General features: G+C 42.8%; 1 protein-coding gene, 1 non-coding gene and 1 pseudogene across 2 annotated transcripts; 2 read left to right on the top strand and 1 right to left on the bottom strand.

Annotated features, from left to right (window-relative positions):
* Window positions 1–12,149: 12,149 nt before the first annotated feature.
* Window positions 12,150–88,299, top strand: SEPTIN14 (septin 14). The gene is made up of 10 exons (XM_030795949.1): window positions 12,150–12,214; window positions 12,893–12,961; window positions 28,963–29,083; window positions 31,171–31,366; window positions 32,759–32,945; window positions 41,595–41,756; window positions 60,482–60,578; window positions 72,322–72,490; window positions 74,205–74,337; window positions 85,730–88,299. Exons 2-10 carry the CDS (start codon window positions 12,908–12,910, stop codon window positions 85,907–85,909), a joined length of 1,299 nt encoding a protein of 432 aa, XP_030651809.1. The 5' UTR covers window positions 12,150–12,214; window positions 12,893–12,907; the 3' UTR covers window positions 85,910–88,299.
* Window positions 60,888–72,133, top strand: LOC105737735 (annotated as a pseudogene).
* Window positions 88,300–91,186: 2,887 nt separating the features above from the next.
* Window positions 91,187–91,293, bottom strand: LOC115831121. Its single transcript, XR_004026655.1, has one exon. It is a non-coding gene; the product is annotated as a U6 spliceosomal RNA (small nuclear RNA).
* Window positions 91,294–121,896: the final 30,603 nt, after the last annotated feature.

The following is a 121,896-nucleotide window of genomic DNA, read 5'->3' as shown; positions in this document are numbered from 1 at the left end:
CCCAACTCTGCGGCCAGGTCCCCAGCACTGTAGCCCACATTGTGTCTTATACTTCAGGGAATGGGGGAGGCTGCCTTTGGGACACAGGCAGTTAAAGCACATGCTCCGAGTTACCTGCCTAGGACTGCTGCCACTGACAGCAACCCTGCTCCCCGATCCCCTACAACAGAACTGCTGCATACTGCATAGAGCATACAGCATATAGCCTGGGGACCAGCAGGCACAGATGCCATCCCAGGCTCAGAAGATAGGTTCTATTTGCCCACCGTTGCTGCAGCTGTTGCCACCCAAGCACACCACCTGGAGACCACCTTGGGGATCACGTAGGGTTTGCTCACCCATCTGTTGCCCTGGGCACACGTGCACACCATCAGTAGGTCTGATAAAAGACCCAGCTGGCCTGCTGATGGTGCGGGAGCATACAGTCCCAGGGCCCAGGGATCACGCCGCCCCATGCACCACAGCCTGCACCCATGGGCACCATGGCGGGGGGGGGGCTGAGGAATGGCCTGCCATAGCTGATGCCATCGCCCCAGTGCCAAATGCACTTTCCAAGGGCCTAGGGATTGCCTTGCCACGCCTACGCCCTCTGGCATTTGTGCACTTCTATCAGGGGACTGAAGACAGACCTGCCTACCCTGCCACCACTCCCATTGCGGGCACTCACCCTCACATGCCACCTGGGGGCCTAGGGAGTGGCCTGTCCACCCATCGTCACTGCAGCTAACACCAGTGATTGCTGCCGGGGAGCTCAAGGGTTGGCTTGCCCCTTCTACTGCCACTGCCAACATCATGCATGCTGCCCAGGGGCCCAAGAACCTGCCCATCTGCTTGGCCCACCACTGCCACTGCCTGTGCTGAAGCAAGCCACCTGTAGGCCAAGAATTGGCTTGCCTGGATCTGCTAACAATGGTATCCATGTAGGCTACCCAAGTCAAGATCTTTAACCTTAATCATAATCTCCCCAGCTCAAGATCTTTAACCTTAATCATATCTTCAAACTGTCTTTTGCCAGGTAAGATAAGATACTTACAGGTTCTAGGGATTTAGATGTGATCATCTTTGGGGGTGGTGGGCATTATTCTGTCTGCCCAGCTCTGAATCCTATAACCCAGAAACCAGGCTAGTAAGCATTGGCTCCATAAAGTCAAATTTAGGAATAACTGAAGTTCCAATTACGCTCTGGTAACAATGAGTATAGATTCTTATTGAACCTATGCAAATAATTATAAGGCCATGAAAATAAGAAAATGAGGGTGTTGGGAGAAAAGCTGAGTGTTGGGAGAGAAGCTGAGGCAGGGCTTGCATGTCCACTAGACTTGCTGGCTCCTTGCTTCTAGCACTCACATTATCTTAAGCAGCCATATGTTTCTCATTCAACCAAGTGTTTCTTATACACTGTTTCCTTTCAACCCCCACATCCTCACTACCTGTTTCTTTGTTTGAGCACCAATAAATAGTGTGGGCTTCCAGAGCTCGGGGCCTTTTCAGCGTCCACACTCCTGTTGGCCCCCTGGTCCCACTTTCTCTCTCAAACTGTGTTTTTCTCATTCCTTCGACTCCACTGGACTTCGTCGGCCCTATGACCTGGTGTTGGGTCTCATCACCCCAACATAAGGGTTTTCAAATTCTGGAGGAGCCAGGCAGGGAAAATTAAGAGATATATATATAAATGTTTCACTTCCGTTTACAAAAGCATAGACTATTAAATTTTTATGTTACAGCTATCTTAAGAGAAAAAAGAGGTTTCTTATATATTCAAAAAGTAGAACATTGGAACATCAGCAAGAGTCCAAATAACAAAGTCATTACTCATCAGCTCACTCATTTCTGTGTAATTAATTATTGTTCAGCTCTATCTTGAATTTAGTAGTCTCCGGCACCCAACTTGGACTTCTGGAATTTGTGACTCAGTTTACTGGTAGAGTCTCAAATTTAAGTGATGCCATCAGAAGCTGGTACCCCAAAGTACCTGGTGCAATCCTTTTCAGTTGAGCTCTGAGATAGTGCTGCTGCCTTTTTTTTTTTTTTTTTTTTTTGAGATGGGAGTCTTGCTCTGTCACCCAGGCTGGAGTGCAATGGCACAATCTCGGCTCACTTCAACCTCTGCCTCCTGGGCTCAAGCAATTGTCCTGTCTCAGCCTCCCAAGTAGCTGGAATTACAGGCATGTGCCACCACGTGTGGCTAATTTTTGTATTTTTAGTAGAGACAGGGTTTCACCATGTTGGCCAGGTTGGTCTCAAACTCCTGACCTCAGGTGATCCATCCTGCCTCGGCTTCCCAAACTGCTGAGATTACAGGCAAGAGCCATGGCACCCAGCCAATAGTGCTTCTTTTTTTAAGATGAAGTGCCGTAGCCTGTAGCTGATGGCAAGTGCTTTCAGGGAATCATTAGATTAAGACAAAAACTACTGGTAGACTATAAGAGACTAAAAATAGCTGTGGTTAACTTATACCTGTATGTAATAATGGCAGTGGCATCAGTGCCCAAGATGCCTGGGCTGAGGCACAAGAATCCTTTGAACCCAGGAGGTGGAGGTTGCAGTGAGCCAAGGTTGCACCACTGCACTCTAGCCTGGGTGACAGAGTGAGACTCTGTCTCAAAAAACAAACAAACAGAAACAAAAAAATAGGCCGGGCAAGGTGGCTTATGCCTGTAATCCCAGCACTTTGGGAGGCCAAGGTGGGTGGATCACGAGGTCAGGAGATGGAGACCATCCTGGCTAACACGGTGAAACCCCGTCTGTACTGAAAATACCAAAAATTAGCTGGGCGTGGTGGCGGGCACCTGTAGTCCCAGCTACTCTGGAGGCTGAGGCAGAAGAATGGTGTGAACCAGAGAGGCAGAGCTTGCAGTGAGCCGAGATCACGCCACTGCACTGCAGCCAGGGCGACAGAGTGAGACTCCGTCTCAAAAAAACAAGCAAACAAACAAACAAAAAAACAAACAAAAAAAACATAGGCGTGCATGGAATGACAATGAGTCCAGGGTCCTTAGTGTAGGCTAGCTCACTGTAGAGGTGGTTCTGATGTCTGAGACATGGGCATTCATGGAGTAGTGGTGGAACTGAACTCTGGAGCACAGATGTGCAGAATGACCACACTTTCATGACCTGGGGTGGGGTTAACCAGCTGTGGTGGTGGTGTTGGTGCCTGGAGTGTAGGTATGCATGGTGCAGCCACAGAGCTTGGGACTGGAGTGTGGACACACATGGGGCGGCTTTGACTCTAGTATGCAGATGTTTAGGGTTGTGGGTGTTGGTGGCTCCAGCTGGGGTGGTACAACAGTGGCTTGCTAGCGGACACAGTAGCAGCTTTCTCTCCAGGAGGTGTGCTGTGGCAATGGCTTTTAGTTAATTAAGTGGCAATGCTGGTGTCCTCTGCAGAACAGGCCACTGGGGACCATGGTGACACCCACTCTGTGGCTGATACTGATAGCTTCTGCCCTTCTTTGTTCTTCACCATCCCCAGACATCTCAGATATGTCAGTCTCTCCAGCAATTCTTTCTGTGTGGCAATTATCCATTTTTGGCTTTGCGGTGTTGCTGCAGGTTTTTAAGTGGACATGTGAGCCCTCCCAAAGCCATTTGCATTCATGATTAGCTCTGTAATTTTTTTTCTACTTCCAACTTTTATTTCGAGTACACGTGCAGTATGTGCAGGTTTGTTACATAGGTAAACATGTGCTACAGTGGTTTGCTGCACAGATCATCCCATTACCTAGGTATTCAGCCCAGCATCCATTAGCTGTTCTTCCTGATGCTTTCCCTCCTCCTACCTCCTACCCTCTGACAGGCCTCAGTGTGTGTTGTTCCCCACCATGTGTCCATGTGTTCTCATCATTCAGCTCACACTTGTGAGTGCGAGCTGAATGATGAGAACTCATGGTACTTGGTTTTCTGTTACTGCATTAGTTTGCTGAAGATAATGGCTTCCAGCTCCATCCATGTCCTTGCAAAGGACATGATCTTTCTTGTTCCTTTTTATGGCTGCATAGTATTCCATGGTAGATCTATACCAGATTTTCTTTATCCAATCTATTATTGATGGGCATTGAGGCTAATTCCATGTCTTTGTTATTGTGAATAGTGCTGCAGTGATCATACAAGTACATGTGTCTTTATAATGGAATCATTTATATTCCTCTGGGTATACACTCAGTAATGGGATTACTGAGTCAAATGGTATTTCTGCCTCTGGGTCTTTGAGGAATCGCTACACTGTCTTCCACAATGGCTGAACTAATTTACTCTCCCACCAACAGTGTAAAAGTGTTTCTTTTTCTCCACAACCTCACCAGCATCTGTTGTTTTTTGACTTTTTAATAATCGCTATTCTGACTGGTGTGAGATAGTGTCTCATTGTGGTTTTGATTTGCATTTCTCTAACGATCAGTGATCTTGAGCTTTTTTTCGTATGTTTGTTGGGTGCATGTGTGTCTTCTTTTGAGAAGTGTCTGTTCATGTCCTTTGCCCACTTTTTAATGGTGTTGTTTTTTTCTTGTACAATCGTTTAAGTTCCTTATAGATGGTGGATATCAGACATTTATCAGATGGATGGATTGCAAAAATTTTCTTCCATTCTGTAGGTTGTCTGTTTACTCTGTTGATAGTTTCTTTTGCTGTGCAGAAGCTCTTTAGTTTAATTAGATCCCATTTGTCAATTTTTGCTTTTGTTGCAATTGCTCTGTCCTCTTTGTTGTGAAATCTTTGCCTTTGCCCATGTCCTGAATGGTATTGCCTAGGTTTTCTTCTAGGGTTTTTATAGCTTTGAGTTGTACATTTAAGTCTGTAATCTATCTTGCATTGATTTTTGTGTATGATGTAAGGAAGACGTCCAGTTTCAATTTTCTGTATATGGTTAGCCAGTTCTCCCAGCAGCTCTGTAATTTTTTAGAGACAGGGTCTTGCTCTGTTGCCAAGACTGGAGTGCAGTGGCACAATCCTAGCTCACTGCAACCTCAAATCCCAGGCTGCTTTTGAGTTTTAAAAAAGTTCTTTATGTATTCTAGATTCAAGTTCAGTGTTAAATGTGTGGTGTGAAAATATTTTCCCCTAGTCTGTAGCCTGTCTTTTTATCCTTTACACAGAAATTTCACAGTGCAAATATTTTTAATTTTTTAATTTTAATTTTTAAATTTTGATGATATTTAATTTACCAGTTTTTTCTTTTATGTATCGTCTTTGTTGTCAAGTCTAAGAATTTTTCACCAGCGCCAGGTCCTGAAATTTTTCTCCTTTTTTCAAAACTTTTATAGGGGCCAGGTGCAGTAGCTCACACCTGGAATCCTAGCACTCAGGGCGATCACCTGAGGCCAGGAGTTCGAGACCAGCCTGGCCAACATGGTGAAACCCCATCTCTACTAAAAATACAAAAATTGGCTGGGCATGGTGGCTCACGCCTGTAATCTCAGCACTTTAGGAGGCCGAGACAGGTGGATCACCTGAGGTCAGGAGTTCAAGACCACCCTGGCCAACATGGTGAAACTCCATCTCTACTAAGAAAACACAACAATTAGTTGGGTGTGGTGGTACGTGCCTGTAGTCCCAGCTACTTAGGAGGCTGAGGCAGGAGAATCATTTGAACCTGGGAGGCGGAGGTTGCAGTGAGCCAAGATTGTACCACTGCACTCCAGCCTAGGTGACACAGTGAGACTCCATCTAAATAAATAAATAAATAAATAAAATAATGAGAAATAAAAATACAAAAATTAGCCGGGTGTGGTGGTGCATGCCTGTAGTTCCAGCTATCTGGGTGGCTGAAGTGGGAGAATCACTTGAATCTGGGAGGTGGAGATCATGCCACTGCACTCCAGCCTTGGTGACAGAGTGAGACTCTGTTTCAAAACAAACAAACAAACAAACAAAACAACCACAGTGATATAGGACTTCACACCTGTAAACCAAAAACAGAATTCTAAGTCTTCCCAACCATCTGAACGGACCCCTCCTCTTAGCCAAGGACATTCCAAGGTTAACCTGAAAAACTAGTTCAGGTCAGACATGCCTCATACACCCTCTTCCCTTGTGGAATTTAGGAAAAACTGACCAGCATTAACATCAACACAGACTTTGAGTCTGATAAGAAACATTTACAATCTGTTCTCTCTGAAGCCTGCTACTTAGAGGCTTCATCTGTATAATAAAACCTTGGTCTCCAGAACCCTTTATGGTAACCCAGACATTCCTTTCTATTGATAACAATTCTTTCAACCAAATGCCAATCAGAACATTTAAAAATCTACTTATGACCTTGAACCTCCCCTCCCCCCACTACTTCAAGTTGTCTCACCCTTCCAGATCAAACCAATGTAAATCTTACACATATTGATTGATGTATATTATGTCTCCCTAATGTGTAAAAGCAAACTGTACCCCTGACCACTTTGGGCACATGTCATTGGGACCTCCTGATGCTGTGTCACAGGAGTGTCCTTAACCTTGGCAAAATAAACTTTCTTTTTCTCTTTTTTTGGAGATGGAGACTTGCTCTGTCGCCCAGGCTGGAGTGCAGTGGGCACGATCTTGGCTCACTGCGACCTCCACCTCCTGGGTTCCAGCAATTCTCCTGCCTCAGCCTACAGGTACCTGCCACCATGCCCGGCTAATTTTTGTATTTTTAGTAGACAGGGTTTCACCATGTTAGCCAGGCTGGTCTCAAATCCTGACCTCAGGCAATCCACCCACCTTGGCCTCCCAAAGTGCTGGGATTACAGGCATGAGCCACCACGCCCGGCCTAAACTTTCTAAATTGATTGAGAACTGTCTCAGATACTTTTAGGTTCACACACCCATTAGGATGGCTGCTATCCAAAACCACAGTAATATGTGCTAGTGAAGGCATGGAGAATTTGGCACCCTGTGCATGTTGCTGGGAATGTAAAATGGTGTGGCTGCTGTGTTTGGGTTTTCTTTAAAAATCAAACACAGATGCTAGGCACAGTGGCTCACGCCTGTAATCTGAGCACTTTGGGAGGCTGAGGCAGGCGGATCACCTGAGATCAGGAGTTCGAGAACAGCCTGGCCAACATGGCAAAACCCCATCTCTACTAAAAGTACGAAAAGTAGCCAGGCACCATGGCGTGCGCCTGTGAGCCCAGCTACTCGGGAGGCTGAGGCAGGAGAGTCGCTTGAACCCAGGAGGCAGAAGTTTCAGTGAGCTGAGATCACGCTATTACACTCCAGCCTGGGTGACAGAGTGAGGCTTAGTCTCAAACAACAGCAACAACAACAACCACATTAAGCACAGAATTACCATATGATTCAACAATTCCACCTCAGGGTATATGCCCAAAAGAATAGAAAGCAGGGTCCAGAAAAGATATTTGCACATTTATATTCACAGCAGCATTATTCACAATAGCCAACAGGTGGAAGCAACCCAAATGTCCACTGATAAATGAATAGATAAGCAATATACGGTATGTACATACAATGGAATATCATTTAGCTCTAAAAAGGAAGGAAATTCTGACACATGTTACAACAGAGATGAACCTTGAAGACATTATGCTAAGTGAAATAATTCAGTCACAAAGGGACAAATGTTACAGAATCCCATTTGTATGAGGTATCTAAAGTAGTCAAATTCATAGACACAGAAAGTACAATTGTGAGTCCCAGAAATAGGGGAGAAAGGATAGTTATTGTTTTATGGATATAAAGTTTTAGTTTGGGAAGATTTGGATTTTTTGAGATCTATTGCACAGGTTGGTGAATATACTTAATAATTGTGCACTGTCGGCCGGGTGTAGTGGCTCACACCTGTACTCCCAGCACTTTGGGAGGCTGAGGTGGACAGATCACCTGAGGTCAGGAGTTCGAGACCAGCCTGGTTAACATGGTGAAACCCCATTTCTACTAAAAATACAAAAAATTAGCAGGGCATGGTGGCGCATGCCTGTAATCTCAGCTACTCGGGAGGCCGAGGAAGGAGAATCGCTTGAACCCAGGAGGTGGAGGTTGCAGTGAGCTGAGATAGCACCATTGCACTCCAGCCTGGGCAACAATAAAATACTTGTGCACTGTCCATTTCAAAATTACTAAGACAGTAAATTTCAAATATTCTCACCACTTAAAAAACTAAATATTTGAGGTTATGAGTATGTCAATTTGATCAGTTATTTCATATTGTACTAAAAATTTATGACATCACTTTGTACCCATAAATATATACAATGATAATTTGTCAATGTATAATAAAATTTTAAAAAATCTGTTCTGTCTGACTCTTCAAATGGATCGTAGACTCACCTATATCTTTGTAATATCAGGCATTGGTCATTTGAAAAACATCTGTTGGCCAGGCGCACTGGCTCATGCCTGTAATCCTACCACTTTGGGAGGCCGAGGCGGGCCGATCACAAGGTCAGGAGATGAAGACCATCCTGGCTAACATGGTGAAACCCCATCTCTACTAAAAATACAAAAAATTAGCCAAGTACAGTGGCATGCGCCTGTAGTCCCAGCTACTCGGGAGGCTGAGGCAGGAGAATCGCTTGGACCAAGGAGGCAGAGGTTGCAGTGAGCCGAGATTGTGCCACTGCACTCCAGTCTGGGCGACAGAGTGAGACTCTGTCTCAAAAAAAAATAAAATCAAACATTTGCATTGTTAATATCGCTACCAATGTTTTTAGAAAAATTTTTAAATGTTGGGAAGCTATCAAGATCATGATGGTTGATAGAATTTCTCCAAAAACTCTAATATTAGCTGTAAAGCTCATATTACAAAATTTACAAAAATGTAAATTTTATCGTTTAAAAAGTACATTTTCAGTTAGTTTTCTAATCTTTTCTTTTCATTCATTATTTTTTGTTTGTTTGTTTCTTTAGGCAGGATCTCACTCTGTTGCCCTGGCTGGAGTGCAATGGCGTGATCATCGCTCACTGCAGCCTCAAACTCTGGTGCTCCAGCAATCTTTTTGTCTCAGCCTCCGGAGCAGCTGGGACTACAGGCATGCACCACTATGCCTGACTAATTTTTAAATTTTTCTTTTGTAGAGACCAGGTCTCGCTACGCTGACCAGGCTAGTTTCAGACTCCTGGGCTCAAGCAGTTCTCTTGCGTCAGACTCCCAAAGTGCATTGCATGATCCACCTCGCCTGGCTTAGTTATTTTTCTTGATGTTACAAACCATGCTTCATTCATTTTCAAGAATCTGTCTTAGAAATCCCCAAGCTTGGCCCAGCGCGGTGGCTCAGGCCTGTAATCCCAGCACTTTGGGAGGCCGAGATGGATGGATCACAAGGTCAGGAGATGGAGAACATCCTGGCTAACACGGTGAAACCCTGTCTCTACTAAAAATAACAAAAAATTAGCCGGGCGTGGTGGCGGGCGCCTGTAGTCCCAGCTAGTCGGGAGGCTGAGGCAGGAGAATGGCGTGAATGCGGGAGGCGGAGCTTGCAGTGAGCTGAGATCGCACCACTGCACTCCAGCCTGGGCGACAGAGCAAGACTCCGTCTCAAGAAAAAAAAAAAAGAAATTCCCAAGCTTAAATCATCAGTGTTTGTCAGTTGCACTTGAAATTAATAATGTTCCATGAAAAAAGGAGTTCTGATTTCTCAAAACTCAATCAATCACAGAACTTGTTTTCCTAAAGACAACCATCATACGTCTATACAGTATAAATGCTTTATGTGTATTCATTGGTTTTTGTTGTTGTGAATATGTGAGGTGAATAGTGCAATAACTAATAATACAATTTGGAGCCATTTTTTTGGTGAAGGTAGCAGTTTTTTGTGTTGTTTTGTGTTGTTTTAGCAGTTTTGTTTTGTTTTGTTTTGAGACGGCGTCTTGCTCTCATTGCCCAGGCTGGAGTGCAGTGGCGTGATCTCTGCTCACTGCAACCTCTGCCTCCTGGGCTCAAGCAATTCTCCTGCCTCAGCCTCTCGAGTAGCTGGGATTACAGGCGCCCGCGACTACGCCAAGCCATTTTTTTATATTTTTAGTAGAGACAGGGTTTCGCCATGTTGGCCAGGCTGGTCTCGAACTCCTGACCTCAGGTGATACACCCACCTTGGCCTCCCAAAGTGTTAGGATTACAGGTGTGAGCCACCGTGCCCGGCCGAAGGTAGCAGTAGTTTTAACCACCATTGCTTTTGAACCATCAGTGTAAATATCAACACAGTAGAAAGGCAAATTAAACTCTACTACTGGCTAAGTGCAGTGGCAGTACTACTCACACCTGTAATCCCAGCACTTTGGGAGGCCAGGCAGAAGAATTGCTTGAGTTCAAGAGTTCGAGATCAGTCTGGGCAACATGGCAAAACCCTGTCTCTACAAAAAAATACAAAAATTAGCAGGGCATGATGGCAGGTGCCTGTAATCCCAGCTATTTGGGAGGCTGAGGTGGGGAGGATCGCTTGAGCTTGGGAGGTCGAGGCTACAGTAAGTTGCAACTGTGCCATTGCACTCCAGCCTTGGTGACAAAGTGAGACCCTATTTCAAAACAAAAACGAAAAACAAAAAACCCTAGTATTATTAGAAAAAAATTGAACCCATGGGCCCCCCTAAAAGAGTCTCAGGAATCCTCAGGGCCCAGTGATCGTACTTTGAGAACTTCTGCTCTAGACTTATGTGAAAGAAATTAACCCCTCTTTGTTTAAGACACTTAATTAGCCTTTTAAATACAAGATAAGTTGCATCTCTAGTTCTCAAATAATTTTTGGCAGATTTGCCAAAAATTCAGTCATTATACAGAGATAGAGACTCTTGAATTTGTAGTAGTTTACTTCAAATTATTACAGTATTTCAAAAACTATATTTATTGTTGATTTAAATAAACATTGTTATTTATTTTTTGAGTCAGTCTTGTTCTGTCTCCCAGGCTGGAATGCAGTGGTGGGATCTTGGCTCACTGCAACTTCCACCTTCTGGGTTCAAGCAATTCTCGTGCCTCAGCCTCCTGAGTTGCTGGGATTACAGGCCTGCATCACTATGCCCGGCTAAGTTTTGTGTTTTTGGTAGAGACAGGATTTTGCCATGTTGGCCAGTCTGGTCTCAAACTCTTGGCTTCAAGTGATCCTCCTGCCTCGGCCTCCCAAAGCGCTGGGATTATAGGTGTTAGCCACTGTGCCTGACCAAACATGGTTGACTTAAATCAACAATGTTTGTTGCTGATTTCCATTAAAGGCTAGAAATTACTGGCCGGGTGTGGTGGCTCACGCCTGTAATCCCAGCACTTTGGGAGGCTGAGGCGGGTGGATCACGAGGTCAGGAGATCAAGACCATCCTGGTTAACACGGTGAAACCTCGTCTTTACTAAAAATACAAAAAATTAGCTGGGCGTGGTGGCGGGCGCCTGTAGTCCCAGCTACTAGGGAGGCTGAGGCAGGAGAATGGTGTGAACCCAGGAGGTGGAGCAAAAAAAAAAAAAAAGGTGGCCGGGCGCGGTGGCACATGCCTGTAATCCCAGCACTTTGGGAGGCCAAGGTGGGCAGATCACAGGGTCAGGAGATCAAGACCACCCTGGCTAATATGGTGAAACCCCGTCTCTACTAACAATACAAAAAATTAGCCTGGTGTGGTGGCGGGCACCTGTAGTCCCAGCTACTCGGGAGGCTGAGGCAGGAGAATGGCGTGAACCCAGGAGGCGGAGCTTGCAGTGAGCCGAGATCGTGCCACTGCACCCCAGCCTGGGCACTGCACTCCAGCCTGGGTGACAGAGCGAGACTCTGTCTCAAAAAAAAAAAAAAAAGGCTCGAAATTACTGCAATGTCCACCATTAAGTTTCTGATAAATAAAAAAAACCTTCATACATACTGGACTAGATTAAACCACACTACAAAACAGAACTCTATCTATATCAGAAAACATTGTTTAATTTTAGGGAAAATGATATACATTTGTATACTAAAATGGAATAATCCTCAGGATAGAGCAAGTGAAGAGATTATGGCACAGAACCATTCTTTGATTCTGTTTGCTTCTCAAATATTTCAAATACTTGCTTTACAAATATATAATATTTCCTTTTGAAACATGCTTCATATTCTTAGTATCTTTATGCTGTGTTCAAAAGTAGGGTAGCATGGCCTTCTCAAGCAGTTCTGCTTGGAGATGAGGACAGCACGCTCTCTTGTACCTCTCCTCCCTGTTCCCAACTGTTACAAACACAGTGAATATTTATTTGGTCCACAACTGGGGACAGTAGAAAGGACACCAGCTTGGAATCAGTTCGGACCTCTGTCTGCTGCACACCTGAATCCCTGGGAAAGTAAGTTACTTAATCTTTCTGAGTCTGAATTTTTTCACCTGGCATATGGCAATGAAAATACATATATCTCAGATCTACTATGAGGACTAACGGAGGTAAATAAAGCACATCAACCCTTAGCACAATGCTAGGTGCATAATAGATACTTCATAAATGAGAATTATCATTATTTTAGTTCAGTGTCTGAAGGACTTGTTTAGGTTTTTTAAGGTCTGCTTTCACAATTCTCTTTCAATTGGTAAATTCAAATGCCCAAGCCTCCTCTGGTATGCTACTCTGGAAAGTTAAGTGCTTATGAGTGTCTTGTTTTGTTTTGTTTTTTAACCATTTTTTAAAGCAAAATTTTCTACTTTCCTTTCTTACCACCAAAAAGTCATTTAAAGAAGAAGAATGCTCTTATCCTCTTGATTTCCAAAGGGAGTTTAACTTTAAGATGCTTTTTGTGTGCTTATGGTTAAATGTATTACTCTACATTATAAGTTGAATATTACATATTATTCATCATATAGAAGCCCATCTAGCAAGACAGCCACAGTTTAAAACAGATGAATAGTGTGAACTAAAAACTAAAACTTGCAAAAATACCTATATTATGCCCCCTAATTGATCTAAATTATATAGTAAGAATATAGCCTTTGTAAGAAATTTTAAAAAATGTTTATTTTGTTTAATTTCCAGTTCTTTTAGTGTAGCATGGCAGAAGGAACAATGCCTATGCCCGCACAAATACCCACTGATGGAGATACAGTTAAGTATATCTTTCAAATATAACTCTGCATTTTGTACTTCGGAAGATTATATAGCTTAAAAATATTGACTTGGTAAACTGATGTATGCGTAGATGATAAAGTCTTGTTTGTTATGTTTGGGCATGAATTAGCTTTTATACTAATTGGAGTTAAGTATCAATGGTGATTTAGATAATTGTTACATGTTTTTTGAGTCCGATGACCTTGTTAGCAGTGCAAAAGACTATCTCTATTTAACACCAAAGAAATTCAAAGTAAAACTTCTGAATCTCCCAATAAATGAGAAGAACAGTGCTGTTTTGATGGATATATTTGCAGAATGTATGCACTGACAATAAATAATTTTTTAATGAAGTTATTTTAGCAAATGGTTGGATGGCTGCTTGCTGATTGCTTTACTGGGTGTGAGCTTAGAGCAAGTTTTCTTTTATTTTTTGAGACTGAGTCTGGCTCTGTTGCTCAGGCTGGAGTGCAGTGGCGTGATCTCAGCTCACTGCAACCTCTGCCTCCTGGGTTCAAGTGAATCTCCCGTCTTAGCCTCCCAAGTAGCTGGGATTACAGGCACCTGCCTTCATGCCCGGCTAACTTTTGGATTTTTTTTAGTAGAGACAGGGTTTCACCACGTGGGCCAGGCTGATCTTGAAGTCCTGACCTCAGGTGATCTACCTGCCTCAGTCTCCCAAAGTATTGGGATTACAGGCATGAGCCACTGCACCTGGCTTGTCATTGCTTTTCATAAATAACCATCAGAGGAATTTCTCAGAGACTGAAGCATTGGCCTATGCTCATTCCATTTTATCTTTGGGCTGTCTTGTTTAACAAATCATGGTTAATACTCCTTTGTTCACATGACTCTAAAACATAAAATTTTAGGATTAGAAGGGATCCCAAAAGCCAATTAGTCAAACATTATGCAAATGCTGATATGCAAATACTAGCAACAAATCCTTTAGCAAGTGTCTTAGTCTGTTTGGGCAGCTATAACAAAATACCTTAGACTTGGTAATTTATAAACAGTAGAAATGCATTGCTCACAGTTCTAGAGGATGGGAAGTCCAAGATCAAAGCTCCAGCAGGTTTGGTGTCAGGTGGGGGCTTACTCTCTGCTTCAAAAATGGCTTCTAGCTGTGTTCTCACATGGCAGGAGAAGCAAACAGTGTCCCTCAAGCTTCTGTTATAAAAGCACTAGTCCTATTCATGTGGGTGGAGCCATATGACCTAATTACCTCTCCAAGTCCCCCTCTGTTTTTTAAAAAATTTAAATGATACATAATATTAATACATATTGATGGGGTACATACAATATTTTGTTATATGCATGGAATACATAATAATCAAGTCAGGGTACTTCATGTATCTATTACATCAAATATTTATTATTTCTATGTTTTGGGAACATTTCAAATCCCCTCTTTTAGCTATTTTGAAATATACAATACATTGTTATAAATTATAGTCTCCCTACTCTGCTACAGAACATTAGAACTTATTTCTTCTGCCTAACTGAATGTTTGAACCCATCAGCCAACCTCTATTCATCCCACTACTCACACACCCTTCCCAGCCTCTGGTAGCTATCATTCTACTCTACCTCTATGAGGTCAACTTTTTAAGCTGATGCATATGAGTGACATATTTGTCTTTCTGTGTCTGACTTACTTCACTTAACATAATGACCTCTAGTTCCATCCATGTTAATGCAAATGACAGGTTTTCATTTTTTTGTGTGGCCAAATTGTATATATATATTTTTTGAAATGGAGTTTCATTCTTGTTGCCCAGGCTGGAGTGCAATGGCATGATCTCAGCTCACTGCAACCTCTGCCTCTCAGGTTCAATTGATTCGCCTGCCTCACCCTCCCAAGTAGCTGAGATTACAGGCATGTGCCACCATGCCTGGATAATTTTGTATTTTTAGTAGAGATGGGGTTTCACCATATTGGCCAGGTTGGTTTCAAACTCCTGACCTCAGATGATCCACCCCCCTCAGCCTCCCCAAGTGCTGGGATTACAAGCATGAGCCACCATGCCCGGCCCCAAATAGTATTTAAATGTGTATATATACAACTTTTTTTTTTTTTTTTTTTTTTTTTGAGACAGAGTCTCGCTTTGTCGCCCAGGCTGGAGTGCAGTGGCGCAGTCTCGGCTCACTGCAAGCTCTGCCTCCCGGGTTCACTCCATTCTCCTGCCTCAGCCTCTCCGAGTAGCTGGGACTACAGGCGCCCGCCACCACGCCTGGCTAATTTTTTTTTGTATTTTTTAGTAGAGACGGGGTTTCACCATGGTCTCGATCTCCTGACCTCGTGATCCGCCCGCCTCGGCCTCCCAAAGTGCTGGGATTACAAGCATGAGCCACCGCGCCCAGCCTTATATACAACTTTTTAATCCATATATCTGTTGATGGACACTTAGGTTGATTCCATATTTTTGCTGTGGTGAATACTGGTTCAATAAACACAGGGATGCAGAGATCTCTTCTGTATACTGATTTTTTTTCCTTTGGGTATATACCCAGTAGTGGGATTGCTAGATCATATGGTAGTTCCATTTATAGTGGAAACAAAGAATGAGAGAAAGAGAGGGAGGAAGGGAGAGAGGGATAAAAGAAGTGAAGGGAGGGATTGAAAAAAGAGTGATTAGGATCATAATAGAACTTAAGTTTCCATATCTCAGCTATTGTAAATAATGCTTCAATGAACACAGAGCATCACACATCCTGATTTAAAATTATATTACAAAGCTATAGTAATCAGTATAGTATGGTACCATCGTAGAAACAGAAACATACACCAGTGAAACACAATAGAGCTCCCAGAAAGAAATCCAAACATTCACGGTTAGCTAATTTTTTTTTTTTTGAGACAGAGTCTCGCTCTGTCGCCCAGGCTGGAGTGCAGTGGTGCAATCTCAGCTCACCGCACGCTCCGCCTCCTGGGTTCACGCCATTCTCCTGCCTCAGCCTCCAGAGTAGCTGGGACTACAGGCACCCGCCACCGCGCCTGGCTAATTTTTTGTATTTTTAGTAGAGATGGGGTTTCACCGTGGTCTCCATCTCCTGACCTCGTGATCCGCCCACCTCAGCCTCCCAAAGTGCTGGGATTACAGGTGTGAGCCACCGCACCCCGCAGCTAATTTTTGAAAAGGGCACCAAGAGGACATAATGAGGAAAAAAAAATCTCTTCACTAAATGGTTCCAGGAAAACTGAATTTCTATGTGCAAAAGAATGATATTGGACCATTATCTTATACTATGCCAAAAAACCAACTCAAAATAGATAAAACACCTAAAAGTAAGACCTGAAATCATAAAACTCTGAGAAGAGAACATAGGGGAAAATGTCCTTGACATTGGTCTTCACAATACTTTTTTTTTTTTGAGACGGAGTTTTGCTCTTGTTGTCCAGGCTGGAGTGCAATGGCACTATCTCTGCTCACTGCAACCTCCGCCTCCCAGGTTCAAGCAATTCTCCTACCTCAGCCTCCCAAGTAGCTGGGATTATAGGAGCCCACCACCACGCCCAGCTAATTTTGGAGGCTGAAAACTGGACATCTTATGTAGAACCATAGAAACTGAGATAAGTAGATTTTACATCTGAAACTGACATGCCTTTTCTTTTACTAGGCCTTTAGTACAGAGGTTTGTGTTTCTCTGAGTAAAGCTGGGCTTGAGATTTGATGTTGCTATAGTGTGATTCTTACTACCCTATGGGCTTTTTTTGGGGGATAGAGTTTCGCTCTTCTTGCCCAGGCTGGAGTTGCAGTGGCACCATCTCTGCTCATTGCAACCTCTGCCTCCTGGGTTCAAGCAATTCTCCTGCCTCAGCCTCCTGAGTAGCTGGGATTATAGGCTCCCGCCACCATGCCCGGCTAATTTTGTATTTTTAGTGGAGAGGGAGTTTCTCCATGTTGGTCAGACTGGTCTCAAACTCTCAACCTCAGGTGATCTGCCCGTCTCTGCCTCCCAAAGTGCTGGGATTACAGGCATGAGCCACTGTGCCTGGCCTACCGTACGGGCTTTGAATGCCTCTGGTGATACCTGGTGTTGAGGGTGGGGTTGGTTTGCCAGAGGATGTTTTTCTGATGATGATTTCACCCTCAACCTTAAGTCTTCCTTTTGTGCTATGCCTCAGAAAGAGTATGTCTCTTGCAATATCTCTTGCAAAGAATATGTATCTTGACAGCAGTTAGCCTGGTGACGAAGGTACGTGAGAATACTTTTTTATTGGATTGCCAGTCTTAGGCAAACACAATGCTTCTGGACCCCAGGGTTATGACCTTCTCTTTCTCTTCTTCTGACATGGTTCTGAATCCATTGTGAATTTCTGCACGTCTTCTAGGGCTTCAAACTTTCTTTGTGTTCCCTACTTTCAGCAGCAATGTGCTTTCACCAGCGCCCTAAGAGAGTGCTTCTTGGCTCTTCACCCATAGATGAAGGCTTTTTTATTCTGTAGAGGAGAAAGTTCTGAGTGGAGCTTCTTGCCAGCATTGCTGCTGTTGCATGCCCCAGTTCTGTAACTTGAGAGAGATTTTTTTTTCAGAGTTCTATCAATCTTTCACTGAATGTCTAGTTGAGTTCAAGGAGAAAAAGTTTTCAAGGAGCTACAGATTATTTTTTGTTCTACAAAAAAGACACATGCTCTGCTCCCCTCCCCTCCCCTCCCCTCCCCTCCCCTTTTCTTCTCTTCTCTTTTTTCCTTTTCTTTTCTTTTCGAGACAGAGTTTTGCTCTTGTTGCCCAGGCTGGAGTGCAATGGCTCAATCTTGGCTCACTGCAGCCTCTGCCTCCTGGGTTCAAGTGATTCTCCTGCCTCAGCCTCCTGAGTAGTTGGGATTACAGGCATGCGCCACCACGCCTGGCTAATTTTGTATTTTTATTAGAGATGGGGTTTCACCATGTTGGTCAGGCTGGTCTCAAACTCCCGACCTCAGGTGATCCGCCTGCCTCAGCCTCTCAAAGTGCTGGGATTACAGGTATGAGCCACCACGCCCATCCTGTTTTCTTTTTTTTAAATTTATATAGAGTATCATTCTGTCGCCCAGGCGGGAGTGCAGTGGCGCAATCTTGGCTTACTGCAACCTCCGCTTCCTGGGTTCAACTGATTCTCATGCCTCAGCCTCCTGAGTAGCTGAGATTACAGACATGCACTACCACGACCAGCTAATGTTTTTTTTTTTAGTAGAGATGGGGTTTCACCATGTTGGCCAAGCTGCTCTCAAACTCCTGACCTCGGCCTCCTGAAGTGTTGGTATTACGGGCGTGAGCCACCACACCTGACCTGCACTTGTTTTCATCTCAGCGCTATTCACAATAGCCGAGACATGGAGTCAACCTAGGTGTCCAACAATGGCAGATTGGATTAAAAAATGTGGTACATGGCGAGGTGCGGTGGCTCACGCCTGTAACCCCAGCACTTTCGGAGGCCAAGACAGGCGGATCACCTGAGGTCAGGAGTTTGAGACCAGGCTGGCCAACATGGTGAAACCCTGTCTCTACTAAAAATACAAAAAATTAGCCGGGCGTGGTGGTGGGCACCTGTGATCCCAGCTATTCGGGAGGCTGAGGCAGGAGAATCGCTTGAACCCAGGAGGAGGAGATTGCAGTGAGCTGAGATCACACCACTGTGCTCCAGCCTGGGCAACAGAGTGAGATTCCATCTCAAAAAAAAAAAAAAAAAAGTGGTACATATACACCGTGGAATACTATGCAGCTATAAAAAATGAAATGTGTCCTTTGCAGCAACATGGTTGCTACTGGAGGCCATTATCCTAAGTGAATTAATACGTGAACAGAAAACCAAATACCACATGTTCTCATTTATAAGTGGGGGTAAACATTGGGTACTCATAGACATATGAGTATGAGACTCATGCCATAGATGGCAACGATGGACACTGAGGACTACTAGAGGGTGAGGGAGGGAGGGGGTGAGGCCAGAAAATCTACCTGTTGAGTACTATGCTCAGTACCTGGGTGATGGGATCATTCACACCCCCAACTCAGCACATTCAGTATTCCCACATAAAAAACCTGCACATGTACTGTCTGAATCTAAAAGTTGAAATTACAAATAAAAATTAAATACATACATTAAATCAAACCTTAATAAACTGAAAAATATAATTAATATACCCTGTATTCTCTACTTAGAATGGACAGATTTCCAAATAAGGACAAATAAAAACCAAACCAGAAAACAAACAAAAAAAAGCAGCTACAGGGCTGGGCACGGTGGCTCACGCCTGTAATCCCAGCACTTTGGGATGGCGAGGTGGGTGGATCACAAGGTGAGGAGTTCAAGATCAACCTGGCCAACATAGTGAAACCCCGACTCTACTAAAAATACAAAAATTAGCTGGGCGTGGTGGCACGGCTATAATCCCAGCTACTCAGGAGGTTGAGGCAGGAGAATTGCTTGAACCAGGGAGGCAGAAGTTGCAGTGAGCTGAGATCGCACCACTGCATTCCAGCCTGGTCAACAGAGCGAGACTCTGTCTCAAAAAAAAAGAAAAGAAAAGAAAAAAGCATCTACAGATGATTCCTGTTTATGGCTCAAACTTTTTACTTGTCTGGCAAGGCATGTTCTAGCAATTTGCTCCTTGCTTTAGAACTCTTCTCACTGATGTCTGCGTCTTTCTTGCCTAGAAAAGTTGATGCCCCCATCTTGTCTTTTCCTGTGGGTTCCTGTCTGTCCTTCAATTCTGGAACAATTGGTTGACCTGAAACATCAGTACTAGGATGAGTTTTTAAAAAGTTGTGATCTTGTCTTAGTCCATTATTTTATTCCTGTAGTATTAGTAGTGATGTCTTTTTTAAGCTCTCCACATCTCTGAGCAGAAATTGGAAATGAATATAACTGAGTTTTGTATATTGACTTTATATCTTGCAACTTTGATATATTCTCTTAGTAGTTCTGGTAGATGCTCTGTAGATTCTTGTATATTTTCTACCTTTTTTCAATATAAAATAACAAACTCTTTTGAATATTTATGCTTTTTGTTTGCCTTATTGACTGGTAAGAACCTCCAGTACAGGCCAGGTGTGGTGGCTCACTCCTGTAATCCCAGCACTTTGGGAGGCTGAGGCGGGAGGATCACAAGGTCAGGAGATCGAGACCATCCTGGCTAACACGGTGAAACCCTGTCTCTACTAAAAATACAAAAAATTAGCCCGGCGTGGTGGTGGGTGCCTGTGGTCTCAGCTACTCGGGAGGCTGAGGCAGGAGAATAGCGTGAACCCGGGAGGCGGAGCCTGCAGTGAGCCAAGATTGCACTACTGCGCTCCAACCCGGGCGACAGAGCGAGACTGTCTCAAAAAAAAAAAAAGAACCTCCAGTACAATGTATAAAAATGGCAAGAGCTGACATCTCTGCTTTATTTTCAATCGTGTGAGGAAGCACTCAGATGTTTACTATTAAGTATGAGGTTAGATTTAAATTTTTTTCTAATACAGTTTTTATCAGATTGACGAAGTTCTCTTTAATTCTTATTTTACTAATAGACTTTAAAAATCACAAATGGGTATTCGACTCAATTCATCAAATATAATATTTTTCATTTATTGAGTCAGTCCTATGGTGATTTTACTTTATACTATTAATATGGTGAAATATGTTTATTGATTAAAAAAAATTTTTTTTTCTGAGACAGGGTTTTACTCAGTTACCCAGGCTGCAGTGCAGTGGCACAATCATAGCTCACTGCAAACTAACTCCTGGGCTTAAGTGATCCTCTTGCCTCAGCCTCCAGAGTAGCTGGGACAACGAGCATGTACCACCACACCCAGCTATTTTTTTAGTTTTTATTTTCAGTAGAGACAGGGTTTTACTATGTTGCCCAGACTGGTCTCAAACTCCTGAGCTCAAGCAATCTTCCAGCCTCAGCCTCCCAAAGTTCTGGGATTACAAGCAGAAGCCACCATGCTCAGCCCTTAATTTTTAATTTTTATGGGTACATAGCAGTTCTATATATTTATGGGGCACATGAGAGATTTTGTTATAGGCAAACAATGTGTAATAATCATATCAGGATAAATGGAGTATCCACTACCTTAAGTATTTTTCATTTCTTTGTGTTAGAAACATTTCAATTGTACTCTTCATTCTTCTAAAATGTACAATTTATTGTTGACTATAGTCGCCCTGTTGTGCTACCAAATACTGGGCCCTATTCATTCTATCTAACTATATCCTTGTACCCATTAACCATCCCCTCACCACCCCCACTACCCTTCTTAACCTCTGGTAACCATCCTTCCACTCTCTATCTCCATGAGTTCAATTGTTTTAATTTTTAGCTCCCACAAGTAAGTGAGAACATGTGAAGTTTGTCTTTCCATGACTTGCTTATTTCACTTAACATAATGTTAGGTTCCATCCATGTTGTTGGAAATGACAAGACCTCATTCTTTTTGATGGTTGAATAGTATTCCATTGTGTATATGTACCACATTTTCTTTGTCCATTCATCTGTTGATGGACACTTAGGTTGCTTCCAAATCTTGCCTAGTGTGAATAGTGCTGCAATAAGCATGGGAGTGTACTAATTTCTTTCTTTTGGGTATATACCTAGCAGTGGGATTGCTGGATCACAGGTAGTTCTATTTTTAGTTTTTTGAGGTACCTCCATACGTTCTGCATACTAATTCACATTCCCACCAATGGTGTAAGAGGGTTCTCTTTTTTTCCACATTTTCGCCAGCATTTGTTATTGCCAGTCTTTTGGGTAAAAACCACTTTAACTCAGGTGAGATGATATATCATTGTAGGTTTGATTGGAATTTCTCTGATGGTCAATGATGTTGAGCACCTTTTTATATACCTGTTTGCCATTTGTGTGTCTTCTTTTGAGACATGTGTGTTCCAATCACTTGCCAGTTTTTAAATTGGATTATTAGATTTTTTCCTATTTGAGCTTCTTAGATATTCTGGTTATTAATCCCTTATCAGGTGGATAGTTTGCAAATATTTTCGCCCATTCAGTGGGTTGTCTCCTCACTTTGTTGATCACTTTCTTTGCTGTGTAGAAGCTGTTTAATTTCATATGATCCCATTTGTCCATTTTTGCTTTGGTGTCCTGTGCTTGTGGGGCATTATCCAAGAAATATTTGCCCAGGTCAATGTCCTGGAAAGTTTCCCCAATCTTTTCTTTTAGTAAGTTCATAGTTTCACGACCTAGATTTATGTCTTTAATCCATTTTTATTTGATTTTTATATATGATGAGAGATAGGAGTCTGTTTTCATTCTTTTACATATGGATATCCAATTTTCCCAGCACAATTTATTGAAGAGACTCTTCTTTCCCTACTGTATGCTATTAGCACCTTCATCAAAAATGAGTTCACTGTACATGTCTGAATTTATTTCTGAGTTCTGTATTCTGTTCCATTGGTCTATGTGTCTGTTTTCATGCCAGTACCATGCTGTTTTGGTTACTGTAGTTCTGTATTATAATTTGAAGTCAAGTAATGTGATTCCTTTTTTTTTTTTTTTTTTTTTTTTTTTGAGACGGAGTCTGTCGCCCAGGCTGGAGTGCAGTGGCGCAATCTCGGCTCACTGCAAGCTCCGCCTCCCGGGTTCATGCCATTCTCCTGCCTCAGCCTCTCCGAGTAGCTGGGACTACAGGCGCCCGCCACCACGCCCGGCTAATTTTTTTGTATTTTTTAGTAGAGACGGGGTTTCACCGTGGTCTTGATCTCCTGACCTCGTGATCCGCCCGCCTCGGCCTCCCAAAGTGCTGGGATTACAAGCGTGAGCCACCGCGCCCAGCCGTGATTCCTTTTTTTAGACAGAGTCTCGCTCTGTTGCCCAGGCTGGAGTGCAGTGGCATGATCTTGGCTCACTGCAAGCTCTGCCTCCCGGGTTCACGCCATTCTCCTGCCTCAGCCTCCCGAGTAGCTGGGACTACGGGCGCCTGCCACCACGCCTGGCTAATTTTTCGTATTTTTAGTAGAGATGGGGTTTCACCATGTTAGCCAGGTTGGTCTTGATCTCTTGACCTCGTGATCCACCCACCTGGGCCTCCCAAAGTGCTGGGATTACAGGTGTGAGCCACCACGCCCAGCCTATTTTTTCTATTTCTGTGGAGAATGTCATTGGTATTTCCATAGTGATTGAGTTAAATATGTAGGTTGCTTTCAGTGGTACGAACATTTTAATGATATTGATTCTTTCAGTCCATAAACATGGAATATCTTTTCATTTTTTTGTGTCCTCTTCAATTTCTTGCATCAATATTTTATAGTTTTTCATTTATTGATTTTTGAGTGCTGAAATAACCTTGCATTTCTAGAATAAATGCCAATTGTTTTAATCTATAATCTTTTTTATATACAAGTGAATTGATTTGGTAATGTTTTGTTAAGATTAAAAAAAAAAACCTCCATGCAGTATGATTTCTTCTAAATGAAATTCTAGAAAAAGTAAAACTATAGCAACTGAAAACAGATGAGAGGTTGCCTGGGCTGAGGGATGAAGGTTATGAATTGACTGGATAGGGGCTAAGAGGGAAAGCTTTAGGGATGTCAGAAATGTTCTATATGGTGATCATGATGGTGATTACATTACTATACACATTTGTTAAAATTTATCAAATTGTGCACATAAAGTTGGTGAATTTTATTACATATAAATTATTCCTCAATAAAGCTAGCTTATTAACATATATAGAATTTTAGTAGAAAAAAGCAAGTTGCTTTTTTTCTGTGAGACAGAGTTTCACTCTTGTAGCCCAGGCTGGCGTGCAATGGCACGATCTCGGCTTACTGCAACCTCTGCCTCCCGGGTTCAAGCAATTCTCCTGTCTTAGCCTCCTGAGTAGCTGGGATTACAGGCCTCTGCCACCATGACTGGCTAATTTTTTGTGTGTTTTTAGTAGAGACCGGATTTCACCACGCTGGCCAGGCTGGTCTTGAACTCCTGACCTCTGGTGATCTGCCCACCTCAGCCTCCCAAAGTGCTGGGATTACAGGCGTGAACCACTGTACCCGGCCATGTATCTGTTTTTAAAATTTAATACCTCTATATTTGTGTATATAAAAGTATTTTTTAATGTCTAGAATCATAAAAATCATAAAAATAGGGAAAAGAGGAAGGAGATAGGATTTGGGGAATAGTCAAATGGAATATTATCTTTCATTTCAATATTTCAGTTGTTAAGAAAAATTTGTTTGCACACTTACTAGTTGTACAATTAAAATTAATTATGGTAGTAAAAAAGAATTTTTGCAGCTACGCACATGATAGAAATTAATGTATAATTTTCTCTTTTTGTGATGTCTTTGCCAGGTGTTTTTTGTTCATTTGTTTGTTTTTTTGAGATGGAGTCTCACTCGTCGCCCAGGCTGGAGTGCATGGTGTAGTCTCGGCTCACTGCAACCTCTGCCTCCTGGATTCAAGGGATTCTCCTGCCTCAGCCTCCCAGGCAGCTGGGATTACAGCCACGTGCCACCATGCCCGGCTAATTTTTTGTATTTAGTAGAGATGGAGTTTCACCATGTTGGTCAGCCTGGTCTCGAACTCCTGACCTCAGGTGATCCACCCGCCTCAACCTCGCAGAGTGCTAGGATACAGGCATGAGCCACCACCCCTGGCCTGTCAGGTGTTTATATTGCCATTATATCTGGTTTCTTAAAATACATTGGAAAAAATTCCCCACCTTCTGTTTTGTAGAGAGTTTGTGTGAATTTTTCTTTTAACTGCTTGTTGATAGAATTCAATAGTGAAACCAGCAGGGCCTGAAGATTTCTTTGTAGAAAGGTTTTTGGCTATAATTTCTTCAATAGATATATGACTATTTAGATTTCCTATTTCCCATTGTATCATTTTTATAATTTGCTTTTTTTCCAATGAAATTTATTTATTTTCAAGTTTGTTGGCAAAAGAGTTATTTAAAAATCATTGGCAAAATATGTTCATAAATGTGTTTATAGTAGTCTAATTTTGTTATCTGTGTGGTCTGTAGTAATGTTCTCCCATTTCTGCTATGAGCAATTTGGTTTTGGGTGTTTTTTGTTTGTTTGTTTTTTGTTTTTTTGAGATGGAGTCTGGCTCTTGTAGCCCAGGCCAGAATGCAGTGGTGTGATCTCGGCTGACTGCAACCTCTGCCTCCCGGGTTCAACTGATTCTCCTGCCTCAGCCTCCTGAGTAGCTGGTATTACAGGCGTGTGCCACCATGCCTGGCTAATTTTTGTATTTTTAATAGAGACGGGGTTTTTCCATGTTGGACAGGCTGGTCTCGAACTCCTGACATCAAGTGATCTCCCTGCCTCGGCCTCCCAAAGTGCTGGGATTACAAGCGTGAGCCACCACGCCCTGCTGTTTTGGGTGTCTTTATTAGTCCAGCTAGGTGTTTATCAATCTTATCAAAGCAGCAAATTTTTGCTTATTTAATTTTCTCTAAGACCTATTTCCTATTTCTTTGCTTTCTGCTTTCATTTATTTATTTTTGAGGTGTAGTCTACCTCTGTCACCCAGGCTGGAGTGCAGTGGTCTGATTTCAGTTCACTGCAACCTCTGCCTCCCTGGCTCAAGGGATTGGCCTGCCTCAGCCTCCCAAGTAGCTGGGATTACAGGCTCCCGCCACCATGCCTGGCTCATTTTTGTATATTTAGTAGAGACAGGGTTTCATTATGTTGGCCAGGCTGGTCTCGAACTCCTAACCTCAAGTGATCCTCCTGCCTCGGCCTCTCAAACTGCTGGGATTTCAGGCATGAGCCAACGTGCCCGGCCATGCTTTCTGCTTTTATCTTAATTTTATAATTTTTGTTTTTCTCCTGGGATTTTTGTCTTTTTACTCATTGTGTATGCACACTTTCCTTTATGTCTCTGCACATTTATAATAGCTGTTTTAAAATCTCTATTAGTAGGCCAGGCACAGTGGCTTATGCCTGTAATCCCAGCACTTTGGGAGGCCGAGGCGGGCAGATCACGAGGTCAGGAGATCGAGACCATCCTGGCTAACACGGTGAAACCCCATCTCTACTAAAAATACAAAAAATTAGCCGGGCGTAGTGGCGGGTGTCTGTGGTCCCAGCTACTCGGGAGGCTGAGGCAGGAGAATGGCGTGAACCTGGGAGGCGGAGCTTGCAGTGAGCCATCTTGCCACTGCACTCCAGCCTGGGCCACAGAGCAAGACTCCGTCTCAAAAAAAAAAAAAATTCTCTGTTAGTAGATCGGGCTCAGTGGCTCACACCTGTAATCCCAGCCCTTTGGAGGCTAAGGCAGGAGGATTGTTTGAGCTCAGGAGTTCAAGACCAGCCCGAACAACATGGTGCGACCCCGTCTCTACCAAAAATACAAAAACTAGCCAGGTGCAGTGGATCACACCTGTAATCCCAGCACTTTGGAAGGCTGAGGCAGGCACATCATCTGAGGTCAGGAGTTCGAGACCAGCCTGACCAACATGTTGAAACTCCTTCTCTGCAAAAAATACAAAAATTGGCTGGGCATGGCACATGCATATAGTCCCAGCTTTTTGAGAGGATGAGGCTGGAGAATTGCTTGAGCCCGGGTGATGGAGGTTGCAGTGAGTCGAGATCTCAGCTTACTGCAACCTCTGCCTCCCAGGCCTATTAGCATGTTCTTGTTTTATAAAGTACAAAATAAATGTAGACAACATCTACTGAGCTGATTGTTGATGCTTCTACCTTAACATCTTTCCTACTGATTTATAATTCCTTTATTCTCACATATACTAAAACATTTTTAAAGCGTGTTAATTTTGATAAAAAGGTATTTTGTATTCCTCATAAAATAGTGTTAAGAACTGTGAAGTATGCTAAGCTGTTATTGCAAAGTGGTATTTAATGTGTTTATAGGTGTGGAGGGGTTTGTATAATTCCCATTTTTAAAATTGAAGTGCTTAGAAATAAAAAATGAATTATCTTTGAACCTTTTAAAAATGATCAGTTGGTGGCTGGGCGCGGTGGCTCACGCTTGTAATCCCAGCACTTTGGGAGGCCGAGGCGGGCGGATCATGAAGTCAGGAGATCGAGGCCATCCTGGCTAATATGGTGAAACCCCGTCTCTACTAAAAAATACAAAAAATTAGCTGGGCGTGGTGGCGGGCGCCTGTAGTCCCAGCTACTCGGGCGGCTGAGGCAGGAGAATGGCGTGAACCTGGGAGGCGCAGCTTGCAGTGAGCCGAGATTGCGCCACTGCACTCCAGCCTGGGCGACAGAGCGAGACTCCGTCTCAAAAAAAAAAAAAAAAAAAAAAAAGGCTGGGCGCGGTGGCTCACGCTTGTAATCCCAGCACTTCGGGAGGCCGAGGCGGGCGGATCACAAGGTCAGGAGATCGAGACCACAGTGAAACGCCGTCTCTACTAAAAATACAAAAAATTAGCCGGGCGTGGTGGCGGGCGCCTGTAGTCCCAGCTACTCGGAGAGGCTGAGGCAGGAGAATGGCGTGAACCCGGGAGGCGGAGCTTGCAGTGAGCCGAGATTGCGCCACTGCACTCCAGCCTGGGCGACAGAGCGAGACTCCGTCTCAAAAAAAAAAAAAAAAGATCAGTTGGTAACTTTGTGTATAATACTGATGGATTTCTAATTTTCTAGAATGGTGTTATTAGTAGTAGATTTCTTCGATATAACACAAGTCCTCAGAGGGTATATAACATATTTGAAGTATGCATCATTTGATTTTTTAAAAATTTCAAATTGATTTTGGTTTCCTCAGGTATGTAGAGGATCTCCAGCTTACAATCATTCAACTTAAATTGTTGACTCTATGATAGTGCTGTTTTTCACTTTATTCAATAAATTACATGAGATATTTAATACTTTATTATAACATAAGATTTGTGTTAGTTGATTTTGCTCAACTGTAGGCTAATGTAAGTGTTCTGAGTATGTTTAAGGCAGGCAAAGCTGAGCTATAATGTTCAGTTTTGTTATGTGTGTTAAATGCAGTTTTGACTTACAATATGTTCAATTTAGGAGGGGTTTCTTGGGACATAGCCTCATCATAAGTTGAGAAGCATCTGTATTAACATGTGTGGGATTTTCTCAATACATTAATACGCTGCAGCAGAATGAAAGGATGTTAAAGTTTTTTCTTATGGAAGAAATAATTATGTTACAGTAATACATTAGAGTTTCTTGTAGTATTTCCTTAATTCCCTATTTCATTTATTTATTTATTTATTTATTTATTTTTTGAGACAGAGTTTCACTCTGTCACCCAGGCTGGAGTGCAGTGGTGTGCTCTTGCCTCACTGCAACCTCCGCCTCCCGGGTTCAAGTGATTCTCCTGCCTCAGCCTCCTGAGTAGCTGGGATTACAAGCATGCACCATCACGCCTGGCTAACTTTGTATTTTTAGTAGAGATGGGGTTTCACAATGTTGGCCAGGCTGGTCTTGAACTCCTGACCTCGTGATCCACCGCCTCAGCCTCCCAAAGTGCTGGGATTACAGGCGTGAGCCACGGTGCCTGTCCCCTATCTCTTTTAAAATTTAGAAACAGAGCCTGAGTGTGCTGAGAGATAGATTCACTTTATTTATAAAAATAATAGCCAAATCTATGTGTTTGAACACAAGCTTCTATTTTCTTTTTTTTTTTTTTTTTTTGAGATGGAGTCTCGCTCTGTCGCCCAGGCTGGAGTGCAGTGGCGCAATCTCGGCTCACTGCAAGCTCCACCTCCCAGGTTCACGCCATTCTCCTGCCTCAGCCTCTCCGAGTAGCTGGGACTACAGGCACCCGCCACCGCGCCTGGCTAATTTTTTATACTTTTAGTAGAGACGGGGTTTCACCGTGGTCTCGATCTCCTGACCTCGTGATCCACCCGCCTCGGCCTCCCAAAGTGCTGGGATTACAGGCATGAGCCACCGCGCCCAGCACAAGCTTCTATTTTCACAAATTTACTTAATATATTTGCATCTTGTCTGAGGTATGATAATCAAATGATAATCAATTCTAATTTATTTGATGTACTATAATCATTTTCCTTTCGAATGACTTTATTTTTTATTCTAACACAAAACTCTAAATTTTTGTTTTATTTAAGCAAAAAGAAAATAATATTCGTTGTTTAACTACGATTGGACATTTTGGTTTTGAATGTTTGCCCAATCAGTTGGTGAGCAGATCTATCCGACAAGGATTCACTTTTAATATTCTCTGTGTGGGTAAGTGTCAAACACCTCATTTGAATTATTCCTTCATTTTTCCCAATGTTCATTTCGACTTATCTTAAGCAGTGTAACATTGATGCTATTAATTCAAATATATCTTCATGTTTACAATGATTCTCATCTTAGCCATATTATGTAATCCTTTTTTTTTTTTTTTTTTTGAGACGGAGTCTCGCTCTGTCGCCCAGGCTGGAGTGCAGTGGTGCAATCTCGGCTCACTGCAAGCTCCGCCTCCCGGGTTCACGCCATTCTCCTGCCTCAGCCTCTCCGAGTAGCTGGGACTACAGGCGCCTGCCACCATGCCCGGCTAATTTTTTTTTGTATTTTTAGTAGAGACGGGGTTTCACCGTGGTCTCGATCTCCTGACCTCGTGATCCGCCCGCCTCGGCCTCCCAAAGTGCTGGGATTACAAGCGTGAACCACCGCGCCCGGCCAATCCTTTTATTTTTTGAGACAGGTTCTCACTCTGTTGCCCAGGCTGGAGTGCAATGGTGTGATTGTGGCTCACTGTAGCCTCAGCCACCTGGGCTCAAGCAATCTGCCCACCTCAGCTTCCCAAAGTACTGGGATTACAGGCATGAGACACCACACTCGACCTGTAATGATTGTTAAAAATTGACACATTCCTGTGCTCTTAAAAGTCTGATGTAGCTTAGTGTATACTTTCTTTCTCCATTATGTTAATGACTGAGAGAATCAGGGCTAGCATGTATATATATATATATATATATATTTTTTTTTTTTTTTTTTTTTTTTTTGAGATGGAGTCTCGCTCTGTCGCCCAGGCTAGAGTGCAGTGGCGCAATCTCAGCTCACTGCAAGCTCCACCTCCTGGGTTCATGCCATTCTCCTGCCTCAGCCTCCCAAGTAACTGGGACTACAGGCGCCCGCCACTACGCCTGGCTAATTTTTTGTATTTTCGGTAGAGACGGGGTTTCACCGTGTTAGCCAGGATGGTCTCGATCTCCTGACCTCGTGATCTGCCCGCCTCAGCCTCCCAAAGTGCTGGGATTACAAGCGTGAGCCACCGTGCCCGGCCTAGCATGTATACTTTCAAGGCCATCCCAGTCTTTGAAGTATTTGAGACTCTTTATTTATTTTTAAAATTAATATTATTGTTAATTGAAAAATCATAGTTATTTACATGTATGGATACAATGTGAAGTTTTGCTATATATTTACAATTTGGAATGATTCAATCAAGTGAATTAACATATCTATTACCCGATTTACTTATCTTTTTATGATGAGACATTTGAAATTAACTCTCTTGATTATTTTGAAATATACAATACATTGACTATAGTCACTCTGCTGTGCAATAGATCTCAAAACTTGTTTCTACTCCTGTTTGAAACCGTTTGCTAAGGATGATGGCTTCTAGCTCCATCCATGTTCCTGCAAAGGACATGATCTCATTCTTTTTCATGGCTGTGTAGTATTCCATGGTGTATATGTACCACATTTTCTTTATCCAGTCTACCATTGATGAACATTTAGGTTGATTCCATGCCTTTGCTACTGTGAATAGTGCTACAATGAGCTCTGATGGTTTGCTAAGGATGATGGCCTCCAGCTCCATCCATGTTCCTGCAAAGGACATGATCTCTTTCTTTTCTATGGCTGAGAACATGTGCCATGTTCTCACTTATAAGTGGGAGCTAAATGATGAGAACACATGGACACAAAAAGGGGAATAACAGACACTGGTGTCTACTTGAGGGTGGAGGTTTGGAGGAGGGAGAGGATCAGATAAAATAACTATTGGTTACTATGCTTAGTATGTGGGTGATGAAATAATCTGTACAACAAACCCTCATGTCATGAGTTTACCGATATAACAAACCTGCACGTGTACTCTGAACCCAAAATAAAAGTAAAAAAAAAAAACTTTGTACCCTTTGACCAACAACTTCACCTTTCATTTCTCCTGCTCCCCCAGCCTCTGGTAGCCAGAATTCTACTCTCTACTTCTATGAGTTCAACTTTCTAAGATTTTAAAAACCACTGTAGGAATTCAAAGTGTTGCTTCTTCTTAGCCCCTTTATGACCCTATGACAATGACTCTATGTCTATTACAGGGGAAACTGGAATTGGAAAATCAACACTGATTGACACACTGTTTAATACTAACTTGAAAGATAACAAATCCTCACATTTTTACTCAAATGTTGGACTTCAAATTCAGACATACGAACTTCAGGAAAGCAATGTTCAGTTGAAATTGACTGTTGTGGAGACAGTAGGGTATGGTGATCAAATAGACAAAAAAGCCAGGTTAGTGTTTTCTTATTTAAATTTAAAAAGATTTTCTTATTTCAAGGAATTTGACTTCCTTTGCCATAGACTAATTTGTGTAAGTAATACCTTTTCTTCCAGATTTTAGTATTTTCCTAAGTAATGTTCTTTTCTTATAAGATTAATACTTTTGCATATAATTGACTTTCTTACAATATTTTTATTTAACCAGTTATAGCAAAAAATTTTAAATATAGCTTCTATTAGTTTTAGCTTATTTCCTTATTTCTTTATTTAACTTTATTTGTACAAATATTCTGTAGAGGTTGTACTAATTTACATTCCCACCAACAGTGTGTAAGAGTTCCCATTTCTCTGTACCCTTGCCAAATTATGTTATTTAATTATTTTTGTTATTATTTTTTGAGACAGTTTTTCATTCCATCACCCAGGCTGGAGTGCAGTGGCACAAGCTTGGCTCACTGCAGCTTTGACCTCCCAGGCTCAAGTGAATCCTTCCACCTCAGCCTCTTGAGTAACTGGGACTACAGGCACATGCCACCATGCCTGGCTAATTTTAAAAATTGTTTGTATAGATGGGGTCTTGCGATGTTGCCCAGGCTGGTGTCAAACTCCTGGCCTCAAGTGATCCTCCTACCTTGGCCTTCGAAAGTGCTGGGATTACAGACATGAGCCACTCTACTTGGCCTGTTATTTTTTGTCTTTTTTTTTTTGAGACGGAGTCTTGCTCTGTTGCCCAGGCTAGAGTGCAGTGGTGCGATCTTGGCTCACTGTAATCTTTGTCTCCTGGGTTCATGCTATTCTCCTACCTCAGCCTCCCGAGTACCTGGGACTACAGGCACCTGCCACCACACCCAGATAATTTTTGTATTTTTAGCAGAGACAGGGTTTCACCATGTTAGCCAGGATGGTCTTGAACTCCTGACCTCGTGATCCACCCACCTTGGCCTCCCAAAGTGCTGGGATTACAGGCGTGAGCCACCGTGCCTGGCCATTTTTTTATCGTTTTAACAATAACCATTCTGACTGAGGTAAGATGATATCTCATTGTGGTTTTACTTTGTATTTTGGTGTTCTGAAAAATGTCTATTCATGTCCTTTGCCCACTTCTTAATGGGATTATTTGTTCTTCTTGTTGTTGTTTAGTTGCTTGCATTCTTTGTATATTCTGGATACTAGTCCCCTGTCGGATGCACCCAGCTTTCCTCTATGTTTACGTTTTACATAACCATAAAGTATGAGCCTTATTATTGGTTTAGAATTAATATCTTTGTATGGACATATTATGAACTTTTTCTTCATCACTATAGCAAACTGCTTACATGCATGTTAACTGTTCATTAAATGGTCAAAAAGCAGGCTTTAGATTTTATTAATCTGTTATGCTAAATGTATAAATTATTTTTTTAGCTACCAACCAATAGTTGACTACATAGATGCCCAATTTGAGGCCTATCTTCAAGAAGAGCTGAAGATTAAACGTTCCTTGTTTGAGTACCATGATTCTCGCATCCACGCGTGTCTTTACTTCATTTCACCTACAGGACATTCCCTGAAGTCTCTTGATCTATTAACAATGAAGAACCTTGACAGTAAGGTATGTTTGGTAAATCCACCAAGCTTTCTTTTTTTTTTGAGACGGAGTCTTGCTCTGTCACCCAGCCTGGAGTGCGGTGGCGCAATCTCACCGCAAACTCCGCCTCCCAGGTTCACGCCATTCTCCAGCTTCAGCCTCCCAAGAAGCTGGGACTACAGGCACCCACCACCATGCCTGGCTAATTTTTTTGTATTTTTAGTAGAGACAGTGTTTCATCATGTTAGCCAGGATGGTCTCGATCTCCTGACCTCGTGATCCGCCAACCTCGGCCTCCCAGAGTGCTGGGAATACAGAGGTGGGCCACTGTGCCTGGCCTTCTTTTTCTTTTTTTTTTTTGTATTTGAGACAGGGTCTTGCTCTATCACCCAGGCTAGAGTGCAGTGGCATCATCATAGCTCACTGCAGCCTCAACCTCCTGGGCTCAAGCAATCTTCCCACCTTAGCCATCCGAGTAACTGGGACAGGAGTGTGCTACCAAGATTGGCTAATTTTTGTATTTTTTGTAGATACAGGGTTTCACTATGTTGCCCAGGCTGAACTTGAACTTCTAGCTCAAGCGATCCACCCACCTTGCCCTCCCAGAGTGTTGGGATTATAGGCGTGAGCCATTGTTCCTGGTCCCAACCTTTCACGATGTAATATTAATTTTGAGGTAATAACACATCTTGAAGGCACATGCATGCAAGTGTAGTTACATATCTTCAGGTGATTTCATCATTATGCAAACATCATAGAGTGTATCTACACATACCTATGTGATATAGCCTACTACACATCTAGGCTATAGCCTTTTATGGTATGGACTATTGCTTCTAGGCTACAAACCTGGACAGCATGGTACTGTACAGAATACTATAGAATTATAACACAATGGTAAGTATCTGTGTATCTATTTTATTTTATTTTATTTTATTTTATTTTGAGATGGAGTCTTACTGTCTCCCAGGCTGGAGTGCAGTGGCACAATCTCGGCTCACTGCAACCTCCGCCTCCCGGGTTCAAGTGATTCTCCGGCCTCAGTCTCCGAAGTAGCTGGGACTACAAGCTTGACAGGCCTGTGCCACTATGCCTGGCTAATTTTTTTTTTTTTTTTGGCGGAGTTTCATTCTTGTTGCCCAGCCAGAGTGCAATGGCGTGATCTGGGCTCACTGCAACCTCCACCTCCTGGATTCAAGCGATTCTCCTGCCTCAGCCTTCCTAGTAGATGAGATTACAGGCATGCGCCACCATGCCCGGCTAATTTTGTATTTTTAGTAGAGACAGGGTTTCTCCGTGTTGGTCAAGCTGGTCTCGAACTCCCGACCTCAGGTAATCCACCCACCTCAGCCTCTCAAAATGCTGGGATTACACGCGTGAGCCACTGTGCTCGGCCTAATTTTTGTATTTTTAATAGAGATGGAGTCTTGCCATGTTGGCCAGGCTGGTCTTGAACTCCTGACCTCAAGTGATCTGTCCGCCTCAGTCTCCCAAAGCGCGAACCACCGTGCCTGGCCTTGTCTGTGTATCTAAACATGAAAAAGTTTCAGTATTAGACAAATAATAGACGCTGGGCCCCTTATAAGGGGGAAGGGTGGGAGGAGGTTGAGATTTGAAAAATTACCTGTTGGGTACAATGCTCACTATTTGGGTGATGGGCACATGAGAGGCCAAAACCTCACTAGTATTCAATATATCTAAGTAACAAACCTGCACATATATCCCCTGAATCCAGAAATTAAATAAATAGATCTCTAAATAGCCAGGCGCGGAGGCTCACGCCTGTAATCCCAGCACTTTGGGAGGCTGAGGTGGGCAGATCACCTGAGGTCAGGAGTTCGAGACCAGCCTGACCGACATCATGAAACCCTGTCTCTACTAAAAATACAGAAAATTAGCTGTGCGTTATAGCAGGTGCCTGTAATCCCAGCTACTCATGAGGCTGAGGCAGGAGAATCGCTTGAACCAGGGAGGCAGAGGTTGCAGTGAGCCGAGATTGTGCCACTGCACTCCAGCCTGGGCGACAGAGCAAGAGTCAGTAAATAAATAAATAAATAATAAATAATAACAACAACAAAAAGCAAAGGGACAGTATTATAATATTATGGGAACACCATCATATATGTGGCCCATCATTTACTGAAATGCCATTATGTGATGCATGACTGTACCTGTCATTTTGTAATATATGTGTATATCCTAATTATCTTTTTCTGTTAATATTTAAGGCATTTGCATTAGTGTGTTAGGGCTGGGATAGCAAAATGCCATAGACTGGGTGGTTTAAACAACGAAAATATATTTTCCCACAGTCTTGGAGGATAGAAGTCCAAGATCAAGGTGTCAGAAGATGTGCTTTCTTCTGAAATCTCTGTCCTTGTCTGGCAGATGACCACCTTACCTCTGTGTTCTCACATGGTGTTTTTCCTGGTGTCTCCTGGGTGTCCACATTTTATCTTTTTTTTTCCGAGATGGAGTGTCGCTTTTGTTGCCCAGGCTGGAGTATAGTGGCACAATCTCAGCTCACTGTAACCTCCTGGGTTCAAGCAGTTCTCCTATCTTAGCCTCCTGAATAGCTGGGATTACAGTTGCCCACCGCCACACCCGGCTAATTTTTTGTATTTTTAGTAGAGATGAGTTTCACCATGTTGGCCAGGCTGGTCTTGAACTCCTGACCTCAGGTGATCCACCCACCTTGGCCTCCCAAAGTGTTGGGATTACAGGCGTGAGTCACTGTGCCTGGCCTCACATTTTATCTTCTTATAAGGGTGCCAGTCAGTTTAGATTGGGCCCCAGTGTAACAGTCTCACTTTTTTTTTTTTAATGCCCAGGCTGGAGTGCCATGGTGTGATCTTGGCTCACTGCAACCTCCATCTCCCAGGTTCAAGTGATTCTCCTGCCTCAGCCTCCTAAGTAGCTGGGATTACAGGCATGCACCACTACACCCAGCTAATTTTTGTATTTTTAGTAGAGATGAGGTTTCACCATGTTGGCCAGGCTGGTCTCGAACTCCTAATCTCAGGTGATCTGCCCACCTCGTCTTCCCAAAGTGCTGGGATTACAGGTGTAAGCCATCGCACCTGACCCAGTCTCACTTTTTAATCACCTCTTTGAAGGCTTTATCTCAGTTAAGGTCACATTCTGAGGTACTGGGGGCTTAGGGCTTCAACATACAAATTTTTTGGTTGCTGGGGGAGACAATTCACATTTGATAGATTTCAACCTTGACTTACCTCCCAGATCATGGCCATTTGCCTATAGAGTAGCACCCTTGGGGGTAAGTTCCAAGATCCCCAGTGGATGCCTGAAAGCATGCATGGTACAGAGCCCGATATATACTATGCTTTTTTCTATGCATACATACCTATCATAAAGTTTTATTTATAAATGAGATGCAGTTCTCTTTTATTATTAGTTACTATTGTTAGTTTCTTAGATGCAGACTGAAGCTAACAATAGTAACTAATAATAAAATAGAACAATTATAACAATACACTGTACTAAAAGTTATGTGAAAGTTATCTGTGTCTCTCAAAATATCTTTTTTTTTTTTTTTTTTCTGAGACGGAGTTTTGCTCTTGTTGCCCAGGCTGGAGTGCAGTGGCACAATCTCAGCTCACTGCAACCTCTGCCTCTCAGGTTCAAGTGATTCTCCTGTCTCAGCCTCCCAAGTAGCTGGGATCACCGGTGCCTGCTACCACGCCTGGCTAATTTTTTGTACTTTCAGTAGAGACGGGGTTTCACCATGTTGGCCAGGCTGTTCTCAAACTCCTAACCTCAGGTGATCCGCCTGCCTCTGCCTCCCAAAGTGCTGGGATTACAAGTGTGAGCCACCACGCCTGGCCTCAGAATATCTTCTTATACTGTACTCACTCTTCTTATGATGATGCGAGATAATACAATGCCTACATGTTGAGATAAAATGAGGTGAATAGTGAGATAATTCATATCCAGGGTGAGATGGAGTGGGTCAACATGACATTTCATCACAGTATTTAGAATGGCATGCAATTTAAAACTTGTACATTGTGTATTTCTAGAATTTTTCATTTAATATATTTGGACTGCTGTTGATTATGGGAAATTGTGGAAAGTGAAACTGGGCTGGGCTCTGTGGCTGATGCCTGTCATCTCAGCATTTTGGGAGGACAACGCAGGAGCATTGCTTGAGCTCAGGAGCTCAAGACCAGCCTGGGCAACGTAGTGAGACCCCATCTCTACAAAAAATACAAAAATTAGCCAGGCATTGTGGTGTGCACCTGTGGGATTGCTTGAGCCCAGGAGTTCGAGGCTGCTGTGAGCCAAGATCATGTCACTGCAATTCCAGCCTGGGCAACAGAGCAAGTCCCAGTTGAAAGAAAAGAGAGAGAGAGGAAGGAAGGAAGGAAGGAAGGGAGGGAGGGAGAGAGGGAGGAAAGGAGGGAGGGAAGGAAGAAAAGAAAGAAGGAAGGAAGGAAGTAAAAAAGAAGATGGAAAGAAAAAGAAGGAAGAAAGAGAAACTGGAAAATGGGGGATGCCTGTGTTTTTAAAATAAAATTTACTATATGATACTATGAAATAATCCCACTGATGTTTGACTAGTATCACCAATGGTGTGAAACAGAAAGCTTTTGTGATCCTGGTTACAGATCGTATCAGACAGGATTCAGAATACAAGAGCCTGCAGGCAGCTACTGCTTGTTACATAGAAACAGCTAAGAAAAGCATAATTCTTTCCAGCCAAAACCTGGGACACATGAGGACTTCCTTTCAATAGGCTACTTAAGCCCCATGGCTTCAGCAAAATCTCAAAATCGATATGAGACTCTGTTCATTTGATTAATTTTTCTAATTATTCAGCAGTTTTTTTGTAGTTCGGTTTTATCGTACAGAAAATCAGTCTGTTGAATGTTTATGAAGCCCAGAACATGCAATGTTGCAGATTTATCCCTACAGAAGGAATTTTAATTTTTGAATATGTAAAGGTCACAGGACTTGTCAGTGGAAGCAGCTTTTGAATATTTGCTTTATCACTTGCTAGGTGTCTGTGACCTTGGGAAAAATGTCTAGCGCTTTCTATGATTAAAAGCATGGGGAGGGCTGGGAGCCATGGCTCACGCCTGTAATCCCAGTACTTTGGGAGGCCGAGACAGGTGGATCACCTGAGGTCAGGAGTTTGAGAACAGCCTGACCAACATGGTGAAACCCTGTCTTTACTAAAAAATACAAAATTAGCTGGGCATGGTGGCACATGCCTGTAATCCCAGCTACTCCGGAGGCTGAGGCAGGATAATTGCTTGAACCCACAGGCAGAGGTTGCAGTGAGCCGAGATCATGCCATTGCACTCCAGCCTGGGCAACAAGAGTTGAACTCCGTCTCCAAAAAAATAAATAAATAAAAAAGCATGGGCAGTGGGCTCAAGCTGCCTGCTTTCACAAACCTGGCCCTGTTACTTGCTCACTGTGTGGCTTTGGGAAAATTATGATGCCTCCATTTCTTTCTCTGTAATATTCATGCAACTCTTCCATAAGTCTAAAATTATTTTTCATAAAAAATTTAGAAGGCACTTTGGGAGGCCGAGGCGGGCGGATCACAAGGTCAGGAGATCGAGACCATGGTGAAACCCCGTCTCTACTAAAAATACAAAAAAAAAAAATTAGCTGGGCATGGTGGCGGGCGCCTGTAGTCCCAGCTACTCGGAGAGGCTGAGGCGGGAGAATGGCGTGAACCCGGGAGGCGGAGCTTGCAGTGAGCCGAGATTGCGCCACTGCATTCCAGCCTGGGCGACAGAGCGAGACTCTGTCTCAAAAAAAAAAAAAAAAAAAAAAAAATTTAGAAGGGCCAGACATGATGGCTCACACCTGTAATCCCAGCACTTTCGGAGGCTGAGGAGGGAGGATTGCCTGAGCCTGGAAGTTTGAAACCAGCTAGAACAACATAGTGAGACCCTGTCTCTACAAAAAATACAAAAAAGTAGCCAGGCATGGCAGCATGTGCCTGTAGTTCCAGCTACTCAGGAGGCTGAGGTGGGAGGATCACTTCAGCCCGGGAGGTTGAGGCTGCAGTGAGCTGTGATCATGTCACTGCACTGCAGACAGGGCCACAGATCAAGACCCTCTCTCTCTCTCTCTCAAAAAAAAGGTTAAAAGTATATTTTCTTTTTTAAATATAGAAGGCCAATATACGTATAAAGGAAATTGTCATATTATCAGATTCTTTTCTGCACTCAGCCCTAACAAAACATGCTGTCTTCAGCTTAAATTAGTTGAAGACATCTTTATTTAGTCTTCAACTTTATTTAGTTGAAGAAAGAAAAAGTTGTAAGTTGGGTTCCTTTTATCCGAGGAATCTCAACTTTTACTACATATTGTTCAAACTGAAAAGAGACTTTGTACTTAATCTCAGATGTCATTAAGTAGTTGAAATAAATTAGATTTCTAGTTAAATTAAGAGCTGCTTCAAGTTCTTAATTAGTAGTACATTCAATAGTCAGGAATATACACTCTTTTTGTTGTTGTTGTTGTTGAGATGGAGTTTCACTCTTGTTGCCCAGGCTGGAGTGCAATGGCGTGATCTCGGCTCACTGCAACCTGTGCCTCCTGGGTTCAAGCGACTCTCCTGCTTCAGCCTCCTGAGTAGCTGGGATTACAGGCATGAGCCACCACGCCCGCTATTTTGCATTTTAGTAGAGATGGGTTTCTCTTGTTGGTCAGGCTGTCTTGAACTCCTGGCCCCAGTGATCTGCCAGCCTTGCCTCCCAAAGTGCTGGGATTACAGGCATGAGCCACCGTGCCCAGCCTGTCCATGGATTTTTAAAAAAAAATGTGCTTTGAGCAATCTAAAACAAAAGCAGTCTGCCTAAAATTTATATTTATGTATTTCTACTATATTACAGATATTGATTTTGTGGAGCTATAATTTAGTAAGATATTTTAACAGTAATAAAACATTTTATAATTTTGTATATTGTTATTTCGTAAAAAGTTTAGTTATTTAAGTGCAAATGCAAAAGGTAGGAGTGCTCATATTGAAGCACTAGGAAAAAACTTTGTGGGTAAAAATTCAACCTCAAATATGCAAATATTTAACTTCCAATGTGGAAATTATGTCTTTTTACAAAAGAAAAATGAACATATTTGTTTGCAAGGTGTTCTTATACACACACACACACACACACACACACACACACACACACGGCCTTTAGAATATGGTAACCAGGCCAGGTGTGGTGGCTCACGCCTGTAATCCCAACACTTTGGGAGGCTGAGGTGGTTGTATCCTGAGGTCAGGAGTTCGAGACTAGCCTGGCCAACGTGGTGAAACCCTGTCTCTACTAAAAATGCAAAAATCAGCCGGTTATGGTGGCGGGCGCCTGTAATCCCAGCTACTCAGGAGGCTGAGGCAGGAGACTTGCTTGAACCCGGGAGGCAGACATTGCCGTGAGCCTAGATTGTGCCATTGCACTCCAGCCTGGGTGACAGAGCAAGATACCGTCTCAAAAAAAAAAAAAAAAAAAAAGAATATGGTAACCAAAAATATCTATATTCTTTTTAGGTGGTCTTTGAAAAACAATAGCAAATCCATCTGCAAACACATCTAGGTGGGGCAAGAGTGAGTGAAAATGGGACATTAATTAAGATTGATTGATGGAAAAAGTGATGTAAAAAGTAGAAAGACAAAATCCCTTCCACAATTTTGATGAAAGTTCTTTCAATTTGTCTTTTATCACTCAGCTTAATAAGAAATAAAATTGAAAATAAATTAAATAGGCCGGGCACGGTGGCTCATGCCTGTAATCCCAGCACTTTGGGAGGCTGAGGTGAGCGGATCACGAGGTCAGGAGATTGAGAACATCCTGGCTAATACGGTGAAACCCCATCTCTACTAAAAATACCAAAAATTAGCCAGGCATGGTGGCGGGTGCCTGTGGTCCCAGCTACTCGGGAGGCTGAGGCAGGAGAATGGCATGAACCTGGGAGGCGGAGCTTGCAGTGAGCCAAGATCACGCCACTGCACTCTAGAGTCTGGGCAACAGAGCGAGACTCCGTCTAAAAAATAAATAAATAAATAAATACATAAATACATAAATAAATAAATAAAAATAATTTACATTGTCCTACTATTTACGTTTTACTAACTCCATATGTGTAGAGGTATAAGGGATTTTTAGAAGAGAAACAAGGTTGAGACTTCTAAACCTGAATTTGGATAAAAGATGAATCTTCAAAAGTATTGATAATTTTGGAAAATAATTTTTAAGAAAAGCATGACAACAAGTGATTACCTAGTTATGCAATTTGTTGTCAGAGATTGTGAAGGCTTTACTATAAAAACTATAGAATGGCCGGGCGCAGTGGCTCACGCCTGTAATACCAGCACTTTGGGAGGCCGAGGCGGGCGGATCACGAGGCCAGGAGATTGAGACCATCCTGGCTAACACGGTGAAACCCCGTCTCTAGTAAAAATACAAAAAGAAATTAGCCGGGTGTGGTGGCGGGTGCCTGTGTTCCCAGCTACTCGGGAGGCTGAGGCAGGAGAGTGGCGTGAACCCGGGAGGCGGAGCTTGCAGTGAGCCGAGATCGTGCCACTGCACTCCAGCCTGGGTGACAGAGCAAGACTCGGTCTCAAAACAAAAAACAAAAAAACTATAGGATGAACAATGATGAGATTTTGTTTGTCTTCTTTCTTAATAGGTGAATATTATACCATTGATTGCCAAAGCAGACACAATTTCTAAAAATGATTTGCAGACTTTTAAGAGTAAGATAATGAGTGAATTGAGTAGCAATGGCATCCAGATATATCAGCTCCCAACAGATGAAGAAACTGCTGCTCAAGCGAACTCCTCAATTAATGTAAGTTTCAGTAACGTATCTGACAAAGAGTCTATAAATGAGTGTTTATCCAGAATCCAGTGTGAGAATTTTAAATCTTTTTTTATTTTGAAAAGCTTCTGCTGAGGATCGATTCTTTGTAAACAGATTTATTTAGATTTAATTCGTACACCATGTTCCTCAAGGATATTGGCCTATAATTTTCTTCTTGGGAGTGTATTTTCTTGCTTTGATATCAAGGGGATGCTGCCTCATAAAATGACTCTGAAGGTGTTCCCTCTTTTTTCTATTTTTTCAAAGAATTTGAGGATGTTTTATATTAAATTTTCTTTGAAAGTTTGGTAGAATTTACCCATGAAGTAATCTGGTCCTAGGCTATATTTTGGAGTTTTGAAAAATTACTTCTTTAGTTTCTCTATTTGTTATTGGTCTCTTTAAGCTCTCTGTTTATTCTTCATTCCATCTTGGTAGTTTATGTTTCTAGTAATTTCACCATTTCTTCTAAGTTGTCAAATTGGTTGGTGTATAATTGTTCATAATAGTCCCTTATAATTCTGTTTATTTCTGTAAGAAATAAACTTCTGTAATAAGTTATAATGTCTCCTCTTTCATTTCTTATTTTATTAACATATTCTCTCTTTTTGTTCTTAGTCTAGGTAAGGGCTTTGATTTTGAGTTTTTTTTTCCCAAATCAACTCTTAGCTTCATTGATTAAATTTTTTGTTTTGTTTTCTTTTTTGAGACAGAGTCTCACTCTGTTGCCCAGGCTGGAGTGCAGTGGCACAATCTCGGCTCACTGTAACCTCCATCTCCTGGGTTCAAGCGATTCTCCTGCCTCAGCCTCCTGAGTAGCTGGGATTACAGGAGCATGCCACCACACTTGGCTAATTTTTGTGTTTTTAGTACAGACAGGGTTTCACCATGTTGGCCAGGCTGGTCTCGAACTCCTGGCCTCAAGAGACCTCCTGGGATTACAGGCGTGAGCTACTGTACCTGGCCGATTAAAATTTTTTTTATTCTCTATTTCATTTATTTATCCTCTAATCTTTGTTATTTCTTTCCTTCTGCTATTTGTGTGTGTGTGTGTGTGTGTGTGTGTGTGTGTGTGTGTGTGTGTAAAGTTAAGTTGTTTATTTGAGATCTTTTTTTTCTGAGACGGGGTTTCCTCTGTTGCCCAGGCTGGAGTGCAGTGGCGCAATCTCAGCTCACTGCAACCTCTGCCTCCCAGGTTCAAGTGATTCTCCTCCCTCAGCCTCCTGAGTAGCTGGGACTACAGGCATGCGCCACCACATCTGGCTAATTTTTTGTATTTTTAGTAGGATGGGGTTTCACCATGTTAGCCAGGCTTTCTCGAACTCCTGACCTTGGGCAATCTGCCTGCCTTGGCCTCCCAAAGTTCTGGGATTACAGGTGTGAACCACCACACAGGCGAGATCTTTTTTTAAAAAAAGATGTGTTTACTACTATAAACTTCCTTCATTTATTATTTTAGATTCAGAGGGTATAAGTGTATATTTGTCAAATAGATATATTGCATAATGGTGAGGTTTGGCTTCTAGCGTAACTATCCTGAAATAGTAAACACTGTACCCAACAGATCATTTTTTTTGAGACATGGTCTCTCTCTGTTGCCCCGGCTGGTGTGCAGTGGCATGATCACATCTCACTAACAATAGATAAGTTTTTGACCATCAGCCTCCTCCCAATCTCTCCCTTTTGGAGTCTCACTATCTATTGTTTCCATCTTTATGTTCTTGTGTACTCATTGTTTAGCTCCTGCTTATGAGAACATGTGGTATTTGATTTTCTGTTTCTGAGTTATTTCACTTAGGAAAATGGCCCCCAGCTCCATCCATGTTACTGCACAGAGCATGATTTCATTTTTATGGCTGCATAGTATTCCATGGTGTATATATACCATATTAAAATAAATCCAGTCCACTGTTACTGGACATTTAGGTTAATTCCATGACTTTACTATTATGAGTAGGAATGTAATACACATGAGTGAAAATGACTTTTTTATATAATTATTTCTTTTCTTTCAGATGCCTAGTAGTATAATCACTGAGTCAAACGGTAGCTCTATTTTTAGTGCTTTTTTTTTTTTTTTGAGACGGAGTCTCGCTCTGTCGCCCAGGCTGGAGTGCAGTGGTGCAATCTTGGCTCACTGCAAGCTCCGCCTCCCGGGTTCAAGCCATTCTCCTGCCTCAGCCTCTCGAGTAGCTGGGACTACAGGCGCCCACCACCACGCCCGGCTAATTTTTTTGCATTTTTAGTAGAGACGGGGTTTCACTGTATTAGCCAGGATGGTCTCGATCTCCTGACCTCGTGATCCGCCCGCCTCGGCCTCCCAAAGTGCTGGGATTACAGGTGTGAGCCACTGTGCCCTGCCTTTATTGTGGTTTTAATTTGCATTTCTCTGATGATTGGTGATGTTGAGCAATTTTTCATATGTTTGGTGGCCACTTGTATGTCTTCTTTTGAGAACTGTCTGTTCATATCCTTTGTGGTCTTTTTTAATGAGGTTGTTTATTCTTTGTTGTTGTTAAGTTGTTTGTGTTCTTTTTAGATTCTGGATATTAGTTCTTTGTCAGATGCAAAGTTTGCAAATATTTTGTTCCTATTGTGTAGGTTGTCTGTTTACTCTGTTGATTATTTCTTTTGCTGTGCTCTTTAGTTTAAGTCCCATTTGTGTATATTTGGTTTTGTTGCATTTGCTTTTCAGGTCTAAGTTATGAATTATTTCCCTAGGCCAATATCTAGAAGAGTTTTTCCTAAATTTTCTTCTAGGATTTTTATAGCTTCTGGTCTTTCATTTAAGTCATTAATACATCTTGAGTTAAAGTTTGTATATGATGAGAAATGGGAATTCAGTTTCATTCTTTTGCCTATGGGTAGCCAATTTTCCCAGCACCATTTATTGAATAGAATGCCCTTTCCCCATTGTTTATTTTTGCCAACTTTGTCAAAGATCACTTGGTTGTAGGCATGTGATTTTATTACTGTTTCTTTATTCTCTTTTCCTTCACAATTTTTTTCTCCCTTTTTAAGCTGTATCCTTCCTAGCAATGGACTCTCTATTCCATTCCATTAATCTGTCTGTTTTTGTACCAATGCCATACTGTTTTATTTAGTATAGCATTATAGTATAATTTGAAGTCAGACACATGATGCCTCTGGCCTAGTTCTTTTTGCTTAAGAGTACTTTGGCTATTTGGATGCTTTTTTGGTTCCGTATGATATTTAGGATCATTTTTTCTAATTCTGTGAAAAAATGATACTGGTAATTTGATAGGAATTGTGTTTAATTTGTACACTGCTTTAGTTAGTGTGGTCTTTGTAATGATGTTGATTCTTCCAATCCAAAAATTCCGTAAATTTTTGGAATAGTTTCAGTAAGATTGGTACCAGCTCTTCATTGTACTTCTGGCAAAATTTGGCTGTAAACCTATCTGTTTTTGTTTTTATTTGTTTGAGATTATTTTATTAGTGAGTCAATTTCATTACTTGTTATTGGCCTATTTAGGATATCTGTTTTTTCCTGGTTTAGTCTTAGGAGGTTGTATGTTTCCAGGTATTTACCCATTTTCTTTTTTTTTAAAGGAATATAAAACTACTATTGACCACTGTTCACCAATATTTACAATAAGGTAAACAATATACAGTTGGGGCCGGGCATGGTGGCTCACCCCTGTAATCTCACCACTTTGGGAGGCCGAGGCGGGCGGATCATGAGGTCAGGAGATCGAGACTATCCTGGCCAACACCATGAAACCCCTTCTGTACTAAAAATACAAAAAATTAGCCAGGTGTGGTGGCGGGTGCCTCCAGTCCCAGCTACTCGCGAGGCTGAGGCAGGAGAATGGCGTGAACCCAGGAGGCGGAGCTTGCAGTGAGCCGAGATCGCACCACTGCACTCCAGCCTGGGCGACAGAGCGAGACTCCGTCTCAAAAAAAAAAAAACAATATACAGTTGGATAACATTCTGATTACCGCAAAGTTGTATTTCCTGGCTTTTGCTGAACCAGTAAAGCAAATACTGAAAAGATTGAGCTTACATGTAAGGAATGAGTTGGGGTAAAGAAAAAAACATGTAAGTCTTCTCGCACTGTCAGGCTGGAGTGCAGTGGTGCGATCTCCGCTCACTGCAAGCTCCGCCTCCCGGGTTCACGCCATTCTCCTGCCTCAGCCTCCTGAGTAGCTGGGACTATAGGCGTCCGCCACCACGCCCGGCTAATTTTCTGTATTTTTAGTAGAGACGAGGTTTCACCGTGTTAGCCAGGATGGTCTCGATCTCCTGACCTCATGATCCGCCCGCCTCGGCCTCCCAAAGTGCTGGGATTACAGGCATGAGCCACCGCGCCTGGCCAAAAACATGTAAGTCTTTTAGTTTACTTTTGTAGTTTAAGCTATGAAGAGGCTTTTTTTTTTTTTTTTTTTTGAGATGGAGTCTCGTTCTGTCGCCCAGGCTGGAGCGCAGTGGCGCTATCTCGGCTCACTGCAGCCTCTGCTTCCCAGGTTCAAACAATTCTCTGGAAGAGGCCATTTTTTATTGCAGACTTGAAGAACTGTTATTCACTGCCTCCAAGCTGCTCTGGGTCGAAGGTCTGCGGCATCTCTGGCCCTCTGCGTCTCCAGCTCGAGCCACATCCGAGCAGGGAGGGATGAATTTAACCATTTTATCTAGGTTTTCTAGTTTGTATGCATAGAGATACTCATATTAGTCTCTGATGATCTTTTGTTTTCTGTGGTATCAGTTGTAATGTCACTTTTATCACTTCTGATTGTGCTTGTGCTTACTTGAATCTTCTCTCTTTTTTCTTGGTTAATCTAGCTAGCACCATATCAATTTTCTTTCTTTTCTTTCTTTCTTTCTTTTTTTTTTGAGATAGAGTTTTGCTTTGTTGTCCAGGCTGGGCGCAGTGGCACCATCTTGGCTCACTGCAACCTCTGCCTCCCAGGTTCAAGCAATTCTCATGCCTCAGCCTCCTGAGTAGCCGAGATTACAAGCACCTGCCACCATGCACAGCTGATTTTTTGTATTTTAGTAAATATGGGGTTTCACCATCTTGCCCAGGCTGATCTGGAACTCCTGAGCTCAGGCGATCCACCTGTCTTGGCCTCCCAAAGTGCTAGGATTACCAGCGTGAGCCACCGTGCCCGGCCTAGCACCATATCAATTTTCTTATCTTTTCAAAAAACAAAGCGGGTTTTTTGAACTAAGACAGACAAAAAAAAAAAAAAGTAAATTTAAATAAATAATCAAGAGTTCAATAAATAGGAAATTATGTAAAGCAACCAAACTTGTGAGTTGTAGGCATTTCTGAGAGAGAAGAAGAAAAGGTAAAAAGATTGGAAACATATTTGAGGGAATAATCAGGAAAATTGTCTTGGCCTTGCTAGAGAGGTACACATCCAGATACAAGAAGCTCGGAAAATACCTGAAAATATTTTGCAAGATGAACTTCACCAGACTATCCAAAGGCAACTTGAAGGAAAATACTCTGAAAGAAGCAAGAGAGAATTTTCAAATCACCTATAAAGGAAATCACATTAGACTAACAGCCGACTTCTCAGAAGAAAGTTTACAAGCCAAAAGGCACTGGGATCCTATTTTCTGTCTGTCTTCTGCTTTGTCTAGCCTGTTGTTAAAGCTTTCATCTGGCTGGGTGCGGTGGCTCACACCTGTAATCTCAGCACTTTGGGAGGCCAAGATGGGCGGATCACGAGATCAGGAGATCGAGACCATCCTGGCTAACACGGTGAAACTCCGTCTCTACTAAAAATACAAAAAATTAGCCGGGCATGGTAGTGGGTGCCTGCAGTCCCAGCTACTTGGGAGGCTGAGGCAGGAGAATGGCATGAACCCGGGAGGTGGAGCTTGCAGTGAGCAGAGATCGCGCCACTGCACTCCAGCCTGGGTGACAGAGCGAGACTCTGTCTCAAAAAGAAAAAAAAAAGCTTTCATCTGTAACCCAACCCTTCAGTGTGTTTTTCATTTCCAGAAATTCCATTGTTTTTATTTTAAGATATCTGTACTTCATTCACATTCTGCATTGTTCTGGTATCTTTGTGTTGATTTTCAACTTTCTCTTGGATCTCATTGAACTTCCTTATAATCCATATTTTGAATTCATTATCTTTCATTTCAGAATTTTCATTTTGGTTAGGATCCATTGCGAGAGAGCTAGTGTGTCCTTTGGTAGTGTCAAAACATTCTGCTTTTTTTTTTTTTCTTCATGATGCCAAACTTCTTATGATGGTTTCTTCTCATCTGGGAAAGTTGTCACTTCTTATTTTTGAATTTACTTTAATTTAGATGGGGTTTTTCCCCCTTGTGGGTGTAACTACAGCATATATTGGGTAGGGGGCTTTGGCTTTGTTTCTTTAGCCCTGTGCCCCTCTGTCAGTAGACTTTTTATTGATTTGTGCAGTGTAACCTCCATGCCAGTAACTGGCACTTATGAGTAAGAGCCAGCTATGGCAGAAGCAGATGGTGTGTGTTTGATCTTTGTTTACTGTGATTTCCTCTCTGTTGTTTCAGGTGATAGGCTGGTCTATGTAGTGCCTAGACTCTGAGTTGCCTGTTCAGCCCAGAGGGGAAGACACAGCTGGGCAGAGCTGGACCACAAAGCTTACCTACCAACATCTCAATGATGAACGTGAACAGTAGCCTTTAGAGGGTGGCTGGGGCAGCTCCTGGTGAAATGCTCACAGGTCTCTGTAAGGAGGGAGGAGCTATACCAGCTCTACCTCCTGTGTAGGCAGGAACATGATCTGTTTCCCTATCATACCCCTGTCCCAGAGTTCATGACTCTCAGTTCATACAGACCCTGTCATCTACCTCTAGGTCATAATGTAGCCAAGAGCCATTGAAAATGCCTGTCTTGTGGCTCTTCATAGGAGCAACCTCGGGGTAGGACCTCTTCCCTCAGCCCAATACAGACAGCCCTGTGGCTTGCCTCTTCTCTCATGCAGGAACGCTGCTCCTTTGTGTGCACAGGGGAAGCAGCTTCACCTTTCAGCACATGAGGGTGGATTTCAGCTGTTGCAGTGTGGGCTAGCTGGGTCAGCACAGCCTTAGTCTCCAGAGGGAGTGATCAGGTGCCAATGGTGGACTGGGCTAGCCATTTTCTTGATTCTCAGATCCCTATATGGTGCTCTGGATGGCATGCATAAGTACTGGAGGGACTGGATCAGAAACAGGCTGGCATATGTATCCTCAGGTACCCAGGGTTCAGGTACTGGCTGTGATAGAGAGCGGCAGGCTGGCCCCCCCCCACAGCTGGCAGAAAACTTAGGCAAAGGCAGGAAGAATGCTCAGGCAACTGCCGAATGCTAAAGTGCCAGGGCAGATTGCAAGTATCTGGGGGCTGGGCTCTCAGAAGGGGACCGGGCTCTCAGAAGGGTGCCAGGCCACAGCTGAAAAGATCAGATGGCAGCATTGTTCTTTATTCTTTTTTTTTTTTTTTTTTTTTCTGGGACAGTGTTTTGCTCTTGTTGCCCAGGCTGGAGTGCAACAGCATGGCCTCGGCTCGCTGCAACTTCTATCTCCTGAGTTCGAGCAATTCTCCTGCCTCAGCCTCCTGAGTAGCTGGGATTACAGGCACCCTCCATCACATTGGCTAATTTTTGTATTTTTAGTAGAGATGGGGTTTTGCCATGTTGGCCCGGCTGATCTTGAACTCCTGACCTCAGGTGATCTGCCTGCCTCAGCCTCCCAAAGTGCTGGGATTACAGGCATGAGCCACTGGGCCCAGCCCATCCTTTATTCTTAAAGGACAGCTTTTTTGGGGTAAATAATTCCTTTTGGTCTTTCTCTTTCTTCCAGTACATTGAATCATCCCACTGTTTCTTGATCTGCAAGATTCCTGTTGAGAAATCCATTGAAAGTCTTACACAGGCCCCATATAATATGGGGTAAGATGTTTTTCTCTTGCTGCTTTCAAAATTCTCTTTGTGGGCCAGGCACGGTGGCTCACGCTTGTAATCCCAGCACTTTGGGAGGCCGAGGCGGGCGGATCACGAGGTCAGGAGATCGAGACCACGGTGAAACCCCGTCTCTACTAAAAATACAAAAAAGTTAGCCGGGCGTGGTGGCGGGCGCCTGTAGTCCCAGCTACTTGGAGAGGCTGAGGCGGGAGAATGGCTTGAACCCGGGAGGCGGAGCTTGCAGTGAGCCGAGATCACGCCACTGCACTCCAGCCTGGGCGACAGAGCGGGACTCCGTCTCAAAAAAAAAAAAAAAAATTCTCTTTGTGATATAGGTCAGGGTATACAAAGATTCAGTTTACAAAATGAGTAAGTTCTGAAAATCTAATGTACGGCAATGTGAATATAGTTAACAATATACAACATTGTATACTTGAAATTTGGTAAAAGAGTAGATCTACATGTTCTCACCCACCAAAAAGCAAAGAAAATAGTAATTATTTGAGGTAATAAATATGATAAATAACTTAATTGTGACTTTTTTTTTTGAGATGGAGTCTCACTCTGTCGCCAGGCTGGAGTGCAGTGGCGTGATCTTGGCTCACTATAACCTCCGCCTCCTGGGTTCATGCCATTCTCCTGCCTCAGTCTCCTGAGTAGCTGGGACTACAGGCGCCCGCCACCACGCCCAGCTAATTTTTTGTATTTTTAGTAGAGACGGGGTTTCACCGTGTTAGCCAAGATGGTCTCGATCTCCTGACTTTGTGATCCGCCTGCCTCAGCCTCCCAAAGTGCTGGGATTACAGGTGTGAGCCACTGCGCCCCGCCAATTGTGACTTTTAATAAATATGATAAATAACTTAATTGTGGCAATTTTTCACAACGTATATACATATCAAACCATCAAGCTGTACACCTGAAATATATACAATTTTATTTCTCAAATACATATTTATTACTCATTCACAGAGGGATGTGAATATTCAAAGGAGAGAGAATCATTAAAAAAAAACCTCTGAATCCCCAAATTCTGTCTTTGACATTTGACAATTTAATTATAATTTGTCTTGGTGTTTATACCTATTTGGGTTTTGAATATTTGGGCTTCATGAATGTGGATGTTAATTTCTCTACCTAGATGTGAAAAGTTTTCAGCCATTGTTTCTGTAAATACTATTTCTGTCTCTTTCTTTTCTTCTTCTGAGATTTCTATAATGCATACATTGGTTTGCTTGACGATTTTCCGTAAGTTCCACAGGCTCTCTTCACTTTTTCCATCCTTTTTGTTTTTGTTCATCTAATGATAATTTCAAATAATTTGTTTTATAGTTCACTCATTCTTTCTTCTGCTTGACTGAGTCTTGCGTTGAAACTGTCCACTAAAATTCTCAGTGCAATTATTTTACTTTTTAGAGCCAGAATTTTCGTGTTTTTTATTTCTTTATTGAACTTCTAATTTTGTTCATGTATTGTTTTCCTGATTTCATTTTGTCGTTTATCTGTGTTTGCTTGAAGCTTATTTAGCTTTTTTTTTTAGACAATTATTTTGAATTTTTGCTGGGTGCAGTGGCTCACGCCTATAATCCCAACACTTTGGGAGGCCAAAGTGGGTGGATCACCTGAGGTCAGGAGTTTGAGGCTAGCCTGGCCAACATGGTGAAGCCCTGTCTCTACTAAAAATACAAAAACTAGCTGGGTGTGGTGGTGCATGCCTGTAATCCCAGCTACTTGGAAGGCTGAGGCAGGAGAATCACTTGAACCTGGGAAGTGGAGGTTGCAGTGAGCTGAGATCACACCACTGTACTCCAGCATGGGCGACAGAGCGAGACTGTCAAAACAGACAAACAAACACAATTATTTTGAATTTTTTTCAAGTAGCACATGGATCTTCATTATTTTAGGGCCACTTAATGGCTCTATATTAGGGATATTTTTTCTTTTTTTTTGTGGGGTTATGTTTGACTGATTCTTCATAATCTTCATAGTCTTGCATTGGCCTTTGCTTGTTTAAAGGAGCAGTCTTGTCTTCTTGTCTTTACAGACTCGTTTTATTAGGTAAAGACTTTCTCATGTTAGGCTCCCAACTGGCATAACTACTTTAGGGACCATGGTCATGTGGGATGGATCGGGTCCTGGTCTTCTGTGGGTTCTGCAGTCAGTCTGTATGTGGGTGAAGCTCATGGAAGGACTTTGGGCAAGGAGCTTCAGTGCTTCGGTCTTGTGGGGTTGGAGCCAAGTCCACAGAGAAATGTGGATGCTTATAGGTCTGCAGCTGAGTCTGCGTTTAGTCTATTTGCTACTAAGGTGTGAGCCTGCCTTCTTAAAGTGGCTTTCCTTGGTCTTCAGATGTACTAGAATATTATAATCTCCTATCTGGACCCCAAAGCTCTCACAATGGCACTTTTGTCCATAGATGCTAGCCAAATTAGCATTTTCTGGGGGAATAAGAACTGGGATCTCCTATTATTTTGCAGGTGTCACTCTCCTTTAATTCTTTAATCTTGGTTTCTCTTAGATCTATGGACATAATTATAATGGCTATTGGAAATACATTTTTTTTATAAGTCCAACATCTGAACAGTCTCACAGCCAGTTTCTGTTGACCACTTTATTTCTTTTTTAGGGGTATATTTTATTTTATACATTCGCTGTAATATTTTGTTACAAATGGGGTATTTTAGATAATGCATTGTAACAACTTGGGATAGGAGTTCTATCTCCTCCCCTAGAGCTCGTTGTTGTTATTTATTTGTTCAGTAACTGGCAGAATTGTTTGAGTAAAATCTATTTCTCCTACAATGTTAAGCCTCTGCTGTTGCTCTTCATTAAGGTGAAGTTTTAGGCAGGCCCATAGCCGCACTGAATGACAGTGGTTTTGGTTGCACTCTCTCTTTTCATATGATCATACCCAGCTGATAAGCTCCACTAATTGCTAGCTGATTGCTCAATTGTTTGCAGCACTGCCCTGTTAAATATATTGTTCTACAAATGAATTCTATCAATTGTGTCTCCTTTTAGGGAATGATTTCTGAGGTCAGTGTTTGACATTTGTTGCAACCCCAGGATGCCTCCTCCCAGCTTTCTTATTATTTATTTCTCTCTTGCAAACTAGTTGGACTACAATTTAGCCTTTATTGGAATCTCCTTATAATTTTGCTTCACCCCAACCTCCATCCTTCATCCTTTTTTTTTTTTTTTTTTGAGATGGAGTCTCACTCTGTTGCCCAGGCTGGAGTGCAGTGGCATGATCTCGGCTCACTGCAACCTCTGCCTCCCGGGTTCCAGCGATTCTCCTGCCTCAGCTTCCTGAGTAGCTGGGATTACAGGCACCCACCACCACACCTGGCTAATTTTTTTTTCTTTTTTGAGACGGAGTCTTGCTCTGTTGCCCAGGCTGGAGTGCAGTGGCTCGATCTCCGCTCACTGCAAGCTCCGCCTCCCGGGTTCATGCCATTCTCCTGCCTCAGTCTCCTGAGTAGCTGGGACTACAGGCACCTGCCACCACGCCCAGCTGATTTTTTGTATTTTTAGTAGAGATGGGGTTTCAGTGTGTTAGCCAGGATGGTCTCGATCTCCTGACCTCATGAGCCACCCCCCTCGGCCTCCCAAAGTACTGGGATTACAGGAGTGAGCCATCATGCCCGGCCAATTTTGTATTTTTTTTTTTTTTTTTTGAGACGGAGTCTCACTCTGTCACCCAGGCTGGAGTGCAGTGGCACGATCTCGGCTCACTGCAAGCTCTGCCTCCCGGGTTCACGCCATTCTCCTGCCTCAGCCTCTCCGAGTAGCTGGGACTACAGGCACCCGCCACCACGCCTGGCTAATTTTTTTTGTATTTTTAGTAGAGACGGGGTTTCACCGTGGTCTCGATCTCCTGACCTCATGATCCGCCCGCCTCGGCCTCCCAAAGTGCTGGGATTACAAGCATGAGCCACCGCACCCGGCCAATTTTTGTATTTTTAGTAGAGGTGGGGGTCTCACCACGTTGGCCAAGCTGGTCTCAAACTCCTGACCTCAAATAATCCAACCACCTTGGCCTCCCGAAGTGCTGGGATTACAGGTGTGAGTCACCACACCCGGCCCCATCCTTCTTTTTAAATGTAAAATACTTTTATGTTTTTTAAGCAGGTTTATGGTTGTAGAAAAATTGAGCGGAAAGAACAGAGAGATCTTAATGCCCTCCCTTGATTTTCTTCTATTATTAATATCCTGCATTAAGTGTGGTGCATTTGTTACACTTGATGAGGCAATGTTGGTTAAGTTATAAACTAAAGTTCGTATCTGACAACAGTCTTCATTGTTTGTGTTGAACATTGTATGGGTTTCAACAAATGTCTAATGACCTCTATCCCATACTACAGTAACATTCACCGTAGTTTCACTGCCCTAAATATCACCTGTACTTGACCTATTCATTTCTGTCTCCCTCTTTTCCCTTTACCCTTGGCAACTATTAATCTTTTTACTCTCCATAATTTTCCATTTTGGGCATATCACATAGTTGGAATCATAGTTCGTGTAGTACTTTCGGATTGGCTTCATCCACTTAGAAATATGTATTTAAGGTTTCTCTGTGTCTTTTTTTGTGGCTTGATAGCTGATTTCTCGTTATTATTGAATAATATTTCATGTTTAGGTATGCCACAGTTTGTTTATCCACTCACTGATTAAAGGACATCTTGGATGCTTTCAAGTTTTAGCAATTATGAGTAAAGTTGCTATAAACATTTGTGTGCAGGCTTTTGTATGGACGCAAGTTTTCAACTTATTTGGATAAATACTGATGAGTGCACTTCTGGATCATATGGTAAAAGTACGTTTGGTTTCGAAAGAAACTACCAGTCTTACAATGTGGCTACTGTCATTTTGCATTCCCACCAGCAATGAGTGATAGTTCCTGCTGCTCTGTATCTTTGCCAGGATTTGGTGCTGTCAGTGTTTGGGATTTTGGAAATTAAAAAAAAAAAATTTTTTTTTTGTTTTTTTTGAGATGGAGTCTCATTCTTGTCACCCAGGCTGGAGTGCAGTGGTGTGATCTTGGCTCACTGCAACCTCCACCTCCCAGGTTCAAGCAATTCTCCTGCCTCAGCCTCCCAAGTATCTGGGATTACAGGCACGCACCACCACGCCTGGCTATTTTTTTTTTTTTTTTTTGTATTTTTAGTAGAGATGGGATTTCACCATGTTGGCCAGGCTGGTCTTGAACTCCTGACCTCAGGTGATCTGCCCACCTCAGCCTTCCAAAGTGCTGGGATTACAGATGCGAGCCACTGTGCTTGGCCTAAAAAAAATTACTTTTATTTTAGATTCAGTGGGTGGAAATTTAATAAATGTGTAGTACCATGTATTTTTCTTTTAATTTGCAATTCCTTGAGGATGTATGATGTTGATCATCTTTTTTACATGCTAATTTATTATCTGAATATCTTTTTTGTTGAGGTGGCTATTTGGATCTTGTGCCCTTTTTTTTTTTTTTTTGAGTAGGAGTCTCGCTCTTTCACCCAGGTTGGAGTGCAGTGGTGCAATCTTGGCTCACTGCAGACTCCACCCCCCGGGGTTCACGCCATTCTCCTGCCTCAGCCTCCTGTGTAGCTGGGACTACAGGCACCTGCCACCTCGCCCAGCTAATTTTTTTGTATTTTTAGTAGAGACGGGGTTTCACCATGTTAGCCAGGATGGTCTCGATCTCCTGACCTCGTGATCCGCCCGCCTCGGCCTCCCAAAATGCTGGGATTACAGGCCTGAGCCACCGCGCCTGGCCATTGTGCCCATTTTTAATTGAGCTGTTCATTTTCTTTTTGAATTTTAAGAGTTCTTTGTATATTTTGGACATCAGTCCTTTATCAAGTGTGTGTTTTGCAAAGATTTTCTCTCAGTCTGTGGCTTATCTTGTTATCTTTAACAGTGTCTTTTGCTAGCAGAAGTTTTAGTTTTAATGAAGTTCAACTCATCGATTCTTTCCATTCATGGATCAATGTTACATCGATGAAGTCATTGCTAAATCCAAAGTCACCTGCATTTCCTTTTATGTTATCTGTTGCGAGGGAGTGATGACTATCTGGCCTGGTGGTGCAGGCATAAAAGAATTTACCTTGTTGAGGCAGAGGTTGCAGTGAGCCAGGATTGCACCACTGCACTCCAGCCGGGGTGACAGAGTGAGACTCTCTCTCTCAAAAAAAAAAAAAAAAAAAATTTACCTTGTTGTAGGTAAGGAAGGTAGATTTATTAAAGAAAGTAGGAAAATACATTGCTAGGGAGGCAACGGGCAGTTTGCAAGAAAGAAGCTGACTGCAAACAAAGGATTGCTGCAGATTTTATAGGCTAGTTCTTAGGCTGTATGCTGAAGAGGGCTTTGTGTAGTGCTGATAATGCCAAGGTTATGATGCAGGATTCTTCTCAGTCATTTTGCCAGCCAGGGACCTCTGGCCAGTGACACCCCCACCTGGGCCTTGCTTGGGCACACGCTACCTGCCACACAGGAGGCTCCCCATCCACTTGGCCCATTCTGGCTCCCACAGTGGCTCAGCCTGCCTGTGTTATAGCTTCTACCTGAGATCGGCAGTTCATGAGCTCTTTTCCCACATCCAAGAAGAGTGAGGATACCCTGACAATTGAAGGATGAGGAAGACAGAGAAGAATTTTATTGAGTGATGGAACAGCTCTCAGTGGAGAGGGGACCTGGAGGCGGTTTCTCTCATTGCGTGGCTAAGCCCAGGCCTTTTGTGGGCTCAGAATAGGGAAGTACATGCTGATTGGTTTGCGAGTATGCAAAAAGGTTAAAACAAAGGCACCACCCAAAGGTGGGCACAACAATGTGAAAAAAACAATTAGGAAGTGTAGGTATATGTAAAACAGGTGAAGGGTGGGGATCAGTCAGAGGAAAGTGCACCAAGCAGGAAGACAGGTTCTCAATCCAGTCCATGGATTTGACTTGTAGCTTGGCTTTCAGGCTTTAAACTATCCTTGGCTTGGAAGTGGGGTTTCCCTGGGGACTTGCCCCTATCTGCCTAGGCATTTGTCCACCTCCTGCCACTATCAGTGGCGGTGAGCTAACTTGCAATTTTTTGTATCAGCTGAGGGTCTGCTGGTAGCAAGGCACAGGAAGATTGTGAGTTATTTGTGCAGGAGGGCCTTGTGTTCTGGATTATGAAGAAAGGCAGACTTGTAGCTTATCTGCTTCTTTTTTTTTTTTTTTTTTTTGCTTTCCCCTGCTCCCACCAGCCTGACTCCCTTTCTCTAATTAGGACTCTACATTATCTTCTAGGAATTTTAACATTTTATGCTTTATATTTAGGCCTATGATCCAATTTGAGTTAATTTTGTGAAATATGTAAGGTCTGTTTATAGATTCTTATTTTTGCATGTGAGTATTCAGTTCCAGCACTGTTTATTGAAAAGAATATCTTGTCTCCATTGAATTCCCATTGCTTCTTTGTCAAATATCGATTAACTATATTTGTGTAGGCGTATTTCTGGGCTCTCTACTCTGTTCTATTGATCTGTTTGTCTATTATTTTGCCCATGCCATGCTGTTTTGATTACTATGGCTTTGTAGTAAATCCTGAGGTTGAATAGTATGTCTTCCAACTTTGTTCTTCTTCAATATTGTGTTGGCTATTCTAGTTCTTTTGCCTTTTCATATAAATTTTGGAGTCAATTTGTTATTATTCACAAAATAATTGGGTGAAATTTTGATTGGGATTGTGGTGAATCCATAGATTAAGTTATGGAACATTGACATCTTGACAATATTGAGTCTTTCTATCCATGTACATGGAATGTCTCTCCATTTATTTAGAAAGTCCCTGAGGTTTTCAATAGAGTTTTATCTTTTTTCTCATCTAGAACCACTGTGAAAAACAATATGGTGGTTATATGGTTTGGCTGTGTCTCCACCCAAATCCCAACTTGAATTGTATCTCCCAGAATTCCCACATGTTTCGGGAGGGACCCAGGGGAAGGTAATTGAATTATGGGGGCTGGTCTTTCCTGTGCTATTCTTGTGATAGTGAATAAGTCTCACGAGATCTGACAGGGTTATCAGGGGTTTCTGCTTTTGCTTCTTCCTAATTTTCTCTTGCCGCTGGCATGTAAGAAGTGCCTTTCACCTCCCACCATGCTTCTAAGGCCTCCCCTGCCGTGTGGAACTGTAAGTCCAATTAAACCTCTTTTTCTTCCCAGTTTTGGGTATATCTTTTATCAGTAGCGTGAAAACAGACTAATAACAGGTGGTTTCTCCAAAATTGAAAATAAAATTACCATATGATCTAACAATCCTCTTTCTCTGAAGGAATTGAAAGCAGGGTCATACTTAGATATTTGTAAAGCCATATAAATTGCAGTATTACCCACAGTAGCTGAGAGATGGAAGCAACCCAAATGTCCATCAACAGAATAGGTAAGAGAGGATTAACTCTGGACTCTGTATTTGATTCCATTGGTCTACATGTCTATCTTTATGCTACTTCCAAACTATTTTGATTACTGTAGCTTTGTAATATGTTTTGAATTCTAGAAGTGTGAGACCTCTAACTTTGGTCTTTCTTTTCAATATTTTTTTGGCTATTCAGGTCCCTTGGGATTACATATAATTTTTTTGGATGGGTTTTCTCTGTTTCATGGCCTGTTTCTCCTCCAAGGCAAAATCTCTGAGGCAGGGTTCCTTAGTTGTGGGTAGAAACAATGGCCAGTTACCCCCCCGCCCTGAAGCTTCAGGCACCCACTGGTAACTGAGAGCTCAGGGAGGAGGAGCAGCAGTCTGAGGTTCTTTGGATTACTTCCCCACACAATGAGCCACTGCCTCATGAACTAGGCAAGGATGGTCCAGGGCCCCGATCTTCTCTGTTTGCTGCATCCAAGGCAGGGCCCCTATTTCACAAGTAGGTCTTGAGTGGTAAAAGGGAGCCTCCAACTCTCAAATAGACTTGCCAAGGACTTAGCCTCAAAAACAGGTAGATGGGGATTGGATACGAATGCTGTGTTGTCTCCGGTTTTGGAATCAGGGCAGTAATAAAGATGACGAAACTATTTATCTCTGTAAGTATTTTAGGCTAGTAAATACCTAAAATATTAGCTTAAATTTGAAAGATGATAATTTTCTTTTCTTTTTTTTTTTTGAGATGGAGTCTCACTCTTGTTTCTCAGGCTGAGGTGTAATGGCATGATCGCAGCTCACTGCAACCTCCATCTCCTGGATTCAAGCAATTCTCCTGCCTCAGCCTCCCAAGTAGCTGGGATTACATGTGCCTGCCACGACGCCCAGCTAATTTCTGTATTTTTAGTAGAGACGGGGTTTTACCATGTTGGCAAGGCTGGTCTCGAACTCCTGACCTGAGGTGATCCGCCCACCTCGGCCTCCCAAAGTGCTGGGATTATAGGCATGAGCCACCATGCCCAGCCGAAAGATGATAAATTTTGAAAGTATATAGATTTAGATTTCTATCCTAGCTTCTCTACTTAAAAGCCAAAAGATCCTGCACAATTCACTCATCTTCCCTGAGACTGTTAACTTATCTATGCTATGGGATCAATGACACCTCTATTAAGGCTCTTTTTTTGAGGTGTAAGTGCCAAAATCTTTGTGAAGGATCTGAAACACAGAGTCTAGAATGTAACAGGTAACTGTAACTGGTAACTGTTAATTCCACGTCTTCCATTTCTCTTTTCTTATAATTTACACCTCCTTTATTTTAAGATACCTCAAACACTAATAGATTTCTGAATTGAAATGCTAAGTAATGTAAAATGTAAAAAATTATTTGGGCTGGGTGTGGTGGCCCACGCCTGTAATCTCAGCACTTTGGGAGGCTGAGGTGGACGGAACACTTGAGGTCAGGAGTTCAAGACCAGCCTGGCCAACATGGTGAAACTCTGTCTCTACTAAACAATACAAAAATTAGCCAGGCATGGTGGCAGGCGCCTGTAATCCCAGCTACTCGGGAGGCTGAGGCAGGAGAATTGCTTGAACCTGGAAGGCAGAGGTTGCAGTGAGCCAAAATCATGCCACTGCACTACAGCCTGGGTGACAGAGCCAGGCTCTGTCTCAAAAAAGCAAACATAATTTATTGAGACATATACAGTATTGCTTATTAATATATTTTATATTGTGTATCCATTAATTATAATAGTTGTAGTCGTTTTTAATATTTTTGTCTTTTAACTTTTATACCAGAGTTAAAAGTTATTTGCATGTTATTTCTTCAACATTCAGGGTAAACATAGTGTGAGAAAAATGATGTCTACTAAAAAATCTTTTTTCTATGTGTTTCCCACAGCAGGATACCTTGCTTTAGGCTCTGCTCAGTAGACAGTTTCCAATTGTGTGCACAGCCTGAGACTGATGCTGACAGAAACCAATTAGTGCATACTGTCAAGTCTTAAAATGAGATGCAGGGTAGATCCCTGTCTAATTAAATTTATTACGATATTGTCATCTCTGTCATTTTTTTTTTTGAGGCGGAGTCTCGCTCTGTTGCCTAGGCTGGGGTGCAGTGGTATGATCTCGGCTCACTGCAAGCTCCACGTCCCGGGTTCACGCCATTCTCCTGCCTCAGCCTCCTGAGTAGCTGGGACTACAGGCCACCACGCCCGGCTAATTTTTTGTATATTTAGTAGAGACGGGGTTCTACCATGTTAGCCAGGATGGTCTCGATCTCCTGACCTCATGATCCGCCCGCCTCGGCCTCCCAAAGTGCTGGGATTACAGGCGTGAGCCACCGCGCTGGCCTGTCATTTTTATAAAAGGAATGAGAGTAATAGAGTAAGTTCTATTGGTGCTAGAGAATTCAATTCATGTCATTCTTGTTTTCTAGGGGCTGTTACCCTTTGCTGTGGTAGGGAGTATGGATGAAGTGAAAGTTGGAAAAAGGATGGTCAGAGGCCGTCACTACCCTTGGGGAATTTTGCAAGGTAAAAATGACAGAGGGCAGGCTTTGGAATGATTAAGTTAAATATATGTGTATCACTCATAGTCTCAAAATAACATTTTAACTTGAGCTAATATTGGTAACTCTTGCTAATCTGTAAGTTAACAGTTACTAATGAGGAACACAAACTCTGTTTTATTTAAACTAATGCTTACTTTGTCTATGATTCATTCTCATAGAAGTTTGCTGAACGCTGCTTTAAGCCAAAATCTACAGAGGCTGGGAAGAACCTCTTTGTCTACCCCAATGCTCCCAATGTGCCATGTACATATTATCTGTCTCTGTATAAATCATGACATTGAGAATGCTGGAAAGCACTTTCAACAAAATGGAAGCAAAAATACTAGTGTGTAGACATGCTACATAAACTCATTATTACCTAATGTAGAAACCATTTTAAACTGGTCACTAGAAAAAAGAGTTACAAACTTTTTAAAACAAGAAAGTACAATTTACCTTTGGCTAAAGATTATACCTTTGACATTTATATTATTATTTAGCATCATAATGAGTTAGAATAGTGTAGTAAGCAGTAATTTATTGTCTGGTTCATATACTTGTGGTTCGTATAATTATTGGGGAATGGAAGATTTCTACTTGTACTGGTTTCCAAATGATTTTTGTTTGTTTGTTTGTTTTTTGAGACAGAGTTTCACTCGTGCTGCCCAGGCTGGAGTGCAGTGGCACGATCTTGGCTCACTGCAACCTCTGCCTCCCAGGTTCCAGCTATTCTCCTGCCTCAGCCTTCCGACTAGCTGGGATTACATGCACTCGCCACCACACCCAGCTAATTTTTCTATTTTTAGTAGAGATGGGGTTTCACCATGTTAGTTAGGCTGATCTTGAACTCCTGACCTCAGGTGATCCACCTGCCTCGGCCTCCCAAAGTGCTGGGATTACAGGCATGAGCCACCATGCCCAGCCTCAAATGATGTTTGTAAAAAATTTACATATTAGAAATTTTAAAATTTGTTAAACATACTTAAAACTTAATGTTTTAATATTTATGTTGTATTACATATTAGTATATGTTATAAAATATATATCTATACTATATGTTGATGTATAAAATTTGGTCACAGTATTAATCACAATGAACCATATATTGTGGTCAATCTTCTGGACATGATAAACACAGGAGAGAGCCATACAAATTATTTTTCATTAATTAATCTTAATTGACAAAATTGTATGTACTTATGTACAACATGATGTTTTGAAATACATATACATTGTGGAATGGCTAAATTGATATAATTAGCATATGTGTTATCTCAATTATTTTTGTGATGAAAACTTAACATCTGTCTTAACAATTTTCAAGAATATAAAATATTGACCGGGCACAGTGGCTCATGCCTGTAATCCCAGCACTTTGGGAGCCCGAGGCGGGCAGATCACGAGGTCAGGAGAGATCGAGACCATCCTGGCTAACACAGTGAAACCCAATCTCTACTAAAAATACAAAAAAATTAGCTGGGCATGGTGGCGGGCACCTATAGTCCCAGCTACTCGGGAGGCTGAGGCAGGGGAATGGCGTGAACCCGGGAGGTGGAGCTTGCAGTGAGCTGAGATCGCGCCACTGCACTCCAGCTGGGCAATAGAGCGAGTCTCCGTTTCAAAAAAAAAAGAATATAAAATATTGTTACTAACATGGTCACTATGTTGTACAATAGATCTCTTTAACTTGTTCTTATCTAACTAAAATTTTGTATCCTTTGACCAACATCTCTCCTACACACCCTCTACCTAACTCACATAACCACCATTCTACTCTCTGTTTCTACAAGTTTAACTTTTAAAAATTTGATCTATTAGTGAGATCATTTACCATTTGTCTTTCTGTGTTTGGCTTATTCACGTAGTATAAAGTCATCCGGTTCCATCCATGTTGCTGCAAATGATAGAATTTCCTGATTTTTAAGGCTGAATTCCATTGCATATATATGCCACCCTTTTTTTCTTCATGCATCCATTCATGGACACTTAGATTGCTTCCATATCTTGGCTGTTGTGAATAATGGTAGTGTAGGTACCTCTCTGACATACTGACTTCATTTTTGGGAGATATATATCCAGTAGTGAGATGGCTGGATCATATGGTAGTTGTTTTATTTTTAATTTTTTGAAGAAACTCCATACTGTTTTTCATAATGGCTATCCTAATTTACATTGCCACCAACAGTGTACAAGGGTTCCCTTTTTTCCACATCCTTACCAGCACTTGTTTGTCTTATTGATAATAGCCATTTTAGCATGGGTGAAGTTACAGCTTATTGTGTTTTTAATTTTTTTTTGAGATGGAGTTTAGCTCTTGTTGCCCAGGCTGGAGTGCAATGGTGTGATCTCCGCTCACTGCAACCTTTGCCTCCTGGGTTCAAGCAATTCTCCTTCCTCAGTAGCTGGGATTACAGGAACGCGCCACCATGCCTGGGTAATTTTTTTTGTATTTTTAGTAGAGACAGGGTTTTGGCTTGTTGATCAGGCTAGTCTCAAACTCCTGACCTCAGGTGATCTGCCTGTCTCAGCCTCCCAAAATGCTAGGATTACAGGCATGAGCCACCACACTGGGCCTGTGTTTTTTAATTTTTAATTTTTATGGATACATAGTAGGTGTATATATTTACAGGGCACATGAGATATTTGATACTGGCATTCAGTGTGTAGTAATCACATCAGGATAGAGTACCCATTAACTCAAGCATTTATCCTTTCTTTGTGTCACAAACAATCCAATTATACTCTTTTAGTTATTCTAAAATGTACAATAAATTATTGTTGACTGTAGTCACCCTTTTGTGCTATCAAATACTAGATCTTATTCATTCTTTGTAACTATATATTTGTAACCATCAACCATCCCCACTTCTCTCCCTCCCCAATCCTTTCCTAGCTTCTGGTAATCAACATTCCACTCTTTATCCCCATGGGTTCAATTGTTTTAATTTTTAGCTCCACAAATGAGTGAGAACATATGAAGTTTGTCTTCCTGTGTCTTGCTTATTTCACTTAACAGAATGTCCTCAGTTCCATCCATGTTGTTGCAAATGACAGGATCTCATTATTTTTTATGGCTGAATAGTACTCCATCATGTATATGTACCACATTTACTTTATTCATTCCTCTGATGATGGATACTTAGGTTGCTTCCAAATCTTGATTATTGTGAATAGTGCTGTAACAAACATGGGAGTGGAGCTATCTCTTTGATATACTACTTTCCTTTCTTCTGGGGATACACCTACTAGTGGGATTGCTGGATCATATGGTAGTTCTATTTTTAGTTTTTTGAGGAAACTCCATACTGTTTTCCATAGATACTCTACTGATTGACATTCCTATCAGCAGCATACAAGGATTCCTTTTTCTCCACATCCTCACCAGCATTTGTTATTGCCTGTCTTTTGGATAAAAGCTTTTTTAACTGGGGTGAGATGATATCTCATTGTAGTTTTTATTTGCCTTTCTCTGGTAATCAGTGATATTGAGCACCTTTTCATTTGCTTGTTTGGCATTTAAAAAAACCCACAATGAGCAGTTACTTCACACATGTTAAAACAGTTATTATCAATAAGACAAAAGAAGACATTTGTATGTCTTCTTTGGAGAAATGTCTATTCAGATCTTTTGCCCATTTTAAATTAAATTATTAGATTTTTTCCTATTGAGTTGTTTGAGCTTCTTAAATATATTCTGGCTATTAATCTTTTGTCAGATAAATAGTTTGCAAATATTTTCTCATTGTGTATACTGTTTCTTCACTTTGTTGTTTCCTTTGTTTTGCAGAAGCTTTTTAACTTGAGGTGATCCCATTTGTCTATTTTTGCTTTGGTTGCCTGTGCTTGTGGGGTATTACTCACTAAATGTCCTAAAGAGTTTCCCCAGTGTTTTTTGTAGTCGTTTCATAGTTTGAGGTCTTAGATTTAAGTCTTTAATCCATTTTTATTTGATTTTTATATGCATTGAGAGATAAAAGTCTAGTTTCTTTCTTCTGCAAATGGATATCCAGTTTTCCCAGCACCATTTATTGAAGCGCTTATCCTTTCCCCAATGTATGTGCTTGGCACCTTTGTTGAAAATGAGTTCTCTGTGGCTGTATGGATTTATTTCTGGGTTTGCTATTCTGTTCCATTGGTCTGTGTGTCTGTTTTTATGCTGGTACCACGCTGTTTCACTTACTATAGCTTTGTAGTATAATTTGAAGTCAGGTAATGCGATTCCTCCAGTATTATTTTTGCCCAGAATTGCTTTAAGTATTTTTTTGGTTCCATATGCATCTTAGAATTGTTTTTTCTTTTCCTATGAAGAATGTCATTGGTATATTGATAGGGATTACATTGAATCTATAGATTGCTTTGGGTAGTATGAACATTTTAACAATATTATTGATTCTTCCAATCCATTAATGTGAACTATGTTTCCATTGTTTTGCATTCTTTTCAATTTCTTTCATCAGTATTTTATAGTTTTCATTGTAGAGATTTTTCATTTCTTTGGTTATGTTTATTTCTGGGTATTTTATTTTATAGCTGTCGTAAATTGGATTAGTTTTTATTTCTTTTTCAGATTGTTCACTGTTGGCATATAATAATGCTAATAGAATTCTGATTTTCTTCTCTGTGTTATCTTGAATTTCATTGAGCTCTTTTAAAACAGCTATTTTGAGATCTCTGAAAGGTTACATATCTCTGTCCTGAGACATGTGATTGGGATTTGTCATTAGTGCCTTATTTGGTTCATTTGGTGAGGTCATGTTTTCTGGGATGGTCTTGATGCTTGTCAATGTTCATCTATGTCTGGGCATTGAAGAGTTAGATATTTATTGTAGTCTTTGCAGTCTGGGCTCAATTGTGCCTATTCTTCTTGAGAAGGTTTTCTAAGTATTCAAAGGGAATGTATTAGGTAGTACCCCAAGCCCAGTAACACTTTGACGCCAGCAGACTCGTACTGCCTCAGTGGTCTTGGATAATATCTGGGAGAATTCCCTGGATTATGAAGCAGAATCTCTCAAACTCTTTTCTCACTATCTCCCAAACAGAAGGAGTCTCTTTGTCTGCTAGGTTGCTTGGAGTTGAGGGAAGGGTGACATAGTCACTCCTGTGGCCACCACAGCTGGGACTGTGCTGGGTCACATATGAAGCCAGCAAATTACTGGGTCCTGCCCAAGGCCCATGGCAACTACTGCCTTGCTACTACTGATGTTTAAGGCCCAAGGGCTCTTTAGTCAGCAGGTGGTGAGTCCTGCTGGGCTGAGTCCATCTCTTCAGTGCAGCAAGTTCCCTTCTGTCCCAGAGTGGGTCTAGAAATGTCCAGGAAGTAGGGCCTGGAATTGGGGGCTTCAGGAATCGGCTTAATGGTGTGTTTTACTGTGGCTGAGCTGCTACTCAAGTTGTAAGATAAAGTTCTCTTCTAATCTTCCTTTTCTTTCCCACAAGTGGAAGGAGGCTCTTTTTGAGCTGCACTGCCTGGAGTTGGGGGAGGTGTGATACAAGCACTTCTTGGCCACCAACACTGATGTCTCACTGGGTCACATGCATTCCCATTCCACTGAGAATGAGCAAGCTCAGTACCTGGACTTGCCCAAGGACTGCAGATCTTGTGGCCTGATTGCCTTTCAAATTTATTCAGGACCCCAGGGCACTTTAATTAACTAGTGGTGGAGGTAGCTGGAACTTAAGTTCCTATCTATCTCTGGCATGGGGGATTCCTCTTTAGTGGGAGCTAGGTTAAATGCTCCCTTTGGCCAGGAGTGGTGGTTCACACCTGTAGTCCCAGCACTTTGGGAGGGCAAGGTGGGCAGATCACTTGAGGTCAGGAGTTCGAGACCAGCCTGACCAATAAGGTGAAACCCTGTCTCTACTAAAAATACAAAAATTAGCTGGGCATGGTCATGTGCAGCTGTAGTCCCAGCTACTTGGGAGGCTGAGGCCGGAGAATCACTTGAACCTGGGAAGTGGAGGTTGCAGTGAGCCGAGATTGCGCCACTGCACTCCAGCCTGGGTGAAAGAATGAGACTCCATCTAAAAAAAGAAGCTCCCCTTGTGGGCACTAAGCAGAATTCTGCCCTGTGTTGTGTTCAACTGTGACAGGGCAGTTACTGAGTTCCAATGCAAAGTCCCACAATCCCTTCATTCTCCCTCCCCAAAGCGCACAGATTCTCTCTCTGTTTAGTATGGTGCTGCTGGGGGATGAATGTCAGATGGCATAGGCTATGTAAGACTCTCTTCATTACAATCGTCAGTGCCTCTTTTCTTGATATAATATTAAAACCAGGTACTATGATTGCTCACCTGATTTTTCATTCTTATGAAGGTGCTTTCTTGCACGGATAATTGTTCAATTTGTGTTTATGTAGGGAGATGATTGATGAGGGGTTCTATTCAGCCACCTTGCTCCACCCCACTCCCCATTTTAGCAATTTTGAAATATACAGTAGCTTATTATTAACTGTCGTCACCATGCAGTGCCATAGATCACTGAACCTTATTCCTCCAGTCTAACTAAAACTTTGTACCGTTTGATCAATATTTTCCATTTCCTCATCCCTCAGTCTCCCCACTTTCCTCCACTCACCACCTGTCTACTCTCTATTTCTGTGAGATTGACATTTTTAGCTACCACATATAAGTGAGATTATGCAGTATTTGTCCTCCTGTGCCTGGTTTATTTCTCTTAGCATTATGTCCTATGGTTTCATTCATGTTTTACACATGACAGGATTTCATTCTTTTTAAAATTTCTATAGTATTTTATTATGTATCTTGTTGACGGGCATTTAGATTAGATTGCTTCCATATCTTGGCTATTGTGAATAATGCTGAAAAATAAAATGCTTAGGAATAAATCTAAACAAGGAAGTAAAATACCTGCACACTAAGAACTGTAAAACTTGGCCAGGCGCGGTGGCTCATGCCTGTAATCCCAGCACTTTGGGAGGCTGAGGCGGGTGGATCACTTGAGGCCAGCAGCTTGAGACCAGCCTGGCCCACATGGCAAAACCCCATCTCTACTAAAAATGCAAAAACTTAGCCATGTGTGGTGGCAGGCACCTGTAACAGCTTCTCAGGAGGCTGAGGCAGGAGAATCACTTGAACCTGGGAGACGGAGGTGGCAGTGAGCCAAGATCGCACCACTGCACTCCAGCCTGAGTGACAGAGTGAGACTCCATCTCAAAAAAAAAAAAAAAAAAAAAATGCTGGGTGCAGTGGCTCACACCTGTAATCCCAGTGCTTTAGGATGCTGAGGCGGGCAGATCACCTGAAGTCAGGAGTTCAAGACCAGCCTGGCCAACATGGTGAAACCCCTTCTCTACTAAAAAAATAGAAAAATTAGCCAGGCATGGTGGTGTGTGCCTATAGTCCCAGCTACCTGGGAGGCTGAGGCAGAAGAATCACTTGAACCTGGGAGGCAGAGGTTGCAGTGAGCCAAGATCACACCACTACACTCCAGCCTGGGCAACAGAGCAAGACTCCATCTCAAAAAAAATAACTGTAAAACTTGATTTGAAATTGCAGAAGAGTTTGGAGAAGAGTTTGCCTTACTTCCCCATCTCCGTCGCTCCCTGCAGCCTCCACCAAACATCATGGCTCCTAGAAAGGGGTGGACAAGACCAACTCCTTAGGGAGGTGGAAGCTCGCTTCCTTTCTTAAAGACTTCGACTGCAAAGTGGAAATACGAATCAAGCCAATTGAGTCTGACAGGCAGAACCTCTTCAAGGAGGTGGATAACCTCTACAACATCCAGATCCTGGGGCTCCCCAAGGCACTGCGCAAAGATGAATGGCTCAACTACTTCTCCCTTGGAGGAAACAAACAGGGCTTGGAAGAGGCAGCAACAGCTGACCTGGATATCACCAAAATAAACAAACTAACCGCGGGAGCTATTCAAACACCCCTGAAATCTGCTGAAACACGAAAGGTGATACAAGTAGATGAAATGATAGTGGAAGAGGAAGAAGAAGAAAATAAACATAAGAATCTTCAAACTGCAAGAGTCAAAAGATGTCCTGCATCCAAGAAGAGAACTCAGTCTGTACAAGGAAAAGGCAGAAGGGAAAGGTCAAGCTGTGCTATCACTGTTACCCTAGTTTTGGGCTGATTGGACGTGTCCATAGTGAAGCCGACTCCAGGCCTGACACCCAGGTTTGACTCGAGGGTCTTCATGATCCCTGGCCTGTGCACTCCTGCCACAGGAGAGCGGATTTCTAACAAAAGCTGGCCAGGTGCAGTGACTCACACCTGTAATCCCAGCACTTTGGGAGGCTGAGGCGGGCGGATCACCTGAGGTCAGGAGTTTCAGACCAGCCTGGCCAACATGGTGAAACCCTGTCTCTACTAAAAATACAAAAATTATCTGGGCATGTTGGTGGGTGCCAGTAATCCCAGCTACTTGGGAGGGAGGCTGAGGCAGGAGAATTGCTTGAACCCCGGAAGCAGAGGTTGCAGTGAGCCGAGATTGTTGCCATTGAACTCCAGCCTGGGTGACAGAGACTCCGCCTCAAAAAAAAAAAAAAAAAAAGAACTTCGAAAACACCAGCAACAAAACCAAAAGAAACAATTTAATAGCATGAAGATACAACCTAGAGATTGGAAAAAATATTTTCAACTTATACATCTGATAAGGGGCGAATGTCCAAAATATATAGTATTTTTGATATTACTCTAACAACTCAATAGCAAGAAAACAAATAACACAAGGAAAAATGGGCAAAGGATCTGAACAGACATTTCTCAAAAGAAGAAATACAAACGGCAAAAGAAATATGAAAAAATAGCATCTCTAATCATCAGGATAATGCGAATTAAACACATGATGAAGTATCACCTCGTGGCTGTTAGAATGACTATTATCAAAAAGACAGGCCGGGCGCGGTGGCTCACACCTGTAATCCCAGCACTTTGGGAGGCTGAGGCGGGTGGATCACGAGTTCAGGAGATCGAGACCATCCTGGCTAACGTGGTGAAACCCTGTGTCTACTAAAAATACAATAAATTAGCCTGGCGTAGTGGTGGGCGCCTGTAGTCCCATCTACTTGGGAGGCTGGGGCAGGAGAATGGCGTGAACCCAGGAGGCAGAGCTTGCAGTGAGCCGAGATTGCACCACTGCACTCCAGCCTGGGCAACAGAGCGAGACTCTGTCTCAAAAAAAAAAAAAAAAAAAAGACAAACCATTACGAGTGCTGGCAAGCATATGGAGAAGAGAGAATTCTTTTTTTTCTTTTTTAATTTTTATTTTAGGTTCACGGGTACATGTGCAAATTTGTTATACAGATAAATTGCACGTCATGGGGGTTTGGTGTAAAAGATTATTTCATCACAGAGATAATAAGCATAGTACTGGCCAGAGCAGTGGCTCGAGTCTGTAATCCCAGCACTTTGGTAGGCCAAGGCGAGTGGATCACCGGAGTTCAGGAGTCCAAGACTAGCCTGACCAACATGGTGAAACCCCGTCTCTACTAAAAAATACAAAAATTAGCCAGGCGTGGTGGCGCACTCCTGTAATCCCAGCTACTTAAGAGGCTGAAGCAGGAGAATCACTTGAACCCAGGAGGTGCAGGTTGCAGTGAGCCGAGATCGTGCCATTGCACTCCAGCCTCAGCAACAGAGTGAGACTCTGTCTCAAAAAAAAAAAAAAAAAAGTGCTCACTTCAGCAGCACATATACTAACCAAAAAAAAAGAAAAAAAAAGTAAGCATAGTAGCTTTTCTGTCCTCACTCTCCTCCCACCCTCCACCCTCAAGGAGGCCCAGTGTCTGTTGTTCTCCCCTTTGTGTCCATGTGTTCTCAATATTTATCTCCTACTTATAAATGAGAGTATGTGGTGTTTGGTTTTCTGTGCCTGCATTACATCACTTAGGATAATGGCTTCATCTCCATTCATATTGCTGCAAAGGACACGATCTTGTTCTTTTTTTTATGGCTGTGCAGTATTCCATAGTGTATATGTTCATTTTCCCTATCCAGTCTACCATTGATGGGCATTTAGATTGATTCTATATCTTTGTTATTGTGAATAGTGCTGCGATGAACATACACGTGCCTGTGTCTTTATGATAGAACAATATATATTCCTTTGGATATAAACCTGGTAATGGGATTACTGGGTCAAATGGTAGTTCTGTTTTAACTTCTTTAAGAAATTGTCAGGCCAGGCGTGGTGGCTCACGCCTGTAATCCCAGCACTTTGGGAGGCTGAGGAGGGCGGATCACCTGAGGTCAGGAGTTTGAAACCATCCTGGTCAACATGGTGAAACTCCATCTTTACTAAAAATACAAAAATTAGCTGGGCATGGTGGTGGACGTCTGTAATCCCAGATACTTGAGAGGCTGAGGTCAGAGAATCACTTGAACCCAGTGAGCCGAGATTGCATTGCTGCACTCCGGCCTGGGTGACAAAAGCGAAACTCTGTCTCAAAAAAAAAAAAAAGAGAAAAAAAGAAATTATTAAAGTACTTTTCACAATGGCTGAACTAATTTATATTCCCACCAGCAGTTTATATACATTCCCAAGAAAGAAGGGAATTCTTAAACATCATTAGTGGGAATTTAAGTTGTTACAGTCATTTTGGGAAATAATGTGAAAGTTCCTCAAAAACTAAAAATAGTATTACTGTGTGATCCAGCAGTACCACTTCCGGGTATGTACCCTAGTGGAATGAAATTGATCTGTCAAAAGACATCTGCACTCACATTTTTATTTCAATCTTTCAAAATATATTAAGACTTATTTTGTGGCCTAACATATAATCTATCCTGAAGAATGTCTTGTGTTTGTTTGAGAAAAATGTGTATTACTTTGCTGTTGGATGAAATATTCCACATATGAACATTAGGTCTATTTGGTCTAAAGTGTAGTTTAAATCTGATATTTTCTTACTGATATTCTGTCTGGATAATCTATCCATTGCTGAAAGTAGGGTATCTAAGTCCCTTACTATTATTGTAATACAGTCTATCTCCCCCTCAGATCTACTAATATTTGCCTTATATATGTAGAAGTTGTGATATTGGGTGCATATATATTTACAATTGTAATTTTTTTAATGAACTGACCTCTTCATCATGATATGATGACCTTCTTTATATCATTTTACAGTTTTTGACTTAAAGTCTATCTTCTGTGATAGTATAGCTTTTGGTGCCTTCTCTTTTAGTTTGTAACTGCATGAAATATCTTTCCATGTCTTCATTGTCAGTCTGCATGTATCATTAAAACAGCTATGTGAATTTGTTGATTGATTTTGAATATTGACTAACAATGTCTCCTAAATATGATATATAAATGGAATTTCATAACTAAAATATTTACAATTGTAAGGCCTTTTTTCTAGCAGAATTTACTCTGATAAAATTATTTACACTAGTGATGTTATATTACATATTCCATTAGCACTGCAAAATACCCAGAGGTAGTTTATAACATACTACACAATTGTTAAAAAAAACCTATAGCATATATGCATATAAAATATTATTTCACTATTTCCTGCTTATTCTTCAGGTAATAAGTTTAAAGCATATTTGTTAACCTATAAATAATCTCTGCCTATGGTTGGTATGTATAGTACAACCACACTTACATGCTTAAAAGAATTATAGCTATTAATCGAATTGTTCAGTTGTGTGTTATTTTAAATGTGTTTTTATTCGTGTATTCATTCATGAACACTTACTGATTGTCAGGGATTGATATTGAATGTTGTTGATTCATTATTTTTTTTTACTAGTGGAAAATGAAAATCACTGTGACTTCGTTAAGCTCCGAGATATGCTTCTTTGTACCAATATGGAAAATCTAAAAGAAAAAACCCACACTCAGCACTATGAATGTTATAGGTACCAAAAACTGCAGAAAATGGGCTTTACAGATGTGGGCCCAGACAACCAGCCAGTTAGGTGAGTACAAATATTGCTAGCACAACCAAATGGTTAATTTAGGAGTCCCTATAAACACAAGGTATGATAATTTGGGTATGAGAATAATTATACTTCTCCCATCTTGAGCCATCATAAAGAAAACACCCTGAATGTTAGGTGTTTTTATGATCTTTTGATGAAGGTATAGATAGTAGGAACAATATAACGCGAGATCTCATTTTTATGCTGAAATATGTGTATTCAATGTGTATATATGCTGAAATGTGTATTGAAGAAAAAACCCAGTATTTTGTTCTATTTTTTGTGTTTATATGAAATGTATCTGTATTATATGAAAGAAAGGATAGGCTGGGCGCTGTGGCTCACGCCTGTAATCCCAGCACTTTTGGAGACTGAGGCGGGTGGATCATCTGAGGTCAGGTATTTGAGAGCAGCCTGGCCAACATGGTAAAACCCTGTGTCTACTAAAAATGCAAAAAGTAGCCGGGCGTGGTGGCACACGCCTGTATCGCAGCCACTTGGGAGGTTGAGGCAGGAGAATCTCTTGAACCCTGGAGGCGGAGGTTGCAGTGAGCCAAGATCACCTCACTGCACTTCTAGCCTGGCGGACTGAGCAAGACTCCACCTTAAAAAAAAAAAAAAAAAAAGAAAGGATAAAGAAAAAGATAGAAAAATATTAGCAAAGTTTGACAAAAGACAATAAGAAGAGTTTGATGGAGGAACCAGCTGAAAAGCAGTAGTGCAGTGTCCTGGAAGTTAAATGAGAAAAGTTTGAGAGCAGGTGTTTGCTCTAACTTGAAGAAGAATAGAGCTGGGTGCAGTGGCTCCCGCCTGTAATCCCAGCACTTTGGGAAACTGAGACAGGCAGATTACCTGAGGTCAGGAGTTTAAGATCAGCCTGGCCAACATGGTAAAGCCCTGTCCCTACTAAAAATACAAAAAAAATTAGCCGGGCGTGGTGACGGGTGCCCGTAATCCCAGTTACTCGGGAGGCTGAGGCAGGAGAATCGCTTGAACCTGGGCAGCAGAGGTTGCAGTGAGCTGAGATTGTGCCACTGCACTCCAGCCTGGGTGACAAAGAGAGACTCTGTCTCAAAAAAAAAAAAAAAAAAAAGAAGAATAGGACTTGTGTTGCAAAAACATGGCACTGTAGTGTATATATTCTAGTTATATCATTCATTGTTCTTTGTAGACACCCAAAATTTTAACTATCTTAAATGAATGATAATAATATTTTGAAAGACTTTTTGCTTTATTTTAGAGGATGTTTGAAAATCATCTCATACATTAGAGGTTTCCCTGAATGTTATTGTCAAAAGATATGAAGATGTATGATATCCTGGAAAGTGGTGGGGATAAGAATTCATTCACATAAGTGTTGGAAAATTCTGGTATTCTTTACATATACTCTCTATATACTCTGATCTTAAGTATTGTGCCTTGGGTTTTACATCTTATGACATGGAAATTTCCATTTTGTGCTGCTAAACATGAGAGAATGTTGGTAAATTTCCTTATATAGGATGTAACATACAATATATATTTTTTACATGTTTATACTAGCATTTTTTTATTTTTCATTTTATTTTATTTTTTTATGATGGAGTCTTACTCTGTCTCCCAGGCTGGCGTGCAGTGGCGCGATTTTGATTCACTGCAACCTCCGCCTCCTGGGTTCAAGCGATTCTCCCACTTCATTTTAATGTAAGACTAAGAAAACATTTCTCTTTAGTTTTCAAGAAATCTTTGAAGCCAAAAGACAAGAGTTCTATGATCAATGTCAGAGGGAAGAAGAAGAGTTGAAACAGAGATTTATGCAGCGAGTCAAGGAGAAAGAAGCAACATTTAAAGAAGCTGAAAAAGAGGTTAGTACTGACAGTTTGATATAATTTGTATTAATTTTTAGGTGCCCTATTAATTTGGGGGTTTTAATCTCAAGCGTTTACTTGATGTTTTTGGAGGATACTTGCTATTTTTCAAAAAGTGGCTTTTTACCATGTAGACTTGAATATAGCCTTTACGAAATTACAGTCTGTAGTGTTTTTTCTAGAGAACTTAATTTTTCCATTTAAATAACCCTTAAGATAATTTTATAAAAATTATTTATTTTATTTATAATTTAAATTTTCATGCATAAAGTTTAATTTGTGACAAACCCAAGCTATTTACTCTGAGAAGAGTCTTGTACTGTCTAATACTATTAATGCACTAGAAAATTGTCTTCACTTTTATAAATAAGCAAATGTTGACTAATGCTGGCCTTGATTAATGAGAAAATTTTAAGTTGGTAAATTATGTAAATTATTTATGTTATTCCATGCCATTTCTAATAAAATGGAAAAAAAGGCTATTAATATAGTTTTAATTATTTGCCACAAATACGTTTTTGGTGAAGACATATTTTTGAAACCATAATTTCTTTCTCTCAAGTGTAGGTGGCTTTAGTTTAAGAACATTTAGTTTAATTGGTAAATTGGAACATAAACTTCCTTTTTCATAAGAACAAAATGGTAATTAGGTGCTATAGGCCAGATGTCTCACTCAAAGACAGCTGAATTATAAGTAATAAAAATTCCGGCCGAGTGCAGCGGCTCACACCTATAATCCCAGCACTTTGGGAGATGGAGGCAGGCAGATCCCCTAAGGTCAGGAGTTCAAGACCAGCCTGGCCAATGTGGTGAAACCCCGTCTCAACTAAAAATATAAAAATTAGCCGGGCACGGTGGTGCATGCCTGTAATTCCAGCTACTCGGGAGGCTGAGGTAAGAGAATCGCTTGAACCCAGTAGGCAGAGGTTGCAGTGAGCCGAGATGGTGCCACTGCACTCCAGCCTGGGCAAGAGTGAGACTCCGTCTCAAAAAAAAAAAAAAAAATTAGCTTAGGTATAAAGGAAAAAGTTTGGATGTATACAAGGGTACGTCATGATATCTAAGGACAAGAGACATAGCTGGATCTCATGAAGACTTTTTTTTTTTTTTTTTTTTAAGTCAGAGTCTCGCTCTGTTACCTAGGCTGGAGTGCAGTGGTGCGATCTCGGCTCACCGCAAGCTCCGCCTCCCGGGTTCACGCCATTCTCCCGCCCCAGCCTCCGGAGTGGCTGGGACTACAGGCGCTCGCCACCGTGCCCAGCTAATTTTTTTTTTTTTGTATTTTTAGTAGAGACAGGATTTACACTGTGTTAGCCAGGATGGTCTCGATCTCCTGACCTCGTGATCCGCCCCCCTTGGCCTCCCAAAGTGCTGGGATTACAGACATGAGCCACCACACCTGGCCTCATGAAGACTTAAACCAAAACTAGGAAGTGACCAGAAACCGAAGCAACCATTTAAATTTTCTCTTTCTCTCCCACCTCACTTCCCTTAGTTATGAACCTTATTCCTGTACATCTGCTTATTTTTTCTTTCTTTCTGGAGATTAGTTTCTTTTCCATATCTCAACTATGTGTTCTCTTAGGGTTGATTACATGTCTTGATTATTGTCAATTAATGCTGCAATAAACATGAAAGTGTAGATATCTCTTTGACACACTTATTTTATTTCCTTTGAATATGTAACTATTAGTGGGGTTGCTGAACCATATGGTTATTCTATTTGCAGTTGTTTAATGAATACCCATATTTTTCATAATAGCTGTACTGATTTACTTTTTTATCATCGTTTTATAAAATTCTTGTAAACATTTATCTTTATTTTTTTGTAAACACATCTTTCTATAAAATCATTCTTGTAAACACTTATCTTTCTGTTTTTCTAACAGATATGAGGTGCCATCTAATTGCGGTTTAAATTGGCATTTCTCTGATGATTAATGAGGTTGAATATTTTTTCATATCCCTATTTGCCTTTTATGTCTTCTTTTAAAAAATGTTCAGGTTCGGCCAGGCGCAGTGGCTCTCGCCTATAATCCCAGCACTTTGGGAGGTGGAGGTGGGTGGATCATTTGAGGTGAGGAGTTAAAGACCAGCCTGACCAACATGGTGAAACCCCGTTTCTATTAAAAATACAAAAATTAGCCAGATGTGGTGGCACACGCCTGTAGTCCCAGCTAATCGGGAGGCTGAGGCAGGAGAATCACTTGAACCCGGGAGGTAGAGGTTACAGTGAGCCCAGATTGCACCACTGCACTCTAGCCTGGGCGACAGAGTGAGACTCCATCTCAAAAAAAAAAAAAAAAAAGTTCATGTTCATTGTCCATTTTTGGAATGAGGTTGTTTTCATACTATTGAATTGAGTTTTTGTATATTTTGGGCATTAACCCCTTATCAGATGTACAGTTTGCAAATATTTTCTCACATTTCATTGTTTGTTTCTTTAGTCTGTTGATTGGTTTTTTTGGCTGTGCAGGAGCTTTTTAGTTTGATATAATTTTATTTGTCCATTTTTGCCTATGTTGTCTATGCTTTGGAGTTTGTATCCAAAAAATCATTGTTCAGACCTAAGTTAAGGAACTTAACCCTAATTTTTTAAAGTAGTTGTACAGCTTTAGATCTTACAGCAGTTAAGTCTTTCATCCATTTTGAGTTGAGATTTGCATATGGTTTGAGATAAAGATCTAATTTTGTTTTTCTGCATGTGGTCACATTTATCGATTCGTGTATTTGAATCATCCTTGCATTCCAAGAATAAATTCCACTTGGCCATCTGATATTTAATGTGCGATCTAATTCAGTTTGCTAGTGTTTTGTTGAGGATTTCCTAGTTGGCTCTTCACAAATGTTGGCCTATAATTTTTTTTTTTCTCGTAGTGTCCTCTTCTGGCTGTAGTATCAGAGTAATAATGTCTTCTTCGAATGCATTTAGAAGTGTATTCTCCTGGCCAGGTGAGGTGGCTCATGCCTGTAATCCCAGCACTTTGGGAGGCTGAGGCAGGCAGATCACCTCAGGTCAGGAGTTCAAGACCAGCCTGGCCAACATGGCGAAACCCCGTCTGTACTAAAAATACAAAAATAGCCGGGCGTGGTGGTGTGCAGCTGTAATCCTAGCTGCTCAGGAGGCTGAGGCAGGAGAATTGCTTGAACCCAGGAGGTGAAGTTTGCAGTGAGCCAAGATCGCACCACTGCACTGCACTCTAGCCTTGGAGACAGAGCGAGACTCCGTCTCATAAAAAAAAAAAAAAAGCATACTCTCCTCTCTCCTCTTCTATTCTTTGGAAGACTTTGGGAAGTATTTTTGTATTTTTCCATTTTATTTATCTATTTAAGACAAGATCTCGCTGTGACCCAGGCTGGAGTGAAGTGGCGTGAACTCAGCTCATTGCAACTTCCACCTCCCAGTCTCAAGTGATCCTCCCACCTCAGCTTCTCGAGTAGCTGGGACCACAGGCTTGTACCACCATGCCTGGCTATTTTTTCGTACTTTTAGTAGAGATGGGGTCTCACTATGTTGCCCAGGCTGGTCTCGAACTCCTGAGCTCAAGTGATCTGCCCGCCTCAGCCGCTTAAACTGCGGGGATTGCAGGCATGAGCCACTGCACCTGGCCTATTATTTCCATTTTAAATGTTTTGTAGCCTTCCCCAGTAAAGTCACCTAGTACGGCCTTTTCTTTGGTAGCATTTTTTGTTACTGATTAAATCTCTTTACCTATTAGTAGTCTTTTCAGAGTTTCAGTTTCTTCATGATCCAATCTTTGTAGATTGTGTGGTTATAGAAATTTATTAACCAAGGTTATCCAATTTCTTTTTTAGGCTATCAAATTTTGTTGGCTTATAATTTTTCATAGTAGTCTCATGATCATTTGTATTTCTTTGGTATCAGTGGTTATGTGTCACCTTTCATTTCTGATTTTATTTGTTTGAGTTTTCTCTCCTTTTTCTTAGTTTTTCTAAGGGTTGTTCATTTATTTATCTTTTAAAAAAACAGACTTAGTTCGTTGATTTTTTTCTATTGTTTCTCTAGTCTATATCTTATTTATTTCTGCTGTGATTTTTACTATTTTCTTGCTTTTACTGACTTTGCGCTTGGTTTGTTTTTCTTTTTCTCTTGAGATGTGAAATTACATTATTTGATCTATTTTTTCTTAATATAGGCATTTATTGCAATAAACTTCACTCTTAAACTGCTTCTGCTGTATCCCGTAACTATTGATATGTTGTTTTTTATCTTCATTTGTGTCAAGAGATGTATATTTTTTAATTTTTAATTTCTATGGGTACCTAGTAGGTATACATATTTATGGGGTATGTTAGATATTTTGATATAGGCACACAATGTGTAATAATCACATCAAGGTAAATGGGATATCTATCCCTTCAAGCATTTGTCCTTTGTGTTACAAGAAATCCAATGATAGTTATTTTAAAAGGCACAATTAAATTATTATTGTGTATAGTCACCCTGTTATGCTATCAAATACTGGGTCTTATTTATTCTTTCTAACTATATTTTTGTACCAATAAATGTCTTCACTTCCCCCCACCCCTACCACCCTTCCCAGCCTCTGGTAATCATCATTTCATTCTCTATCTCCATGAGTTTAATTTTTTTTTTTTTGAGACAAAGTCTCGCTCTGTTACCCAGGCTGGTGTGCGGCTGTGGGATCTCAGCTTACTGCAACCTCTGCCTCCTGGGTTCAAACGATTCTCCTGCCTCAGCCTCCCAAGTGGTTGGGATTACAGGCATGCACCACCACACCAGCTAATTTTTGTATTTTTAGTAGAGATGGAGTTTTACCATGTTGGCGGGCTGGTCTCAAACTCCTGACCTCAGGTGATCCACCTGCCTCAGCCTCCTGAAGTGCTGGGATTACAGGTGTGAGCTACTGCGCCCGACTGAGTTCAATTATTTTAATTTTTAGCTCCCACAAGTAAGTGAGAACATGTGAAGTTTATCATTCTGTGCCTGGCTTGTTTCACTTAACATGAGGTCCTCCAGTTCCATCCATGTTGTTGCAAGTGACAGGATCTCATTCTTTTTTATGGTTGAATAGTAGTCCACTGGGTATATGTGACATTTTTTTTCATCCACTCATCTGTTGTGGACAGTTAGGTTGCTTCCAAATTTTGGCTATTATGAATAGTGCTTCAATAGTAAAATCTTTCTGTTATTGATTTCTAATATTATACTATTATGATAAAAAAGATACATAATATGATTTCAAACTTTTAATATTTGTTAAGAGTTGTTTTGTGGCCCAATATGTTGGAGAATGTTCCTGTGCCCTTGAGAAGAATGTATTCTTCTACTGTTCAGTGAAATTATCTATGCCTATTCGGTCTATTGGGTCTATAGTTATTCACATCTACTCTTTCCCTACTTACTTTCTGTTTGGATGGACTATCTGGTGCTGAAAGTGGGATACAGTAGTCCCCTACTGTTCTCATATTGCTGTAAGTTTCTTCCTTCATTTCTGTTAATATTTGCTTTATATAGTAGGTGCTCCAATGTTGTCATATATTTGATGATTGTTATAGCCTCTTTATAAATTGATTTCTTTATTATTATATAGTGATCTTGCCTCTTTTGACAACATTTGACCAAAAGTCTAATTGTCTGCAATAAGTATACCTGCCCTATCCTCTTTTGCCTATAATTTGCGTGGAATATCTTTTTCTTTTTCCTTTTTTTTTTTTTTTTGAGACAGAGTCTTGCTCTGTCACCTAGGCTGGAGTACAGTGGCGTGATCTTGGCTCACTGCAATCTGCACCTCCTGAACTCAAGAGATTCTCCTGCCTCAGCATCCTGAGTAGCTGGGACTACAGGTGCCCACTACCATGAGTGGCTAATTTTTTTTTTTTTTTGTATTTTTAGTAGAGATGGGGTTTCACCATGTTGGCCAGACTGGTCTTGAACTCCTGACCTCAAGTGATCCATTTGCCTTGGCCTCCCGAAGTGCTGGGATTACAGGCACGAGCCCCTGCGCCCAGCCATGTTTTTCTATTCCTTCACTTTTAGTCTAAGTGTGTCCTTAAGGCAAAAGTGAGTCTCTTGTAAGCCACATATTATTGAGAATTGTTTCTTTATTCATTCTGCTACTTTGTGTCTTGTGATTAGTGGGCTTAATCTATTTGCTTTTAAAGTAATTTTTATAGGTAAGGACTGTTATCATTTTATTAATTGTTTTCTGACTGTTTTGTAGTTTCTTTGTTCCTCTCTTTCTGTCTTCCTTTGTGATTTGTTGCCCAACACCACTCCTGGCTAATTTTTGTATTTTTAGTGGAGATGGGATTTCACCATGTTGGCCAGGCTAGTCTTCAACTTCTGACCTCAGGTGATCTGCCCGCCCCAGCCTCCCAAAGTGCTGGGATTACAGGTGTGAGTCTCCGGACCTGGCCTCTAATTTTTTATTTATCTTTTGTGTATCAATTCCAAAAGTATGGAATTTTGGAATTGTGGCCACCATGATATAAAAATTGCAGGAGGTAGTTGTTTCGGAGTGAGTTTCTGCACCAGGCCCCAACAGATCAGGCCAAACCAGTGTGAAGTCTAGTTTTTATTTTATTATGATTATGATTATGATTATTTGGTGTTGAACAGCTTTAATCTCGGTCATCGCGGCTTCTTGGCACAGTAAGAAATATCCCACATGATCAACATGTTCTATTCTTGGGAAGGGGGCAAGGGCAGGGGAATCACCTTCTTAGAAAGTACAGCCCAAGTTGGAAGGGCAGGAAGGGGTGGGGAGAAAACCCTCCCGCTGCCTGTGGCAAAGTGCAGGAGCCTCCACCCCCAAACTAACCTGAGTCCAGCCCCTCTGGGGAAAAAAATGGGTGCATGCACTCCCCCTACTCTGCAGGCGCCTCCCTGTGGCCCAAGGTTCGCACCACACTCCAGCTTGCAGCCCTGGCAAGAGCTATATTGCATAAAGTGAAAAGCTCTGAAGGTCACACACTCCTATGTACAGGGGCTCAGAGGAAGGAGACTGCCCCTGCGGCCCCCCAGCTGTCCCAGGGCACCGGGAGGGAGCTGCAGGGGTAGGGGGTCTATATAAGAGGAGCAGGCCTCATTCCGTCCCAAACTGGAAAGGATGAAATGGCTTTACCGGGGAGGAGATAACCATCCTGCCCTCCATTGCTACCCCTACATACTGTCCATGTTCTCAGGGGGTACTGTGAGTCCTGAGATCTTCTCCGGGGTCCCCCACCTGCCTGTGGTAGCTGTGTGAGGGACCCGGGGGTGGGGGGCAGGGCCGGGGAGTCCCCTTTCAGCCAGGCTGTCCAGGCCCCGACTCTGGGGCAGAAGCAGTCTGGGCGGAGCCAGAGTCCCAAGCCAGATAAGGTGGGATCAGGACCCTCGCGGGGCTGGGAGTCGGGGCAGAGGCAGCAGTGGTGCCGGTCGGGGGTGGTCCAGGGTGAGGAGCCTCAGCCTCGGGGGCTGCTGCGTGGGAGTGGCCGCTGCATGATTTTCTAGGCACCTCACGGATCTTCAACTGCAGGCGAAACGGATGCTGGTGGTGGGTGCCGGGCCTCCAGGAGCCGCTGCCTGCGTCCCAGAGGCTGGTGCTGGGGCAGGTGTCGCCTGAAGCTGCTGGGGCAGCGCAGGCAGCATGTTCTGCACACAAACCTTGGAGGGGAAGATGTGTGCCTAGCGGGCCTGGAGAGCGGCTGTGGCCTGGGGGACAGGAAGAAGCCGTGGTCCTGGAAGAGCCGCATGACCAGGGCGCTCGCAGTGAGGAGGACCGCGCCTTCTCGGACTCCATCTCCCTGAGCCAGTCCTCGGCTTCTCTACCCAAGGGGTGGGGGCCGTAGGGGGCCCGCTCTGCTGCCCTGACTAGACTCCTGGGCCTTGAACGTTCCTGGGCCCAGTGAGAAGGAGTTGGCTGCCAAGTTGAGGAGGAAGCATCCAAGTACCTGAAGGAGGAGGAAGGGGTGGGACCATAGCCTTTGCCAAGGATGCAGGTGGATCGGGGGACCCTGGGGGCTTAGGGTCCAGCAGGGGGTGGCAGCGGGTAAAGGAGGAAGGGATGACAGGTGCAAACACCTTCCACCAAAGCCCTTGTTGCCGTCTGGGTCCTCCCCAGAGCTGTCCGCACTCTCACTGTCGGTCACCCGCTCCTTGCACTTGAGATCAATGTCAGTGGTGCTGAAGCCATTGTCAGCAATGTCATCATCACCCCTTCCTCCTCACGGATGACCATGTGCTCCTCATCACTTGCTGTGTCCTCACTGGCTACATGCTGGGAATGAGAAGCTCAGGTGGGCAGCAGCGGGGCTGCCCACTGGCCACCAAGGCACCTCCCTCACCAGGGGCTGCAAAGGGGCCTGGAGCTCCATACTGGGTAGAAGGCTTTGGGCCAGAGTCCGATGCAGCACCAGACACCACCTGCCTCAGTTTCTGTAGTGGCTGATGGTCACTTCCCTGTCGTCCAGGCTGCGTACACCACTGTGGGAGAAGGCTCGGGGCCCAGCTGAGACCCCTGACTGTGTGCAGCCGTTCTGCCCCACAGAAGCTGCTCCTTGGTATCCCAGCTCAGGAGTGTCTGGGATACAACTGCCAGAGGACACCCCAGGGGCAGTGGCAGTGGCAGTGCCCGTCTCTGACATGCAACCCTTGTACCCTCCTGCTAACGCCTGACTTGTGTGCTTGGCCTCTGAGCTGGACTTCTTTCGGTCCTTGTTGCAAGTGGGCCACCTTCACCTGGGAGGTCAGGTCGTGGTACTTCTGCATCTCATTGGGCCCCAGTGTGTACCATCACTTGCCCAGGATCTGGCTGATGGTTCAGTTGTCCTGGCTGGGGTGACACTGGTGGGCCCTGCCAGAGCCTGGTGCCACTTACTGAAGATGATGACTGCCACTCATGGGCCGCCAGATGTGATCCTTGTCCCATTTGTTGGGGCTGCATCCATCCTTCTCAGAAGATAGTCCTGTTCCTTGGGCAGGGCACTGAGGGACTGGGCCTGACATCATTTGCATGGTAGAGGCAACTGGGTGTCAGGAGACATGATGGAGAGGAAAGCATCATCGTGGTCATTCTCTGTCTCACTGTCCAGCAGGGGCCCCCCTGAGGGGCCCAGGGCTCCTCCTCTGTGGTGGGAGGTGGGCCCTTACCAGGTTCCACCACCCCCAAAGTATGTGGGGTTCCAGGCCCTGGGCTTTCAGGGCAGGTGGCTTCATGGGGCTGCCCAGGATCAGCACTCCCTGTCCCACCTGGTGGACGCTCATGAGCAACAGCTGCCAACTCAGCAGGTTCTTTTGTCTGGTTGGAGGCCGCTGAGTGGCTGGCAGGTTGCTGGGCCTTGCGTGGCTGCAGGGAGGGGTCAGGAAGGAGACAGAGTACCAGGGGAACATAGCCACAGAGTGAGGTTCCACATTCCTCTATATGAACACGCTGAGGCCATGGGAGGCCTTGCTGGATGCAATCATCAGGGGCCTGTGGCCGAGTACATGGTCTGGGCAGGCGGTTCCTGGCAGGGGCTCACACTTCCTCAACCCCCTCCTCAGCCAAGGTGGCTTGGGCCTGGAGAAGGGGGGTGGGAGGGGAGTAGGAGGCCAGGCCTCAATTTTTTTGTTGTTGTTGTTGTTTTTTGAGATGCAGTTTGGCTCTTGTCACCCAGGCTGGAGTGCAGTGGCGCAATCTCGGTGGGCACCGCCACACCTGGATAATTTTTTGTATTTTTGGTAGAGATGGGGTTTTGCCATGTTGGCCAGGCTGGTCTTGACCTCCTGACCTCAGGTGATCCACCCTCGGCCTCCCAAAATGCCGGGATTACAGGCATGAGCCACTATGCCCAGCTGCATTCTTTCATTTTTACTTGAAAAACTCCCTTAAGCATTTCTTTTAAGGTAGACCTAGTGGTCCTGAATTCCCTCAGCTTTGTTTGTCGAGGAAACATGTTATTTCTTCTTTCTTTCTGAAGGATAGCTTTGTCAGACATAGTATTAGTTGCTGGCAGTTTTTTCTTTCAGCACTTTGAATGTATTTTTTGATTCTCTCCTGACTTGCAAAGTTTCTTCTGAGAAATCTGCTGACAGTCTAATGAAGATTCTCTTGTCTATGTCATGCCACTTTTCTCTTGCCTCTTCAACATTTTAAAAAATCTTTGACTTTTGACTATTTGATTATATTGTGACTTGGTGAGTATCTATTTGGTTTGAACCTCTTTAGGAATCTTTAAGCTTCATGGATTTGGATGTCTAAATCTTTCCCATGATTTAGACAGTTTACAGCCATTCTTTCTTTAAATAAGCTTTCTTCTCCTTTCTCTACTTTCCTTCTCAAACTCCCATAACCTAACAGTGGTTTGCCTAATGGTGTCTCATTGGCTTTCTTTTCTCTCCCTCTTTTTTTTTCTTTTTTTGAGATGGAGTCTCTCTCTGTTGCCCAGGCTAGAGTGCAATGGCATGGTCTCAGCTCACTGCAACCTCTGCCTCCTGGGTTCAAGTGATTCTCCTGCCTCAGCCTCCCAAATAGCTTGGACTACAGGCGTGTGCCACCACACCCAGCTACTTTTTGTATTTTTAGTAGAGACGGGGTTTCACTATGTTGGCCAGGCTGGTCTTGAACTCCTGACCTTGTGATCTGCCTGCCCCAGACTACCAAAGTGTTGGGATTACAGGTGTAAGCCACTACGCCTGGCCGTCTTTTCTCTTTTTTTCTTTGTCCTCTCACTGGATAATTTCAGAAGATCTATATTCAATTTTACAGATGCTCTCTCCTGTTGAAGTTTACTATTGTGTTACATTGCCCAGGCTGGTCTTGAACTCCTGGACTCAAGCGATCCTTCCGCCTTGGCCTCCCAGAGTGCTGAGTTAACAAGTATGAGCCACTGCATCCAGTCAGTCCCAGCACTTTGGGAAGCTGAGGTGGGAGGATCACTTGAGCTCAGGAGTTTGAGACCAGCCTGGGCAACATAGTGGGACCTTGCTTCTATATTAAAAAAAAAAAAGTCTTTGGGAGGCCAAAGCGGGAGGATCACCTGAGGTTAGGAGTTAAAGACCAGCCTGGCCAACATGGTGAAACCCCATCTCTACTAAAAATACAAAAATTAGCTGGGCGTGGTGGTGCATGCCTGTAGTCCCAGCTTCTCAAGAGGCTGAGGCAGGAGAATCACTCAAACCAGGAGATGGAGGTTGCAGTGAGCTGAGATCGCGCCACTGCACTCCAGCCTGGGCAGCAGAGTGAGACTCCATCTCAAAAAAGGAAAAAAGAAAGAAAAGAAAAATTCCATATCTCAGTGTTTACTCCTGAGTTTTTGAGATTGTTATTAAGATCATGCTCTACTGTGATGATTTGGGTTTGTTTGATATTTAGAAAAAAGCATATTCTTTTGGGTGTTCAGCCACACTGTGCTTTGGTGTCACAACTGCACATTGGTTTCACAGCTGCAGGACAAGTTCGAGCACCTTAAAATGATTCAACAGGAGGAGATAAGGAAGCTCGATGAAGAGAAAAAACAACTAGAAGTAGAAATCATAGATTTTTATAAAATGAAAGCTGCCTCTGAAGCACTGCAGACTCAGCTGAGCACCGATACAAAGAAAGACAAACATCGTAAGAAATAATAGTTTCTCTTACTATTCTGAGAGTCCTATCATTCTACATCGCAACTTCCTGTGAGATTGTCTTTGTAGCATTTAACTCTGATTGAAGTTCTCATTTTAAAAATTGGCTTGCTTATTGTATATTTTCCCTAGCTAAAGTGTGAACTCCTAGCGGGGTGTGGTGGCTCATGCCTGTAATCCCAGCACTTTGGGAGGCTGAGGCGGGTGGACCACCTGAGGTCAGGAGTTCAAAACCAGCCTGACCAAAATGATGAAACCCTGCCTCTACTAAAAATACAAAAATTAGCTGGATATGGTGGCCGGTACCTGTAATCCCAGCCACTTGGGAGGTTGAGGCAGGAGAATCACTTGAACCCCAGAGGTGGAGGTTGCAGTGAGCCAAGATCTCACCATTGCACTCCAGCCTGAGTGACAAGAGCAAAACTCCGCCTCAAAAAAAAAAAAAAAAAAAGGCCCAGAAGGCAGGTCCTGTGTCCATCTTTTCAGATTCTGTATCTTGGCACTTAGGACGTACACTAACACAAAGATGACATTCAATCAATATTTGCCAAAATGAAAAAACAAAAGAAACATGTAGCATCATGTAAAAGGAGCTGGTTAGGTGGAGAAATTTATTTACCATAGTCCTGCTTTTGGATCCAGTAGTGAGTGACTTTTACATTTTATATCCAAATAGAAGCTGGGGGCTTTGTTGGGGACTCATAGGCATAAAACGTTAAGTTATACAAATCTAATTAATAGGCCTATTTTCCTTTTTAAATTCTACTACTCATAATTTCTTGACAGTTTTTATGATAAAAGGTTGGATTTTGATTAGAACTCCCATGCTTTTGTGTCAGACTTAAAACTGATATTAGAATAAAGAATTCAAAAGCTAGAGAAAGTCAGAGTACAATGAGAAGCCATGAGTTACATTTGAATGATAATATTATAGGTTACAGATTTGGGGTATATGCCAAAGTCATCAAAGTTGTAGAGAATAAGGCCGGGTGTGGTGGCTCACGCCTGTAATCCCAGCACTTTGGGAGGCCGAGGTGGGTGGATCACTTGCGGTCAGGAGTTTGAGAACAGCCCGGCCAACATGACGAAACCCCATCTCTACCAATAATACAAAAGTTAGCCGGGTGTGGTGTTGTGCACCTGTAGTCCCTGCTACTCGGAAAGCTGAGGCAGGAGAATCTCTTGTACCCAGGAGGCAGAGGTTGCAGTGAGCAGAGAGTGTGCTACTGCACTCCAGCCTGGGTGACAGAGCACTGAGTCACCACACCTGGTATGAGCCACCGTGCCCAGCCCACAATGACTTTTATACATATTGTTAAATGATCTTACAGATTTCATAATTTGGGGGAAGAAAAATTTTCCTAAATGGTCTTTTAATGGAAACTCTACAGGAACCAGAATCTTTGCTTTGTTCACTTATGAATCCATTCCTAGGGCTAGAGCAATGTCTGACACACAGCGGCAATTATTCCTTCAATAAACGGACCCAGCAATAGTACATTAGCTACGCTATACGTGTACATTAAAAATGTAGATTATTGACTTTCAAAACATAATTAATATAACTTCTCACTGCTTCTGAACATGTTTGTGAGTTATATTGCTGAGGGGCCTTTATCTTCTTATTCTTTCATCTTAATCCAATGTTATTAAAACTGAAATCACCAATATTATCCCATATTTAAAAATAACATCTACCTTATAAAAATTATCTCTGCTGCATTTGAGAATAGACTTTTTAGGTAATAATGGTATAATCCATAGGGTTTTTGAGAGCACAGAAGGATTCATGCTAACAGAACATTTTATTTTCCATTTTCCAAGAGCTATAAAACATGATATTATATGATACTATAAGGCATATTTTTACTTTTTCCATAATTTTTTCTAAAAAAAATTAGTGTTGGTTTTCCATATAACTTTTAACTTTATAAGTAAATATTTGTCTCTTTCAGCTCCAGTTTCATGTGAAATAGAGTTTCCAGATTTATGTAGTATGGAAAGTTTTCATATGTCAGAGTTACTGATTTTTGCCAGTCATTTTCTCAATTATTTACTTCTTTTATCTTTAGTTGATTTTTTTTGTAGTGACAAGTTTTGTTTCTATTCTCATTTCCTTTTGTGTATGTTCTATGTAGATTTCGTTTTTGGTTACTATGAAAATTGCATATAACATCCTAGAGTTATAACATTCTGATTTGAATTTATTTCAACTTAACTTCAATCACATACCAAAATTCTACTGCTATATAGCTCTACTCTTTTTAGATTATTGATGTAACAAATTGTATCTTTATTCACTGTACACCACCTAACAGATTTATAATTACATGTTATGCATTTGTCTTTTAAATCCTGTAGAAAATAAAAAGCGGAGTTACAAACCAAAATTACAATAATACTGTTTTTATGTTTGTTTATGTATTTACCTTTACCAGAGAGCTTTATATATTCATATAACTTGCTTATTTACTTATATAATTACTGCCTAGAGTTCATTTATTTCAACCTGAAGGACTTTAACACTTCTTGTATGGCAAATTTAGAGATAAATGGATCTTTTCAGCTTTTAAAAAAAATCTGGAAATGTCTTAATTTCTCCCTCATTTTTGAAGGACAAGTTTTCCAGCTATAGATTTCTCAGTTGACAGGTTTCTTCATTATTTTAAATATATAATCCACTGCCTACTGGCCTTCCAAGTTTTCTGCTGAGAAATCAGCTGCTAATGTTAAGCGGATCCCTTGTCTGTGAGAGTTACTCTTCTCTCTGAACTTTTAAGATTCTCACAGTCTTTTTTTTGTTTTTTGAGAGAGAGTCCTGCTCTGTCACCCAGGCTGGAGTGCAGCGGTGTGATCTCAGCTCACTGAAACCTCCGTCTCTTGGGTTCAAGTGATTCTCCCATCTCAGCCTCCCAAGTAGCTGGGGCTATAGGCATGTGCCACCATGCCCAGCTAATTTCTTTGTATTTTTAGTAGAGATGGGGTTTTGCCGTGTTGCCCAGGCTGGTCACAAACTCCTGGACTCAAGCAGTCTGCCCAGGACTACCATTTACCCAGCAATCTCATTACTTGATAGAGACCCAAAAGAAAATAAATCATTGTACCAAAAAGGCACATGCACTTCTATGTTTATTGCAGCACTATTCACAATAGTAAAGACATGAAGTCAACTTATATGCCCATCAGTGGTGGACTGGATAAAGAAAATGTGGTACATATACACTGTAAAATACTACACAGCCATAAAAAAGAATGAGATCATGTCTTTTGCAGCAACATGGATGCAACCAGAGGCCATAATCCTAAGAGAACTAACATAGAAACAGAAAACCAAATGCTGCATGTCCTTACTTACAAGTGGGACATATGGACATACTTTGGGTAGATATGGACATAAAGATGGGGACAGCAGACACGGTGCTACTAGAGGGAGTAGAGGGAAGAGAGGGGGAAGGCAAGGGCAGAAAAACCACCTATTGGGTACTACGCTCACTATCTGGGTGATGGGATCATTCATACCCAAGGCCTCAGCATCATGCAAAATACGTAACAAACCTGCAAATGTACGTACTCTCTGAATCTAAAATCAAAGTTGAAATTATAAAATTATTTTTTAAAATTACACATATATATACTTATTGGCACTATTAAAGACTGTCAGGGCACACAATGACTCAATCACAGAACCGACCCAACTACAAAAATGGATTGATTTAATCACATTAATTGATTTAATCTCAAGGATGTTATGATGGAAAAGTGAAGCCATCATCAGAAATTTTGAATATCTAAAATAGCATATTTAGATATTAAATTTTAAAAATATTTTGAAATAATACAAAATAAAAACAAAACCTTTTTATTATGCATCACGGAAAGGCGCTTTCCTAAAAAATATATAGATCCTACAAATTCATCACAAAATACTTTTTTTTTTGAGACAGAGTTTCGCTCTTGTTGCCCCAGGTTAGAGTGCAGTGGTGTGAGCTTGGCTCACTGCAGCCTCCCACCCCTGGGTTCAAGCGCTTTTCCTGCCTCAGCCTCCCAAGTAGCTGAGATTACAGGCACCGCCACCATGCCCAGCTAATTTTTTGTATTTTTAGTAGAGACAAGGTTTCACCATGTTGGCCAGGCTGGTTTTGAACTCCTAACCTCAGGTGATCCACCTGCCTTGGCCTCCCAAAGTGCTGGGGTTACAGGTGTGAGCCACCGCGCCCAGCCCAACTACACATTTTTAACACACAAGTCAAGAAACAGAACATTAACAGCACCCCAGAATCCCCCCATACCCCTTCCCAAACATTGTCTTCTCTCTTTTTTTTTTTTTTTTTTTTTTTGAGATGGATTCTCGCTCTGTCACCCAGGCTGGAGAGCAGTGGTGATCTCGGGTCACTGCAAGCTCTGCCTCCCGGGTTCATGGCATTCTCCTGCCTCAGCCTCCTGAGTAGCTGGGACTACAGGCGCCCGCCACCACGCCTGGCTAATTTTTTGTATTTTTAGTAGAGACAGGGTTTCACTGTGTTAGCCAGGCTGGTCTCAATCTCCTGACCTCGTAATCCGCCTGCCTCGGCCTCCCAAAGTGCTGGGATTACAGGCGTGAGCCACCACGCCTGGCCTGATTCATGCTTTTGAAATACAATTTAACACACCTTTTCCTAATTTTATGTCCTGAAGGTATATATCTCTTATTACCTTCTACATTAGTGCTGTCCAATAAAAATAGGAAGTAAGCCACATATGCAATTTAAAATGATCTAGTATCCACATTAAGAGAACAAAAATAATCAGATAAAACTAATTTTAGTAGTGTTTAACTCAGTATATCCAAATTATTATTTCAAAATTTTAATGTTAAAATTGAGATATTTTTAGGTTTTTTTCCTACTAAGTGCTTAAAATTCAGTGCAAATTTTATACTTAATAGCACATCTCAAGTGCTGAATAGCCATACATGAACACAGCAATTCTAAAAGATTTATTGTTTTTACCTTTTCACATTTAGGTCTATGGTCTATCTGCAATTGATTATTTTTATTATTATTATTTTCAAGGCAGAGTCTCATTCTGTTGCCCAGGCTGGAGTGCAGTGGTGCCATGTTGGCCAGGCTGGTCTTGGACTCCTCACCTCAGGTGATCCACCCCGCTCGGCCTCCCAAAGTGCTGGGATTACAGGCATGAGCCACCACGCCCAGCTGATTTTTTTCTAATATCAAAGGAATCACCAGGGTCTTCCCTTTCTTTTGATTCATTTATTTTCTTGGTTCTGAAATGTTTTTTAAAAATATGAAATGCTTAATGAATTTGTGTGTCATCCTTTCCCAGGTACCATGCTCATCTTCTCCATGTCATGCCAATTTTAGTATATGTGCTGCCGAAGTGAGCACTGGTTCTGGATTTATTTATTAGTTCATTTATTTTTGAGACAGGGCTTCACTGTGTCTTCCAGGCTGGAATACAGTGGCACGATCATGGCTTACTGCAACCTCCGCTTTCCAGGGCTCAAGCAATCCTCCCGCCTGGGCCTCCCAAAGTGTTGAGATTACAGGCATGAGCCACTGTGCCCAGCCTGGAATGTTTAACTGCTGACTTTGATGCCTGGTTTTGGTTGTACTAGATACTCCCACTACTTTTTTCTTTAAAAATTACTGGTTTGTTCAGCTCCTTAAAAATATCTTTGGTGTTTTAGACATCAAAATATGTGAGTCCAGGTGTGGTGGCTCATGCCTGTAATCCCAGCATTTGGGGAAGCCAAGGTGGGAGGATCTCTCAAGCCCAAGAGTTCAAAACCAGTCTGGGCAACATAGTGAGACCCCTGTCTCTACATGAACTAAAAATTAGCTGAGCGTGGTGGTGCATACATGTAGTCCCAGCTCTTGCAAGGCCAAGGCAGGAAGATTTTGCTTGAGCCCAAGAGGGCGAGGCTTTAGTGACCCATGATCATACCACTGCACTCCAGCTTGGGTGACAGAGTGAGACCCTGTCTCAAAAAAAAAAAGTAGATTAATAATTGCAGAAACATTGTCTATGCTCCAGGTGACTTTAAAAATTAGGCCTAATCTTGGCTGGGCATGGTGGCTCACACCTATAATCCCAGCACTTTAGGAGGCCGAGGCGGGTGGATTGTTTGAGGTTTAAGTTTAAGACCAGCCTGGCCAACATGGTGAAAGCCTGTCTCTACTAAAAATACAAAAATTAGCTGGGTATGGTGGTAGGCACCTGTAATCCCAGCTACTTGGGAGGCTGAGGCATGAGAATCACTTAAACCTGAAAGGCAGAGGCTGCAGTGAGCCGAGATCATGCCACTGCACTCCAGCCCGGGTGACAGAGTGAGCCTTGGTCTCAAAAACAAAAACAAAAAACAAACAAAAAAAATTAGGCCTAATTTTTATTTACAGTTTACTTTTTAGCTTTCATCAGAGCAGTTTTCTGGTTTTTTTTTTTTTTTTTTTTTTGAGACGGAGTCTTTCACTGTTGCCCGGGTTGGAGTGCAGTGGTGTGATCTCGGCTTACTGCAACCTCCTGGGTTTGAGTGCTTCTCCTGCCTCAGCCTCCCAAGTAGCTGGAATTACAGGCACCCACCACCATACCCAGCTAGTTTTTTGTATTTTTAGTAGAGATGGGGTGTCACTATGTTAACCAGGCTGGTCTTAAACTCCTGACGTCATGATCCGCTCGACTCAGCCTCCCAAAGTGCCGGGATTGCAGGCATGAACCACCGTGCCCAGCCCATCAAAGCAGTTAACTAACATTTAGAGTAGATGGCCAGGCATGGTGGCTCAGGCCTGTAATCCCATCATCTGTTTGGGAGGCCAAGGTGGGAGGATCACTCTAGTCCAAGAGTTTGAGACCAGACTGGCTAACATAGTGAGACCCCCATCTCTACCAAAAAACAAACAAACAAAAAACAAAAAACAAATAGCCGGGTGTGGTGGTGCAAATCTGTAGTCCTAGCTACTTGGGAGGCTAAGGCAGAACTGTTTGAGCCCAAGAGTTTGAGGCTGCAGTGAGCTATGATGGTGCCACTGCACTCCAACCGGGATGACAGAGCAAGACCCTGCCTCAAAAATAAATAAAATAAAATAGACAATAGAATCTTCTGAGCTTTTCACCCTTTCCACAGGTTATAGGTGCCTGCAAGAAATAGTGAGTGTTACAGGTAGACATTTTTCATTGCAACATAACTAGGATACCTTTTCTAACCATGTTACTGTGCAGACGTAGAATGAAAAGCCAATCGGCCGGGGCTATAGCAGGAATTCAGGCATCGTGCAGATGACTCAGTTTGAAAGGCCCTTTCTTTTTTTTTTTTTTTTGAGGCGGAGTCTTGCTCTGTCGCCCAGGCTGGAGTGCAGTGACGTGATTTCAGCTCACTGCCACCTCCACCTCCCAGCTTCAAGTGATTCTTGTGCCTCAGTCTCCCAAGTAGCTTGGGAGGGTATCAGCCTGGCTGATACCATCCTCTTAAGTCTGGATTAGACCTGCTGGCTTGCTTCTTTTTTGTTTCGTTATGAGACAAGGTCTTGCTTTGTTCTCCAGGCTGGAGTGCCGTTGTGCGGTAGTTCACTGCAGCCTCAACCTCCTGAGCTCAAGAGATCCTCCTGCCTCAGCCTCCCGAGTAACTGGGATCACAGGCACATGCCACAGCTCTCACTTAATTTTCTGTAGAGGCAGGGTCTCACTATGTTGCCTAGGCTGGTCTTGAACTTCTGGCCTCAAGTGATCTTCTCACTTCGGCCTCCCAAAGTGCTGGGATTGCAGGCATGAGCCACTGTGCCGGCAAGAAATAAGGTTTAATTTATTGGTGTGAGCCGTCCAGTTGGCTATGCTGAGAGCTGCTGATGTGAGTGGGTTCAGCGCCAGGGTGAGAAGCCATGATCCTTTTGAGCTTCTCTGCACCTTCACCTTCTGGAAGAGGGCAGGGTCCCCGCAGTCAGACTCCCCGCCAGCTCTTGGTGTGCCCTGACTCAACACCCCTCTGACTTGTTGTCATTGTGGTTCCTGGCGTGTGGCACTAAGCACTATTTTTTTTTTTGAGTCAGGGTCTCACTCTGTTGCCCAGGCTGGAGTGCAGTTGTGCAGTCTCAGCTCACTGCAACCCTGACCTCCCAGGCTCAAGCGATCCTTCTGCCTCAGCCTCCCAAGTAGCTGGGATCACAGGTGCCCACCACCAGACCCGGTTAATTTTTGTATTATTATTATTATTATTATAGAGATACTGGATATCCCTATGTTGCCCAGGCTGGTCTTGAACTCCTGGGGGTTCCTCCCACCTCAGCCTCCCAAAGTACTGAAGTTGCAGATGTGAGTCATCACAACTCAGACAGAGCTTTTTAAAAACCAAATTGAGATTTTATTTCAAAATTAAAACAAGATTTTAAAATGTTTAAATTAGGCTGGGTGCAGTGGCTCACGCCTGTAATCTTAGCACTTTGGGAGGCCGAGGCAGGAGGATTACCTGAGATCAGGAGTTCGAGGCCAGCCTAGCCAACATGGTGAAACCCTGTCTCTACTAAAAATACAAAAATCAGCCAGGCCTGGTGGCTCATACCTGTAATCCCAGCACTTTGGGAAGCCGAGACGGGCAGATCACGAGGTCAGGAGATCAAGACCATGCTGGCTAACACGGTGAAACCCCCGTCTCTACTAAAAATATAAAATAATTAGCCGAGCATAGTGGCGGGCACCTGTAGCTATTCGGGAGGCTGAGACAGGAGAATGGCGTGAACTGGGGAGGAGGAGCTTGCAGTGAGCTGAGATCATGCCACTGCACTCCAGCCTGGGCGACAGAGCAAGACTCCATCTCAAAAAAAGAAAAAAAAAAAAAAAAAAAAAAATATATATATATATATATATATAATTTTCCTCACAGTCCCAGGTATTCTAACAAGCCTTGACAGCCCCCATTTTGAGATGACAGCCTGTGGCAAGGGCCTTGCGAACAGGTTCTGTGTGTAGAATTGAGGTTGTTGTGGAGTAACACTTCCTCGGGCTGCATCAGCCTGTGGGTGAAAGTAAAGTTGGGTGCGGTGGCTCTCACCTGGATTCCTTGATGCTTTTAATACCCTGAGTCCTCTACCCCACTCTGAGCCACATTGACACTGTGCGCCAAGGTGCATGGTGTGGCCCACAGGATTGCTTGTGAGAACTGCTCCTTCAGCCCCACCTGTGGCCTCTCCTTCTCCAGGGTGAAGTCTGGTTCCTGATGTTCATGCCACGTTCCTTCTCACCAGGGTGCACAGGCATCACTGCCTACAAAACACCTGATTGAAACCTGTTCCTGGTGGGGCCACCTCATCTGTAAAGGATGGCTTTCTCTAAAGCCAGTTCTCCCACCACAGTGGAAGTAAAGAAAATTGTGAAAACTGGCTGGGCTGCTCACACCTGTAATCCCAGCACTTTGGGAGGCTGAGGGGGGCAGATCACTCGAGGTCAGGAGTTCAAGACCAGCCTGGAGAACATGGCAAAACGCTGTCTCTACTAAAAATACAAAAAATGAACTGGGCATGGTGGTGTGTGCCTATAATCCCAGCTACTGAGGAGGCTCAGGCATGAGAATCGCTTGAACCCATGAGATGGAGGTTGCAGTGAGCTGAGATCGTGCAACTGCACTCCAGGCTGGGCAACAGAGCAAGACTGTCTAAAAAAAAGAAAAGAAAAGAAAAGAAAATTGTGAAAACTCTCTCTTGAATATATGGGCACCTCCTGACCTGAACAGGGAGGTGGTTGAGGGGAGGTCCTGGCAGGTGGGATAGGGTATCCTGGCAGGGCAGGAGCTGGGACTTCAGTGTATTTAGTGTCTGGACTTCAATGGTGCCCTTTGTCACAAGTATCCATCTGCATCCACTGACTTATATGGGGGAACCTGGGAAAAATCAGTGATACAGTTTGGCTGTGTCCCCACCCAAATCTCATTTGAATTTTAGCTCCCATAATCCCCAGGTGTTGTGGCAGGGACCCAGTAGGAGGTAATTGAATCATGGGAGCAGGTTTTTCCCATGCTGTAGTGAATAAGTCTCATGACATGTGATGGTTTTATAAAAGGTCAGTTCCCCTGTACACGCTTTCTTGCCTGCTGCCATATAAAATGTGCCTTTAGTCTTCCTTTGCCTTCCGTCACGATTGTGAGGCCTCCCCAGCCATGCTGAACAGAGTGTCCATTAAACCTCTTTCCTTTATAGATTACCTAGTCTCAGGTATGTCTTTATTAGCAGCGTGAGAATGGACGAATACAAACAGCTTCAATGGCTTAAGTGGGTCCAGCCACCACTCCAGAAGATAAAGGATTATAAACCATGGTGGCATCCACATGGTGCTAACTCAGCATATGTGCAGAGTATAAGCTGTGGGGCTATGGTGGCCTCCACCTAGATTTCAAAACATGTATTGAGCAGTTGGGAGCCCCAGGCAGAAGTTTGTCACAGAGGTGGTGCTACTGCAGACAGCCCCCACCAGGGCAATGCCTAATGGAGCTGTGAGAGTGGGGCCACCTCTGAGATCCAAGAACTGTAGAGTTTTTTGTTTGTTTGCTTGTTTTTTGAGACAGAGTCTTGCTCTGTCACCCAGGCTGGCGTGAAGTGGCACAATCTTGGCTCACTGCAACCTCCACCTCCTGGGTTCAAGCGATTCTCCTGCCTCAGCCTCCTGAGTAGCTGGGATTACAGGTGTGCACCACTATGCCCAGCTAATTTTTGTGTTTTTAGTAGAGATGGGGTTTCACTATGTTGGCCAGGCTGGTCTCAAACTCCTGACCTCAGGTGATCCGTCTGCTTTGGCCTCCCAAAGTGCTGAGACTACAGGTGTGAGCCACTGCATCTGGCTGACCTATAGAGTGAATAATGTGCAACTCCAGCCTGGGAGAGCTGAAGGCATGATACTTCAACCCATGAGAGCTGCTGTGTGAACTGAGCCCAGTGGCAACAGCAGTATAGTAGCCCTATAGTGCTAGCTCTAGAGGGGCAGGGCTGCTCTAGGCTTTGGGGACTCAACCCTCCCAATGTATCCAGGTAGCAGTGCAGGAAATAAAAGATTATTCTGGGGTCTTAAGATTTAATTTGTCTGCCTTGTTGGGTTTGGACTTACTTTGGGCCTGTTACTTCTTTGGGCCTATTTCTCCTTTTTGAAATGAAAACATCTGCTGGGCACGGTGGCTCATGCCTGTAATCCCAGATACTCGGAAGGCTGAGGCAGGAGAATCACTTGAACCTGGGAGGTGGAGGTTGCAGTGAGCCAAGATCGTGCCATTGCACTCCAGCCTGGGCAACAAAAGCGAACTCCATCTCAAAAAAAAAGAAAAGAAAAGAAAAGAAAAGAAAAGAAAGAAAACGTCTACCCTATATCTGTCCTACCATTGTATTTTGGATGCACATCACTTTTTTTTTTTTTTTAATTTCACATGCTCACAGCTGGAGGAAAATTTGCCCCAGGATGAATTGTGCCCTGGTTCTCACCCATATCTGATTTAGATGAGACTCTGAACTTTAAACTTTTGAGTTGGTCCTCCTGAAACAAGTTAAGACTTTTGGAGCTATTGGGATAGAATGAATGTATTTTGCATGTGAGCAGGACATGAATTTGGGTGGTCGGGGAAGAATGCTATTGCTTGAATGTATCACCCAAAGCTCATGTGTTGGAAACCTAATCCCCAATGCAACAATGTTGACAGGTAGGACCTTTAAGAGGTGATTGGGTCATGAAGACTCTGCCTTCAGGAATGGATGAATGCCGTTATTGTGGGAGTGGGGTTCATTATGATGTGAGTGAGTTCCTTATGAAGGACGAGCTCGGTCCCCTTTCTGCTCTCTCGCACGGTGTGATACTTTCTGCCATTGTCTGCCACAGCAAGAAGGCCCTCACCAGATGTAGCCCCTCTACTTGGACTTCATCAACCTCCAGAACCCTGAACCAAATAAATTTCTGTTCATTATAAATTACCTGTAATAGCAGCACAGAATGGATGAAGACAAGTGCCTCTGAATGATTTACCCTGGAGAGAAGAAACTGGTTAAAAATGCAAATTTTTGAGTGTCTCCCAGAGCTCTGAATCTAAATCTCTGGATGTCTAAATCTCTGGATGTCTAAATCTCTGGATATCTAATTTTTAACAACTTTCCGGGTGATTCTTAAGCACATTAAAATTTGAGAACTGCTGCTCTATGTCCAGTATCATTTTAACCTGGAAAATATGCACTCACCAACCCTTCAATCAATGGTATTACCTGAGTTTGCCTGATCATAAAGGTCACTAGAGGGCTTGATAAAAATGCACATTCTTAGGTCTCTCTGCTGGTGGGAATCATGTATGAAACAAAGCCCAAAAATCTATATTTAAAAAAATTTTTTATATGTTTTGCTTTTCTTGAGATAGGGTCTCTCTCTGTTGCCCAGGCTGGAATGCAGTGGCATGATCTCAGCTCACTGCAACATGCGCCTCTCTGGTTCAAGCAATTCACTGGCCTCAGCCTCCTGAGTAGCTGAGATTACAGGTGCCCGCTAACATGCCCAGTTAATTTTTGTATTTATAGTAGAGACAGGGTTTCACCGTGTTAGCCAGGATGGTCTTGATCTCCTGACCTCGTGATCTGCCCGCCTTGGCCTCCCAAAGTGCTGAGATTACAGGCGTGAGCCACCGTGCCTGGCCACAATTTGTACGATACAAAAAGCTACCTTTCTTCAAAGAGGAGATTTAATTCTAGCCAAAATATTCTATGTATTCATTAACCTTCTGTTTTAAAGAAGACTAAACCAAGACTTGAAAATACTCAATTATCCTACCATTTAAAGATGACCCCTACTTGGCCTGTGATATTTGTCCTTCTGCTCTTTCTTTTAACACAGTGTGTGTGTGTCATGGGGCCCGCTGTTGCTCATACTCACAGTGGCTCCAGGACTGGGACAGCCTTTCATGGGTGGCAGCAGGTGGGGGCGCTGACCCTCTGTTACCCAGCTGTGCAGAAGATTCCAGCAGAGGAGATGGGCACCAGGCTAAGAGCCAATTGGCTCCTTGAGATCTTGTTGGGTGCCGTGTCTTGGGTATGTGTGCTACTGAATTGGAGCATTTCTAACATTTGTGGTGATGATCTCATTAAATACAATAGAATATATCTCTGAATGTTCTCTGCCCTTGACCAGGAGCTGAGGAATACCCCATCACTTAAAACCAAAGGCCTGGCAGCTCCCTCTGTATGTTTCATATTAATGACCACACCAAAGTCCACTGTACAATGAACCTACTCAAACTCTGAGTCAGCTGACCATTGAGACCATTCTATTGTGGTATACAGTGCTGGAGATCTTTATAGGCCAACATACTTCCACATATACACAGAGACTCTAAGGACTCTGACGTGGTGACAAGTTACACCAGGGCCATGTGATAACTTCAGACTAGTAGCCCACAGCATCACCCTTCCACCCATTCCCGAGTTCATCTATGCCATTTCCACTTAGGAGAACAAAAGCCTGAAAAATTCATCTCTACGTCATCTCCATGTGAGGACTGGGCATATCAAACTTAACCTTCAGCTACAGCTGTGGTGAGGAATGAATGGGTTGATTTTTGGAAAACGCAGTGGTGATGAAATGTTGTTTTTAGAATATCAATCTTTGTGTTGTGCTTTGCACATGGGAACATATTTTCTGGCAAAAAGCACACAAACTCGCAGAGACATTCACAATCACTCCACATTGACCCATTCCTCCATACCTCCCAACCCTGATGCACAGGACCCTCTTCTATCCAAATGACACTCTTCCTTCCAGGCACTAGAGTCAACGGTCACATTTCTTGACCGGGTTCTTCACTTTTCAAGACAAAAGTGCTTGAACCACATTTTTGGCAGGAAGTTCAAACCAGAGTGGCTCTCCAGAAAAAATGAGGCAAGAAAGTGTCACCTTTGTCAACACTAGAATTTTTCCTCAGCATAGGGGTGATTCCAGAATACATACTGTTTGTCTCTGTGGGTTTGTCCACCTGCATTTAGAGAAAAACAAAACACTATAAGAGTCAGACCGTGCTGTGTCCTGTGTGCACAGGTTTTTCTTTCTCTCTCTCTCTTTCTTTGCTGGAATCTCGCTCTGTGACAGAGTCACGATCTTGGCTTACTGCAACATCCGCCTCCTAGGCTCAAGTGATCCTGCTCCCTCTGCCTCCCCAGTAGCTGAGATCACAGTTGCCGGTCAGCATGCCCGCCTAATTTTTATATTTTTAGTAGAGATGGGGTTTCACCATACATATCTTTACTTGGTGACACTAGAAAAGCAGATGGGAGACAGTGGTTGAGGCAATGGTCCCAAAATAAAGCCTAGAAGACATTTCTGGAAAGGCACGAGGTTTTTATGCAAGACTTCCAAGATTGTTTTGGTTGTATAGTCACAATGTTATAAGAAGAAAGCTTTTCCCCTAAAAAAATTCTTTCTGCCATACAGTTCGTAACTGAAGGTGTCATCTAAGAATGCCATCTGAGATCATTTCTTACCTGGTAATGAACCCTCACGTTTTCCCACCAAAAAATTCTGTAAGTCATCTATAATGTACATGGTAAGATTTTCCTATCTCAATTCAAATAAAATAAAAAAGAACCAAGAGCAACAAAATTTCCATCTTAGAAACATAAAGAACTTACCATGTGAACACCTGGGACATCCTTAGATGAAGTTTCCTGTGCCAGGTCCTCATTTTGATCTAGGAAACACAGAGTAACTGTCAGCATGTTGGTTCCACAGAAGGAATCCCTTAGGCAACCTTGGGTGCTGGGGGCAGAGGGCTGGCATGTGTAAAGGAGGTGGGTTAAGGGCAGAAACTTGGCTGCCACTGGGACACCATCCTGGGTGATGAGGGAAGGCAAACGAGACCATCAGGAAAGCCGCAGAAGTTAGGGCCTGGTTCTCTGGCTAAGCCACCCTCACCACTGCAAAACAGGCAGAGTTCACACAGGGCAGCATACAAATGCACAGCTGATTTTATGACAGTGTCCCATCCACCCCCTTGTGCATTTTGAGGCCTGGTAAATTTCCTTTTTTTGTTGTTGAAATGTTATAATGTCATTTATATTTCCCGGATCTACATATGTTCCTCCTGCACTTATCATCCATTTTATTGGCTTTAAAATCAATACTGTGGCCAAAATACATAATATTTATTATTTTAATAATCAAGTGCACACTTCAGGGGCATCAGTGCCATTCACAATTCTGTGCAGTAAACTAAACATAATCCAAATCCAGATGTCTTATTTTCCACCTTAGGAAACTAGACAAAAAAAGTGTAGTGAATTGTAAACCAGGCAATCCCCCTCCCCCAAAATATAACAATATTTGCAGAAATCAATGTAATACAAATAATAAACAAAGAAACCCAACAAAACCAAAAGCTGCTTCTTAGAAAAGATCAATAGAATTGGTAAACCTCCAGCCAGGCTAATCACAAAGAAAAGACACAATGTACAAATAATATGAATAGAAGAGGAATTATCCCTGCTGATCCCATGAACATTAAGAAAATAATAACAGAATACTTTCAACAAATGTATGCCTGCAATTTTTTAAGTGCAGGAGTGAAAGTTTATTGAAAAGTTTTAGAGTAGGAATGACAGGAAGCACAGTAGCCTTTGACAAGAACCAAGCAGGCAACTTGTGAGATTCAAGTGTCTATGCCCACAAATTTCCTAGCTTAGATGAAATGGACAAATGCCTTCAAAGGGAGAAACTACCATAACCACCAAAGGAGAGATAGATAATCTGAGTAGGCCTCTATCATTATAGAATTTAATCAGTAAGTAATAACTTTTAAAAAACATGCCCACATAATTGTACTGGTGAATTCTGCCTAAAACAATGGAAAACATAGTCTTACCAGCAAGTGATCAAAATTCTACATATTTACCCAGCTAAATTTAAAAATTATGTTCATCTTAAAATCTGCACAAGAATATGGGCAGCTTTATTCATAATTACCCAAATTGGAAGCAGCTGAGATGGTCTTCAGGAGGTGAGTGAACCAACTAACACTGTTCAATGAAACCAATGGGCTACTGTTCACTGATAAGAATTATTAAGCTGTTAAGCTTCAAAATGATACAAAAGATCTCACATGTATATTGCTAAGTAAAATAAGTTAGTCATAAGTAGCTACACACTTTATGATTCCAACTCTATAAAATTCTGGAAAAGGAAACCTATAGAGGCAGTAAAATCATCCACGGTTTTCAGGAATCCTCAGAAAAGGAGAGGAATTAGCAGGTGCAGCTCAGGTCATGTTTAGGATATGAAATTATTCTGTCGGGGTGACAAAGGACATTGTCAGTTTGTCAAAACCCATAGACTGGACAACACAGAGTGAACCTTGATGCTAACCCTGGACTTCTGTCCATAAGAATGTATCACTATTGGCTCAGTCACTGATGCTAACCCTGGACTTCTGGTCATAAGACTCTATCACTATTGGCTCGGTCATTGTTACAAGTGTTATCACATTCATGTAAGATGGGATCACAAAAAAACACTGAGTTACCACTTCCTCCATTTTTAGGTTACTTCCAAACAGTTTGAAGTGATGTCCATTACTTTACAAACCTGGCAAAACTGTCTCAGAAAAAGATCCTTCTTAGTTAATGTTTTAACAATCAGCAAAATGTTTACAATTTGCACTGAGATGTTATTCACTATTAAAAGTAAAGTGAACCCAAACCTAGAATGGAAATTCACCTTTACTCCTGTAGTTGTAGCACTAGTAATTGACTTAACACATTTACATATGTACACATGATATAAAGAATATAGCATTGCAATTTTATAATTGTTTGAAATATGAGACACTGAAGAATCTAGAAATCATATCATGAATGAACTGAATGACTGAATTTCCATGATACCTTCTGTTGATGCAACTCTAGGGTGTACACGGCTGCGACGCCAGTGATGGAGGATTCGTTTCTTAGGTTTGCGGTGGCAGACGGTGGATTCCCCTGGCACCCCAGGATCTGCTCTTTGATCTTCAACAGAACATGCTGGGAAATGAATTAAAATAAAGACAGCTGTTGATATCTTGCTGCAGAAGATCAGAGAAATGAGTAATTATTTATTCACAGCTTAAATGTTTCATCCCATTGTTCATCATCTGCAGAGCAAAGCCCCCTGAATTTGAGTTGGGCTTCAGAAAGAACTCGCACCGTGGGTTGCACTTATAACTGTGCAGGCAAATGCCTGTATTGAGATGAGACATTACAGACAGGTAGTAGATTGGAGTGACCAAGAGCATAGGGTCTGGTGCATAAGATCTGAGCTCAAGGACTTTTGAGAAGCTGCTAGAACCTGAGGTAGTTCTATAGACTCCTCTATGCCTCCAATCCCTAGTCTGAATGTGGAAATGTTGATAATGGCCTACGTTATGTTAAAAGGGTAAAAATAGTTAAATGGACCTAAAACCTTAAGATGGGTGCTTCCTAAGTGCCATAAAGTGTTCAATTATTTCATGTCTGGAAGAACAAGCCAGGCCCTTGGTAGTGGTTAATAGAGAAGCCACTTGGGAGACTACAGGGCAGTGGAGGGTAAAATTATCTTCATTCTTGACATGGGTCTCAGAACTCGTGAAAAGTTTCTGTTCGAATTTCCTGTGATGCCCACATCAGCCCAGAGAGATGGGCAGAGCAGGGGCTGCCACTCAAGAGTTGATGGTTCAGGGAAGTGAAATGAAGAGATTTGAAGTGACCTGCCTAGAGTCACAACACTGATGAATGATCGATCTGGGACAAGAATTTGGTTGGTTTTCTGGGGACAGAGATCCCTGAACATCTGAGGCCTCTAAATCGTGGCCTGGACCCTGAACCTGGAGCTCTTTCCACTCCCTTTCTCAATCCTCCTGCACCAAGGGCTTTTCAGGAAGGTTGATGTATTGGAGGAGGTGGTGAGTCCAGAACAAAGCTCAAATCATTTAACAAAACAAAACTCCTGTCTCTAGGTTTTAACCCCTGGGCTAAAATATGGCACTTTCCTGCAAAGGAAGCCTCTCTGAGGAACAAATTCAAATGTCTGGTCATCCTACCCAGCGCCCTGTATTGTCAGCTGTCTGGCAGTGAGCACCCCTCCATGACCAACTGAGCACACCAAGGGATCAAGTTCTGCTTGGCCCCCAAGGTAATTTGGAATGTAGGACATTCCAAACTACCTACCACTTGACGGCTGTGCCAATAATAAACTTCCCTTCAACTGAACCATCCTGAACAAGCAATTAATGGGAATTAACTGAAAATGTGGCACCCCAGTTTGTTTTTCAGTGGTTTCTTCTGTATCTAGTCTATGAAAGAGTGTGGGGGAAAAAAATGCCAGGTGTGGTGGCTCACCTCTGTATCCCAGCACTTTGAGAGGCCAAGGCGGGCAGATCACAAGGTCAGGAGTTCGAGATCGGCCTGGTCAATATGGTGAAACCCTGTCTCTACTAAAAATACAAAAATTAGCCAGGCATGGTGGCAGGCACCTGTAGTCCCAGCTACTTAGGAGGCTGAGGCAAGAGAATTGCTTGAACCTGGGATGCAGAGGTTGCAGAGAGCTGAGATCATGCCACTGTACTCCAGCCTGGGTGACAGAACGAGACTCTGCCAAAAAAAAACAAACAAAAAAAATTTCTAGGCACTGTGGCTCATGCCTGCAATCCCATCACTTAGGGGAGTCCAAGGCAGGTGGATCAAGAGGTCAGGAGTTCAAGACCTCCCTTGCCAACATGGTGAACCCCTGTATCTACTAAACATACAAAAATTAGTGAGGCGTGGTGGTGGATGCCTGTAATCCCAGCTACTCAGTAGGCTGAGGCAGCAGAATTGCTTAAACCTGGGAGGTGGAGGTTGCTGTGAGCCAATATCACACCACTGCACTCTAGCCTAGGCAACAGAGCAGGACTGTCCAAAAAAGAAAAAAAAAGGCATTGGAAACAGTGTATTTTTCTAGAGAAAAGTATTTGAGGCAAAAATCTTGATAGAAGAATAAAAAAATACAAATTGAGTAATAAAACTCTAAAACATATTTATAAATCTGTAGACAAATAGGAGTTGGGAAAATAAAAAATAATCAGAATGATTATTATATATAACACACAGGAAAACTGGCACATCTGAAGAAATGGCGGTCAGAAGATAGAAATGAACATACATACCTCTGAGGCAGCAACTACAAACATTTCCCATTGTGAGTCCTCTGAGACAACTAAGCTGTATTTACTGCCAAAGTTCAGTTGCCAGAATGGCAGTTAAAATGAAAGGCAAGACCTGCATCATCAGACCACCTCAGCAACAGTTCACAGTAGAATTTTCGCAAGCATACATGTCACAATATGGGGCCCAACTGCTGTGATCTAGACCAGTCCATTGTCACATCGACAAGGGGTCACTCAGAGTCCATGTTTCATTTCAAAAACTGAATCCCAGACACACAGTATTATTCTGTGTGTATGAAACAAACATTAAAGGAGGAAAATGATCTGCCTCTCAAATATATTTGATAGTGAAAATTTCAGGGTAAAAATAAGAAAAGCCAATACATTGAGAATAAAGGGAGATTCTAGGCTGGATGTGAAATGCCATCCCCACCCATTTCTACTATTTCTGAGTCAACAGAGAGCCCTAGCTTCAACAATTCTAAACTAGTTCCAAATTAAATTTAAAATGCATTAGTATAAGTTCAATTTTAAAGCCTATCTCTAAGAATATAATTCACAGTAATCAAAAAAGATAGGAAATGATTCAGTATAACTTTCCATCACTGTTGATTCATCACAAGTTTTAAGAACTATTAAATCAAATGGGTCATTAATGAGGCATAAAAACTGCATTAATATAGATGCTGCAATTTTTTTTCAGGGATTATCTAATTGAAGGAGTGGTTAACAGGATTTGGGAAGAAACACATATTACCTGTGTAAAGGGAGAATTTTAATTGTCAACAACTGAATAGAAAACTGGGCAGGTGTGCATATATAAATATACACATATATGAGAGAGAGTGAGAAAACTCAATTAAAAAATACTAGACCACAGATTTATATCTCTTAATGCCAAATTCGGAAAGATTTATTTATTTATTTATTTATTTATTTATTTATTTATTTATTTATTTATTTATTTTGAGACGGAGTCTCGCTCTGTTGCCCACGCTAGAGTGCAGTAGCGATCTCAACTCACTGTAACCTCCGCCTCCCGGGGTTCACGCCATTCTCTTACCTCAGCCTCCTGAGTTGCTGGGACTACAGGCGCCTGCCACCACGTGCAGCTAATTTCTTGTATTTTTAGTAGAGACAGGGTTTCACCGTGTTATCCAGGATGGTCTCCATCTCCTGACCTCGTGATCCAACCGCCTCGGCCTCCCAAAGTGTTGGGATTACAGGCATGAGCCACTGCGCCTGGCCCCCGGAAAAGACTTTTTTTTTTTTTTTTTTTTTGAGACGGAGTCTCGCACTGTCGCCCAGGCTGGAGTGCAGTGGTGCAATCTCGGCTCACTGCAAGCTCCGCCTCCCGGGTTCACGCCATTCTTCTGCCTCAGCCTCTTCGAGTAGCTGGGACTACAGGCGCCCGCCACCACGCCCGGCTAATTTTTTGTATTTTTTAGTAGAGACGGGGTTTCACCGTGGTCTCGATCTCCTGACCTCGTGATCCGCCTGCCTCGGCCTCCCAAAGTGCTGGGATTACAAGCGTGAGCCACCGTGCCCGGTGGAAAAGACATTTTTAAAAACAGAATATGTTAGGAAGAATAAAGAGGAATAAGCATAAGGCTTTCCTTCCTGGTGCCACCTAAGTGTTCACAGTAAATGAAAATAATTGTCTTTTACACTGGTAGCCAAAGCCCTTTCATAAGGCTTTGTCATGCTGTCAGTGCTATATGATTGTTCAATTAATAAATCTGGAAATATGTGCAGAAACTTAACAGTTGTTATTTCCAGAGGCAGAAGCTGGCAGGCTGCAGAAGAGGAAAAGACAAGTCCAGATTTCGGTGCGCATTCTTCTGTACCTTGTGAATGTCCTACAAGTATGTTATTCCTGTGATTATTTTTAAATAAAAAAACGAATACCCCCAAATGCTGGTAGAAGATGAACATTTCAATTTGCTAATGCTTTACAGGGACAAGAATTCAGGAAAGACACAGAAAAGATAGCTTATTGGTCCTTGCAGATGTCTGGGGACTGCAGAGAAGTCTTATGGAGTGGAATTGAATCCACAGCAGGGGGTTGGAATCATCTGGATATGCCGTCATGCACAGGTCTGCAGAGGAACTTGGCCTTGGCCCACACTTCTACACCTGCTCAGCCCAGCTGCAGCAGCTTGGCCAAGATAATGGGTGCTCCTGCTCAAACGAGACTTCCCAGCTTTTGCGGAGTTTATTACCAGCCTCGCTAGCAGCTACTTCCCACTTCTATGCAACGGAAACGGTCAATGAGGTTACAATCAATTTTTTTTTTTTTTTTTTTAGAGTGAGGCCTGGCTGGAAAAGGACAGGCCACCCTAGTGGCCTGTGAATGACCTTGGAGGGTCACCAGGCCCCCTCAGCTGTAGGGCTCCAGAGCCCACCCCTGGCTGAATGCATCATGCACTGGCCTTAGCCTGGGATGATGAGGCCAAGGCATCACCAGCTTTGACCCTGGTGCCTCTTGCCTGGGCAACTGTCCCCTGTGCACTCAACAAGGCACCTGCTAATTTAATCCAATCTGTCAGCCCAGGTACCTGGAGCTGAAATGGCCTGCCCACTTTTGCCCCACCCTAGCCCCTTCTCAACATTAACCTTGAGAGTCCGTGGGGTGTTCTTTGAGAGTGGGCCTGCTCCAGGTGCTTCACCCACATCACGTACTTCATCAAAACCACTGTCAGAGGTAGGGCCTGTTAGGGTCCCTGTCTCACAGAGGAGGAAACTGAGGCAGAGACAGGGTAGGTACCTCAACTGAGGACACACAGAGAATAAGCTAGGATGGAACCTGGTGGCAGGCCCGGACTTCTCCACCCAGTGACAGGCATGCAGAGAAGCCAGGGCACCTTGAGCTGCCATCCCTCTGCCACTTACCCACCTGCTTGCGGCCCAGGCCAAAAACATCCCCATAAATAACCATCCACAGCTGTCCTCAGCCTCCTCTAGAAGGCTGGTGCCCCAGAAGCTTCCTCACAAGCTCTTTGACATTTCAGTGATATGCAGGTGGCTGAGGAGCCTTGAAACCGGGTGAAGGTCTGGGAAGGTGAGACAGGGGATTTAGCTCAGGCAGTGCCTTCTGGCAGTGGCAGGCACTGCAATGGGCACCTGCTTGAGAGGAACCACTTGATGTGGTTTCCCCGATGCTCGATGCTTGGGGCCTCACACTCATCCTTGCTGGACATAGAGAACTAATTGAGCTTTGAGGGGTCCTTCCCTCAGCCCTGCCAGGTCCTGGTGCCACCAAACACTTAAGAATGTGGATGTGACAAAGTTAATTAAAGAGCTGAGTGCCTGTGCACACCAGTGACATGGGACTTACAGCTGGGGATTGGTCAGGGCAGTCCTGGTGGAGCAGCTGCCCCATGGGGCACCCCCTGCAGTGACAGTATCAGATGTGTCTCCACCTTCCCAGAGTAGACCGTGGGGTAAAGCTGGGCTCCTCTGAGACCCACTGCAGCTCTGGGGCAGAAAGGGGTCTGGATATATCATCATCACAGGCTGAGAGGAGCAATGGAGGTGAAGTGGCAGTCAAGGTCCCAGGCGGGGCTGACTTGGACTCTGGAGCAGAGTCCAAGGAGAGCTTGGGAAGTGAGCACAGAAAAGGCCTAAGGGTCTGTTGGGGTGGAGGGTGAAACGAAGAGATCTGGAAACCTATAGAGCAGGTTCCAGCCCAGCACAGACTGAAGGTCACACAAGCCCAGGGCACGCCAGGCAGCCCAGTGCTGGGGCACAAGTCACCTGCATCTGGACACTGCTATCCAACCTCAGGAACTTCAATTTCAACAGACCTCAACTTCAAGAGCAAAAACTTGGCATAGCTGGTCTGGGCCTGGTGAAATCAAACGTGAACATCTGGCCTAGGGCCAAGGAAGATAGTTGTGAACACCTGTGCCAGGACCAAGGAGGATGGTTGTGGACACCTGGGCTAGGCCCAAAAGGACAGCTTGGAATAACTGGGATGGACCCAGAACATAGGGCTATGAACACCTGGGCTGACCCCAGTGTGGACAGCTAGAAACTGCTGGTGTGCGCTCAGGAGTTCTGTTCATTTTGGCTGAGCCGAAGGAGGACAGCTGTGAACATCTGCACCAGGCCTAATTAAGACAACGGTGAACAGATGGGCTGTCCCCATTGAGGACATCTGTGAAGCCCTGGCCTGGGACCATGGAAACTGCTGGAAACAACTGGCAGAAGTCCTGTGATGAAAGGTTAGGCTCAATGGGGACAGGTGTGGACACCTGGGCTGGGCCTAGTGTGGATGGCTGTCAATACCTGGGATGGCCTCCATGAGGGTGGCTGGCCCCAATTAGCACATATGTGAGCAAACTGGCTGGCCTCGATGAGGACGGCTAGGGACATTTGGGCTGGCTGTCACGTGGATGACAAAACCTCCTTGGCTGTCTTAGATGAGGACCACTGTGAACACCGGTGCAGGCCTGGATGCAGACAGCTGGGAAGCTCTGGGCTGGAAACAATGAAGACAGCTATGAACAGGTGGCCTGAGGCTAATGCAAATGATCTTAACCCTGGGCTTGATGTTATTGAGGGGAACCGTGAACTCCTGGGCTTGCCTTGATATTGACAACCATCAAAAACTGTTGCTATAATAAACTGAGTTCATACAAACGAGGAAGGCTGTGAACCCCTGGGCTGACCTTGATGGGATGGCTGTGAACACCTGGCCTGGGCCCAGTGAGGGCAGCTATGAAGAGCTAGGCAGGACCCAGCGAGATCAGCATTGAACTCCTGGGCTGGCCCAATAAGGATGTCTGTGAACACTGGTCTGGGCCCACAGAGGACAAGGACTAACACCTAGGCTAGCTACCAATGAGGACAGCCATGAACACCTTGGCTGGGCCCTCTAAGGACAGCTTGGAGTGTTTGGGCTCAGCCCAAAGTAAACAGCTGTGAAGCCCTGAGCTGAGCCCAGTGAGGATGGCTGTGGAAACCTGGGCTGGGCCAGTGAGGACAGCTGCGAACACCCGGCCTGGGTCCAACGAGAACAGCTGAGAATACCTGGGCTAAGCCAATAAGGACAGCTATGGCACCAGGGACGATTGCCCTGAAGACAGCTGTCAACATCGTGGCTGGTCACCTTGAGCACAGCTATGAATGTCTAGGCTGGACCCAATGAAGACAGCCAAAAACACCTGCCCTGGTTTCAGTGAGAGCCACTGTGAGCGCTTGGGCCTGCCCCCATGAGGATGCCTATGAACAGCTGGCTGGGCCCAAGATTAATGGCTCTCGACATCTAAACTCAGCCTGAGAAAGACGCTGTGAACAACTGGGCTAATCCCACTGATGATGACTATTAACACCTGGGCTGGGCCCAAGTGAGGGCAACTTCGGCTAGACCCAGAAAAAATGGCTGTGAATACCTTGGCTTTGCCTGATGAAGACAGCTATGAACCCATGGCCTGGGCCCAATGAGGAAAGCTGTGAACACCTGCACTAGCCCTAGTGAGGGAAGCTGGGAAAACCCGGGCTGGGCCCAGTAAAAGCAGCAGTGAACAACCAGGATGGCCTCAGGAGGACAGCTTTGAAAATGATCATGATGAGGATGGCTGTGAATGCATGGGCTGGCCCAGATGAGGAGCACTATTAACTCCTGGGATCACCCCCAATTAGAACAGCCATGAACACCTGGTCTTGCTCAAGTAATGACTGCGAGGAACAACTGGGTTCCGCCAATGAGGACAGCTATGAACCCCTGCACTGAGACAAATGAGAATGGCTGGGAACACCTCAGCTGGCCCCAGTGAGGACGGCTATGGATACCTGAGCTGTGCTCCATGGGGATGGCAATGTACACCAAGGTTCGGCCAAGTGACAGTTCTGAGAAACCTGGCTGACACCAGGGAAGACTGCTGTGAAAGCATGGGCTGCTCCCAGTTAAGACAGCTTTTGCAGACCTGGTCTGGGCCCAGTCAGATCGAGTGTCAACATCTGGCCTGGGGCCAAGGAGGATAGCTCTGAACACCTGTGCTGGACCAATGAGGATGGCTGTGGACACCTGGGCTGGGCCCAAGAAAATAGCTTGGAATAACTGCGATTGGCCCAGAACGTACGGCTACCAACACCTGGGCTGACCCCAATGTGGAAAGCTATAAACACCTGGTGTGGGCTCAGGAGAACGGCCTTGTTCATTTTGGCTGAGCCCTGTGAGGCAGCTATGGGCATCTGCACTTGGCCTAATTAAGACAACGGTGAACATCTGGGCTGTCCCCATTGAGGACACCTGTCAACACTTGGCCTGGGACCAGGGAAATTGCTCAGAATACCTGGATTAAGTCCAATGAGGAAAACTATGAACACCCGGGCTATGCTGACTGAGGACAGCTCTGGACACATGGGCTGGCTTTAGTGAGGATGGCTGTAAATACCTGGGATGGCCTCTGTGAAGGTGGCTGGCCCCAATAAGCATGAGTGTGAACGAACTGGCTGGCCTTGATGAGGACGGCTATGGACATCTGGGCTGGCTGTCATGTGGATGATAAGAGAACACTTTGGCTAGCTTAGATGAGAACCACTGTGAACACCTTTGCAGGCCTGGATGAAGACAGCTTTGAAGCCCTGAGCTGGGCACAATGAAGACAGGTATGAACAGGTCATCTAGGGCCAATGAAAATGGCTCTCAAACCATAGACTTGATGACATTAAGGAGAATGGCGAACACCTGTGCTTGATTTGCTTTTGATTGCTATGAAAAACTTAGCTCATGCAAATGAGGACCTACAGTTGTGAGCCACTGTGCCCCGCCCTACTTTGTATTATTAAAACACCTGCCAAACGGGGCATCATGGTTCATGCCTGTGATCCCAGCATTTTGGGTGGTGGAGACAAGTGGATCGAGGTCTGGAGTTCAAGGCCAGCGTGACCAAGATGCTGAAACCCTATCTCTACTTAAAATACAGATATTACCCAGGTGTAGTAGCAAGTGCATGTAATCCCAGCTACTCAGGAGGCTGAGGCAGGAGAACTGCTTGAACTCGGGTGGCAGAGGTTGCACTGAGCCAAGATTGTGCCACTGCACTCCAGCCTGGGCAGCAGAGCAAGACTCTGTCTCAAAAAAACAAAGCAAAACAAAAAACAAACAGAAAAACATGCCAATAGGACAAAAAAAAAAAGAAAGACAAGTAATGAGCTTTAAAATGAGTTGAAATCTCCTTTCTGCCACTTCCTATATATAAAAAAAACTATGCTAATCTCTTTGAGTCTCTTGTTCTCTATCTAGAGAAACACTTGACCAGAATGTTTAACACAGGTTGAAGTACTAGAGGTTATTTTAATTGGTCCTATGATTCCTTAAAATTCGGTAATTCTATGTGCTTTTGATTCTGTCTATAAGAAAATTGGGAATACATAGTCGGCAGATTTTGAAGAAATAATATAACAAAAGAAACACCAAGAAACGCAGAGAAGGAAGTTTTAAAACATCAAGAGAGGATTATAGAAATGTCATGGAAAAAGAAAAAAGTCTAAAAAAAGTATTATGGAAGTAAGCAGAAATACTAGCCTAAGGGGAAAACCAAACTGGGAAGTCAAATACTTTCTAAGACTTGTCTAATCTTGCTTTTGTGAAATTATAATCCTTATGGCCAAACCTTTACTTTACCCTAAAGCCTTTGATGGTAAAATAAGATATTGGCTACCACTGAAATTGTCAAATTTATTAGGAGAAACTCTTGGACTAAACAACATTTCTAACAATAACCTTAAGTGAGAGTTAACATATAACTAGATTTGACTGTCTAAATTAATCTGATTCAGACATATACCTTGATCCAAGTGCTGCACAGATCTCTATCAATCTATGCTGAGGAGCAAGATAAGGGATCTGGAAGCCAGACAGGCTGATGGTTTAACTGTGGGTCAGCTACTTCGTTAACTATGGGATCATGAGCCAATTAATCAACCTCTAAACCACAGTTGCCTATGTAATAAACAGTAGGTTATAAGAACACAGATGTTGCGATGGCTTTATGGGATGATAAATGCATAGCACATAATAAGGGTTTAGCCCAGAATACAACACAACAGATATTAATCTATTCCACCTATATTTCCTTAGTTAACATAATTTTTTAAATCTATAAAATCCTACCTGACTGCAGATTCATCAGAACTCCCAGAATCTATTAAAGAAAAAGGTAAAATGCATTTTAAATCAATAATAATTGTATAGAATATTAAAAGCATAAGAAGGCACAGTGACGCATGCCTGTATTCCCAACTACTTGGGAGGCTGAGGCAGGAGGATCACTTGAGGAATCCAGAATTTTGAGGCCAGCTTGGCAAACAGCAAGACTCTACCTTCACAAAAACGTTATGCACACTTGTGTGCAGACTTCAGACCATGTTTTTTCTTTTCTTTTCTTTTTTTAAAGCATAGGACTGACGCTTTGTTATAAAGCATTACTTTGGGAGCATAACTGGGACCTTATTAGAATTAATATTAATTATACTATTAGTAGATAATTAATGCAGTAAGAACTCTTACTTGCCTTACTTTGTATCTATTAAATGCAAAGAAGAATAAATTTATAAAATTTGATATCTACAAGTGAACCGCAGTATACAAGTCATCCAAGCCAAACCCTATGAGATTGACTAAAAATGGTATTGTTAGCAGAACAGGTGTGATGAATGAACAGTGTCAAAGAGCATGACTTCTCGACCAAAACATGACAGGCAGTTCAAACAGAATATACGGTAGTACCCCTTATCCACTATATGTGTGGAAAAGACACATTTGACCTGTTTTTCTCTGCTGTCACGCCACAGCAACAATCATCAACACAGAAGGCTCCTGTGACCAAACGTGTGGAGGGTTTTTCCCCACCAAAAAGCAGGCAATCATTTCTGCAGATGACACAAACTGGGCATCCTCTAAGTCAATTCTCACACTCTATCTGCAGATAGCATCAGATTCCATGGGTAAAGGGCTCAGTCCCATGAAACTGCCTCCTACATTAGTCGTAGGTCTGAAACTCCAGAACTTCTGACCAACCGTCTTCAAATTGGGGTTCCCAGGACTCCCTCTTTGGGTTAAATTGAATTGCTGGAGTGGCTCAAAGTACTCAGGGAAACACATTTACCAGTTTTCTATGAATGACATTACAAAAGATACAGATGAAGAAATGCATAGTGTGAAGTATGGGGGAAGTGGCACAGAGACTCCATGCCCTCCCAGGACACACCACCCTGTAGAAACCTCCATGCATTCAGCCATCTGGAAGCTCTCCAAACCCAGTCCCTTTCGGTCTTGATGAAAGCTTCATTACACTGGCATCACTGATTAATCACTGGCCATTGGTGACTGACAACCTTCAGCTCTTTTCTCCTCCCCAGAGTCTCTAGAGTGAGACAGATCTCAACCCTCTAATCAATCATGTCTTCAGGATGGTGACCAGTTCCCATCCTGAAGCTACCTAGGAGCTTCCAGCCATCGATCATTAGCATACAAAAAGACATCACTTTGGAAATCCTAAGGATTTTAAGAATTGTACACCAAGAAATGAGTTAAGATCCAGAGATTTTACATCTGCAGTTTTGATTTCTGTGGTTACAGTTACTAATAGTCAACTGTATTCCAAAAATATACATGGAAAACTCCAGAAATAAAGAGGCCATAAGTTTTAGTGTGCTATTCCAAGAAGCACAGTGAAACTGTCAGCCCCCTTTATCCAGCCCAGGATGTGAATCGTCCTGCAGTGCACCCACACTGCACATGCTGTCCACCGTTAGTCATCATCACGGTCTCCTCCTATACCCAGCCACCAACAACATTAAGGCCTGACGATTTAGGATCACGTCATTCACCTCAGTTCATCTCATTACACAGGCATTGTATCACTTCACATCTTCATAAGAAAAAGGGTGAGAACCGGCCGGGCGTGGTGGCTCATGCCTGTAATCCCAGCACTTTGGGAGGCTGAGGTGGGTGGATCACGAGGTCAGGAAATCGAGACCATCCTAGCTAACACGGTGAAACCCCGTCTCTACTAAAAAAACAAAAAAAAAATAAAAATTAGCCTGGTGTTGTGGCGGGCGCCTGTAGTCCCAGCTACTCGGGAGGCTGAGATAGGAGAATGGTGTGAACCCAGGAGGTGGAGCTTGCAGTGAGCCGAGATCGTGCCACTGCACTCCAGCCTGGGCGACAGAGCGAGACTCTGTCTCAACAACAACAAAAAAAAGAGTGAGAACCGTACAATATATTTCAAGAGACCACATTCGAGTAACTTTTATTACAGTATATTATAATTTTTTATTTTATTATTGTTCATTTCTTACTGTGCCTAACTTACATATTAAATGTTATCATAGTTATGTATGTGTAGGAAAAACCAGTGTGTGATTCAGTACTATTTGTGGTCTCAGGCATTCACTAGGGGTGCTTGGAATGTTATCTGCCATAGTTAATGGGGAACTACTGCACTTATTTTGTTGTAACACAACACAGCCTCTCTAGCTCTTCAGTTACAACTGTTCAGTTGAGAATAAAACACCCTATCACCAGAAGCCAGCAGAGCATAGGAATCAGACCAGCAACAGGGATCCTTGCAAAAACTTTCCAACTGCCAGTGGAGAAGAGGTCAAGAGAGATCAGTATGTTACTCTGGATACTAGTCTTCTGGGGAAGGTGCTGGGTGGTTTCCTTAGTTGTAGCTATATACTCTGCCCTACGTATAACAAGGCCCAAATTCACCTGCCATTTTACCTCCCACAGAAAGAACCACTAGAAAGATCACTCCTTTAAGAGCTTTTCCACTCTGCCACACCTCACATTCAGAGAGAAGCTTAAGAAACACTGGGGAGGTGTGCCATGCTGCCAGGCAGTACTATATGATATGAAAAATATATAGAAAGAAAACAATCAATGCCCTCTTGCTGCCAGAATGTACCAATGCTTGCCCCTTTCCCTAGTAGGAGAAAAAAATTCTTTTTCACCTCACATAAAGCAAAACTGCCATCCCTCATGACAGAGAATCTAGTTGCAGGTGAGTTATGTCATCATAACACAGTTTTCAAACTCATCCCTAAAAGGAAGAGGATCAGTGAGGAACATATGTATTTACCTATAACATTCACTGCCTCATCTTATTTCCAACCCAAGGTAAGTATGAAAGACTTTGTGATTCCAGTTTTTTAAAGTACAACCTCTTGAGCTTCTCCCCTTCCATTGCTAGAGTCTATCTGGACCCACCTCATGGAGCAAGATGCTCCAGTTTGTGCTGTGTGGTACTGCATGGTGTCATTTTCCTCAACCCTTTCCATTATGTGACAAAGGTCTATACAAATTATGTTTCCTAAGTATGTAAAGCATATGTCATCAGACCTTGCAATGACAAAGAAGCTAAAGAAAAACAAAAGGACAGAGGGGGTGGAGCCAAGATGGCCAAATAGGAACAGCTCCGGTCTACAGCTCCCAGCATGAGCGACACAGAAGACGGGTGATTTCTGCATTTCCATCTGAGGTACTGGGTTCATCTCACTAGGGAGTGCCAGACGGTGGGCACAGGACATTGGGTGAAGCACACTGTGCGCGAGCCGAAGCAGGGTGAGGCACTGCCTCACTCAGGAAGCGCAAGGGGTCAGGGAGTTTCCTTTTCCTAGTCAAAGAAAGGGGTGAAAGACCGCACCTGGAAAATCGGATCACTCCCACCCTAATACTGCGCTTTTCCAATGGTCTTAAAAAACGGCACACCAGGAGATTATATCCCGCATCTGGCTCAGAGGGTCCTACGCCCATGGAGTCTCGCTGATTGCTAGCACAGCAATCTGAGATTAAACTGCAAGGCGGCAGCGGGACTGGGGGAGGGGTGCCTGCCATTGCCCAGGCTTGCTTAGGTAAACAAAGCAGCCAGGAAGCTCGAACTGGGTGGAGCCCACCACAGCTCAAGGAGGCCTGCCTGCCTCTGTAGGCTCCACCTCTAGGGGCAGGGCACAGACAAACAAAAAGACAGCAGGAACCTCTGCAGACTTAAATGTCCCTGTCTGACAGCTTTCAAGAGAGTAGTGGTTCTCCCAGCACGCAGCTGGAGATCTGAGAACAGGCAGACTGCCTCCTCAAGTGGGTCCCTGACCCCCGAGCCATCTAACTGGGAGGCACCCCCCAGTAGGGGCAGACTGACACCTCACACGGCCGGGTACTCCTCTGAGACAAAACTTCCAGAGGAACAATCAGGCAGCAGCATTCGTGGTTCATGAAAATCCGCTGTTCTGCAGCCACCACTGTTGACACCCAGGCAAACAGGGTCTGGAGTGGACCTCTAGCAAACTCCAACAGACCGGCAGCTGAGGGTCCTGTCTGTTAGAAGGAAAACTAACAAACAGAAAGGACATCCACACCAAAAACCCATCTGTACATCACTATCATCAAAGACCAAAAGTAGATAAAACCACAAAGATGGGGAGAAAACAGAGCAGAAAAACTGGAAACTCTAAAAAGCAGAGTGCCTCTCCTCCTCCAGAGGAACGCAGTTCCTCACCAGCAATGGAACAAAGCTGGACGGAGAATGACTTTGACGAGTTGAGAGAAGAAGGCTTCAGACGATCAAACTACTCCGAGCTACAGGAGGAAATTCAAGCCAAAGGAAAGAAGTCAAAAACTTTGAAAAAGAATTAGACGAATGTATAACTAGAATAACCAGTACAGAGAAGTGCTTAAAGGAGCTGATGGAGCTGAAAGCCAAGGCTTGAGAACTACGTGAAGAATGCAGAAGCCTCAGGAGCCGATGCGATCAACTGGAAGACAGTGTATCAGCAGTGGAAGATGAAATGAATGAAATGAAGCGAGAAGGTAAGTCTAGAGAAAAAAGAATAAAAAGAAACAAACAAAGCCTCCAAGAAATATGGGACTATGTGAAAAGACCAAATCTACATCTGATTGGTGTACCTGAAAATGATGGGGAGCATGGAACCAAGTTGGAAAACACTCTGCAGGATATTATCCAGGAGAACTTCCTCAATCTAGCAAGGCAGGCCAACATTCAGATTCAGGAAATACAGAGAATGCCACAAAGATACTCCTCAAAAATAGCAACTCCCAGACACATAATTGTCAGATTCACCAAAGTTGAAATGAAGGAAAAAATGTTAAGAGCAGGCAGAGAGAAAGATCGGGTTACCCACAAAGGGAAGCCCATCAGACTAACAGCTGATCCCTTGGCAGAAACAATACAAGCCAGAAGAGAGTGGGGGCCAATATTCAACATTCTTAAAGAAAAGAATTTTCAACCCAGAATTTCATATCCAGCAAACTAAGCTTCATAAGTGAAGGAGAAATAAAATACTTTACAGACAAGCAAATGCTGACAGATTTTGTCACCACCTGGCCTGCCCTAAAAGAGCTCCTGAAGGAAGCACTAAACATGGAAAGGAAAAACCGGTACCAGCCACTGCAAAATCATGCCAAATTGTAAAGACCATCGAGGCCAGGAAGAAACTGCATCAACTAATGAGCAAAATAACCAGCTAACATCATAATGACAGGATCAAATTCACTCATAACAATATTAACTTTAAATGCAAATGGACTAAATGCTCCAATTAAAAGACACAAACTGGCAAATTGGATAAGGAGTCAAGACCCATCAGTGTGCTGTATTCAGGAAACCCATCTCACGTGCAGAGACACACATAGGCTCAAAATAAAAGGATGGAGGAAGATCTACCAAGCAAATGGAAAACAAAAAAAGGAAGGAGTTGCGATCCTAGTCTCTGATAAAACAGACTTTAAACCAACAAAGATCAAAAGAGACAAAGAAGGCCATTACATAATGGCAAAGGGATCAATTCAACAAGAAGAGCTAACTATCCTAAATATATATGCACCCAATACAGGAGCACCCAGATTCATAAAGTCCTGAGTGACCTACAAAGAGACTTAGACTCCCACAAAATAATAATGGGAGATTTTAACACCCCACTGTCAACATTAGACAGATCAACGAGACAGAAAGTTAACAAGGATACCCAGGAATTGAACTCGGCTCTGCACCAAGTGGACCTAATAGACATCTACAGAACTCTCCACCCCAAATCAACAGAATATACATTTTTTTCAGCACCACACCACACCTATTCCAAAATTGACCACATAGTTGGAAGTAAAGCTCTCCTCAGCAAATGTAAAAGAACAGAAATTATAACAAACTGTCTCTCAGACAATCAAACTAGAACTCAGGATTAAGAAAGTCACTCAAAACCGCTCCACTACGTGGAAACTGAACAACCTGCTCCTGAATGACTACTGGGTACATAACGAAATGAAGGCGGAAATAAAGATGTTCTTTGAAACCAACGAGAAAAAAGATACAACGTACCAGAATCTCTGGGACACATTCAAAGCAGTGTGTAGAGGGAAATTTATAGCACTAAATGCCCACAAGAGAAAGCAGGAGAGATCCAAAATTGACACCCTAACATCACAATTAAAAGAACTGGAAAAGCAAGAGCAAACACATTCAAAAGCTAGCAGAAGGCAAGAAATAACTAAAATCAGAGCAGAACTGAAGGAAATAGAGACACAAAAATCCCTTCAAAAAATTAATGAATCCAGGAGCTGGTTTTCTGAAAAGATCAACAAAATTGATAGACCACTAGCAAGGCTAATAAAGTAGAAAAGAGAGAAGAATCAAATAGATGCAATAAAAAATGATAAAGGAGATATCACCACCAATCCCACAGAAATACAATCCACTATCAGAGAATACTACAAACACCTCTACACAAATAAACTAGAAAATCTAGAAGGATAAATTCCTCGACACGTACACCTTCCCAAGACTAAACCAGGAAGAAGTTGAATCTCTGAATAGACCAATAACAGGCTCTGAAATTGTGGCAATAATCAATAGCTTACCAACCAAAAAGAGTCCAGGACCAGATGGATTCACAGCCGAATTCTACCAGAGGTAGAAGGAGAAATTGGTACCATTCCTTCTGAAACTATTCCAGTCAACAGAAAAAGAGGGAATCCTCCCTAACACATTTTATGAGGCCAGCATCATCCTGATACCAAAGCCTGGCAGAGACACAACCAAAAAAGAGAATTTTAGACCAATATCCTTGATGAACATTGATGCAAAAATCCTCAATAAAATACTGGCAAACCGGATCCAGCAGCATATCAAAAAGCTTATCCACCATGATCAAGTGGGCTTCATCCCTGGGATGCAAGGCTGGTTCAACATATGCAAATCAATAAATGTAATCCAGCATATAAACAGAACCAAAGACAAAAACCACATGATTATCTCAATAGATGCAGAAAAGGCCTTTGACAAAATTCAACAACGCTTCACGCTAAAATCTCTCAATAAATTAGGTATTGATGGGACGTATCTCAAAATAATAAGAGCTATCTATGACAAACCCACAGCCAATATCATACTGAGTGGGCAAAAACTGGAAGCATTCCCATTGAAAACTGGCACAAGACAGGGATGCCCTCTCTCACCACTCCTATTCAGTGTTGGAAGTTCTGGCCAGGGCAATTAGGCAGGAGAAGGAAATAAATGGTATTCAATTAGGAAAAGAGGAAGTCAAATTGTCCCTGTTTGCAGATGACATGATTGTATATCTAGAATACCCCATTGTCTCAGCCCAAAATCTCCTTAAGCTGATAAGCAACTTCAGTAAAGTCTCAGGATACAAAATCAATGTACAAAAATCACAAGCATTCTTATACAACAATAACAGACAAACAGAGAGCCAAATCATGAGTGAACTCCCATTCACAATTGCTTCAAAGAGAATAAAATACCTAGGAATCCAACTTACAAGGGATGTGAAGGACCACTTCAAGGAGAACTACAAACCACTGCTCAATGAAATAAAAGAGGGTACAAACAAATGGAAGAACATTCCATGCTCATGGGTTGGAAGAATCAATATCGTGAAAATGGCCATACTGCCCAAGGTAATTTATAGATTCAATGCCATCCCCATCAAGCTACCAATGACTTTCTTCACAGAATTGGAAAAAACTACTTTGAAGTTCATATGGAACCAAAAAAGAGCCCGCATCACCAAGTCAGTCCTAACCCAAAAGAACAAAGCTGGAGGCATCACACTACCTGACTTCAAACTATACTACAAGGCTACAGTAACCAAAACAGCATGGTACTGGTACCAAAACAGAGATATAGACCAATGGAACAGAACAGAGCCCTCAGAAATAATGCCACATATCTACAACTATCTGATCTTTGACAAACCTGACAAAAACAAGCAATGGGGAAAGGATTCCCTATTTAATAAATGCTGCTGGGAAAACTGGCTAGCCATATGTAGAAAGCTGAAACTGGATCCCTTCCTTACACCTTATAGAAAAATTAATTCAAAATGGATTAAAGACTTACATGTTAGACCTAAAACCATAAAAACCCTAGAAGAAAACCTAGGCAATACCATTCAGGACATAGGCATGGGCAAGGACTTCATGTCTAAAACACCAAAAGCAATGGCAACAAAAGCCAGAATTGATGAATGGGATCTAATTAAACTAAAGAGCTTCTGCACAGCAAAAGAAACTACGATAAGAGTGAACAAGCAACCTACAAAATGGGAGAAAATTTTCACAACCTACTCACCTGACAAAGGGCTAATATCCAGAATCTACAATGAACTCAAACAAATTTACAAGAAAAAAACAAACAACTCCATCAAAAAGTGGGCAAAGGACATGAACAGACACTTCTTAAAAGAAGACATTTATGCAGGCAAAAACACATGAAAAAATGCTCATCATCACTGGCCATCAGAGAAATGCAAATGAAAACCACAATGAGATACCATCTTACACCAGTTAGAATGGCCATCA

This window comes from Nomascus leucogenys, chromosome 17 (assembly GCF_006542625.1).
Source record: "Nomascus leucogenys isolate Asia chromosome 17, Asia_NLE_v1, whole genome shotgun sequence".
In the NCBI taxonomy this organism is placed as follows: domain Eukaryota; kingdom Metazoa; phylum Chordata; class Mammalia; order Primates; family Hylobatidae; genus Nomascus; species Nomascus leucogenys.
This window is presented reverse-complemented; position numbering and strand designations above follow the sequence as displayed.

Excerpts from the sequence above, each read along its gene's own strand:
- SEPTIN14 (XM_030795949.1), top strand. The coding sequence starts at position 12,908 with ATGGCAGAAGGAACAATGCCTATGCCCGCACAAATACCCACTGATGGA. Across the intron at positions 31,367-32,758 it reads CAAATAGACAAAAAAGCCAG|CTACCAACCAATAGTTGACT; the intron begins GTTAGTGTTTTC and ends TTATTTTTTTAG. Across the intron at positions 72,491-74,204 it reads CCAGACAACCAGCCAGTTAG|TTTTCAAGAAATCTTTGAAG; the intron begins GTGAGTACAAAT and ends ATTTCTCTTTAG.